A 144,179-nucleotide genomic window follows, 5' to 3' on the forward strand; every position below is an offset into this window, starting at 1 on the left:
GGCATAGCGCCTATTGAAATCCATCGTGATCTGTATCATTGCAAAAATATCAATGCTGACTGAATGTACCTTTCTTTGTGTTCTGGAGTCAATTGCTTGGACACCCACCAGGCACACAACTTCTTGCACAATAGGCGCTCCATGACAATTGTGTGCAATATAGAGTGGGAAACCTGTGGGAGCTGACCGCTCAGTTCCGTTATGGTGAAGCGACGATTCTGCATGATGCGTTCCCGTACAAGGGGCAGAAAGGTAATCTGTGATGTCGGTTGGCCTCCCTTGCGCTCCTCATCTTGCACATTTTGGCGTCTGCTTCTAATTGTCTATAACAGCAACGTACCATCTCCTTGCTCATCACGTTAGGACCATAGACCTAGCACAGCTGACGATGGATTTCAATTTGCGCTGTGCAATGTACATTCAAAATCTTTTTCACTGCTCGCACTTCACATGCGGTGGGAGGTGGAACAGGAACATCCATCTTCAACCACTGCCGCGACGGTACTGAAAGCACTAGAGAAGTCCCACTAGTGCATGCGCCATGCTAATACCTTACTCTCTAACGTACATTCGATCGCTTCTCGAAACATACGGTTTGCTAGCTATGGGACGCGTGGGAAAGTTACTTTCTGAATGCCCCTCCTATACCCGAGAAGCGGACATTAAAATTATGACTCATCTGGAAAACTGGACAAGAATAGAAGTGACGTCAGTGGTGCGGTTCCTGTGGTCAAAATCACTACATTTGGCGACATTCATAGGCAGATTGTAGAAATATATGGGAAGAGCTAAATTTCAAAGCAACGTGTAGGGAAGTAATATCGTGCCTTCAAATAATGACAGATCAATGTTTTTAATGGTAACCCTGGACATAGCGGTAGACCAAACCACTGGCGTTACGCTTGAAACGACTGTAGCACTTCTTCTACAGCCCTGACCTGGCTCCAGTGACTTTCACCTTTTTCCTGTTCTAAAGCAAAAAATGGTTGGCCACCATTATCTGGGAAGTGATTATGTCAAAACCGCTCCCTCACGCTGGCTACGAGAATTTAATGCAGATTTCTATGCAAGTAGTATGGAAAACTTTATCTGCCATTGTGGTAAGCGGTTGAACAAAAGCTGTGATTACATGAAGAAGTGGTGTTGCGCGCCCTTCCTTATTGGCTTCTGAAAATTGGCACTTTTCCTTATTGGTTTCAACGTAGTTGAAAGCATAAGCCATGGCATCTGAAACAACATTATCTTTCGGGCGACCACCACCACGTTTCATTCCAGAAGAAATCTTGTAGAACTTTTTCATGCATGAGGAATGGTATCTGGCTTCAACAACAACTAAATCATAAACATTGCCAATCCTAATAATAACTTCTTTGCCCCAGTCGTCATTTCTTCTGTCGGCTGCTTCCATAATAGATTGTTTAACTTGAATGATTTCGACACGCTGTACACTCTCACGCTCACTCACTAAAATATTTTTCAGTTGACATCTTGAACATAGATGATCTAATAGAACTGATTACTTATCCTTAATCACACCTACAACGAAAGAAAAATATATTAATTAATATTTTATATAAGAAAAATCCCTAAAACAAAATAGTATCAGAAAATGTTCGTTATGGTTCTGCTTCAAAGCGATGCTGAAAGAAAAATGCGTAATTTGCCACGCCTATAATATCTAAATGGTGCATCTTGTAGATAATTTAATGTAGATTATTTTTTGTAATAACATGTTTTGCTCTTAATACTTTCCGGATCCGGGGTTTTTGGGCTATTTTTTAGACTTTCAGTCAAGCAGCTACTATATCATCACTATTTATTCTAGGATCATGGTTCATACCTCATTCTCTTCAGAATAGAGCTGGCTTTCAAATCTACCACTTGCATGCTCATACCATATACCAGGAGCGGGAAAAATGAAGTCGAAGGGAAAATTTCGGAGGGAATTTTTTTCCTTGCACTTTGGGCCCCTCTGGAGCAGCCCGGTGTGAACGTAGCCATCTAAAAAAATCTGATAAATAGTACCTGGTATGCTAAATGTGTGTGCCAAATTTCAAGTTTCTATCCTGAATACCAAGGGCGGGAGAAAGTTTATCAGGAATTCCCACCATGCCCCAAATTACCGTAAAACACCATGATCTCAGGTAAAAGATTTCCTGAGACATCCCTAATTACCCTAGGGTCACGTTTCGCCCATCATTCTCTTCAGAATAGAACTGCCTTTCAGGCGGTATGACTCGCGTGTCTCCATCATGTATCTAAAGCGGGAAAATGAGGAAAAACGGAATTTTTTTCGTCTAAATATCCTTTTTTCAACTTTTAGCCCCCCTGGACCCCTGTTTTAACGCAGAGATCTGAAAAAAATCTGGTAAATACTACTCGGTGGGCTGAATCTTTATTCACAATTCCAATTTTCCAGGTGCAAAAGTAAGCCCGCAAAAAAAAATATATACCGACAATGTCCCATATTCCCGTATACAGAGGGAGATTTTTAAACATTCTGTGAGACATACCTAATTATCCTAGGGTCATGTTTCGCCTATCATTCTCTTCAAAATAGAACTGTCTTTTAGACGATATGACTCACGTGTCTACATCATGTATCTAAGGCGGGAAAATGAGGAAAAACGGGATTTTTTGGGTTAAAATATCCCTTTTTTCAACTTTTAGCCCCTCTGGTCCCCCCTTGTTTTAACACAGAAATCTGAAAAAAATCTGGTAAATACTACTCGGTAGACTGAATGTATGTGCAAAATTTCAATCTTCTACGTGCAAAAATAAGCCCGCCAAAAATACTTTACATAACCCCCCCAAAAAAATATTACACGAAAATATATATTTTAGAATTATGACGTCATCACCTCCTATGTCTCGACGCAGGAAGGTGTGAAACCATACGTAATGTCTTCTACAATGCCTCTGGACTTGAAAAACAAGAAAACCTGGACGAAAAAGCTCAAATAGGAGAGTTATAACGCAATGTACCATGAAACACCCCGTATGGTACAGATTATACCATGGGATCCCCAATGCTTTCCATGCGAGATATTTACAAAAAGCTCATTTTTGGCGTCATTTTTCCAAGATGGCGGCCAAATCCGGGGTGATAGAGTGGTGCAAAATTAGTATGTTTTTACGAACACTTATATAAAAAAATTGTTCCAGCCTTCCTTATTCGACCCTTCATTGACTGGCCTAATAATGGTCTTTATAACCTTTTCCTTTTGACCGTTCCTCCTAAATCTCATTTTATAGTATGTTGATTTTTTTTTCTTTATTTGCCGTGAGTCACAGTGTGTATATCAAAACTAAATGTGTGTAAGTCAATTTCATATGTCAATTTGTAATAACAAGTAGAAGCACAAAACATAAATAATGTGTCAATGTTAGATAACCCTACCAGTGAAAATAATATTAAATGTCTTATGTTATTTCTATTTATTTATTTATTTATTTATTTATTCCTTTCAATAGCGTGAATACTCTTCAGTAACAGATAATGCTAAAGAGGGTTCATCATTTTAGCAGGAGAGTGTAGATCAGCTTTACCAGACAAACAGAACTCGAAAACCGTATGCAAGATAAGAATGATTCACTTTGTTTCCAAGACATCCATACAACAATATTTCTTATGAAACCACTTTGCTTTTCTAAACATACGAGGTGCTGCTGAAAAAATCTTAGGCCAACTCAGAAGGAGTGCAGGTAAAATAATGAAGTTACATAATTTATAGAACACATCTCTGTATATAAAATATAAATTTTCATATTAATAACACAATTGAAGGGGTGGCTTCGAAAAGAGCCTAAGACAATTTTTGTCAATTTTGAGATATTGGTTCTATTAAGTTCTATTTCAGCATCTTCGTATCTTGAGCAGGGTTTCATGCCAAAACTCCATAAGTCAAATTAATTGTATGTAAAAGAAAACAACGTTGTTTTCCAAAATGTCCTTAGTCAGCGGTATTCTCTAAAGTTATTTTCTGGCTCATGCCTAAAAACACTTATAAAACTCTTGCTATAGATGATTATTTCAGGGTTATTTTACGAAAAGTAGGCAATTACAAGTTTGCTTTATGTAGATTACTTTTCTTTCACAGAAATAGAATGATGGAAATACATAAAATATTCGTCTCCTGAAAAACTCACTTTTTGACTTAAGCTCTTTTGGAATTGAGCTCTTCAATTCTTATTGAGTTTTTCAGGCCCCTGGAATAATCATTTTTGCCCAAATGGTGAATTCCAATAATCAGATTCTTGTTCCACCGACGAAAGTCACCGAATGAAATTCATGAGGAAATCAGTGAAACACTTCTGGGCTCTCCTTCGTCATACTCAGTGGTGAAGAAGTGGGTGACAAAATTTAAACGTAGGAATTTCTCAACAGATGATGCTCTATGTGCAAGAAGGCAAAGACACTAATTGTCCCTGAAATTGTGGCTGAAATTCATGACGTGATCTATATTCTTGAAAATTACAGAACCTCAGTAAAACACGTGGCAGAGATTGTGGACATTTCTCGGGAACTCGTCGATAGCACAATTCATAACGACTTCTACATAAGCAAGCTCTGGGCAAAATCGGTTTCCAAAATATGTCAGTAGATTAAAAGCATGAAAAAAATGAGGGAAATCATCTTCCATTTTGGCCGCAATGCAGATCAATTTCTGTCACGAATAGTAACCATGGAGGAAACACGGTTGTGGCACTACGATTCTGAAACGAAACAATAGTCAATGGATTAGGGGCACTCAGGTTCCCCTCGTTCTAAGAAGTTCAAGAGACAGAAATCAGTTGAGAAAATATTTGCAATGTTCTTCTGGGAACTAGTACTCATAGAAGACTACCTGCTAAGGGTGAGACATTTAATCTATATTATAAAATTGAAAGTGACTATATTTGTGACACAATCTCTTGAATCGCCCGACCAATCTCGATCAAGTTTCTGATCTAGATGTGGTTTTTGGCCTGGGAGTGTTTTTAGCTATTCACATTGACGGTAAAACCTAGTCGAGGGGGAGGGGGAATTATAAAATATAAACAAAACTTAACAACTCTTGAACCAAACGACCGATCTCGATCAAACTTTCAACATAGATAAGGTTCCGGCTTGGGTATTTTTTATCATATCACTTTGATGGAGCAACGTAAGGGAGGGGAAGATATAACGTATGGCAAGATAGCCCCCCCCACTTTAGAAAATTGAAACAATGACTAGGTCATTCGTTTGTACTACGTTTGTACCGTTTGTACCGAAAATATTTTCGTTTGTACCATTTTCCTTATAGGGTTACTTGAGAGGTCGACTGGGGGGGCTATCTTGGGGCCAAGATAGCCCCCCCGTATCACAGCACAAAAAATTGGAATACACCATTCGAAAGCAAATCGTTTGTACCGTTTGTACCAAAAAAAGTTTTGTTTGTACCCTGATAGTTTTCGAGAAACAGGGAATGACATTTGGGGGGGCTATCTAGGCGCCAAGATAGCCCCCCGTATCACAGCACAAAAAATTGGAATACACCTTTCGAAAGCAAATCGTTTGTACCGTTTGTACCGAAAAAAGTTTTGTTTGTACCCTGATAGTTTTCGAGAAACAGGAAATGACATTTGGGGCGCTATCTAGGCGCCAAGATAGCCCCCCCGTATCACAGCACAAAAAATTGGAATACACCATTCGAAAGCAACTCGTTTGTACCGTTTGTACCGAAAAAAGTTTTGTTTGTACCTTGATAGTTTTCGAGAAACAGAGGATGAAATTTGGGGGCTATCTTGTACGCAAGATAGGCCCCCTAATGTGTACTTTTTCCATGTCCATTAATAAGTATCATATGTTTATCCATGTGAATTGATGTGTATTTAGAATTCTGGTTCTGCATATCAAAATAAAAAAATGAATTTTTCAGTAATAACTCAACGTTAGAATTGAATCGGCGAGTGAGAAAACAGTGTGAGTCCAAAATAAACCAGTTTGAAGTAAAGGCAAAAATAACACCAAAGATGTAGTACTACAAGTTGTAATGAATAGCAGTGCAATTTGCAAGACCTTGCACGTTATAACAGAATGCTATAATGTCGACTGTACATTTGTGGCATTAACTAACGAAAGTTATTTTTTGAAATATCTCAAAATGCGTTCTGTGGACTATAGTAGTTTTCCACTCACCGATTCAATTAAATTTTCTCTATTTCTGCCCTTTTCCTTAAGCAAATATGTATTATTCAGCAATGGCCTATTTGCTTTCGTCTATTGTCTATGAAAGTGGCAAACTTCTCGAGCCGTTAATGTGACAGATATAAACAGCTAATTTTTTCAGTTGGTGTAAAGCTGAAACGTGGAAGGACGCAGTTTAGGTGAGCAAAAATTTCATCTTTTAGTTTTCTTTGTTTAAGATTATTTCTGTAAATCCAGTTTCTTTCTGAATTTGTACACACTTCGTTACGCTTTTTACGGTATTTATTTACGGAAAAGGGCACAAATAGATTAAATTTAATTGAATCGTTGAGCGGAAAAACCTACTAGTGCACAAAACGCATTTTGAGATGTTTGAAGAAAGAACTTTCGTTTGTTAATGCCACAAATGTACAGTCGACATTATAGCATTCTGTTATAACGTGCGAGGTCTTCCAAATTGTACTGCTCTTCATTACAACTTGTAGTTCTACATCTTTAGTGTTATTTTCGCCTTTAACTGAAAATGGCTTATTTTGAACTCACACTGTTTTCCCACTCGCCGATTCAGTTTTAACGTTGCGTTATTCCCAACAAGTCCTTCTTTTCATTTGGATATGTACATCAAAAGATCTAAATTCACATAAATTCACATGAATAGACACATAATACTTATTAATGGGCATGGAAAAAGTACATATTAAGGGGCCAATCTTGCGTACAAGATAGCCACCCAAACGCCATCCACTCTTTCTTGAAAATTATCAGGGTACAAACAAAACTTTTTTCGGTACAAACGATATGCTTTCGAATGGTGTATTCCAATTTTTTGTGCTGTGATACGGGGGGGGGCTATCTTGGCGCCAAGATAGCCCCCCCAAATGTCATCTCCTGTTTTTCGAAAACTATCAGGGTACAAACAAAACTTTTTCGGTACAAACGGTACAAACGATTTGCTTTCGAATGGTGTATTCCAATTTTTTTGTGCTGTGATACGGGGGGCTATCTTGGCGCCAAGATAGCCCCCCCAAATGTCATCCCCTGTTTCTCGAAAACTATCAGGGTACAAACAAAACTCTTTTCGGTACAAACAGTACAAACGATTTGCTTTCGAATGGTGTATTCCAATTTTTTGTGCTGTGATACCGGGGGGCTATCTTGGCGCCAAGATAGCCCCCCAGTTGACCTCTCAGGTACCCCTATAAGGAAAATGGTACAAACGAAAATATTTTCGGTACAAACGGTACAAACGTAGTACAAACGAATGACCTAGTCATTGTTTCAATTTTCTAAAGTGGGGGGCTATCTTGCCATACGTGAAGATATACTAAAATTAATATATATAAAAATAAAAGTGACTATGTTCGTGAGTTAATAACTCTTGAACCACAAATCGATCTCAATCAAATTTTCAACATAGGTCAGGTTCAAACCTGGGAAGTATTTTATCATTTCACTTTGACGGTAGATCTTAAGAGAGGGGTGTGGAGGAGGGGAAATATATTAAAATGAATAAAACTTAATAACTCTTGAAATACCCGACCGATCTCGAACAAATTTTCATCATAGATGAGGTTCGGGCCTGTAAAGTTTTTTTATATACATATTTTCACTTTGACCATAGAACCTAGGGGAGGGAGAGATTCATATATAAAAATAAATAGAACTTAACTCTTGAACCACCCAGCCATCTTGATCAAATTTTCAACATAGATGACGTTTGCGCCTGAGATAATTTTTGTCATTTAACTTTGACGGTGCAACGTACGGGAGGGGAGGAGGAGATATATATGTAAAAAGATAAAAATGAAAGTGACTATGTTTGTGACTTAATAACTCTTGTACCACCCCAATGATCACAATCAATTTTTTAACATAGATGAGGTTTGGAAAGATTTTTTATAATTTGAATTTGACTGTAGAACTTAGGGTGAGGGAGGGGAGAGGGAAGACATACGTACAAAAATAAATAAAACGTAGTAACTCTTGAACCACCCAATCATCCCCAATCAAATTTTCAACATACATGAGATTCAAGCCTGAGATGATGTTTGTCATATTACTTTGACGGTGCAATATATGGGAGGGGGAAGGAGATACATATATAGAAAAATGAAAATAAAAGTGACTGTCTTTGTGGCTTCATCAATATTGAACCATCCGACCGATCTTGATCAAATTTTAACATAGATGAGATTCAAGCCAGTGAAGGTTTGTATTATATCACTTTGATAGTGATAGTGAGGTAGGAGGGGGAGAGACATTTAGAAATGATAGAAAATGCCCGATGTTATTGTCGAATCTATAGCTTTTGGGGTCGCTAAGATGAATAGTACACCCAAATTCCCAAATTCAGCCCCGCAACTTAGAGGAGGGAGAAGGGGAGGTACGTAAAAATGATTAAAAATGACCGATATTAGTGTCGAATCCATAGTTTTCGGGGTCATTGAGATCAACGGTGACACTTCCGATGTCGTGACTCGCAACATGGAGGAGGAGGGGACATATAAAATAATAAAAAAATACCGATATTAGTGCGGAATCCAAAGTTGTTGTTGTAGCTGATATGAACAGTGACACTTCTGATACGGTTTAAATCAAAATTCAGCACGCAACTTGAAGGAAGGGGAGGAGGATATATATATATATATATATATATATATATATATATATATATATATATATATATATATATATATATATATATATATGTGTGTGTGTGTGTGTGTGTGTGTGTGTGTGTGTGTAAATGATAAAAATAGTAAATAGTAGTGCCTAATCCATAGTTTTCAGGGTCGCTGAGATGAACAGTAATACCTCTGATTACGTTTAAGTCGATCACTAAAAACGAAAACAGCATATTTCACAGGTACCAAACAGATGAGATAAGGAGTTGTGCATTTAAAATTTTAATTTTAACCCAGCAAAGCGGGTAATCGATGCTAGTACAGAATATTACTCTGCATTTCTCACAAAACTGAAAGAAAAATCGAAATTACCTTGCCGCGGAAAATTAAACTAAAAAAAAGGCAAATCCGTTCCTTGAGGACAATGCATCGAACACTGCAAGCAAGATTGATCCAAGGTTTTGATATCTAGATCATTCTCTTTATTCCCCAGATCTAGTTCCGATGGAATGTTATTTACTCCTCACAAATTCAAACAAAACTTGCAAGGACGCCGTTTTAGATCTGATAGGGAGGTGATTAGTGCTGCGGAACAATGATGCCAGAAGCAGTCTGTAGATTTTTTAAACTTTCTGCCAAAATTGGAACATCATGTAAGGAAGTATATTGAACTTGGGTGAAGAATGTAGAATAACTAAAATTTCATCATTCCCCCTGCGCTACTTCTAGGTTAAGCTAGGAACTTTTCCGCATCTCCTTGTACATATTTTTTATTGCGTCCATTTTAATTTTTGTTCTGGAATTATACACTATAAACTTAGAGCATTATGACAGCTACCTTAAGCCTTGTGTATTACCGTAAAAAATATCGCACACAAAATACCATGGGGTCCCTCAGAGACTCAAATTAAAACTAAGTAATTATTGTTGTTTCGTATAGAAATTTTATACATACACATTTTAAAACAATACTTTATTTCACTGCTCTCTAACTGAGACTATCATATTCGACATCACTGAAATTATCGTCATCCACAATAGAAAAGAAATATTTGATGACCTCGTCAACAGGTAACAGGCGCAACTACAATTCCGAATAGTTAATTCATGTCATCTTCTTGGGATTGTTGCCTGAAGTAACCTGTTTTAACCCTTTGATACTAATTTTCTGAAGTGCAATTCCATTTCCATCCGAAGACGGGCGGGCAGCAGAAGGTGATGCAATCTCTGGGGCCATGAGCATTCAGTTATTGGTAGTTTCATTGAGACATGAGTATCAGGATTTATTTATCCATTTAAAGGGTTGTGCCTTTTCTTCGAGTAAGTGCTTTCATTTGATTTATTGAGTTGAAGGAAATTAGGTGGTCTAAGAGGTTTCATATTTATTTATTTATTTATTATATTATATTAATATTAATCATTCATTAAGTGTAATGATTCCAGAAAAAAATACACACACACGTGAACAGTAATATTTTAGGTGTTACAAGTGAACATGTTAACATTCACAGGTATTACAGGGACACAAAAGCATGGAATAAAAGGTAAATTTGTGGACTCAAAAACTAAAGGTGCAAATGTAGTTAATGGAATAGATGAAACGAAGTTCTCTGGACGTCATATCACAAGGTTATGTTAGTAAAGACGAATGAAGTTATCTTCTCTTCCTGGGGCGATTCAGGAGATAATGAGGACAGAGGAGGCCCTTGTTTATAGGTACTTACATTAACAAGAGCGTATGATGAATAGATATGAGATTAAAGTTCATGCGGGCCATAGACTGCAAAGATTACGGGATCCAACATATCGTTATCTAACTTTAAATGATATAGGGTCATGAAGTGCTGAAGAGGAGTATCAACGCAATTGGGCGGTGCATCGTTATCACGGTCGTAGCGGAAGATTTCAAGCGTCAGGGGATGGCGCTGAGCAAATCGTTTGAAGATATAACGTTTACGAAGTTGTTCAAGACAATTTAGTAATAGCGGATCGTTGGATGCGGCTGGCTTATACGATATGCTAGGCGCATAGCATGGCGCTCGAGGATAGCAAGTTTTTGGTAGAATTTTAAGGGTTCAGATATTCAAGCTGTATGTCCATATATTAAGGTACTACACATGAATGTTTTATATGTATTGATTACAGTACGAGCTCTTAGAGCCCAGGTTGTGCCAACTAACCGTTTCAGAAGATTAAGTCGGTTTTGTGCTTGGCCTATGAGTTTGGTAAGATGTGGAGTCCAGGTAAGGTGAGTGTCAAAAATGACACCCAGATACGTAATAGTAGTTGATACGGGAACAGGTGTAAGATCAACCTGAAACCGAAGTAGATTCGGATTTTGATTTACTCGAGAGCGGCATCTGTGTGGCAAGAAAATTATGGCTTGCGTTTTTGAAAAGTTAATGTTCAACCTCCATATATGACACCAACGCACGAATACGTCAATAGCTGCTTGCATGGCTTTATTAAGTGATCGTACAGTGCAGGCAGTTGTGAAAAAAAGAGTGTCGTACGCAAACTGGAATATTGTGGTTGTATTAGGAATGACTAGGTTGGCGGCTACAATAAGTATAATAAAGCAGACAAAGATGAGCCTTGCAGTACCCCAGATTGTGAGAAGATTGGATGAGATAGCGTTCCATTGATCGAGATATAAGCTAGTCGCCCTATTAAGAAGGAGTGTATGAATCGGAAGAAGGCGGTAGAAGGTCGTTACGAAGTTTGTATACTAAGCTGGGGCACCAAATCCTGTGAAAACCTTTTTCTAGATCCAACGTTAAAAGGCAAGAAGGAAAGCCTTTATTAAACTGGTTATAAATGGCTGTGGTGAGACGGAATAATTGATCTAGAGTGCTAAAATGTGGTCTAAGTCCAGCTTGGTGAATTGGAAGAAGGTTATGTTAGTTAAGATGATCGTGCGTGCGACGGACAAGGATTCGTTGCAAGATTTTGGATAGACAACTTGTGAGGTGGATAAGACGGTAAGATGTGACTTCTGATGCAGGTTTCTTTGGTTTAGGAAAGAGAAGAACTTTAGAGTCTTTCCAGTAGAGTGAAAAATATCCTGTTCGCAGAGGAAAGGTATAGATGGTACTAAGAAAGAGTAGAAATAAGTGAGGCGCTTGTCTGATGAGTTCATATATAACGGAGTCAAATTTTGATGCAGTATTGTGTTTACCTCTAAGTGTATTACTAATAGTTTCGGGATGAATCAGCATGGTTAGAGGATTATTTGATTCTAAATTATGATCGGCAGACAGACAAAAGCAAGTAGAAGCTGCATCGGTATGTCGGTTGATAGTTGCTTGTAAGCGATCTGGAGTATGCCAACAGGGTAGAGGTGTGAATATATCTTGAAAATAGGAAGAAAAAAGTATTAGCCTTTTCTGCATCCGTAAGGACTGATTGATGGTTATGAACAATAGAGTATGGCGTATACGAAAAACTCTACCAGTTAATTGATGGAACGTACGCCAATATTTTGTAAGATGTGCTTCAATAGCTAGTGTGTTGCAAGTTGGAATTCAGTGGGTCTCTCAAACACAACGATATAATTATGAGTGATTCTTAGGTATTGGCGATGAATCCGAAGCGCTTCAAGGTTACCCGTATCGAGATATTCACGGAAAGTTCTCCGTGAGGCTGAAATAAATGATAAGTATTGCTGAGGTAATTTAGGTTTTTGTAACTGAACTTCGATTATTGGAATGGAACGTTGCACTGCGTCTTGAAGGACTGTAGTAAGTACAGTCATTATTTGATCTAGTTCGTGTTGTGTACTAGGCATGGTGAGCGTAGTTACCGCAGTATCTAAATTGGTGCGATATTGTTCCCAATTTGCCCTTTGGTAGCAGTAGACCTTCTGAGGAGGAGGCCTCGGCTGGGTTTTAGGGGAACAATGAGGTTCGAGTTTGATTTTGACATGATGGCTACGTATGGAGTCTAGGACAGATATATGGATGGACTGAGAGAACGGAGATGAGGTTATGACTACGTCTGGAGTAGTGCTACTGATAGGATGTGTAGGATTCGGTAAAGTATGGAATTCAGTTCCTATTTCATTACGAACAAAATCTAGAAAGTTGTCTTTATCACTTTGGGAGCGGGTATGAAAATTGAGATTGGCCATGATAATGTAATGCCAGAAATTGGTATCAATATAGCGGAAGAAATCACTGCCAGTAAGCGCTGCCGGGACGATAGTAAATAGTGACAAAGGTAACTGTTCTGATTCTAAAATTGATAGTCGTGATGTTATGTTCGGGAAGGAGAAGTGAAAGTAGGACAGAAACTGTACCATAAGGTAGACTGCCAAATACCAATAGCTGTGCCTCCGTAGAGACGCATACCAGTAGGAGCGTCATGTCAAAGTAAGTGATACTTCGGTATATAGCATATTAAATATAGCGTAAGGTAAGTTTCATTAAGAGCAAATACGGCAATTTGTTCTTCCTGGAGGAGTTGTGTGAAGAGCACTCGGTGCATCAGCAGTGATCGTATGTTAAGAAAAAAATAAATTGTAACTCATAATGTAACTAAACATAAGTAGAAATATTCATATTGATCATAAACTTCAAATGGTTGAATTTGAAAATGCACTGTCGGTCCGGAATATGTTGTATGAAGTTGTAAATTAAACAACAGTTTAGCTGCGTACATGATTTGAGTTGGAATACAGTTGCGAAGAAATGAATGGATGCTCTGTGGAGATATAGTGAGAAGTAGATCTTCGACAGTAATTGGGTGACGTAACGAATTTGCTGGTGGAGTCGGTGCTCCGACCGAAAGTATGGACACAACGAGTTCAGGCTTAGCTGGGTCAGGTTGGGGCTTAGCTTTACATTTATAGGTGTATGTTTGGGGACGTTCGGAACAGCGATCACAAAGTGGTGTTTCTTGAAGGTCTGGACAGTTTTTAATAGGATGTTCGCTAGAACAATAACCACATTTGATGTTGTTTGTGTATTTAGCCGTTGGGTGTGAATTGTACTGTTGGCATTTCTCGCATCGAACATTCAGAGGTGCCTACGAGAGAGATGGCTCAACTTTATATCGGCGTCGATAGATGTATGCGCCCTTGGATAAAATTTGGTCTATCAGCTGTTGTTGATCAGTTAGGTTGGCCCATGGTTGCTCTTGATCCTAATGCAACGCTTTATAGGTAGCACTTGCTGATGAAGTTCAGGAAGAATTTCGTAATCTAGGTCCTCGTCGTTAGGTTCTACACCACGAATAACTAATGACATCAGAGGAAGTTGCTGTGGTGGAGGAGAAGTTTTGCTTGTACCCGGTTGTAAAGTAGAAATCTTTGCTTTCGTCCCAAAAAATTCGTGGGTAACCTTGTTACGAACATGCATGGCGAAATTCGGGTTACTGGATTTCAAAATGATGCCAAGGTGTGTCTTAACAATTTCGCGGATCTCAGGACGTGGGACATACTTGACTAATTGCTGAAACAGAACGAACAGTGTCATACTTCTGATCATACTCGGTTAACAAGAAGTTGTAAACAGGATCTGATTGGTATTGCTGCTGTTGATTATCAGCAGAAGTGGACGCCCAATTCATAGCATGGTTGGCAGCTGCAGCTGTACTCTGATCAGCGTTGGGAGTAATTCGTTGCTTCATTGGATCCAGGGTTTGTTCGCCATCAGAGAGAGATCAAGAACGAATCCGTTGTCATTTAGTGATGCAGTCAGCATATGTAGACGAAGGGATAGTATCAAGTTCTGAACGAGATGTTCCCGTCACAATGCGTGGCTGCGCTTTCTGGCGACCATTAGGCCCGATGTTGAGAGGTGGTAATCTTAAATCCTGACCGAGACTCGAAGATCCGCCAACTTTGCCAAAGTTTGTCACCGTGTTGGAGGAGCCGTGGGCCGAAACCCAAATGACGAAAAAGATGTTTGATGAAGTTCAAAAAACAAGACACCCTCCGAAAGTGAAAACTTTCGTCAATCTTTAAGTGCTGTAAGTGTGCTATGCTCTCTAGTACGTATTGCTATACTTGGTCGGCGCTGGCACAAGAAAGGTTAGGTGTCTTAGTGAAGCATGTTTATTCATAGTTCTTTTTAGAATCTAGCCAAAGGCTAGCACCTTGTCCACCCTCTTTTAGTTAAGGGAAAGCGGAACAATTATTGAATCAAGAATAATGGTTGTTTTAAGGGATGGTATAAAGTAGAAAATCTATATTTAAACATATCAACAAAAAACAGAAGACTTAAGACCATTTGCAGCCTTAACGTGTTGGATAGGCCAGGAAAAAGAAAACAAAGAAACAAACAAACAAAATAAGTACAATAAATGCTGTAATAGATACACATAATCAGAAAATCACAAAGTATTATTCATATTATCAAGCAAGGGTGTTCAATGAAAGGAAAGTAATAAAGATGTGAAAATAATGCTAGCGGCATATGTTTATATACCAGATAAAGACTTGGATATAGGAATAAGTCTTGTGACTATGGAGAGGAGGAATGAGAGGAGGTTCAAATCACGCCACAACACGCAGGTTATGTAAGAACACAAATGAAACCATCTTCTTGCCTAGGGGCTACTCTAGGCTATAATGGAGACAGAGGGAAGCCCATGGTAGTTAAAAGGGAGTGTCACTGAGCAATATAAGATGGGAAGATTAGAGGGTGATGAAGGTGAGTATGAAAATCGTCAAGTAGATGAATATAAGGATAATTTGGTGGAAGTGTGTAGCAGTACAGTGTGAATAATAGTGACAGGGGTGTGTGCATAAAACGAGAAGGTGCGGGGTGAACTGCTAAATAATCCATCGTATCCAACAAAAGAGGATGTTGATCTTGGTAACTTCGAGTGATATAATTTACCCTGAGTTTCTCGATGTGGTACTGTAAGGTAGGAAATGTAATGAGACTGTAAAGGTGTTGTGTAGGACTGGATAATATAATCCTGTAAGCACTTCGGAAGGCATGTCTTTCAACTAGGATAAAGTAGTTTCTGATAAAAACTGTCTGGATCAGATACCCAAGTTGTATGACCAGGTGTAAGGGTCGGACACAAGAAGGCTTTGTAAGTATTGAATACAGTGGCAGGTTTAAGCCCCGGGTTGTGCCAGTTAAACGTTTCAAGTGATATAGGCGATTGTAGCCTTTATTAGTAGTCGCAGTAAGGTGTTTCTTTCACGTAAGATGCCGACCGAATGTTAGACCTAGGTATGCTGCTCACTTACTCTCTTGTATTGGAACATCGTCAAACTGAAGCGTTAAGCGGTTGGGATTAACGCGTACTTTGGTTAACGTTTTCGGTGTTAGGAAGACGATGGCCTGAGTTTTAGAAGCGTTAATTAATAAATGCCGTTTTTTGCACCACTGACAGAAATTATCTATGGCTGTTTGCAAAAGTGTACTGATTTTCTTGACTGTATTGCAAAGGGCAAGGAAGGCAGCGCCATCAGCGTACTGAAACATGTGCAGTTTGTCTGGAAGTTGAGGCATATCCGTAACAAAGAGGAAATATAAAAGAGGCAATAATGAAGAACCTTAAGGGACACCAGAAAGTATAAAAATTGGATGTGATAGGTGATCGTTTAGAGAAACGTATATAAGACGGCCAGTCAGAAATTTGAAAATAAATCTGATTAAGGCATTGGAATATGAAGGCGAATAAGTTTGTGAATGAGAGCTAGTTGAGACCTTGTCAAATGTTTTTTTTTTTAATCGAATAGCACCAGACTAGAGGGTGTGACGCTATTATAATTTGTGGTGATTAGATTCATAAGTCGAAGAAGTTGGTCGTTGATAGAGAAAGCAGGTCTGAATCGGGCTTCATATATAGGAAGAATGTAATGTTGAGCAAGGTATGTATGGAGTTGTTTGACCAGTATCCGTTCGAGGATTTTGTTAAATGTGGAGGTAAGCTGAATTGGACGATATGGTGAAACATCATCTAACAGTTTGTTCGGTTTAGGAAACATAAGCGTTTTCCTAGTGACTAACCCGGGACGCGACGCACCAGAGGTAAGTGCTCAAACACTGAGCCATTTTTTAACGTCAACCGATCATTCCTCAGTTTCCTGACCATCCGAGCTTTCCTGCTACATATTTATTTTTTAACCCTTATCAAAGTGGGCAGGGACAGAAACACAAACATATCCAGGACAGTTAAAATTCCAAAGGTGATCCACCGGGATTTGAAACCGGAACCATACAGACCTGAGACTCGCATGTGTAACATTGCAGTCATGTGCAATGACTCCATCGCACGCACAATGCAACAAACAAATGAAAGGGGATAGCAAAGAACGAAACAAATATCAAGTTACCGAAGTTCTATTGTTTCTTGCAAAATACTGGAGAATTGAGTTGATTTTGAGTTTAACATAACTTTGAGCAACAAGGTTATATGGGACGGAACCCACTGATTAACGTGGAATCCGAACCACATGAACTCCAGTCGGGAATAGAACCTGGGTCTCCCACGCTAAAGGCACATCCGCTAATCGCTTAGCCACCAAGGAGCTCGGAAAGATACTGGAGAGAATAACAGACAAGTATGAATACAGACAAATAAACTAACAGTAGCAGTCGTAACATATCATCATTAAAAGCAATGTGATGTCATAATATGAGCAGATCAGTAATCGGAATTTCTTTATTATCTGTTAACTATCGGCTTCTGTTGTACATAATTTTACATTGTATCGACGTGACGTTTCCAGTGAATTCTTGTACAACGTCTTTACTAGTACGTTTTGAGGAAGTATGCAACCACGCACAGTGATAATTACTTCATCCACCGTCTTTCAATCTGCGTGTATAAGTACTGACCTGCCATGTAGTATTATTCCCAGGCAGGAAGACGTCCTTTACATGCTCTTGTCCACTCAATTTACGTCATAAAATATCCAGGAATTCCTAACGTCATTCGAGGAATCCCTTGCGCCGCCATTGCAGAAATCTGAAAACTGCAAATTTGGGTAGAGCAGGCTAGGATTCTTTGAAGATATCATGCCGCATCACGTCTACGCTGAATAGTTTGTACAATATTTAACTGTAAAGTTTATTTTCGTACGCTTTCGGCAGCCTATAACACGTAAACGACGCGATATTCCCACTATGTTATTTTGAACTTTTTTGTTTGTTTTAATCTCACGAATCACTCCTCTGCTTTTTGTACAACGACTTTAGTGCCATACTGTATATATATATATATATATATCAAATAGAAAGGTTACCAAGAAATTTCTGTCGCTTTTTTCACCACCACATTCGAACATCAATATGTCACCTAAGATGTACCTGGAAGATCAAAAATAGTCCCCATCAGCTTTGACAACCTTCTGCCAACGTTCTGAAAGGCCATAGATTTCATCGCGGTAGGACTTAGTGGGCTACGTAGAAGGAAACAAATGCATTTTGTATCATTATCTTCTTAAGAGATGGAAAAAATAAATGATATCTTTAAGTTTAACGTTGCATGATTATTCCCTCTAGGTTAAAGGAGACGGACAATTAAGGCAAATGAACAATGATGGGAAAAGTGGTGGAATACGAATGTGGGAGGAAATGGGAGTAGCTGCAGAAAACACACAGACACGATGTTGTCCACCATAAACTTATTTGGTCGGGAATAGAACCAAGGACCATACACACCAAAGGGAAACGCTGTACCGCTGATTATATATATTCACAAAAACGGACATGAAAGAGTCATCCGGACTTCCGAATCAAATCTAGTCCATTCGATAAACATAACAAAGATATGTTCATACACAAAAAATTAGGTCCAGTGGAAACTGAGTAACCCCCATGGGGTCCATTAACCCCGATAGTATAAACTAATCGTAGGCTGGCAGTGAAATAGCTATTGCGTCAACACTGTTCATTGGAAAGTCATGGTTTATAGTCCATTATATTCAGCAAGAAACGAGCATTCCAGGACTGCTATGTATTGGTGCCCATAATATAACTGGCCAGAGAAAATTGGGATAATATTGGGAAAATTCCCTCTAAAAATCCCTCCCATCAACTTTGGCAACCTTTGGAGTGGCACCGGGTAAAAACACACAATCCAAAGTATCTCAAAAATACTATAAGGGATGGGAAATTGGTGCACCAAGTTTCGTTTTGATAGACGGCATAGGAATGAGGGGAAATGTTATATACCAAAGTCTCTCTCTGAAGAATTGGGTGTCTCCCACAAATTTTGAACTTCCCATGTTAAATTTCTCGGATGTGCACTTTACCTTCCCTGTAAATTATCCTTGAACAAACATTTAAGGCGTTAGCTTATTAATATTCACTAATGGACATGTTTTTATATTCTACTTACTTCTGCATTCAGGATATGTCACTTCAATGCAATGAACAAAAGTTGTGGAACTTGAAATATGACAAATGTTTACTTACTAACAATTGCTAGCATTTTCCTTCCCACGTTCTGGAAACAAATCACTAGCGCCAATATTCATGTGTTCACAATGTTGCAATACTTTGGTCCACAACTTTTCTTACTGATAGAAACCATAATGACCATGTAGAAACAAATCAAATCTTTCTCTTCCTTTGGGCCAAAATTGCTCTTAAGGGGCCAAAGTATACCGAGTTTACGGTACGTTAAGACGAAGAGGTTAAGGGAAGACCGTTTAAGCATCAAAGATTCTCCGTTGCAGCAAGTGACCTGCCAACAATGCCAGAAGACCTATGATTATGATGATGAATAAAATTATATGGAAAACTTTAAAACCTCATCGTAGTTTTCGAAAACTAGAGAAAACCTAATAAAGAGTACCAACCAACGCACTAAATTGCTTTGCCTTCAACTGTGCCATATAATATTGTATGTAGTTTGTAACGGAAACATTTATTTTCAAAATATGAATAGAATTGTAGTAGTTTTTTTTAGAAGACTTTGTATAGGAGAAATGTCGGCTCATAAAGGACTACACCTTATTACTTTTTAAAATTGAAAAAAAAAATCATTTATACCATATTGTAGGTTTGCTAATGAAATATTCATTTATGAAATACGAACACAATTATTTGTCACTTTTGAGAAAATTGTTCGAGGAAAACTCCGTCCCAAGAGTAAACCAGCCATTGTGAATAGTTCAGTAAAACGTTATTTATAATACATTGTAGCCATTAGAGAAACATTTATTTAAGAAATATGAATAAACGTTCCTGAGATATTTTTGAGAAAATCGGTTAAGAAATACTCATCATCACCAAAAGTTAACTATCTGTTGTGTTTTATTTTTAATTAAAAATAATATATTCTATAATGTAGTATTTTCATTGAACATTTATTATCAAAAATGAAAAAAAAAAAAAAGATCTGAGTTTTTCGAGAAATTGTTCGAGAAATCTCACTTCAAGAGTTGATTTCATTTGATTTTAGCATCCCTTTCAGCATATACAGATAGAACGTAAAGGACATTAATTTTTCATTATAAGTTCAGAAGTTAAATTTCGATAATAATAATAATAATAATAATAATAATAATAATAATAATAATAATAATAATAATAATAATAATAATAATAATGCGGTAGCATAATAAATATATTAAACTTAAAATAATCGATCCTTACTCCATGGAAGTTCGCCGGGACCGCAATAGTGTAAATTATGGACGCGTTAAAATATCAAATAATACTTTCAACAAAGTGAACACTTTCAAATATCTAGCATCAATATTAACAGACCAAAACTATATTCACGAAGAAATTAAATGTCGACTAAGAGGAGGGAATGCGTGTTATTATTCACTTCAAAATCTTTTGTTGTCGCAAATTCTGTCGAGGAATTTGAAGCTTAAAATACAGCATATAAAACGATAATCATTCATGTTGTACTGTATGGTTGCCAAACATGTTCGTTTACTTTGAAGGAAGAACGTAGACTGAAAGTATCTGAGAAAAAGATGCTAAGACGAATATTTGGACGCAAGAGGGACGAGAATGGGGAATGGCGGAAACTTCATAACGAGGAACTACATAATTTATACTGTTTACCTAACATTATTAGGGTCAACAAGTCTAGGAGGCTTAAGTGGGCTGGTGATTTAGCCAAAATGGAAGAAAGTAGGAACACTTTCAAAGTTTTAACTGGAAATCCAATGGGAAAGCGACCATTAGGAAGACTTAGACGAAGGTGAAACGACAATATTAAGATACATCCCGCAGAATTTGGAATACAAAGTCGTGTAGAAACTGGATTCATTTGGTTGACAGAAGTCAATGGAGAGTTTCTGTGAACGCGACAATGAACTTCCGTTTTTCAAAGGCCATAGAATTATTTAATTAGTTAGTTTTATTTTTGACTATTCAAAGTTAATTATTGCAGTTTATGCTCAAGGTTTGGCTTTGTCTTAGGTATTATAAAGTACCATAAACAAATTAATATTATACTGTAGTCCGTTTTTCCTAGTTGTGCATTTATATATTTGAATATGAAACCTTCTTAAATATGTATTTTTACACAATAATTTGCTTCCAGGAAACGTAACAGACTACGTAATGCCTTTCGTTAAGGAATCAGGCAAGACAATAGAGAATGATCGCCATTCTATATCTTCTTCCTGTTGTGTAACGTCCTTTCCAGAAACTATTGCAATCACCTGATGGCCAAGGTGAGTATTTATGTAAAATGAAGGTATGGATATCCTGTTATAATTCTAAGAAATATAACAATTGAAAAAAAGAATTTTGTCTCATATTGCGTCCTGTTTTTACAGTAAGTAACATGTGACAATGGGACAAGTGTAAGAGAAATGATGTATATTTCCGGTAAAGAATGTTCTAGAAAGATCTAGAGAGTTCTACACCGATGGAAGTGACATCATGTCACGTGGACTCTTTGTCCTGATTGGTTTGCGATTGTAATGCTCCTCTTTGTGATTGGCCGAAGATCCAGTTGATTAACTTCACTATCTCCAAGCTGTACACACATGTTAGTCTTGAAGACGTGATTCTGTGCTGTGCTGATCAAGAGTCTGTGTCAGAAGGTGAAATATTGGTAAGTCTAATATTTCCTTGTCTCATATAACGCATCTAGTTTCTACAAAAGCCATTTTTATATTTTAGATATTATTTAAAATAATTGCATATTTAACTATTAAGGACAATTCGAATAAAATTACGCTACGTCATTTCCAAGGTTTAATCAAAGTCGGCGACACATTAGAGGGTTTCAAATCTACATGTAGTGAACCCTAGCTGTTGTAAATTTAGAAGAAATTATATGTAAAGGATAATTGCAATAATATGACAACCTACTAATTTGTCAAAATAAGAAGAGGGGGAAAGAATTGTGTGTATTTAGAGTGACAGTTCCGTTTTCTTTTTAAATTTACTTCCATCCTTATTTTTCACTAGACAGATCAGACAAGAGTAATACCCAGAGATAGTTCTTGAGTAAATTCACATCGATAAAAGCTTAAATTTTATGTCTGGAAGCTAAGAAAAGAAAGTTAAATACATGTGTTAAAGTATACGAAAAAGAACATAAAAATTAGAAAAAAACTTTTTTGTTCGTGTAGAGCGCTCACCTCCGGTGCCATGAAACTGGTTCAATCCCAGGCCAAGTGAGTTTGTGATGGACAACATTGTTTATCACATTTTCAACAAATATCTGATAATCATTCATCCATCTCATGTAGCTTCAAGTAAACGTTAACTTGTTCTATTTCATATCATTCTTTTAGTCTCGATCGAGGATAGGGATAATGAATATCTTCTGATGTGAGAAAAAAATATTTCAACTAATGATAGGCAGAAAAAACTATTTCTTCGGTTTTTTCTAAGAAGCAAAAAGCGGTTTTAAAAATACTTTAAAAATGATTTCTGAAAACCTTTTCGATATTCTATCAAAACTGGTTTCATTTTGACCGTGGCAGAAACTTTGTTAATTAAGCTTTTTCGTCCTACCTCGTAACGATTATTATTATTATTATTATTATTATTATTATTATTATTATTATTATTATTATTATTATTTATGCAGATGTGGATTCGCTCGAGAGCGCCACTGGTATTATCACAGTGTTTAAATTCACATATAATGCGTATATTGTTTCCTTATAGTATATAGACCGATTGGTTTACTTCAAATTCCGAAATCATTAGCTACTAGGGATATAGTGTTATTGTTGATAACAACTTTCAAAGTTTCATGAAACAGGCGTGGAAGTTAATTCTCACTATATGAATTTTGAACATATTAATAGGTTTAGCAGTTCCGGTCTATTTCTTAAAATTTTTGAATTTTTAGTTTAACGTCTCCCGTACTTGCTAAGAGAGACAATGGTTAAGGAAGCAAATAATGATGGAATCTTATACCATTGCTACAGCATATCAGAGGTAAACGCTCTAAAATTGAGCCACCGTGTCCCCTTACAGTTTTGAAAATATTATGGTAACTAAACAGTAATAGAAAAATTTGTCTGCGTAATTACTTAGCACTTAGTGAAATAGTCTGTAATCTAAATCCCTTCTATTTTGACAAAGAACTATCATCTAAATAAGTTATGACGTAATAGATTTCGCTGGTGCACTGAACAAGAATGAGGACCATTCCAAAAATAAATAAATAAACTAGAAAATGCTTCTACTGATTACTGCGTCCCAGGCACGCACCTAGAATTTATTGCGAGGGGCCCAACGTTTTAGGGGCTCAAATACTTCAAGACATGAAATACATGTAGTATCGAACCGGTGTTACTCTGCGTCCAAAAGGATGGTAAGTAAATGTTAATACTACCACCCATACACTCTTAAAAATTTCCTTACTCAGAAATGAGAAAAATGCATGTTCAAAACAAAATAAGTAATATTTGCTCATATTTGACACAAAATGTCTCATTATTTTCAAATGTGTTTTCATTTGTGAGCTCAAGGCAAATTTATGAGATTTTCTCATTTCTTAAAAATGAGAATGAAATAGTGCGTGATTTGTAATATAATAGATGACTGAAAAATAACGGTAACAATCTTACCGAAATAATATTACCGTTTTACTAGGGTGTAACATTGCTAGGGCATAATTAGTATACAGGAAACGAGATAAAAGATTTCAGTTGTACTAGAGTGCGAATGGACATGAGTACCCAGTACGGTGATGCGGCTGAGATGCGTATGAATACAGAGTCGAGAAAGTAAACAACATGTGAAAATAAACATAGATTTGATTAGACAAGATTCATGGAAGTTATTACCTGTGTTGTACAAGTATTAAAATTACTATTTTAATGTAAGTTCATGTAGTTAATTGGTGGAGCACTATTGTAGTAATTGAACCTTACAGTAAGAGTACAGGTAAAGAATAAATGGATTGATTACTGTAAATATTCTTTCTCTTATGTAGTAATAAATAGAATGGGGAGGCATGCCAATGTTTTACACCCTTTCTCATTCGTTATAAGGGCAAAATAGCTTATGTATGGAAACAAAGAACACATATGTCATCTGTGTAGTTAGAAACAGCGTTGAAAAAAGGGTGATTTATTATTATGGAATTGTAATGCAAAGGTAATTTGTACCGATAACCTAGCATAGATTCGCACCTCCCTCTTTCCTCATCAGTAATCTTTCTAATGACATACGTTTGCTGGTTATTTGTGGCATATAGTCACTGTGCGAATTGAATATTCCGTTCAGATTTATTATACGAATCCATACGGCAATTCATGAAATATATACTTCTTTTAAATTCACCTTCTGTACCTTCAGCAATCATTTACCAGGTGTGCGCTTGCATTCCCAGGTGCAGATACACTTTAAGAGGTCTTGTTTAGAAACACCAACCAACCTCTGCTAGATGGCCACTAAAAAGTATGAATGCTATCTAACCGAGTCAGGGAATGTGCGCAGCATGGTGCCGCGTGTGGGTGCATCTGTAGTTGTAGGCTCGTCAGCAATGATGGGTATACTTGTACACAAGGATTATGGAAAACCATTGCTTTTACGGTACAAAGATATCTTTTTGTTCAAGTCATTTGCTCGTTACATTCGTCGCACGTCATATTGTCCTTTATTAATCTACCACTACTTATCTTATGGGCAAATACGTGCATACCAGGTTCAACCTTCATTATTATATTTTGAAGGTAAGAGCACACCATATTTTGATTGCTTACATACTAGTTCATTAAAATATTATTACAAATTTCTAGTGTAAATTTTACAAATATTTAGATCCGTATAATCAATCTGCACCGAACATTTTTCCCAGGGGCGGGATGAATTTCACCCATATACACAGCCAGTCGTCACACACGTACACTATATATAGAGAGTGAATTTGAAAAGTTATCCCTACCAGGGATGAAAATTTTCTTCTCCAAGGGCATTAAATTTTTTTCAGAGAGGAAATCTCTGGTATCCCCCGTCAATTCGCACACTGCATATAGCAATGTACCCATTTGTTCTTAATTTAACGTAGGGGCCACGAAAGCTAAGTGGTAGAGCGTTCACTTCTGGTGCATGTGGTTCTTGGTTCGATCCCAGCTCGAGTCAAGTGGGCTTTCTGGTGTATAAACACAGTGTGTATGGGTTTTCTTGGAGTTCTCCCGTTTCTTCCCATTTTCTTCATTCCACTATCTCATTTATTCTCATCATCGTCACCTTTAGCCTACCCGACACAACTGTGGGATGTAAAACTCAAAGATTTCATTTTTTTAACGTCCCAAGATTGTGCCCCAAGACTAAGGGAGACAGTGATAGAGATGGATAATAGTGGTGTGTGAAAATGTGGACGTTCATTGTTTGGCAGTTTTTAGAGAATTTATCTGCTTAATTTTTGGGTTTGTTGTAAAACAAATATTTCGTTATTAAGGAATGTATTTTCTTGAAATGAAGGTTAAAATTTGTTATATTTTAAATAATATAACTGCATATGTTTATTTAATATAAATTCTATATGTACTAATTCTTTGATTTTTTTGCATGTTTATATTTTGTTTATACCCGTTCCCCTTCTCTTTATCGTGTTTGAGAATCCTGTTTGTGTGCACCATTTCTCGCTTTTGAGAAAGGCATTTCTCAAATTTATTTGAGAAATGTGTTTCTCAAACTGGGGTTTAAATGCCTCATTTGCTCAGATGTTCCTATCTCGATTTTAAGAAAGAATATTTTTTTTCTCAAATTTGGGAAAACATTTGCACCCTCAGAAATGAGACATAATTCCTCGCGTTTGAGTCATTATTTCTCAAAATGATTTAAGAAAATCGAAATCTCACTTTTAAGAATGTATTACTCGGTTCACAGGTAAGAAACGGATGTTCTCAAATACGAGGATTTTTTTCTCGAATTTAAGAAACCATTTTTAACAGTGTATTCTTAGAAAAAAATATAGAATTAAATAGTTAGTATAGGAAAAGAAAGAGTACACATGGAGAAATTAGGATAACATTTTCGTGCTAAATCCATAATTTCTCTGCTGAACAAGTATAGTTTTCTTAAGAAAATGTGTGTCCACTTACGAAGTTCTGCGGGGTGATCCCGGTGAACTCCTACGTGGGAGCGCCCCTGGATACACCTTTTATATAGAATTCATCTAAAACTCGAAGTCTCGCACATAATTCAAACGTCTCGTAGGGGTACTCAAGGTCACCGAACCTTGGGGTCATCGAGAAGGGGCGTGTCCTTCAAAATTTCCTTATGCATTCCAGAATCAGAATATTGCTCACATATCTAACAACGAAATGCACATACCACAGAGCGGGTCGCAGTGGCTCAGTGTTACAGTGTTCACCTTTGGTGCCTGGGGTCCCTGGATCAATTACAGCTCGCGCCAAATGGACATTGTATGACAGCGGTGGCTCAGTGATAGAGCGCGCACCTCCGGTGCCTGGGAACGTTGGTTCAATTCCAGCTCGCGCAAAGCGGGTTTTGTGGTGGACAAACACCGTGTGCGTGGGTTTTCTTGTTTTCTCCCACTTTCTAAATTCCATCATTTTATTCATTTCTCATCATCGCCGTCTTATTTAGCCTAGCCGGCATAATCATGATACCTAAAACTTAAAGAAATATTTCATCTCAAGTGGACTTTGTGGTAAACAAACAACGTGTTAGTGGGTTTTCTCGGGGTTCTGCCGATTCCTCTCACTTCCTTCATTGCACCAATTCATTCACTTCTCATGATCACCTTCTCCTTTAGCATCGACCGCGCCGGCATACACGTTGGATTTAAAACTGAAAGATTTCATTTCATTTCTGAACGCCCCCTTCACAGGTTATAAGCCTACACAAATTGATACCGGTGCAAGTACTTTGAAACTTTTTAATCCATTCTTGTTAAAGAAAACCCCTGTAACACGTGTTTAATTATTAAACTTCCAAACTATGCCTTGCGTGCATGTCGAAAGCCTTATAGAACGGATTTGTTCGTCCTTCCGTCAGTCTGTGGACAGATATCATAACAAAAACGGTAAGTGATATCGATATATATATATATATATATATATATATATATATATATATATATATATATATATATAGGGTGTTTAATAAGTAATGGTCATAAATTAAACTGTAGATAGTACATGCGAAAACTAACAAAAAAGTCTTAGTAAACATGTGTCCGCAAACGCTTCGTAACGGAGATAGGGGCTGTCGAAAGTGTGGGAAAATGAAGTTTAGAGATGAATATTTGAAAAGTATGAATCGGACAGGGGGCGATCCAATGAATGACTATCGAAGTCAGACCTGTGCTATGCAGAAATGCATGGTTGATAACTCGTCTTAGGAATGTGCTCTGAAGTAGTTCACAACATGCACCACCACCTTTCTTCGATTGCCTCTCTCATTTCCTGCTGGTTATGCAACCACACACGGCGTCGATTGCCCGCCGTTTTGTATCTTTTCAAGCTTTCGACCTGGTACCACGACTTATGAATTACTGGTGGATAGACTCGCCCTCGATGTTCATCTCGAGCCCCCTATCCTTGGACAATTTTCCGGGAATCCCTTCGTTTCGTTGGTAAATCCCTTACGCGCGCATTGCAGAGTTATCAACCATGCATTTCTGCATAGCGCAGGTCTGACTTCGATAATCATTCATTGGACCGCCCTCTGTCCGATTCATACTTTTTGAGATATTCGCCTCTAAACTTCATTTTCCCACACTTTCGACAGCCCCTATCTCCGTTACGAAGCGTTTGCGGGCACATGTTTACTAAGACTTTTTTGTTAGTTTTGGCGTGTACTATCTACGGTTTAATTTATGACCATTACTTATTAAACACTCTATATATATATATATATATACAGGGTGGGCCATTTTAATTAATCCACGGAAATATCTGAAAAATGATAAAACATAGAAGAAATGTTTCAAGTACACGTTATATATTGCTAAGGGGGAAACCCAATTCCGCCAAAAGTACCCCTCCTCGCCCCCCCTAAATGGGGGTAACGGGGGGTAACTTTGAAATGTCAAATGGGAACATGGGTCGAGTAATACCTCGTTCGAAAGGTCTTGGAAAACTAAGTGACGCTGTACCAAAAGATGTTTCATATTGTGCACCAGTTTCAAAATGGCCGCCATGATATGGTTCGGAAACTCCAGTACCCGTAGTATGAAAACCATGGAAGGTCAATGAATGGAACAAAATTGAAATACGTAAATATCATAGGACATATCAAATGATGTAATCCCTGTGATCCTAGTGGCCTCCCTGAAGGGGTCTTGTGGGCTAACTTCAAAATTTCAATGTCCGACCGGACAACGGTTCGGGCGTACGCTTGACCTACCCAATGCTGTTTGGAAGGCAGACTTCATGCATAGAGATTGGTGCACTAAGTTAACGCGGATGGCCACAGTTACATTTTGATTAACTATTAGCATTCATGTCATATTGTGAGCTTGAGGGACGAAACGGTGTGTACGTATATCCCCGAAATGCTTTCTGAATAACCAGCACGCATTGCATAAAAGTTTCTCTTTTTTAGTCACTACAGCGTCATCCTTACAAACAAATGTTTGAACCACACCATACCTATTTGTAAGGTTAGCCTTAATTTACGAATTAAAGTAGAGTTCTCGTTTGAACTTTCACTTTACTTTCCACCCCACTCACATACAGAGCGCAGGGAGAGATTATTTTGCAAGACTTGGATTTCTCTTTATACATTATGGCAATTTTACTCTAATATTTTTATCTCTGTTGTATTATTCTCGAGCCTTGGAACGCCTCCGTGGTTTTCCTATTTAATTTTCGATATTTTCATTTATGTCTAACCGTATTCATACTATGGATACTAGACGTTTTCTTAGACCCAGTCACCATGTCCTTGCGATCATTTTGAAAACGGTGTCTCATGTCGAAAATTTTCTTACAGAAGCTGTTTGATATTAATTTGTCTATGTAACGTGATGTTACTCGCTTCAAGCTGCTATTTGAAATTTTCAAGTTGGCCCCGGATACCTTTCAGTTGGCCCTTGGAGTCACCCCGACAACACCTCTCGATGTGCCTTACGTCAGTTAGCTACTCCAGTTTTTCTTTTGTTGATTTATCTCCAATCGCTTTCATACTACGGGTACTAAACCTTTTCTCTGATATGGATACTATGTTTCGGCGGCCTTTTGAGAACACTGCCATTTCACATCAATCGTTTTCTCCTGCAATATGTTAGATTTTGCAAGATTTATCGAACGACGTACCACTCGACTCATGTTACTATTTGAAATTTTGAAGTTAGCCCCCAAGACCCCTTTAGGGAGGCCACTAGGATCACAGGGACCACACCGTTCGATATGCCCTCACGTATTAAAATTTACGTATTTCAATTTTGTTCCATTCATTTACCTTCCATGGTTTTCACACTACGGGTACTGGAGTTTCCGAACCATATTATGGCGGCCATTTTGAAACCGGTGCACAATATGAAACATCTTTTGGTACAGCGTTATTTAGTTTTCCAAGACCTTTCGAACGAGGTATTACTCGACCCATGTTCCCATTTGACATTTCAAAGTTACCCCCCGTTACCCCCATTTAGGGGGGGCGAGGAGGGGTACTTTTGGCGGAATTGGGTTTCCCCCTTAGCAATATATAACGTGTACTTGAAACATTTCTTCTATGTTTTATCATTTTTCAGATATTTCCGTGGATTAATTAAAATGGCCCACCCTGTATATATATATATATATATATATATATATATATATATATATATATATATATATATATATATATATATATATATATATATATATATATATATTTTGGAATCGATTCAATATTCTAAGGATAGGTGTTATCTCCTCCGTTAAGTCCCTATTGAATCCGAAAGTGGTTCAAATTAGCCATTTCCGGTTTTATGTTTTTTCGCCATAAAACAAAAAGCGGTAACAGTTAACGGGAAGTGGTTTTCTGTAAACGATTTAGCGTCTCAAGGCAACGTACCAGCACTATTCGCAACACTACACTCAGACGAGATGTCTGCAATTGAGTCACTCTCTCAAGAGTAGTTCCCATCATTTCCGTTTACTCAAGCCGGAAGTGCTTCAAATTAACAGTTTCCGGCTTCAACACACGATCATAGAACGAAAAGGAGGGCTATATATTGGCAGAGGCGATTTTCTCCAATCGATTCAGGATCTCGATAAGACATATAATCACAACCAGTAACATTCTACCAAAATTTGTACCCGAATTTAACACTGCTTTCTAAAGAGCAAAGACGGTAATAGATATTGAAATGTGATTGTTTTACAATCGATTCTCTGTCTCAAAATAGGTTCCATCTACTACTATCTACTCTACTTAAATAAGAATTTGTTTGAATAAACCATTTTTGGTGTCAATACTTATCGCCATAGACCAAAAATGGCAATAGCTGTTTTCTGCAATTGATTCAGAGTCTCAAGACAAGTATATAATTACGACACACAACACTCCACTCAAATCGAAAATGGTTCAAATTTACTACTACTTCCAGCTTCAATACTGATTTTCATATAAACAAACGTAAGAGATTTGAAGATGCCCATTTTTGCAATCGATCCTACGTCTCAGCAATACGTTCTATTTCCTCCATTAGACCATATTCAAACCAGAAGTGGTGTAAATTAACTACTTTCTGTTTCAAAGTTTATCGCCGCGTAACGAATACAGTAGGAAATGTCGAGAATCGGTTTCTTGCAAAGGATTCAACGTCTTAAGACAAGATGCTATAAGTATTCGCATCACTATCCTGAAAACAAAAGCGGTTTAACTTTACTAATACTTCCGGTTTTAATATTAATTTCCGCAGAGTAAATTTGGTGAGAGATATTGAGATGTAATTGTTTTCAATCGATTCAGCTTTCCAAATAGTTTTTTCTTAGCCGTTAACCATCTTTTCAAGCCAAATTAGCCGTTTCCAGTTTCATCACTTATCAAAATTGAACAAAAATTGTAGGCCTATTAGATAGCGACAAGCAATTTTCTTCAATCGGTTCAGGCTTTCAACAGAAGTTATAACAATAAGTCGCAAAATTACAAGAAAACCGGAAGTGATTGAAATTTACTACTACTTCTGGTTTTAATACTGCTTTCCATAGAGCAAAAATGATGAGATATCGAGATGAACTTTTTTTTCTTGCAATTGATTCAGCGTACCGAGAATAGGTTCAATCTCCACGGTTTATTCTCTATTCAAACCGGAAGCGGTTCAAATTAATCATTCCTAATTTCAACATTTATCACCATAGAACAACTATGGCATTAGATAGCGATAAGTGGTTTTCTGCAATTGGTTCAGGGTGTCAGGAAAACATACCACAATCCACTACACTACCGAAACCGGAAATGAAATGAAATGAAATGAAATCTTTAAGTTTTACGTCCCACGGTTATGCCGGTTAGGCTAAAGGAGACGGTGATGATGATTAATGAATGAAATGGTGGAATGAAGAAAGTGGGAGGAAACGGGAGAACCCCGAGAAAACCCACGCACACGGTGTTTGTCCACCACAAAGTTCACTTGGCGGGGGCTGGGATCGAACCCGGGACCCCAAGCACCAGAGGTGAACGCTCTACCACTACCGAAACCGGAAGTGGTTGAAATTTAGTACACTGAGAAAAAAAAGGACTAGGATTTCCGTGTGGATACATCGTATTTACGCGGGTTCACTCCTTAAGTAATGTAATTTCATGTATAAAAGTACAGCAGGTGGGAACACCATGCCAAGTCTGGAGTTCGGCGTCGAACTAGACTCGCTGTGATTGGATAATTTTACTCACATGATTGATTTCGTGTTAAAAAGTATTACTCTCGTAAGGTAGGGAATCAAAGATTTAGAAAGAACTAAGAGGGGACACTCGTAGGAAGGTAGTAACAACATTATATACCTAAGTTACCACCGTCGGAATGGGTATGGCGTTAATTCTAGATTTGAAATGGTGGTCCCACAATACAAAATTTTCGCTGGACTGTGGTGTAGATCGTACTACTGATGAAACAACATTACCTAATGTGGTGACGCGCGTAACCTGGTAAAAACAGTATTTACATGCTGACTGGATTATGCATTTTTCTCCGTGTACTACTTACAGTAGCTTCAATACTGATTTCATTAGAGCAGAAGCCGTAAGAAATATCAAGGTGAGTTTTTTTTAATAGACTTTATTTCCCAAAAATAGTTCTTTCTTCCGTGATAATTCTCTATATAAATCGAAAGTGGCTCAAAGTAACTACATTCAGTTTAATTATTTATTGGCATAGAAGAATAATGGTAGAGAAAAGCGACAAGCGATTTTCTGTAATCGATTCAAGGTATCAACAGAACCAACCAGAACCAACTACTACATCCGATTTCAATACTCATTTCCGTAGAAGAAAAAATGTAACAGATGTCGAGGAGTGATGTTTTGCAATCGTTTCAGCATAACAGGAGTAGGTTCTATCTCCTTTATTCACTCTCTATTCAAGCTGGAAGTGGTTCAAATTAACGATTTCCGATTTCGATTGTTATCGCTATAGAACAAGATGAGCAAGTGAGAGCGAGTAATTGATATTTCGTATAGATTGAGCGTTCAAGGAACAGGTTCTATTTTTGATAGTATTTCTGTATTGGAACCAGTACTTATACATGTACTACTTCAAGTCTGAGTAATGAATTCATACTTTGCAAGTCTACCGTAGTTTTGCACTACGATAGACTCGCAAACTATCCGAATTCAATTCTGAAACTTGAAGTAGTACATCTATAACTACTGGTTCCAATACAGAAATAAGATCAAGAAATAACTGTTTCTTCAAACAAAAAATCCATATTAAAAAGACATTAGACCTACTCGCTATCCCAAATTATTCTTGTTTTATTGAAATAAGTGTTGAAACCGGAAATGATTAATTGCAACCAATTCCGGTTTGCATATAAGGTTAACGGAGGGAATGAAACCTATTTTTGAGAAGCTGAATCGATTACTAAAATCTGTATCTATATATCTCTTGCCACTTGTCCTCTAAGGAAATCAGCATTGAAACCAGAAAAAATAATAAATTTTAACCATTTCCGGTTTTGGTAGTGTTGCAGATTGTATGTTGCCTCGGGGCACTGATCCTTTCTAAACGAAAGTTTTTCGCTATCTCTACCCATTGCGTTTCATGGCAATAAACTTTGGAACCGAAAGTGGCTAATTTGAACCACTTCCGGTTTCATTAGAGAGTTAATGGAGATGGAACTATTCTGGAATATTGAATCGTTTGCGGAAAACATCTTCTCTCAATGATTTGTTTTATTGGTATCAGTTTTGCAACCGGAAATATTAATAACTTTTAATCCTTCCGGTTTTGGTAGAGTGATGCGGGTTGCGATTGTATATACTTTAAAGACAGTATCGGTTGCAGAGAACCGTTTGTCTTTATCTATTACAATTTATATTCTATAGCGACATGTGCAGTAGTCAACAATGATTGATTTGAACTACTTTTGGTTCGAAATGAAATTCAATCTTAGAGCTTAATGTCCCACAATTATGCCGCTTAAGCTAAGAGAGACGATGATTTAAAAAAAAATGAATGATAATGGTAGAATTTGTGAAATGCGAAAGTGGTAGGAAACGGGAGTACCCCGAGAAAAAAAAAAGAGCACGATATTGTCCACCACAAACTTGGCCCAGGATGGAACCAGGCTCCAGCTATCAGATGTAAGCGCTCTGCCACTGAGCCACCGTGCCCCAACATTTTCTTTTCGAATAGAGGGTTAGCAGAAAAGACGGAATATGCTCTTGAAATGCTGAATCGACTGAAAAAAAAACAGCTTCTAAATCGTATGGAAGAGACAATTTCTCGCTATCCGTTACCGTTTTTTGTTCAATACTGGTAATTGTTGAAACTAGAAATGGTTAATTTCAACCAATGCCAGTTTGACAGACTGTTAACAGAGGAAATCAAATATATCCTTAGAACGCTGGATCTGTTGCAAATAAACGCTTCTCGACATCACTTACCATTTCTGTCCTGACATCTCAGGATGGACAAAGCCTTTCTAAAAGACTTTCCACACTTATGCATAGCATAGTTTGGATGTCTAATAATTTCAAGATTTGTTTAACCTTTTCCACGTCGAATTTCCAAAATATCCTTCTTTAGTGGTACTTTACCTCAGAAACTCTATGCAGAGTTCAAATTTCAAGTATCTAATTTAAGCAGTTTCGCGTGGGTGTTGTTCAGTCAATCAGTCAAGAACTCACTATCTCACTAAGGATTTCTTCCTCCACATACAACAATTACGCAAATACATTTTAATATATTTCTTTTTTGAATTCTCCATTATTATGTAAAAAAAAGTGAAGAAGAAAATTGTGAAAAGTGGGAAGAGACTAACAAACATCTTTAAATACGAAAATACGAGGAGTGTTCAAAATTAAATCACACTTTTGAAATACCGCCAAGCGGCAGAGGGAGTCCACTGCGGCTACTGATCGCACCTGGCGGCAGGTTAAGACAACAAGCTGCCATTTACTCTGTTTTGCTACGACCGTTAGTCACTGATCTATAGCCGCTGAAGTGAGTACGTGCGGCAACCTGTTCATCGGTTTAATGACACAGTGACAATGAAAGAACTTGAAGAACAACATGCGTCTGTGAAATTTTGATAAAAACTTGGTAAACATTTACAAAGACATTTCAATTGCTTTTCAACTCATTCATGGTCTCCTCGTCCAAATAAAGCACACATGAGTCGCTCAAAAATGAACAAGATATTGATTTTGTTTTTTGATTGGAAAGGCATTGTCCATCATGAATTTGGCACATGGTCAGATGATAAACAATCAGTTTTACCATAATGTTTTAGCACGGTCGAGGGATGTTCTGCGTAGGAAGAGGCCTGAATTGTGGTAAAACCAGAGTTGGATGGTACGCCGTGACAATATGTCTATTCACGCTTCACTCCTCATCCGCAGTTATCTGGCAAAACATCAGACTCCCGTTGTTTACCATGCATCCCATTCTTCAGACCTAGCCCCAGCAGACTTTTCCTGTTTCCCAAATTTGAAATAACTTTGAAAGGACGTAGTTTTCAAACTGTAGAGGAGATTCAGGTCAATATACAAAAATAAATAAATAAATAAAATAAAATAAAACTGCGCACCATTCCAGGAAGTGCGTTCCAGGAAGCTTTCCTAAAATTGAAGAAATGTTGGTAGTAGTGTATTGCCAGTATAAGGGACTACTTTGAGAGACGCAGTGCTTAAAATGTTGTACAATGAGCAATAAAGATGTTAATGCAAAAATTCGCTTTCTCTTTGAACACACCTCGTATAGTCAAGAATGAAACGTAATAAAAATGTAATTGAGATAGTAGTTTGATATTTAAGAATATATATAGGGTTACTGTTGAGGTACTATCTATGTTCAATTAATCCTTCTTTAGCATTATAGTCCCTCATAAAAAAAAAAGCACAACAGTGTAACTTGTACACCACTTAAAGGATTTTGGTTTGTGTAGCGTGATATTTCTTAAATAATATTGAAAATGAAAATTAAGTTATATTTCTGCCAGATTATTTTAGTACAGAGAATAGATTGGAGATGGGGTATATTTTGAGACGCTTCACTTGTTATAGAAAACCGCTTCTCACTATCTGTTACAATTTTTACTCTGCAGCGATCAACGTTACAACCAGAAGTGGTTGAATTTGGCCACTTTCGGTTTCAATAGAGGATTAAAAGAAAAGATTATACCTATTCTTGGAACGATAACTGAATTAAAAAAAAAAACTCCTTGCTGTGTCTTTCCCGTTTTGCTCCTTGTAGGTCAATATTGAAACCGGAAGTTGTAGTGGATTTCTATCACTTCCGGTTTTTTAGTAGAGAGTTGAGTTGATATTGAGTTTAACATCCCTTTCAGCAGCGATGCTATATGAGACGGGATCTACTGGAATCCGAAATACATGAGTGCCTGCCGGGAATTGAACCCGGGTCTCCCACGCCAAAGGTAGGTACACTAACCGCTTAGCCATGAATGAGCTCTTTAGTAGAGAGTTAAGGATGGAAATAAAATGTATTCTTGAGACTTTTAATCGATTACAGAAATCCGCTTCTCGCTTTCTACAACATGGCGCGCAGTCGATTGACATGTTTGAAACTTGAATATTGCGCAGGATGTAATAACTTATAAGTTACTGGTTGGCGGGATGGGAACCAAAAGAAGAAAGAGCTCCAATAACTTCCAATGGAGCATTGGAGCACAGAACATCGTGTTACCTCAGATCGTAGTTTCTACGGAACTAAATCTGTGCCAGAGGTGCAACGTTCTTTTATATGAAACTTTAATGTTTGTCCCTACACGTTCTTAGGAATTCGCACTGTCCTTTGAGATCCACGTTTCCCATCTAACACAGTACCAGTCTCTTGAAATTTCTTCACCCAAGTCAATATGGTACGAGAAGAAACGTTACCACGTCAACCAACATTAAAATTTCGTCTAAAAAACAGTTGCACTTCTGGTACAGACTTAGTTTCCTAATAACTACGAACTGGGGTAACATGATGTTCTGTGGTCCAATATTCCATTGCGGCTAAACATATAATGTGGTGTTCTGTCATCGTTTGATTTCCATCCCGCCAACCAATATAAGTTATTGCGCCTCCAAAATATTCAAGTTTGAAATTTGTTAGCTTCTCGGCGCCATCCAGAATTATCATTTTGCTCTACAATGATCAACGTTAAAACCAAAAGTGATTAATTTCTATCAATTCGGTTTTGAATATCACCTTAGTCTACGAACTCGATTCCTAATTTTTGACCATTTAGATCCTGGACAACATTAATGATAAACCATCAAGTTCTTGAGATATTTTATCTCCCAGACGGGCGGATGGATATATCATTATCATAATCATCATAGACATTCTGCCATTATTGGCAGGTCACTTGCCGCAACTGAGAGAATTCCATGCTCCACGCAACCTCTTCGTCTTCACGTACAATTTTTCTCTTTTGATACCGTCCATCAGTTGTAGTTTCCCTCGCCCTCTCCCTCTCTTTCCTGCCACCATACCCCGTGTCACATCATGATATACAGTTCCTTCTTAGCCGATGTCCCAACCAGTATATCTTCCTCTTCTTAATAATATTTAAAATTGTTTCCTCCCTCACCGTTTCCAAGTCCCTCGAACGAGCTAATTCTCTCCATTCTTCTCCACATCCACATTTTGAAATCTTCCAGTTGTTGTTCATCATTTTTTCATGTTTCTGGCTCATACAGTACAATACTCCACAGGAAACATTTTATGAGCCTTTTTCTCAACTCTTTATTCAAGCTCCCACAAAATAGTATTTTCTTCCTCCTAAAGGTTGTTTTCGCCATAGGACAGTGTAAATATAAAATTAAGTTTTGGTAAGCCAAGCTCCTTCGTAACTGATATAATAATATTTTGTGTTTGACTTTCAGGTGTTTCAAAATGAAGCTGTTATGGGGAGGTCTTCTCCTCATGGCATCGTACTTAAGGTAAGAAATATTTACTTTCTTTTTATACCTAAAACATGAAAATATGTTCTTGCAGTCCAAAAAAAAAACTGTTCTTACTTGCTATGAAATCATTTTAAAAAAAATAAAACTTTTCTTCAAATAAATATTCTCTATTACGAAGAGAATGCAATTCAGTAATAAATTTGCAAATAAATCTTTCACCCATACAGTTTCTTACAAAATAACGTGAAGGTGATGCTATACCAATGTAAAAGTACAAGGAAAAGTTGTTTATACAATCGCTTTGTTGTATGTTAAATATGACCCATAAGCCACTCTTGATGGTATTAGTTTAATACTTTAAGTACACTTAGTCAAAAAAATCTTTCATAATACAAAGAAGAAAAAGAAAAGTAAAATGTATACATCGTTATATTTCCCAATTGTGTCACCAGATTTTAAGACATGTACTGAATTTTGTGAGATTTTTTGTTAAAATGTGTTTATATTTTATGCATTATTTCAAAGAAGGTGTATAAATTGTACTTCAAGTGACTAATTGTCTGTCAATGTGATTGAAAACTGTTTCTTTCTAGCTAGTAAGTATACTTTCCCTAGTTTGTATAAGAAACAAATGTACTTCCTAGGATTTAGTATCCCTCCCGACCATTTGCGCACGTATAAAATTTTATTGGGAGAGGTCCAAACGTTGGAGGGAAGAGTCCAATACTGAATGCCGCTACGTCTATATAATATTGAACAGGTAGTATTGCGCATTCAAAAATACGATAAGTAATTGTAAAGTACTTCAATCTATATCTTCAGAAGAAAAGATAATAAGACTAGATTGTTTTTATAAGAAAAAGAGTACAGATAAATTATAAGATTAAATTTTCAGGCTACATCGATCATTTTCCTGTTACACCAGTATATTTTTATTGAGAAAGTGTACAAATGTACGTTTAGTTAGGAGCTTTTTGGGGAGGTTCGGAGCCAGTGAGATCCCTTTGGTTGCACCTCTGCTGACGACAATTTACTTTTCTATCAAGGTATAGTTAGGGATCAGGATGGTAAAATTGGAGACAAAATGACAAATTCAAGGATACAAAGAAATATTTGGTAGGAAATAATTCGGTAATTTCAAAGCAAACGACAAATATAAGTTATGCTGATTAATTATTTTCCGGACAAAATTACAAACACACTGGAGTGTCACGAGTGTATCTTTGAATACAAAAAGTTCTTTCTATATTTTATTCATAATATCACGAAGACATAACTTTTTTTTAAAAAAAGAATGGACGAATTGGTGTGCTTTCTTTAAGCATCTTTCTTTCCGCCAAAAGTACGCGGTTGATACTAGACAGTGCCACTAAGGTTAAAACTAGAAACACTAGCACAAAGCTTTCTTTGAACAAAATTTAGGGGAAAATATTAATAATTAAATGTGTAGCAAGATATAATTTTAAACGAGAAATTTGGAATTGCTCACCTGTAAAATTACAAAAATTAAGATACCCCACTTCGTCCCTTCATCAATGATATAGGATAACATCAACGTGGACATGTTTGTTACTGCAACATTAGTACATTTTAGCTTTTATGTTGCAAAACATGGAAACTAAAATGTACTAATGTTTCACTAACTTGGGTGTATCAAAACAACACCGACAACGTTCGGCAGGTGATTCCTGACACCAAGATATGACAAACGTATAGACCAACCTGGAAGAAAAATCCTTCATTTCGGAGTTATAGGCTGCCAATAACATGAAAATATGGACTTCAAACATAGCTCCAATACTATAGAACCTACCGTAGTCGGGTCAAAACTTTACTTACGAACTAGTATGTGCCTTATTCAGATACCCATGTTTCAGAATCCTGCGGTACTCCCGCAACAATCTTTTATAGAGATAGTTGATAAGTACTTAAAATTATATTCACGTCGCCAAACTCAGTCTTTAAAAACTGTTTCGTGAGTACCACATGATTCTGAAACTTTGTTTTTGATAGCGCGCATATTAGTTCCTAAGTGAAGTCTTGGCCCGACTATGGTAGGTCCCGTAGTGTTGGAGCCATGGACCTTTAAAGTACTTTCTTTCATGTTTTTGGCTGCCTATAACTCTGAAATGAGGGATTTCTGCATCCAAGTTGGTCTATACGTGGCCTTATGTTTGTGTGAGGAAACACAGCACAAACGTTGTCGGTGTTGTTTTTAAACATCCAATATATATATATATATATATATATATATATATATATATATATATATATATATATATAATTGTGTACATTTTGGGTCTTCGTCTAGAGACGCAGGATTGCACTGTGGCAATGTTGCAGATAAAGAACCATAGGGTACAACTACCAATCCATCAATCGATTGTTTCTAGAAGATAGTTAAAGTCGACAGACGTTAAAACCAGGACCGCGTATTAGCGTAACAATCGATGTAACTGCTTGATGGATTCCTAAACAATGCTAATGGTTACAAGTTAATCTCTGACGTTGCCACATAGTAAAACCTTTCACTCCTCATGGCGGCTGAAGGAGGCTCCGGAGAGTATACCGTTATATAGAATTTTCGCTTTACATTGACTTGCAAAATACTTAATGTAACAAATGCATTATGGCTTAATGTGTGCACCTGCGATCATCCTGGATACACCCAACGAAGGTCGATTTCCTGCCAGACAGTAGCCAGCATTTCGGGTGTAACGTCCACTGTTGTGATACGATGTTTCAGTTCACTAACATTATCAGGTAGGGGATGGCTATACATCTCATCTTTCACAAACCCCCAAAGAAAGAACTCAAGTGGCTTGTAATGTGAGGACCGTGGCGACGAGTCATTTGGTTCACCACGACCTATCAACTTATCTTGGAAACGCTAATTAAGAAATTCCTTTACTTTTATCAGGCGCTGCGCCATCTTGTTGTCACATAAGCGGCCATCGTGGGCATCTTTATCTAATTGTGGAACAAGGAAGTTCTGGAGCATATCAAGGTAGGCGATACCGATGACGGTGCTCTCAGAAAAGAAAAGTGACCCATACACCTTTGCTCTGGAAACAGCGCAAAACACATTCACTTTGGGCTTGTCACGAATCAGCTACACGTGCGCATGTAGATTTTCTGTGCCCCAAATACGACAATTGTGTGTGTTGACTCGGCAGGAAAGGTGAAAAGTTGATTCGTTACTGAATACTACATTGTTAAGAATGACTCATCACCACTAATGCGATCCAACATTGTAACACAGAATTCATGTCGGGCATATGCAACCATTTCACTCAGTGCTTGAACGAAGGACAGTCTGTGTAACTTCATGGACAAACGTCTACGCATTCCGCCAAACAATGGTTTTGAAGATATCTGTTTCTTATGATGCACATCTTTTAGATTTTTTAGGACTGCGAACAACTGCTTCCACCACATCGTCAGTCACGGGTGAGTGCCCTGGAGCCTTTATGTGTCGCACAGAACAACCTGTTTCAACAAATGTCTGGTGCCATTTGTACACTGTTGGTCTGCTGGGTGGTTACGGGTTAGAGGGAACAAAGAGTACTTGAAGAAGTCGTTCATTTCAATGGGAAGTATATTTTGACGAAAGACGCGTACTTCACCAAAGGATCAATTCGAGATCCTTTCGTTTGATATACACTTCGCAGTCAGTGGACACTTAATCTCTGTAAACACTGACTGCGGAATGTAGGTCAAACGAGAGGACAACAGTCTCCCGCATGAGTTGATAGTTAAAACAAGAATAAACATGATTGAAAGTCATTGATATAGAAAGAACAATGAGTACTTACGGACTTTTTGTCAAGTGTGCATTTTGACTTTCCTCGCCTTCTGATGATAGCGGCATTCTTCACCAGTACTGTTGTGGGTGTGATAAGACAGTGTTACAACTAGAGGAAAGAAACGAGCTTGAGAGCCTTGACTGGACTAACCATTCATACCTAATTTAGGCCTATTTTACTTCACAGCAACAAATTACCAGTTGAATTTGTGAACAAAACACTTCTTAGAGTATGACGTCATTCCTTAATACTTTGGACCCCTTCTGCTCAAAAACACAAAACGCGCCTTGTTGTGTGTTATGGTATACTAAAGGACTAACTATTTCCAAAATTTCAGAGTTTTTAATCCAGGCCCATTGGAGATATTTGGCAGTGAAACATGCCAAATTGGCATAATTCCCCAACTTTACTATTTTTTCAGGCATTTGCCGCTGGCGCAAAATAGCGCCAGCCGTTGCGTTGCCATGGAATGTTGTAAGAAATAATTAATTGTGGTTTTTCAAGTACCATGATATAGGTTAAACATTCATGAAAAAATAGACACTTTAAAAAAAAAAGGTCGAGCGGCAATTTTTTTTCTCGATCACTTTGAATGGATTGATCCTATATGGAGTATTGGACTTTATGATTCAGAGGCTTGGACATTACGGAAGTTAAGAAAAATATTTAGACAGCTTCATAAAATTGGAGGAAGATGAAGAAGATAAAATGTTCATAAAGAGTAACAAACGAAGGTGTTTTAATACGGATAGGGGAGAAGAGGACACTTCTAGCCACCATACTCCGTAGAAAGGTCAATTGGATTGGACACATCTTGCGAAGAAATCGTCTTCTTCATACCGTCATAGAAGGAAATATGGAAGGAAAGTGATGAATAGGAAGAACAAAAACACAAGTGATCGATGATTTGAAAAATAGAAAAAAAAATGTTGCGAGAAGCATGGAAGGAACATTTCCAAACCCAAATTGAAACTTAAGAGGAAAAGAAGAAAAACATCCTCATTAGTCCCCGGACCTGCCCAAAGGCAGAATACTTAATAATAATAATAATAATAATAATAATAATAATAATAATAATAATAATAATAATAATAATAATAAGTACGAATGCAAAGTAGACATGAAAGTATTTAATTATTTGTGAGTTTAAGTCACCAAAGAGGAAATAATGTGGCACAAATCAAAGAAGAAAATGTCCCGCCGAAAATGCAATTCCCCCAAAATGACATTTTGCAGATGACCGCTATTCCGCCGTACACATCCTCTTGCTAAGGTCACGCATTACTCTTTGTAACATAACTAAGGAAATTCTCGGAATTTCTTCGTGTATTCGACGTTTCAGTGCTGGAATTGGCATACAGACACTAGAAAACTCTATCTTAAAAAAAATCACTGTGATATTTTCTTTTGTAGTGCAATCTGTTCTTTTTTTGTTTCCTTTTATTTTGCTTAACATTGCTTTCTATTCGGTGGTTTAAATTCACAAACAAATACATCCTTTCATATCTAGTTTGTATTTCAACTTGTTACATCCAATTAAATTTAATAATTTTCTCGTAATAAAGTTTTTGGAATCGCCCGATCCACTGTCGCATTTTCTATTAATTAATAATAAACTTGGGATAGCTTACATGGATATCCTCTTTTTTATATACATTTTCCGTGAGGGTTTTGTAATTTCTTTCTTTTCCGTAATCAGATGTATCAGAATGGTGACTTCAAAATATTGACTTTCCTACTTTCAGCGTTAGTTACACCTCAAGTGCAAAACCAAAATGCTCGTGTGGGATCTACGACCTTGAAGGTAACAGTGATAAGCCATATGGGTTGGTATACGTTGATATGGATGTCAACTGCTACATTACATGCAACCAAGTCTGTTTGAATATTGTAAGTACAACAATTATATACTACATCTCCATTTCCATTATTCTTTTGTAATAGATTACAAAGTTTGTGTGGCTATCCTAGCATACGTTGAAATCCGATATATTTCTGTTATGTATATTATCGATATCCTGTTATGTAAGAGTGGTAATATGACGTGTAAGTAACCAATAATATACCATGTTACTCCCTCTTACTATACAAAAAGCAACCGAGAATAAAAGTACCACAAGAATATGGAATCTCCACGTATGAAGAAATTATGACAATAACATTAATAATACAGTAATCTTCGTTAACGGTAATGCTTCTACTCCTTAGAAACGTGTCCTAACGCTGGTGCGCGGGCCCCACCTTCGCTCTGTCTTGAATCAAATTGTAAGCAGAAACTACAGAGATATCCAGAAGTGTGCAAACATTTAAATAAAAGGCAGGATTTTAAAAGAATTGCAAAAATAATTGTAGGACAGTAGCACAGGTGGAGGAAGCAACTTTTAGCACATGTGGTGCTTATGGACGCCATCTTAAGATCCGCCATTTTGAATCTATCTATTAAAATGCTACAACACCAATTTAAACGCTTTTTTATTTTTTTACCAGCTAGGCTGCGCTAGCTACTACCCGAAGAGGGTTACGCCCTCTGTAGGAGAAGAGATGTTTAGTATATTATGCTGTTCAAGAAGCAGTGGTTGGGATATGGGTAGGTGCAGAAAACTTTTATAATTCAAGCTTTAACAGTCATTATGGCCTTTAACCATAATCATGAGGAAAAGTAAATACATAAACTTCAGTGAGGCAAAAGCATAACTCTAAGTGACATGATGCGAAATGATGAAATGAAGTGCGAAACTCACTACAAGAAATAGATTCTGTTAGTTGAACAAATGCAGGTTATCTTTTCGCCTAGGCATCAATGAAGACATAGGAGACCTTTTAGGCTATATGTGAGATAGATAGACGGTGAAAAACCTTGTATGTGTTGAGAATTGCATGAGCATTGAGTCGTCAGGTAGTTCAGTCAGACTTTCCAGAAGATTGATTTAAACGCTTTTTTTTTTAAGGTGAGGGAGTAAAGGTATAAAATAAATCTTTATTCGTCATTTTTTAGCATAAATCTTTATGGAAGAGACTTGCACCCCCAGTAATTATAGGGTTACACCCTCTCTTTGGCATAGATGTTAAGACAAATTACTTGAATTTGAAAGGATTATAGTTGGTCTAAGTGCAGTTAGACCTAGACTAATATCGAATAGAAAATACAAAATATATATTAATTCTGATGAGAAATATAATCAGGAAACAAATTAGTGCTTTAATTACATTCAAGGTGGTGAGATGCTACACGTGTAAAACATACGTAATTAACAATAATATAAATATATTCTGAAATGGTATATAAATATAATATATTATGGATAAATCAAATGAAGTGCGTTGAAACCACACTCACAATGGGTAAGTTAGTTTAAACACATGAGGGTTATATCTTCTGTCTCGGGGCGACTCGAGACTGATGTAGACAGGATGGAAGCCCAATGTTAATGAGGAATGAAAAACAAGTGCTAAAATGGTACAATATGAGGTAAATGTTCGTGAATCTTCTAAATGGCAAAGATGTCTCTTTCTGCTGCATCCAGATTTGATGTGTGGATATATATCGTTGTCAGGATGTTGAGTGGTGAGTGTAGAAATCTATATGGTGCATTGGTAAGGACATCAACTCTCAAAGTAACCAGATATAATGCGAGAGTGTATATATCGTGCCCTAAAAGTAGAGAGATGGTCAATCATATTGGGAAAATCAATGTACTCATACGTGAGGTAATTTGGATATGGTAATTTAATGCGATTTGCAAGGCCAATAACATGCCGTTCCAGAAATGCAAGCTTTTCGTATAGTGTGGGTGAGGCACGGCTCCAGGCAATGGACCAAAAGTTAATATAGGTCGTAAAAATGCTTTATAGGTGTTGAGTACTAATTCTGCATTTAGAACCAAGGTTGTGCCAGTGAGACGGCGTAAGAGATTTGGTCTACGCTTTGCTTGTAACGCCAGTTTTTGGAAATGAGATTTCCATGAGAGTTTTGAATCAAATACCACTCCTAGGTATGTAGCAGAAACCGCTGGTCTGAGGAAATGACCATCTACTGACACACGAAGATTTGCAGGATTTATGTGTAATTTACTGCGTCGCTTTGAAGGGAGGGAAACAAGGGCTTGTGTTTCCGCAGTGTTAACACTTAATTTCGATTTACTGCACCAATTCAGAAACTTATTTAGGGTTATTTGTAGGTTTCTGCTGACCTGTAGGAGTGTTGCCCCAAGCGATAAAAAGGCAGTGTCGTCTGCGTATTAAAAAATGTACACATTGGACGGTGGGCTCTGAATGTCGGAAGCGTATAATATATATACACTAATGGGTTAAGAGCGGAACCCTGTGGTAAGCCCGTATGTGGTAAAACGGGCCTTGATAGAGTACATCTCCTATTGAAACATATGAAATATGGTTACTTATAAATGAGTATATGAGTCGAAGGTAGCAAGTGGGCAGACGGAGTAACTAGTTTACGTAGTAAACCATAATGCCACACTTTATCGAATGCTTTTTCTAAGTCTATGAGGACTAGACAGGATGGAAGACCCATATTGTATTGATTTGTAATGACGGTCGTTAAACAGAGCAGTTGGTAACTGATAGAGAATTTGGGCCGAAAACCTGTTTGATTTATAAGCAATAAATCATATGCCTTACGATATGCATGAAGTCGATTTACTAGGATCTTTTCGAATAGTTTACTAAACACAGAGGTTAACTGAATCGGCCGATATTAACTGACATCATGAATGTACTTATTTGTTGTATGGAACATACATACTTTGGAAACTTTCCACTGTAACGGGTTATAACCAGTTGTGAGGATGAAATTATAAACGGAAATTAAAAAAGTGATAAAAGAAGCCGGTGATTCTTTTATCATCCTATAAGAAATACCATCCAGACCTGGTGCTGTGTTTCGTTTTCTTCTGAGAACTGAATGAAATTCTGTCAGTGTAATAGGCATTGTAAGAGGATGATTATGATCAATGTAATGTGATACAGGAAGTTGTAGGGAATAGATGGTGGAGAGATCTATCCGCTCATCACGACAGGGTGATTCTGATGGAGTCTGTAATTGGTCAGCGAAAGCCTTAGCCTTATCGGTATCAGAGTGAAGTGACACACCATTAAGTTGAAGCGGGTATGTATTTATTGTACTTTTACCCGTTAGTTGATGAAATTTCTTCCAATATCGGGTTGGATGTACTTCGTCTCTCAACTTGTTACAAGTACTACTCCAGTGCTTCAGTTTGTATGCAATAAGGTAGTTCCTAACTGGTCTTTGCCATTGCCTGTGGTAAAGGAGCTCTTCCTCATTACCGGTTCATTGATATTCTCTAATGTGCTAATGTGAGAGCTTTACAAGCCCAAGATATTGAGGTAGCAATTTTGGTTTGTACGGACATATTTTATCTTCAGGAATGCTTGTACGTGCATTTGTTGTTAAGGTGCCACTAAGATGAGTGAGAGTATCGTATAATTCATGTTCGGTACTCGGTGCAGCAATATCAGTAATATTTCTGTCAATATTCTGCTTATATGTGTTCCGGTTTGCTCTATCATATCGCTTGACAGTACGGAATTCGGTTTTAGATTGTGGACAACGGCCTCTAGTCAACGATAGTTTAATTGGTGCATGATCGATGCCTACAGTGTCAAGAATTTGTATAGTGCAGCCACTGACTAGATTAAGGGATGTTATCACTACATCGGGTGTTGTTTGACTAATTGGTCAAGAATGACTAGGTAAACCATATACATGTGAATTGAGATTTCAGTTATATAATCAGAGAAGTGTTGTGTCTCTCGGTCGCTGCGACTATGAATGTTCATATCGGCCAAGATTATGACATTTCGGAAGTTATGTGCTATGCAATGGAGAAAATCAAATGGGATCGGGTGTCGCGGTCGTATATAGATTATAGCGATATTTATAACAAGTGGTGGATAATATATTGACAAAATATGTTCCGGATGGTTGATGAATATCTGTGGATCATATTGACGAAACGATACTTTAGGTGAAAACCCAACTGCGACTCCACCCTGTGCCCTTGCGCTAGGACCTGAATAGTCTTGGCGATATATTTGATAACAAGGTAGACGTATGGTGGTTTGAGTGCAGTTTCATTTAATGCAAATAGATCAATCTTTTCCTCTAGCAGCAGCTGTTCCAGTAGAAGTTTATGTTGTACAGAGGATCGAATATTAAGAAATAGTATATTCATAATTGTCATAATAAGAAATATGAATGCCATGGTTTTATACGGTTGTTTCAAGTGGTTCGAATTGAAAATGAGCATATTGTCTGGAGTAAGTAGCGTGGAGATTGATATTAAAGAGTGATTTGGCGTTGTCACTAATAGTGCGAAGGATATGTTCACGTTGAAAAGGCAGTATGTTTTGAAGCACTATAGTCAAACAGCGGAGATGATCCTAAACACTGACAGGATGTAAAATTGATTGTGCTGGGGTGTTGGTTTGTCAGAACTTCAGAGAGGTGCTGTAAATTCTGGACGAGTAGGTTCTGCCTGAGGTTTTGCCTTGCAGCGGTAGCTGTAAGTGGGGTGTGCGTCTCCTCACGTTGCACATTTCAGAGGTTGCTGTTGATTTTTACACAACCTAGTGATATGTTGTTCACCGCTATAGCCATACTTAGGTTGATTAGGGCAGGAGTTTGTAAAATGAGAATTATAAACTTGACATTTCTCACATCTGATGGGCACTGGCCCAGGACTTTTCGGTGGTTCTAACTTATGTATGTTTTTGTAAATGGGTGCACCGTAGGCTAATAAGTGATCAATAGCTTGTCTTGTTTTGGGATGATACCCGAACCATATAAGTAGGGCCTGAACTATTCTTGATACGAATGCATTTGTCAACATTGATGCCCTCTTGAATAAGTTCTTCACGAACTTCTTCATCTGTAAATTCAGGTAGGACGCCACGAACGACCACAGACAGCATCGGTATCTTCTTTCGGAGGTGGAGGTTGTTTGATCCTAGAATCCCTTTTGTTGGTAAGTTTGGCATTTTTTCCAAAGATCTCGCATGATGCTTTGTTTCTCAAGTAGGTGCTAAAATTCGAATCTTTTAACTTGATGATATACCCATTTCTAGTGTGAACTACTTGCTCAAAATTAGCACGTGGAAGGTATTTAATGGTCTGCAGAAAGATCATTTTCGGATGTGTGTATTTTGAGTCAAAATCAGTAAGGAGAAAGTTGTAAACCTGGTCTGGAGTTCTACCGAGAAAAACTGCTGCTGATTCTGGACATGGTGGTCCCGTGTCCATGGCGTTGTCGACATCAATTGGATGAATGCTAGTACAGTGGGATTCACCGCGGAATCTCTTTGCACACTGGGTAGAATCCGTGGGTGGGTGTCTATCCCTAGATGTACTCGCTACCGGTTGACTTCCCCATGACAAGTGTATAGTGCGACTGGAAGCTGGGTGTCCCCAACGGGTGCCGCTTATGCAAGTGAGTTTCTTGTGTTTTTAGGAACCGAGGCTGGTAATCCTATATGTCTACCAAGAATCGATTGCCGTAAGTGTTGCCAAAGTCCGCCATCATAAGAAAGGAACCTAGGGCCGAACCCAAATGAAGATGAATGTGATAGAAGAGATGATGAAATGAAGTCCAAAAGGAGAGTTTGCCTTCCGAAAGTAAAAACTTCCGTTAAACCTCTAAGTGCTGTATGTGTGCTTTGGCTCACAAATGCGTATTACAACACTTAGTCTTAGCTAGCACACTGACTGACACAAGAGAGGTTAGGCACCTTGATTCAGTATGGATTTAAACTCTTCTTACTTTTTTACTTTTTACAATGCTAGGCATGCTAGCCCGTTACAAAGGTTATGCCCTTATCTCGGGAAGAGAAGAAATATTAATATGGAAAGGGGTCAGCAGGGATGGTCTAAGTAATTTAATAATTTATATAAACTTTATTGATCATAAATTATATAGTATTGAAGTACCATAGCAGACATTATGGCCTTTAGACATAATCATTAGGATGGGTGATGTGATGGAGATGAGGGTGAGGTGCACTAAACGCCACAATACAGTAAAGCGAAGGATTAGTTAGACGAGTGCATGTTATCTTCCGATCCTGGGGCTGCTCAGGATCATGATGAGAAACACAATGATCCCTGTTAGAAGATATAGATTACTGTGCATATGATGGGAAGATGTAGTGCGAATCTGAATGAATGGTAAAGGCTGATGCGATGTGTTCATCAGGATGATTTGGTGGGAGTGAATAACGATATGAAGTAAAGAGAAGGGAGAGTGGCGGGTGGTGGACAGGATGTTGTGGAGCATAGTCGATATCACTGTGTAGAATATCGAGGAAAAGGGGATGCTTCTGAGCCAGTCTATTGGTGATGTAGGAAAGTAGTAGTTTTTCGATATGGTAAAGAATGTGGAGAAAGGAGATGCGATCATAAAGATCTTGTGTAGGGCTGGGTAGCTAGATACGATATGTAATACGCAGGGCGTGTCGTTGTAGGACCTTGAGCTTGTTGTAAAAGGTTGAAGTGCTGCGACCGAGTCTGTAAACCCATAGGTAAGGACCGGTCGTAGGAACACCTTATATGTTGTGAGGATGGTATCTGCTTGTAGGCCCTAGGGTGTGCCTGTGACTCGGCGAAGAAGATTCAGTCTATTGTAGGCTTTAGTGATAATCTGAGATAAGTGAGGTAGCCATGTGAGGTGAGTATCAAATGTAACACCTAGGTATTTAACGTGTTTGGTAGGTTTGATGAGAGTATCAAGAACAGAAAGGTGAAGGCGTGTTGGGTTTCTATGGACGCGGGACCGTCTCTTAGGGTCAAGAAAAACTATTGCTTGAATCTTCTCAGAATTAGCGTAATCGCCATTTCGAGCACCAACTAACAAAGATATAGCTGGCAGATTGGAGTGCTGTGTTTAATTGATGGATCGTTTTGCCGAGAGCAAGAAACGCTGTGTCATCTGCAAACTGGAACAGATGTACATTTGGAGGAAGTGGAGGAAGATCGCCAGCGAAGTGCAGATACAGAAGTGGAGATAATAATGAGCAATGTGGAATGCCGGAATGAATAAAGACAGGATGTGATAAGGAGTTGTTTATATATATATATATATATATATATATATATATATATATATATATATATATATATATATATAATGAGAAATGATAGAAAGTTGAAAATGAATCGGACGTAGCACATTGATAGTTTACAGGACAGAAGCCTAAAGAAGAGCGCAAGGTGCCATACCTTATCGAAACCTTTCTCAAGGTCGAATAAAAGTAAGCATGAAGGTTGTGAGCGGTTGAAGTGATTCGTAATGAGATTGATGAGGTGTAAGAGCTGGTCGTGAACACCAATGCGAGGACGAAAACCTGCTTGATGGAGTGGAATGATGCGATGATGAGAGAAATGTGGATGAAGTCTGTTTATAAGAATGCGTTCGAGAATTTTGCAGAAAACAGTGGTTAATTGGATTGGAGGGTAAGATGATGCGGAGGTAGCTGGCTTGTTAGGTTTTAGAAACATTAAAGTCTTGGAGGTTTTCCAATCGGCGGGAATGATACAGGTATGTAAAATAAAAATTGAAAATATGGGCTAACAGGAGCAGTAAACAGAAAGGACTCTCTCTGATGTGACGGTGAGTGATAAGGTCCATGCCTGGAGCAGTGTTACGTTTGCGAGCTGTGACTTCACGAATTTTTCGAACTGTGATAGGTGTGGTAAGTTCGTGATGAGCTGGAAAGGCATGTTCTGTACTGGGTTGAAGATGAGGAGAATCAACGTTAAACGTATATGCAGGATGGCGTCGTTCGGATCTTTCAGGAGGAAATGGCGTGAAGATGGTTTGGAGACGATTCGCAAAGGTATCAGCTTTGATACTATCTGAGATGAGTGGATGATCCACGTTAATGAGAGGATAAGGTGTTCGAGTGAGTTTGCCAGTCAATGCATTAAATATCTTCCAGTATTTGGTAGGATGTGAAGTTGCGTCCAGTGTATTGCATGTTTTGACGCAGTTTCTAAGTTTATAGGCTACAACGTAGTTACTAACCGTACGTTGGAGTTGTCGGTGATGGCGTAGAATCTCTTTGTTCTTTGTACGTACGTAATCTCGGTATAATTGTCGAGAATGTCTGAACATGTGAAGGTACTGAGGTGGTAAACGAGGACGCCACGGATGTACTTGCGAGGTAGGTATATTCTGGACAGATACTGTATGGATAGAAGAGGTGATAACATCCAGCGACGAGTATAGTTCATCCTCAGTATTTGGTTTCTCGAGATGTTCAAGCTTGTAAGTGAGATGAAGTCTGTAGTTATCCCAATTAGCTTTGTCAAATCTAGGGTCTCCTAGGTGGAATATTTATGAAACAGTGGTGGCAAAAAGAACGTTTGATAGTCAATTTGACTCGAAGGTGGTCACTGCCAAGGGGGTCTAAGACTTCGATATGGCATTTGCCGGCAAGGGTAGTTGAGGTGATTACAACATCCGGTGTGGTATCTGAGAGAGGACGTGTCGATTTTGGAAGTTTATGCAGAATGCAAGGTATGCGTATTGTAACGAAGTCCTGGAATTAAGCTTTCTGGCAAGCGGGTCTACTATGAATCTTGATATCGGCCATGATAATGAAGTGGCGAAAACTGTTTGCGATATACTGAAGAAAGGAGTATGGTATTGCATGATCGGGGCGAACGTAAATGGTCGCCAAGGTGATGCATAAAGCCTTGAAATAGACGGTTGTGATAAGATATTCTGGAAGGTTGCAAATAGGAGCTTGAAAAGAACGATAAGATAACTGAGAAGCAAATCCAATAAGTACGCAGCCATTGGCGCGGAGGCTCGGTTTTTGATAGTGGGCTCGAAAGATCTGGTATACGGAGGACTTACAAGACATGCGAGGTGTGAGATGCGTTTCGTTTAGTAGAAACGCTGATGTATGTTCTTCCAGAAAAGAAGTTGTTCGAAGAAATATTTATGTTGATTGAGGGACTTGTTGTTCAGAAAGATAATAACGATATCCATAAAGAAATTCATAATCTCAAACAGATGTTTCCAAACGGGTGGTGTGAAAGTAAACTCGTTGGCCTGTGTAGGTGGCATTGAAGGTGACGTGGAATATGCAGCGGGCAGCATACTGTACTTGTTGTAGTACATGCGGCCGTAGAAAAGGATGCACGTTTTGCAACGTTAATGTGATGAACTGAAGAAGTTGAAATACTGTAACAGGCTGAGAATCAGGAGGTACATTGGAGGAAGGAGTGAAGTCGGTAGTTGATTCAATTTGAGTGCGAAGTGGTGCCACTAAGTGAGGTTTATCCGGCGAAGGTGCGGGCCGATCTTGACACTTAAAGCTATAAGTCGGGTGCTGTTCAGGACAAGCGGAGCACTGCGGTTGACGCTGCAGGTTCGGATAAGAGCGTGTGGAATGGAGTGAAGCACAGTATTCACATCTCAAGTTATTCCCGCAGTTGGCGGTGGTGTGCGTGTTATATACTTGACAACGCTCGTAACGGATTGGTATTTGTCGTGCAGTGCGTGACGGCTCGACTCGATACAGTTTGCGATATATATAAGCTCCGTTATGAAGTAGCTGATTTTTGGTGTCCTGCGTTTGAGATGACATTCGGATCATGTAAGTGGGACCGCGGTCGTTTCGAATGCGGATGCACTTTGAAACTTTATGACCTTCTTCTGTGAGTTCTTGTAAGTAGTAAGGAGGTGACCCTATCTAAATCTTGATTATCCAATTTGGGGCCACCATGGACCATAGTGAATGAATCAGGGATGCTTTGGCCCGGGATTGCGTCATCTATTGAAATTTTGCTTATGCTTATTCAGGGGCCACACACGCTGGTGCGAATGAGTCAGAGGTACCTTGGCCCTGCTATGACGTCATTGAATTGGGAGTTTTGGATCAGATGTTATGATGATTCTTTAAAATTACTAAAAATATGGTCTTGATGATTCATTACGTTATGAAATAGTACAGGTTTATGAATGATTTCTATTTTTCGTTCCGTTTTATGGCATAAAATTTGGAGATTATTATATATTTGATGAGATGGAATAACACTGGTGCAAATGAAATCTTTAGTTTTACGTCCCACGGTTATGCAGTTTAGGCTAAAGAAGCTGGTGACGATGAGAAATGAATGAAAGTGTGGGAGAAAATTGGAGTATCCTGAGCATAATGTTGCCCACCACAAAACTATTTTCGCGGGGTTTGAACCAGGGACCACATACAGCAGAGGTGAACGCTCTAACACTGAGCCACCGCACCTCTACTGGTATGAATGAATTAGAGGTATTTGGTTCGAGCTAATATGTTCGTTTGACGTCACTGAACTGGGATTTTTAGCTTGGAGCTTATGATGGCTTTTCCGTTCCCTTTTATGGGTATAAAATTACCAAAACAAGGTTTGATCTCTTTCTTGATGACCTATTACATTATGAATTAGTAGACCCAGTAATAGTATAAATTAGTATTAGTATTAATATGAAACTCGAAAACTTTGGAGTTCCTTCGTGACTAACCGGTTAGCGTATGCGCCTTTAACGTGGGAGACCAGGGTTCGTTTCCCGGAAGAAGCTCATGTGGTTCGGATTTCACATTATTTAGTAGGACCTATTTTTGCTGCTGAACCGGACGTTAAACTCAAAATCAACTTAACTCGAAAACTTTGGGAGGAATACTTGACTTTTGGTTGTTATCACTTTGATGAGATGGACTATCACTGGTGCAAATCAAATCTTTAGTTTTACGTCCCACGGTTATGCAGTTTAGGCTAAAGAAGCTGGTGACGATGAGAAATGAATGAAAGTATTGGAGAAATTGGAGTATCCCGATCATAATGATTCCCACCACAAAACTACTTTTGCGGAGTTTGAACCAGGGACCACATACAGCAGAGGTGAACGCTCTAACACTGAGCCACAGCGTTCTCTACTGGTGCGAATGAATTAGAGGTATTTGGTTCCGGCTAATGTGTTTGTATGACGTCACTGAACTGGGATTTTTAGCTTGGAGGTTATGATGGCTTGTTTCGTTCCCTTTTATGGGTATAAAATTACCAAAACAAGGTTTGATCTCTTTCTTGATGACCTATTACATTGTGAATTAGTAGACCCAGTAATAGTACAAATTAGTATTAGTATTAATATGAAACTCGAAAACTTTGGAGTTCCTCCGTGGCTAACCGGTTAGAGTATGCGCCTTTAACGTGGGAGACCAGGGTTCGATTCCCGGTAGGAACACATGCGGTTCGGATTTCACGTTAATTAGTAGGTTCTATTCTCGCTGCTGAACGGGACGTTAAACTTAAAATCAACTTAACTGGAAAAATTTGGGAGGAATAGTTGATTATTGGTTAAGGAATGGTTTTCATTCACGGAACTTATGGGATTCGAACCACGATATTCAATTGTCAAAAAGTGTGTCCAGGAAAGTATACATTTATTTGAGACGCATAAAAGAGGGGAAGGGGCGATCCCGGACTTGGTTAACAATAATAATTTATATTGTATTCGTTTGTGGATTAAATAAAACTGTTGGAAAGATTTAAAAAGCTTCTTTCTGCATTGACTTATAATCATATGTTGAAAAAGAATCGTCAACTATATCGTGTTACATATGCTTACGTATTCGTTGTCACAGTATCGTTGGCATTGTTTGTTCGATGAAGTACGGTGTTTAATTGTCAAATAGTGTGTAATGGTTTACTTTGAATAAAATATATTCATTCTTTGAAAAGGAGGAAAGGGATGAGATGATGTTATTTTGGACCTAGTTAGTACCTTTCGTTTTTGTCTGTGACCTCACATTTACGTTTTGCTTAAAACTGATTGGTTCATTGTAATAACGATTAATCATACTTATGTAACGAGATAACATTGAGGAGTCATTTCTTATGACAAAACAAGAACATATATGTAAAGGTTTACTTTGAAAGAATACATTCATTCCTAGAGAAGGTAAAAGAGGGAAGTGATGAGCTGAACCTAGTTACTACCTTTCGTTTCCGTTCGTGAATAAATAATAATGACGTCATGAGTATAGGCTTTTATAGGGCATGGGTACATGAACGAATACTAAAATTTCATGATTGGTGGGGTTAATTTGACAGAACCAAAGTCATGGTCTCCAGAACTAATTTTAGTATTTGAGCACCTAAAATTGCTAGAGATATAATCCGGGAAGGTTTCTAACCTCATGTATTCTCTTTATTACGTTATAGGCATGCACAGGCTAGATTTAGTTTCCGAAGGTCATGAGTTTGATTCTCGATGATGGCTTATATGACAGATATTAACAAATTTTTGTGCTGTTTTGGATTTATGCTCTACATAGACGTTGTGTGAGCTCTTCAAAGTAGAGTTTACTGTCCATTTATTTACGTATAACGATAATATGCGTACCTTAATGCACTCCTCTTAATCTTTTTGATAAGAGAGAATCACGATACTTTAAGGTTACCTTCTTGGTCTTGGTGTTAGTTCGTGTAATTTATATCTTAAATAACATTGACGGTTTATTTAAAATCATCATCTCAAAATATTTTAGCGAAAATTTTTCAGTGAGTGCAAAGAGGGAATGGTTTCACGGTTAACCGTCAAACCTTATCCGGTTTTAACTATTCGATTAACACATAAACGGTTTTAACTATTCGATTAACAAATAAACGGTTTTTAACTATTCGATTAACAAATAAACGGTTTTTAACTATTCGATTAAATTTTGAGTCTTCACTATTTACCAGTTATTACAAAAGTTCGTGAAAATTTGAAACTAAAATTTCTAGAACTCAAAAGTTTAAAATAAAAAAATTGAACTAAAATTTTCGAATTAAAAGTTTCAACCTGTGTCAAACTAAGATTTTTATAACTTGAAATTTTCAAATCACAATTTTCGAATTAAAAAAATTTGAAACCAAATTTTAGAACTAGAAAAGTTGAATCTAAAATTTTCGAACAAAGAAAAAACGAAATAAATTTTTTTCGAATTGGAAATTTCAAAACAAGAAAAAATTCAAACTGAAATTTTAGAATTAAAAGTTTTCGAAACAAATTTTGGAAAACTACAAATTTTCGAACAAAAAAGATGAAATAAAAAATTTCGATTTCAATTTTTTTCAAATCAAACAATTTCACACTGAAATTTTCGAACTAAAAATTTAAACTAAAAATTTTCGAAACAAGAAATCAAAATTTTCGAACCAAAAGAAGTTGAAACTAATTATTTAGAACTAGAAATTTGAAACTAAAATTTCAAACAAAAATGAAATGAAGATTTTCCAAACGAAAAATTCGAACTGAAATTTTCGAATTAAAAGTTTCAACCTGTGTCAAACCAAAAAATTATAACGAAATTTACAAATCAAATTTTTGAACCTAAAATTTCAAACCAAAATTTTTGAATCTAAAATTTCAAACCAAAATTTTCGAACTGAAAATTTAAACTTTCGAACAAAAAATAATTCGAAATTTTCATACAAACTTTTTGAAAAGAAATAAGCAGAGGTTTGAAAGTGATCACTTAATTAGATTACACCTTAGAAATAAACGGTTTACAACAAATGAACGTTTTCGACTAATCAAAGTGTAAAATTAATGAATGGATTTCAAGGTCGAACTAGAAGTTAGAGGTAGGGATTAACCAATTTTGGGCAAAGGTAACTTTTCATCAATAATTGTCCTCTATTCAAGTTTTATAGTCATAAAAGCTTATCATTTCAGATGACGAGAAAACTCCATAACTTTTTTTTTAAAAAAATAACAATGATCTGTTTGGTCATAACTCATTTTGTAGGCGTTTACTGATTTTAAAATTTTAATTGTCTTGAAGAAATATTTGATACTAAGTTTTGAGAGATGGACTGTTTGGTAAGCCATAGCCGAATCGAGACATTGATATTGCTTGAAATGAAGTTTAATGAAGCTTCATCTCATCAGACAGCCCTAACTTATGAACCGTTTTAGTGCATTTTTGTTTCAGATCAACGGCCAACCATAATCGGACTTTTTTTTCGTATCATCTTGAAACCACGCAAAGCTTCTTAGAACGGTTACAGGCGTTATGCTACGTAAAAACCCGAATCCCTACCACAGAACAAACATAAACGCATATTTCAAGACGAATCGAACCTGGGACCATTTTAAGAAAAGGTTACTTACCACAGCGCTTCTCAACCCGACCCAGCCAAGCTTTTGAAACGGCATTATACTGTAAACCGATTGATTCTCTTTCTTTCTTTCTTTCTCTCTCTCTCTCTCTCCTGTGATAAGGACAAAGTACAACTCAAGATAGGTTGAATTCTTGGATTTCGTAATAAAAACAAATGCGATTTCCTGTGGCAAGGTCGGTTAAAATGATTTCTGCAAGTGTCAGCATCAGCTGTACTTCCTTGAGAACGACAACGTTTCGTGGAAAGACTGACTAATGAAGTTTACGCACTGTTGTGAAACAGCGATCCTTAATAGTAGACACTTATCGCGAACCATAATTCAGAACTCTGGTGAAGGAAGAAATCAAACTAACATCACAAACACGATTTCAAGAAATCCTATTTCAGAGCACGAAGCATGCTACCAAGATGACTGAGCTACCAAAAATGCAAATGCTATATTCTTTATCTATGACGAAACTAAGTGATTTCAAGTGCAGAATCAAGATATCTTTGAATGGAAAATCAATCGGGGCCACAGAGGACTATTTCGTTGTCCATGGTTTGACTAGCATGGTAGCTACTTGACTAGAGGAGTAGGCCCCATAATTTAAATGGCACTATTAGTGGTGAGTCTCGTGTGAAGTTCTTGTTTATATGAGCTCTGGTATTAAGATTCGTTAGCTGATGTTCATAAACAATGAGTACAAAAGTGTTAACACCACAACGAGTTTTTGCATCGCAAATGTTAAGGAAATATGACAATAATTACACTAGTGTCGTTGAATTGTTCGCGGATCATTTTCTAAATATCACACACCTGCATAGCAAAAATATTCGGATACTGAATAATATAAAGGGTTTGCTGTAAAATAATCAGACTGGCGGCCAAGCGTCACTCCAGTCGCCAGCAGCGCGCATTTCGGAAGATTTGTGGTGGGGGATTTAAGCTAAACAATGCACCGGGCGAGAGTCACGTCCAAGCACTGACGGAGTGAGGATCGCGCGTGGCACAAAAGCTGTTTTCGAGATTTTGTCATGTCAGGAAACGTGAAAAGTGGAACGTTCGATAAAGCAGTGCTATGCGATTAGAGTTTGATTTCACCTGAGTAAACCCGCTTCCGAGACGCTTGCCTTGGTCAAGGAGGCTTACCAAGACGACGCCCTGTTAAAGCCCCAAATTTTCCGATAGATCAGTGAATTCAAGAAAGGATGGGAGACCATTAAAGACATGAAGCGATCTGGACGCCCTTCAACGAATGGTTTGAAAGAAAAATATGGCCGAAGTGAAAAATCTCCAGGACTCCGACCATTCTTTGGGAGTAAGATTAATCGTCAAAGATCTCAACATGTGCAAAACAACGGTGCAAACAACAGCTCACACCGCCTTCGTTTTGACCGATTACCTGACCTGGATTGGGGTTTTATCCTTGCCGCAGCTAGCGTACAGCCCCGATGTGAGCCCATTAGACTTGTTTTTGTCTCAAAGCTCAAGATAAGCCTAAAAGGTAACCATTTCGATGGGTTTCCTCGCTATCCAACTGGCTCTCACAGAGTCTCTGAAAGAGGTTATAGCAGCTGACTTCCAGGGAGCCTTTGCAGCGTGGGGATCGCTTTGGCAGCGGTATATCGACGTCTAAAGAGATTATTATTGGAAGAATTTTAACAATATATACCAATCAGATAAATAAATTCTTTTCACAGACACAAGCTCATTACGTTAAGGACAAATCCTGTATTTAAACAGACAGGGTCAGTATTGGATGTTCTTCGTGCAGGCAGACATAAATCAGTTAATACAGAAGAAAATCTTAATGATGATATGCAACGTTTTGTAAATCGCCAACAAGACCAACAGGATAAAAACCACTTTGGGCGTATTTTATAGTCATATCTTGTATTTTTCAATTCAAACCTATTTGTAACACTTTTGATTTATATCTCACCTCTACACTAAAAGTGTAATTTTGTCAAGTGAGTAATAAGCGACTCTGTACAAATATGTACTGTAAGAATTAACATACTTGATCGTACATTACATAGTGGTGCATTATTTTAATGAGTGAATTTGAGTTTACTAAATATCGTTTATTTTCAATTTTTTCCTTTCTTATAGTTTGAAGGCAATAAGCTGAACGATTCCGTCAGTAACCAGCTCTCGTATATATGTGCCGAGATGAGAAACAACGAGTACGACCAGGTAAGAATTTTCTCAGGTATGACGCTCCTGTTGGACACATGAGGGCTGTCATACAAGCACAACATTCTCTAGATTTCAAGAGTGAGTCCACGGAAAACACATACGACCTTATGCAGAGTCGTTTTTACGTGTAATTAGCGCCATACTAAGTGTTGGACTAATGCATAGTTATCACAAGTATTTTCAGAACCTCTGATTAGCACGTAGTAGTTGATTAAGTTAATTGCATATGACCAATTAATTTAGAACAGAGTTTATCCTGGTTTTGCCAACTTTTAGCCACAGTAAAGTTACGTTATGAGAATACAAAGGCAATTAATTATATGTCTTCATTTCTTTCTTTCCCTTCATCTCATCGGGTGAATTAACTCTGAAACAGCTATTAAATATTTATCACATTTAACGTGCAATTATAAATAATAAATCAAATGAAAGAGCAACTCAAACAGTTTTTTGCTGCAGGTGTTTAATGTAAGTACCATTCATCACTCGTCACACGTCGAGTCGATAGGCAAGTTCTTCCCAAACTTTAATCAGTGAATTTAGAGTAATTGTTGCAACAACTGTTTCAATTATCTTTCTTAAATTCATCAACCTCCTTAAAATTCTCCATACAGACGTCCCTGGAATTGCTAATTCATGACGAGCAGTTCAAATTGATCTTTTGGGGATACGCGTAAAAGACTCTCACTCGTTTAACACGTTCTTCAGTCATTCTTTTTCGTCCCGTACTCTTCCCTTTGCACAGGAAGATGGTATTTTGAAGCTGATGATATTATATACGGACGTTATTATCCCTTGGTGGATTGCAATTGAACGTAATACGGATAGCACGTTACACTGTAACTACAGATTCAGTCTTTGCAAAATGTCAAACTCAGAAAAGCTCTCCCGTTCCTCCGAGTTTCTCAACCCACCAGTTCTTCCATAATCATTCACTTACACTAAAAATATGTCTTATTTAGTCTAATTTGCAAAATTGAAATTTGAAATTGAAAGTTTCATTTCCAATTACATAGCACAGGGATTCATTATTTTCATTCTAACTCAAAACTGGCCTTTTAAAAGTTGGTTTTCTGCGAATTATTTACGATCGTAAATTATATTTTTAGTAAATGTCAGAAACAGGGCTGTGCCGTGGAAAATCAGCGCCCGGGGCGAGAATATACGACGTTGCCCCATGCATATATTCCAAGTATTTTTTCTTTTCTTTTGCCTCTTTTTCTCCCGATTTTTTCGCCTCTCTTACTTCGGCGCCCGTAGCCGTCACCCCGCTCGTTCCCCGACGGCTCGGCCCTGGTCAGAAATATTCTTGTCTGTAAGATTGAATTTTGGCGTTGTTTTCCAAACGCCGTTAGTTTCATGAATATATTATAAATAATTTATCCTTCTCGTAATAGTGTTTGGAAATATTTTGTTCATGATTTAAGAAAACATAAATTATTCATAGCCTATAACTCGCTCAAATAAAAAAGTATTATCCTGACATAAGTAAATAGACATCCAGAAAATGAGCCGAGGCTTTCAGGTCGATAGTAATATCGATAACATCAGCTGTGACGCACCAAACGTCAGAACGGCTGTTTTTTGTATTCCTGTCCTCGATCCTGGGACTTGCTCGACAGATATTCGCTGAGCAAAAGCTATCAGACTTATCTCAGCCAAGGGTAGCTCGTTGCGACACGTTTAGACTGGCACATTTCCTCACCTAGACCACTATCCGAATGGGTGGCCTTCAACCCACTACCTGATACCTGTATTTGTATTTGTAGTATCATATTTGTGTTCACTAGCTATGTCTTCTCGAGGACACTCTCACATCGATTCCGGCTCTTCCGTTAGACGGAAGGAACGCCGTGGTTAACATCAACCTAGTCCTGAACGCTCACGATCGCCTCTTCTAAAGAGGATCCTCAGTCAAAATCACCACGAGCTAAACGTCCTCATACTCTTAGTGAATCATCATCATCTACTACTACTTCAGGTCATTTCGACATGGACAAAGACTTTCCATCTTTACCTCGTTCACAGGATCAGCCTATCGTCAGCAATCATCAGTCTCCAGTAATATCTTCGTTTCTACTCACCAATTACGACCCAAAATATCAGGATCTAAAGCAACTCTACTTTCGACTCACCAAATACGTTCCACGTGCAAACATCAGTCAAATAGTCTCAACCCGTAAAGGAATCATCATCAAAAGTCCCGACTCCAACCTGGCTGCTACACTGCTAAATACATATTCCTATGAAATCTTTGGCAAAAACGCCCATCTTTATAAAGTACCTGCTTCTAATACGAAACAACCTCCCCCACCTCGTCGATCACCAGCACTCTCAGTTGTTATTCGAGGAGTACCACCTGACTATACCGACGAAGAGATTGCCGAGGAACTCAAACTTGACGGCCACAGTATTCTTTAGTGTATCCGCATCAGAAACGCCTCTGGAAACACATACATGGTCCGTGTGCTTACCAATTCCTCATCAACAATCGACAATCTTCTTTCGCATGGTGCTTACATCTATCGTAAAAAGCATAGAGTAGAACCCTCTAAATCACCGGCACCCCTTTCCGTCCGATGTGAGATCTGCCAAGTCTATAACTCACATCACACTTCTCAATGCCCGAATACACCCAAATGTGGTTTCTGCTCCGGACCACAAGCTACCAAAACCTGCACAAATCTTATGCAACCTCCACTCTGCAGTACCTGTGATTCTAATCACCCCACCTATAGCTGCAAATGCAAAGCCCGACCAACCGCCGAACCTTTCAAGCCGGAACTTGTTGTTCCTCTCCGTCCTCACAGGACTCAAGATACCACTGTTCCTCCGCCATCATCCGTATATCAACCAATCACCATCAATCAATTCTTGTCTTTCATCACTGTTACTCTTCAGAATATCCATCCTTTCGTTCGTCATCACATCTTACAACAGGTTCAACAGACAGCAAAAGCCATCCTTCACGTCGACTTTCAAGCCACATATTCTGGTCCTACTGTTTAGTTTCACTCCGATGTGCTCCAAACAGCAGTGTGACTCTCTTCAATATCTCTCACATAAACTAACTTTCGGTGTAGCTTTCATCATGGAACTGAACTTTCTGTTTTTGAACATTCGTTCAATATCACAACATCAACCTCTTTTTGAGCAACTACTCCGGGAAGAACATGTTACTACGTTTATTTTAAACGAAACGTATCTGACCCCGCGCCTCCATCCACGTATCTCTGGTTATCAGTTAGTTCGACATGATAATGCTCTTCCAGCACGCAGAGCTAATGGTGGAGTCGCCATCGGATTTCCACCCAGTGTTCCTTCTCGCCAGCATCTCTCTACTGTTCCTAATCTTCCTGAACATCTCATTCTTACGCTTTATTTTAAACATCTATCTGTCACTGTTGCTACTCTTTATGTTCGTCCCGGTCATCCCATTTCGCACGACTTCTTTCACTACATATCTTCTCATTTCCGCTCTTTCATTATTATGGCCGATATGAACTTCCATAGCCACTCAGCCCACCAGAGACTAGACTTTCAAACATATATCACTACCCACACTACTGGGTTCATTCATACTCTTCCCAAACCAACTCATCCCGAAAGTAACTCCACCCCGGACGTGGTAATAGCATAAGCCAATCTCTCCCCACGCTGTGCGATCACGGTCTTGGACCCCCTTGGGAGCGACCATGTCCCGGTAAAACTTACCATCCCTCTTCGGCAATCCCGTTCTAATACCCAGTCTTTTCCAGTTTGTACCACTCCTCGTTTCGATAAAGCTGACTAGGTTGGTTACCGCTCATACATCTCTGAAAACCTCTCTGATGTTTCGCCTCCAACTACAGAATTAGAACTTTATACGACTCTTGACACTGTCACCAACACCATTCACTCAGTGTCGCAGAAATACATCCCACAATCTGTAATCAGACCACACCAACCGCCACTCCCACCCCACTATCTCTCGCTCATCACACGCTCCCGCCAACTATATCTAGATTTTACCCGTACAGGAAATCCTGAATCCCTTCGCCTCCACCGCCAGTACCAATGTACAGTCCATAATTATCTCGTGGCTTACAAGCGCCGCAGCTGGATTAAAACGTGCAACACTCTTGCTGACACCTCTCATCCCACCAAGTTAAGGAAGCGTTTCCATCAACTCACTGGCAAAAGTACCCGTACCCCCTACCCACTTCTCGATGGCGATCATCCTCTTTCAGACGATGCTACCAAAGCTAACGCCTTTGCAACACATCTTCAAGGTATTTTCACCCCAACTGCGCCTGATCAACCTATTCGGCACCATCCTACTGATCATCTAAACCTTTCCTCACCGAACTTACAACCTCACCCCGATCATGAGCTTCCTCTAAACACTCCTCTCACTGTCCCCATCACTGTCCCGGAAATCTGTCAAACAATCTCTCGAAAAAAGAATACTGCCCCCGACATAGATAAAATCACATATCGTCATATCAAGGAAGGTCCTTATATCTTACATTACCTCCTTTCCGTTATTTTTACCTTCATCCTTCGCACTGGCTTTTATCCCATACCCTGGAAAACCACTACCACATTAATGTTTCTTAAACCCAACAAACCAGCAAACTCAATTTCTTCTTATCGCCCCATCCAACTCACAATAGTATTTAGCCAAATTCTCGAACGTATCCTTGTCACCCGTCTCCATACCCATTTCACTGCTTATAATTTACTCCCGCTTCATCAATCTGGTTTCCGCCCTTCCTTTAGCATCTCAGACCAACTTCTCAGCCTCACTACTTTCATCACCAACCAGTTCAACACTTCCAAACCATCCTGTCTTCTGTTATTTGATCTCGAAAAAGCTTTGGACAAGGTATGGCATCTGGGCCTTCTCTATAAACTCTTTCACTTCAATCTACCCTATTGTTACATTCGCCTTATCTATCACTTTCTAACCTCTCGCCTTAGCTACGTATCCAGTAACAATCATCTATCTCATCCCATATTCCTTCACTCAGGTGTTCCACAATGTTCGTCTCTCTCACCCCTTCTCTATCTTCTTTATGTCGCAGATTTTCCTACTCTACCCGCCAATGTCACCCTTTTTCAAATGCCGATGACACTGCTTTCCTTGCTACAGGAAATACGATCTCTCGCCTTAATCTCTTACTCCAACCCGCCATCGATTCCTTTCTTTCTTGGTGCCACACGTGGCGACTTACCATCAATGCCACAAAAACTCAGGCGATCATCTTCTTACCACCTGGCCAACGGTCCCGTGTCTATCGTAACCCCGCCAACCTCCATTTTCACATTTCGCACACTCCTATTACCATCAGTAAAACAGTCACCTACTTAGGCGTTACTTTCGATGAACACCTCAAATTGACTCCCTACCTCAAGTATATCTGTCAGAAGGCCTATTCTAGCCTAAATCTTCTTCGTCGCCTGACCGGTTCCACGTGAGGTCTTTCTGCTAACACACTTCTGAATACCTATAAAGCTTCCCTCCGACCAGTCCTCACTTATGGCTTTACAGCTTGGGTCGATGCTCCTCCCTCCTTCTATAAACGCCTTCAAATTCTGGAACGCCATGCACTCCGGCTTGCTTTCCGAATACGTCTTCCTAGCCCCACTCGTGATTTATACGCCCGTACATCATTTCCCCATATTCTCTATCATCTTGAAACTCTCCGCTTACGATACATCTCTCAACGCTTCCAGAACCGCCATCCGCTTCTCTTAGACACTATACACTTCGACGCCACCTTCCGTAAAAAGACATTACTTCGCCATACTCCCTTATCTTTACTCTTCACTCTCTACTACTACTCCCTACCGCCAGATAGTTTTCACCTTCCTCTCGTAGCCGATTTCATCATGCATCTTGATTCATCTTTCATTTTTCCATCTACTGCACCGTAGCCCTACTGTTTCACTAGGCCTCCCAATGTCTACATCACGATCCAGAGTAGCCCTGGATCAGAAGATAACATGCATGTTTCTACTCTAACCATCTCTTTGTTGTTGTGATGTCTACTGCACCTCATTCTCATCTCATCCTATCCTAATTGAATGATTATGGTCAAAGGCCATAATGTCCTTGCAGCTCAAAGACAGTCCCGCTGCTGCAAATTGATGCTTCCCTCCACATTGTTTTCTGATTTTTTTTATATATATGGAAATAAAGAAATAAATAAAAACTGGGTTCTAACCATCCACCTTTTACCTATCTCTGTTCAGTTTTCCTTTCCTCCCTCATCCCTCAATAAAAGGTGTGACCCTTTGGGTGGGTGCTAGTCGTACGCGGCTAGCAAAAAAAAATAAATAAATAAAAAAGAAAGAAAAAGAAAATGAGACACATGCGTAGCATACTTACATTCGGACATATTGCTTGGTCCCCAGCACAGTCTAGATTCTACAATAGGCTCGAAATTGTGGAGAGACATGCAGTGCGCTTAGCATACCGCATCAAATTACCATATCCTAACCGAGAACTATACAATCGAATAGACTTTCCACCACTTGTAGAACATATCTCACTCTTACGTAAACGATACATAGCCAAATGCTTAGAATCTCATAAAGATATTTTTCTGGACACAATATTCATAGACTCTGATCAGGATTCCACTTTCAAATATTGTCATACACCGTTAAGTATCTTGATCACACTTCACGTAAACAACCTTCCTATGGATCACTTTCATCGCAGATTATTTCAACGTCAAATCATTCATCAAGTCATCTCTCATCTTTTTCCATAGCTGCACGGTTCTTCCTCAACAATAATCTGGGCTCCCCATGTCTACATCAGTCTTGAGCCGCCCCAAGAGAGAAGCCTAACATGCATTCGTTAATATTAACCATTTCTTTGTGTTGTGGCGTATAATGCACTTTCATCTCATCAATCATGCTAATATATTTATAAAAATTCTAATTATATTCAACATATTATATATCCTTTCAGTTTATCTTTTCATTATTTTTCTCGCTTATTCCTTGTTTATAGATTCCTCATGTTATATCTTTCGCACTGCTGAGTATCTTAGTGTTTATTATATGTGTTCATGCATATTGCTCTATTAAGCACTTTTGGTAATACTTGTTTCATTTCGCACGTATAGTTTTCTTTATATCACATTGTACAAGTAATATTATTTATGTTTGCACTTGTTTACAGCACATCACATGCCGAGAGAGAGGGCGTAACCCTCTAGTGGCAGTTCCATATGCAAATAATTGATGATTAATACCAATGGAATGGATTATGCCCTACAAATAAATAAATACTACACCAAAAATAAAATCCTATAAGAAAACCCATTCCTGGTTCAACCTAAAATCTTCCTCTCAAAAATAAAAAAAGAGCCATGTTTTCCATCACCTTAATACCTTAGCACCTCGTATACATATATATTTTTGCACATATTTATTCTACTTTTGATTTATTATTGTTGTTGTTATTATTATTATTATTTATCAGTATACCTAGTTTTATATGCTCACTTTTCCTCATGTTTATATAATTGCACTTTGACCATCTCACAATGTTTAACAATCAATGTATATCTACTGACACTTATGCCAAAGAGAGCGCGTAACCCTCTAATGGTTGGGAGTAAGAGTACCATCTTTACCAAAGCAGTACATAATTGATGAATAAAGATTTATCCAGTTCACTTATTACCTTGTTCCCATACCCCTAAAAAAAAGTCTGTAACCATTGCTAGGTAACAGTGCATAGAAGCATCCATTCTCGATGCTGGAATTAGTACTTATAAGGGACCTTTCAACGTAAAGCTTCAATTCTAGGTGCTTTAGTATCCAGTAAGTTATCGATGCCATCCTGTGACATTTTTAGTACCACTCGTTAGAGAGTATCTCAAATCACTGTAAGTTAGTTTTTGAATATCTATGTTTGTTTCTTCAACTTTACTTGTAGTAGATTCCAAAAACTATAAGCTGTTTTCTATTTCATATGATTTGAGTTTAACGTACCTTTCAGCAGCGAGGCTATATGAGACGGGACCTATTGATTAGCATGGAATCCAAACCACATGAGCTCCCGCCGGGAATTGAATCCGGATCTCCCACTTTTTACAGCGACCACTTTTTTTAAAAATTTGTATCCCATATTATGACACCTATGACACTGCGTTTCAACGTAGAATGACGGAATGTGGTTAATCGCGTTTTGTCGATCGTTTCCACATTCACAATACATCTCCGTGCACCACGGTGCCATTTGTACTATATACTTACTCCGCCATTTTCTTCGTGTTCATTAGCAGTTTGCATTCGTTTGATGTTTCCACTAAATCGTGTTTTGCCCTGCGTGCATGTATTTAGTTATGTCAGGATAGTATTCAACCCCACGCAGCGTCAGTTTGAGTGAATGAATCGTAACCGTGTTCTCTCGTGTTTCGCTCCTTTTCTTAACATTATAATAATTTTATCAATTCTTTTATCATTCACTTGCATTTTCGCATGAATTTCTTGCTTACCAATGACGATTCTTGAAGAAATGACGTCGATAAAATTTAAACTTCTCTAGTTTCAAACTGAGAGAAGAAAGCTTATACAATGACCTAATTATTACATACAGCTTTTTGAAGCTGAAGAAGATCTTTCCTTAGTTTTGGCGATAAAATTTAAAATTGTATCAACGTGATTTCCCAAAAGAGCTATCACTGTAGTTTATGGGAAAAAGAAATGGCAATTTAAACTAAATATCAGTCTACTTAACTCTATTTAAATTAGTTACTAAAGCGTATATTGACGTAGAATAGTGTTTGCTGTGTCAATTTTATTGTGATAATAATTATAATTGTAATTTTTCTTTCAGATGCATGTAGCGCACCACATTTATCCTAGGGATGGGTATATGTGGCCCTTTTTGTGTGGCTTACTGAATGAAGGGGAATATTTTTTCTGTACTTGTACCATTATTAGTCCCAATTGGATACTCACAGCTGGTCACTGCCCAATATTGCCTCACCACACTAAAGTAGGAATTGGGGGATATGGCGAAGTCACCAAAGATTTATCTCTACTATATAATATTACTGCGTTCATTCGCCACCCAAGGAATATACTGACTCTGCACGATATTGGACTGATTCGAGTTGAACGAAGCATTCGTTTCAACAAGACTATTAGACCTGTTTGCCTACCATTTCCTTTCAGGGAAGCTGATTTCATTCATGCCGATGTTCGTGTGATAGGTAAGCTGAAAATGATTTTACACTAACATTTCTTTTATTTAAAGTAACTTCCATTTAAACCAGAAGAACAAAAATAATGTTTGTGTTATTTTTTTTGCTTTAATTGGTTACTATTCCTTATAATTTGCATTATTGTAAGTATATTATAACTAATTCTATTTTATTGTAAAGCCATAATAGTAGTCCTTAGGTTTCTGTTCTTCTTAACGAAGTTTTTTTAAAGAAATTAATTCTAAAATTTTCATTTAAAGAAAAACAGAACAAGCTTTTAAGAAAGTCATAAAAATGTAAGCTTTCGAAAACAAACAATTGTATTTAGAAAATGTATTTTTGAACTATTAAAAGTTTTCAAAAATTTATTCTTGCACAATTGTAGAATTCTGGTTAAACTGAATCAGGAATTTCTTTTCCACAACGAATAATGAAGTTTGGCATTTTCTGAAGATCACTTTCGTATGAAAACTAACACCTTGTGAAGTGGATATATGTTATATATTGTTGAATACCCAACTCATTTCCTAAATAATAGCTGGTTGTACTGTACATATATTTTACAAGATGGGGAATAGGAATCCGGGAAAATGTGAGGACACAATGTCATCCACTATCTTAAATTTTGCACAATTCCCTTAAATGGAATCCATAGCATGTGATATATCATTTTAAGAGCAAATGTTCGTAGATATTGAATAGCGCTACTATTTTTGTTCTAAGGGGCTGCGATGGTTCAGTGTAGACAAACCGGTGGAGTGGTGGTGGAGTGCGTTCACCTCTGGTGCATGGGGTCCTTGGTTAGATCCCAGCACGTGCCGAGTGAGCTTTGTGGTAGACAAGCACCGTGTGCGTGGGTTTTCTCACGGTTCTTCCGTTGCCTCCTACTTTCTTCATTCAACCATTTCATTCATTTCTCATCATCAACGTTTCCTTTAGCCTAGCTGACATAAACGTGGGAAATAAAACTTAGAGATTTTATTTTTTTCATTTGTGCTCTAATGCTAACCATTAACGAAGTCATGACTGTTACCATATTTCTGCCATTGAAGATGACTTACTAGCAGAAGACGACATTGAGATGGTGTTGATCTCTGGATAAAAATAAGCAACAGAGTGATTGTATATTATTGTAACCGCCGAAACACGGAATGGACTCTAATCAACAATGATATTGTGTTCAAAGTGTAGGAGGGATTCCAGCAAAACGGACCTGTGACATAACGACCCAAGATTATTACACCACGCACGATGGTAGACAAGGCAACAACCTTGGTAGTATTTTCTTCATTGAGTAAGAAATACACTTGCGTAGTGCTTTGCATGACTGGGAACTCAGAATACACCTGACAACCAACCAGAATGTGAAATATATATTAAACACATCCTGTAACATTGAGTGATCGTTGACGCATGACTATCGTCTCTTATTTCGGATTCAACAAGGAAACATTCGAACTTCGTATTGGTTAACACTAAACCAAACATGAAAACAAAGAGAAATGGCGGAAGTGAGAAGGTGTGTATGAAGTTAGTGTCTGTGCTTCATTCAAATATCCAGCTTCATAGCCTGTGCAATATCTTCTATGTTATATTAAATGGTAGCTAAATACTAGCTCACGATTCAAGAAAACCTCTTCCAACAATCACTAAACTTTGGGCTTCGTAAATAAGTTGACATTTTTCTGCACTCTTCTTCCCGCCAGAACATAGTGTATGACTTCCAGTGTAGTATTGCAACCCTCTGCAGGAAAATGGCCTCCATCACAAATAAGTCACTAAATGCAAGGTGTAGTCAGATCGAGGACACAGTTAACAAACTTGAAGATAAAATGACTACTGCACTAAAACAACTAACAGGAGATAGTTCGGGACAGAATCCTGAGCCGAGTATCTGTACGCAAGTTCAAAAAGAGTTACTACAGCACTTTGAGGACTTAAAATTACTCAAGAAAAAAGTATCCGATTTGAAAGTGGAAATAAAGGACCAAGGCGAGTGCATCGATCAACTGGAGCAATATACCAGGAGATCGTGTCTGGTCGTCCACGGAGCAGCTGAAACACCAAATGAATTTCCCACGGCACTTGCTCTTGAGACTTTCAGCAAAAGCTTGGTGTAAATCTCACCGTAGACCAAATCGATCGTTGCCACAGGCTGGGTTCCTTTGCTCGTAGTCGAACTGCAGCAGAAGTTGTGCGTAAAGGATCCCGTCCCATCATTGTAAAATTTGTGTCTTTTCGATCTCGGGACCAAGTTTGGAAGGTAAAAAAACTATTGAAAGGCAGTGGACTCCTCCTTATCGAATCCCTTACTTCCAAACGCTTGGACCTTCTACGACGTGCCAAGGATTTATTTGGAGTACGAAATGTGTGGACAAACGACGGAAAAATTGTGATCCTCATCGATCGTGAAAAAAATCTGTGACAAACGAGCCTGAGTTTCTTTCTCTACTTCCAAAATGAAGCACATTTTATCACATGGTGTATGTGTGTGTGTGTGTGTGTGTGTGTATGTGTCAATATGAAGGATATGCTCCGAAAATACTGCCAAGTTCCATTAATAATTATTCATCTGTCTAGTGTCAATCTTTATTACTTCTTCCCTACATATTATAATGTGGTTAGTGTTCTCCCAGTGTATGTTTGTGTCTGTAACAATGCAATGGTCCTCAGCGTCTCCTAGCAGTCACAAAGCAAAGGAAGGGTTAACACATTAATTTTCTTTCCCATTATTTTTTCTGCTATTTTCCAGTTAAGTTATGTGAAACACAATGTATTCAATGTTATTAATTTTCATCATATAAGTTCAGGTTCAAGTCTAATATGTGGTAGAAAATGTCCTGCTTATTCAAAGATCTCATTAGAAAACAGAAAAACTCATAAACAGTGCCATTACTGTCGTCGCAAATTACAGAAAGCAGAGTAACAAAGTAGATAGATTTGAAACACCGAGCCAGGGGTCTTCATTCTTTGGGGAGTTGTGCGGCATCGGCCTTGGTGTCAATGACCGCACTCTTCCTTGCCTCTCTTGCCTTCTTTTCTCACCACCGGTCTCTAGTCAACCAGCGAAATCCTCAAAGGCGAGATGGCAAAGCAACGATATGATCTTCAACTTCTGCATTTAAATGCACAAAGTGCAATAAAGCACCACGATGAAATTACGGCCATTCTTAGCTCTCTCACTCTGCATGCTTTGCTGGTTTCTGAATCTTGGCTGAAACCTATCTTACCCGGCTCATTAATAAACATACCCAACTACAGGGCTTAAGATGCGACAGAACAGGGAAGGGTTCCGGGGGCATCTTGGTATATGTTAGAGAAGACGTTAAAGTGAAAATACTAGATTAATACCCCAGTTTATATTCCGCTTATGCAGAATACCTCATGCTTGATCTGAATATACAAAATAAACATATTCTATTGATCTCTGTTTATCGTCCGCCTAATACAAATTTTGAAAATTTTGAAGAAGCGATCTCCCAAGTTATCCCCCAGTACAGTAATATCATAATTATAAGGGACATGAACTATGATCTTTTGACGTCTAAATCCGAGGTTCTGCGTTGTACAAGCTATATTAATTCTCTAAATCTTTCGTTTTGTACGTTACAACCTACTCACAGAACTGAGATGAACGAATCTTTAATTGACGACATAGTAGTCTCTGATACTTCTAAGGTAACAAATGTAGGTCAAGTATCCGTGCCAGGTATAAGCCGACATGACCTTCTTTATCTAACTTATTATATAAAATGCCCAAAATACGTTCCACGAGTAATATATAAAAGGAATCTAAAACAAATAAATGACAACGCGTTGTACGAAGACACAAATCTCGTGCCGTAGTACTTAGTTTACTGTGCTCCTACTCTGGATCAAAAGGTAGCACTTTTTAATAATTTTGTTCAGTAACTGTATAATAAGCATGCCCCTTTGAGAGGGAAAATAGTGCGTAGACCCCTAGTCCTTGGATTAACGATGATATACTTGCGCTCATGGCTCTTCGAGACTCTGTCCACAAACGTTACAGAGCGGCATTAAAACAAAAATAAAACATCCCATTAATGCAGGAGAAATATAGAAAATTACGAAACCGTTGTAATCAAGAAGTTCGTAAGGCGAAAATTGAATTTGATAGAAGTCTCCTGAGCCATACGACTCAACCACGAGAGCTATGGCAAAAACTGAAGTTCCTTAGTATTGGTATCAAAGCCAAAATCGATAAACTTCCAGAACTCCATGTAGACACCATAAATAAACAGCTATGCTATACACCAAATATCACACCAGATAAAGTAAATACTTTCAAGAATATTAAAAAAACTAGCCCTGTAAAAATATATATTTAACCTTCACCTCATCACTGCTCCGGAAGTCATGAAGGCAATAAACAAAATCAAATCATCTGCTTCAGGAGCTGACAACTTGCTAATCATTCTTATTTTAAAAAAAGTATTACCGTTCATTGTAGATGTCATTGTGCATACTTTTAATAATTACATCACAACCGGAGAATTTCCATCAATTTGGAAACTCACTCACGTTTGGCCATTGCCTAAAACCACAAATCCAACAAAAACAGAAGATCTCCGCCCTATTAGTATACCCCCTACACTCTCCAAAGCGTTAGAGCATGTAATACATGACCAATTAACTAAATTTCTCAAAAAAGAATAACATTTTAAATCCCTTTCAGTCAGGTTTTAGATCTCAGCACAGCACTTGCACTGCTCTAGTAAATATCACTGATTATATTCGTGCCGCTATGGATGAACGCCAAATTACGCTGTTTTCCATACTAGATTTTTCTAAAGCTTTCCAAACTATAGACCATGGCATACTGATTGACAAACTGTCTTTCTTCTACAACTTCTCCCAGTCAACTTTATCTTGGTTTAGCACTTACTTATCAAATAGAAAACAAAAAGTTGTCACTAATAACATATGTTCCAATACGAAACTTTTCCCGTGTGCAGTCCCGAAGGGTAACGTCTAGTACCTCTTCTGTTTTCCTCATACGTCAACTATTTACCTGAACACATCACCCACTGTAAATATCACTTGTATGCAGATGATATACAATGCTATTTAACGACTAATCCACTAAATTTAACCACCGCGATTGATCACTTAAACAGTGACATTGAAAGTATCTGCACATGGGCACGTAACAATGGATTGCAAGTAAATCCAACCAAATCAAAATTGATCATGCTTGGTTCTCGTAAACTACTCTCCATAATCAATATTACAAGCCTACCGATGGTTCTCGTAAACAACGTATCAATTCCTGTAAGCGATAGCGTCAATAGCCTGGACTCCAGGTCGATAAATTCTTAAATTGGACAGACCGTATTAATAGAGTATGCATGAAAGCTTACGGCTCCCTTCATTCTCTTCAGCGTTTAAAAAACCTTCTTCCGGAATCCATTAAAGCGTCCCTGGTTCAATCATTGGTAATCTCTCATTTAGATTATTGTGATGCAGCATATGTTGGCTTAACCGAAGATCTGGCAAAACGTTTACAGCGCATTCAGAATGCCTGCATTCGCTTCATATTTAATAAAAAGCGCTTCGACCATGTCTCCCATTGTTATCAGCATCTAGGATGGTGCAATCTAAGCACCCGCCGCCGTTCATTCTCTAACACTTTTATATAAAATACTTAATTGTAAGGAAAAACTTATCTATCCTCTAAATTTAAATTTCTCGGCGATATTCACCCACTAAATACCCATTCTAAAGGAAATACAACACACGCCGTTCAAACGCACAAATTAATTTATTTTCCAAATCTTTCACACTATTTGCCACCAAAGCTTGGAACGACACCCTGAAAGCATGAGAAACTCTGGTTCAGTGTTGACTTTTAAACGTCATCTTAAAGAATATATCTCTAATGAAGGTCTGCAATAAATAAAAAAGAAAGTTATTACACACGGAACTATTCCTTCCGTTACCATGCAGTCGTTTGTTTTTCTTTTTTTTCTCTTTCTATTTCTTATTTACTTTTCCATTCCCTTCTGACACATGTGTATGTACGTATATATTATACACAATCACTTAAGTATGTGCATCAGTTTATCTATATATAGTCAATCAAAGGAATGTATTTTATATGTTATATATAATCAAGATTCATTTCTTTGTTTCTCTCTCCTTGTATAGTTTAACATGTCTTCAGCATTGTCGCTTGGTTATTTTACTGTTTATTTTATATGTAATAAGTTTCATTTTCACTTTTCATGTTTTATTTTCTTTGCATTGTTCTGTATGTGTGTAACTCTTTAACGTTGCCTAAGTGTGTATATCCTTTTTATTCTCGTCGTAAAAAAAAACTCTATTATGAGATCCGATTGTAAAAGAAAAAAATGTAAGTGGTTGAGAGGAAGCAAAAGTTATGCCTTATATCTGCCTTTTAAATAATAAATAAATAAATAAATAAATAAATAAATAACAGTGCCATTCTATTTCTGTAAAGATTTCCTATTAAAATGAGATATCGCATCCTATGATCTCGATTTAAGACAATCATGTAGAACTCAAGATGGCAGATACCGTTGTGATGTATCCTCAAACACTTTTCCCATCCCTGTTACCCACTTATTTTGTTACTTTGGTTATATTTTGCAATGTTAACACTTATTAGGGTATATCCACACATTTGTGTTGCCCTGTACAATACGGCACTTATAGTGTGACTATAATAAGTATACTATGTAAGATATCTATTTTCGGGGGAACAGGTTGCTTACTTCAGATTAAAACTGGATTACTGTCTCAGATTGAAATTTATGGTAAGTCCCATTTTATGTAAACTTGATGCTGGGAAGATACGTTACACTTCAATTAATTAGTCGATCTATGAACCTCACACAAATGTGACACAGTACGACGTAATATGAAAGAAAGAAAAATTTTTTTTAAAAAAAACTAAAATTCTGTTCTGTTTGATGGCTTGGACCTCTTCGAAATGGAACAAAACAAATTTAAATGATTTACCTATATCATTTTTGAAATGCTAATGGAACAAAAATTTAGAGCGTTGTTTATAGAATGCGTTAAATAAAGTAAATACTACTTTAGCTTTTTTCTTTTAATTTCAAAAGTTCCAACTAAACGGGACTCTGTTATCACATCTTAATTCATCTCCATTCAATTAATATTTAATCGAATCCGACACTGACACGAACAAAGAAACTTCGATGTTTAAAAAAAAAAAAGTGCACTTAACCCGAGAACTACCAAGCGGGTCCATTGGACGCGTGATTATACTTTTCAATATTTTTATTCTCTTCCTGTTTAAGCAATGACTGTCTCATTTTGTGACTTTTACTGTTTAATCAGTGTGAATAAAAAAAAACAAAAGAAAGACTTCACTCGTGTTCATGGGTTGCCAAATTTCCTCAACTGTCCCATTGTCTACCATTCGGGTCCAATGGGCCCATTGCCAAATAGCATTATGTATGTGCTGTATATACTTGCTTATTTTGTGTTTCTACCATAAAATATAGATGGCATGCGCTGTCACTTTACGGACCTGAATTTAGTTAGTGTGATTGCCACTAGATGTACACTGAAAAGTATTTTTCTTAAATGCTAGAGCTCATTTTAGTTGTAATTTCTCTTCAGTAGTTTTAGTTAATGCTGCTGAAGCTACACATTTTTTGAAACGATGTAACTTCTCTCAGCAATTCTTGTATTAGAATTCATACTAGTACCATCCACTCACACATTTTTGAAACGGTATAACTTCTCTCAGCAGTTCGTGTATTAGAATTCATACTAGTACCATCCATTCACACAAAAGTGTTCTATGTGAAAATGGCAACATCAAAACAGAACCTACGCAATGAAGACATTGAAAAATATTTACATGAGTTGCATATATATAAATAAGTCAAGTACGTAAACAAAACTAAACACAATAGCCTACCCATCAGGTATAGAAAAAAAAAATTCTGGAAAAAGTAAAATGTATTAACTTCAACAAGTTAACATGATAATAAGTATATGACTTACCGAGGTACACAACTTCAGTCAATGTGGTGGTTGGTGTTGTCTTTCAGCCACTAACTTAGAAATGTCAGGATAAAAAAAAAAAAAAAAAAAAACTTTTAAGCAAAGATCCGCCTCAGCATCAAGTCTATTCCTGTGCTTATTCTTCAGAAAAGAAAAAACAGAAAACGTTGATTCACAAAAGTTTGTCGTGGCAAACGTCATTAGAAACTGTAGCGCTCTTTTCGAGATTTCGGGATACACTGATCATGCATGGAAAAAGAAATCAGTCAGTATGGAGGATGAATACTTGATTTTCATAACGGAGTCACACGAAAGTTCCAACAACTGATTTTCTTTGTTTTGCAACTCATTTTCCGTCTCCAGGAAAGGACTTTTTACCCACTCCAGTTTTTCTTTGTTTAACGAAAACTATTCCCTGAATTTTAAGGCCATGGTTTCTAAATGTTTTTTCATGTTCATAACAATATCAGAAGGAGATTTGTCCAGAGACAATGTTCTTATGTATGTTTTTTCGAAACAGTAAGTTTTGTTAGCTTGTTTCTAAAATATTCAACCGTTTTTTTAACCACTCAGAATGTTTACTTTTGACATGTCTTTGCGGTTTCGATGGCTTCATACAGTAATTCGATAACACTCCAACGCAAACAACACACTGCGGCTTTTGAACACCGTTTGGAAAATGAAATGAAACCTTTAAGTTTTACGTCCCACGGTTAGGCCATTTGGGCTAAAGGAGACGGTGATGATGAAAGATGAGTGAAATTGTAGAATGAAGAAAGTGGGCGGAAACGGGAGAACCCCGGGGAAACCCACGAGCACGGTGTTTGTCCACCACCAAGTCCAAAAGGCGCGAGCTGGGATCGAACCAGGAACCCCAAGCACCGGAGGTGAACGCTCTACCACTGAGCCACCGCGCCCCCTGAACACGTTTGGCTCAATTACAATAAATCCTATCTTTAAATATTTAGCACAATATTTGCGTAATTTCTTTTGAGCTTTCACAGTTTCCTTGTTTTATCTTGCATAGTGTCACTAGTTTCGCTTCTTCCGCGTTTTAGCGAACGTGATTTTAGCCACCGATCAAATATGTGGAATTCACACACACACACAAATATACATAAACTCACGATAAACACGATGCTCTAGCTTTAAAAGTACACTACTGTCCACTAACACTAGCTATCAACTGTAGCTGTGTTCTGGAATATGATTCGGAGTATTTCTTTCCAACCCCTTCAAGACTTGCGTTCGTAACTAGATAAAGAAATAGTCAGGCGCAAGCTACTCCGCCCCGATGCTCAAGTACCACAACATAAATTCAATGCACCCAATTTGTTAAAAAAAAATATGGGTGGGGTTGTTCCAGCCGCATCACACTCGCAAGATTTTAACTTACCACCTACCTCATGCGGCAATTCAGTAAAATCATTTGTAAATAAATAATCTGGATGAAACAGCACTTTTCGCACTTGTAACAACAAAAGCTGTGTGAAGTGTGCGGAGAGAAGTAGGAAGAATGTATGTATCACAGAAAATAGCTTGGGTCAAAGGTTTTTGACAAATGAAAAAATGCCGAGGAAGAATTTCTCATTCCCTCTTTCCTTTTTCAGTCACCTATTGTCTCAAAGAAAATTTTCATTTGAAGATATTTTAGAAACACGTACATCAGTCTCTACACACTTTTTGGCTCTGTCAGAAAAAAAAAACGTTGGAATATATAGGCAACTTATTGTAGGTCGAATATTATTTCTCACGCAAATTGACTTATTAGACCCTCTGATATAGTCTTGCGGACCCCAGGTTGGAAAATGCTGCACTAGACCATCAGTTTGCTGCGGGCACCGCCGGATGCGCCAAATGAATGCGAATTATTATCCGAATTAATATAATTTGCTATTAAAATGATATATAACATAGTGTGGTTTCCACTTAAGACAATTGCGTAGAATTGCAAATAATGGATGATATTGTGATGTGTCCTAAAAATTTCTCCCAATCCCTATTTCCAAACTATATTGCTATTTTGGTTATTTTTGCAGTGTTTGTTAGTTATTTGAGTGTTTCCGCACTTTTCAAAACTGTTTATTTCATTCGCTTACACGTAAATTATGATTTTGGTATTTGAAAATATATAGCAAGAAAGAAATGAAATGTTCTATTCCTTAAGAAAAACATACTCCATGATTTTGTGTTACGAGTATGAGGATAGTAAATTGAACATACTTAATATTTTATTTTCAATTATCGCAATTTGCCTTCATAATTTCTATAACCTTCTCTCTAATAAATCTTAAAGGAAAGAAGTCACAAAAATAATTTAAGAGAGTGATATTATCAGTCTTCTGATTAAGCTAGAAGCAGGTAAGGAAAAATACTTGACTTCGTACAAGATTTTTTAACTCATAAATATCGTATGGCGAACTACTTACTCTCAACTTGCATGACTATTTACTACGCTGTCTGAAACTTATTTTAAACTTTCCTATAAAACTGTTTTCTTCTTCAAACTAGCTCTTCTTTACGGGAAGGTACGATTGCGTTTGGGGGAATAATATGAATCTACAACTCGTACAATGTATGAACATATTTTTCATAAAAGTTACACTTGATTTTACGTAATAATAACATTTGTAGAACATGTTAAATCCGTGGAGCGATAGGGGTTGGTATGATCGTAAATGTTTTCATAGTTAGGATACTAAATATGTAAGCTTGCTTAACGTGGAGGTTTTCTTGATTGAAACACAGTACGTAGGGTTGGTCGAAAGTCACATTTTCAAACTTTATTTTTCGAAATTGAAAACAGCTTGGTGCGATATAGTTGTGTACAGATGTATGTAGTAAACGTCAAATTTTGAATCAAATCGGGCAACATTTTGAAGCAGTACTGGATCCATTTCTTGACCCCCACGCGAAACAAGCCATTTTTACGCTTTTCAAAGACATTACCTCTATGGTTTTGTTAAATGAATACTTATAACAATAAGCACATATGAACGTTTCATTTTTCTGATTCTCAATATTTGATTAAATAACATTACTTCAACCTTGTCATTTTTAACTCTTGATTTTAGTCAAAACTCTGTAAAGCGAAAATATTAAGTTTTGGAAGTTGACTTTTTATTTACGAATAATAAAAATCTGTATGATACTTCGATTACATAGCTCTTTGTTTGTCTCTAGATACAATCCGGATCTCACTAGTAGAAAGTGGTTGTATGTTGAGTTCCAATCATGCCCAGTGAATCTACCCTGGGCACATCTTTGATTATTGATTTCCAATATCAGAATAAATCATTCTCTGTTACTAACTTCCTAAATTTCTTGTTTCCAACAATTCTGTCTAGACTACAGTTTAACTTGAATTTACACTGAACAGTCAGAAAACACTTAACATTTGTTTTCGATCCGTGCTGAGGTGTATATTGTCATTATTGTCAGCTACCATCACGTAAGAGGCTCGAGTTGGTAAACAACTCAGAACTAACATCAGCCAAATTGCTAAGGTAGATTGAGATCGGAATGGGACTGGACTCTTTCAAAGTTTACTTCCTTCAACTTCTCTCATGATGCAAGCAAAATTTTTACTATTAAAGCCTGAAAATGAATAATGTGTTGTTATACTATGTGTATTTAAATAATGCAGGAAGTGTCCGAGAGGAAAACTCGTTGCTATGCAGCTTGCAAATGTAGTGTTGTATTGTTTTTTTTTTTTTTTTTTAAACTCTTCATGTATCAACTGAATAATATCTCCTTTTGATCTTATGTTCACCATAGACAGACAACCAACCCATCACAGACAACAACCATTAAACTTACAATTTGCACATTAATCTATTCTGGATAGTCCATAGTCAAGAGATGTACCAGAAAATGATGTAAATTATTAAATATGTTTTGACTGCGGCCCTGCAAGTAAATAATGTTTCAAAATTTACAATATACATGTGAAATATTGGTCTAGTATTTACTTGTTTAATAGTTCTGTTCATAGTTCACCACCGCCTACTAGGAAGAGGGTTTCCTTTCACAAATGAATAACATTAGCAATTAAACCTGTTGAAATTGTTAATAATGCATTTTCCTTCGTACTCTTCACCGTCGGTGGTACGATATTCTTGTTCTAAATTTATCGACAATAGCTCCTCTTCTATCTATCCACCACCTGTGAAGTGACCCTGTGACGTCATTTGAAGGCATCGATTTATACTGTGAAAATCTGGATTCATCACCTAATGCAGAGCATTCATGAAACATGTACCAACATTTAACTTGGCTGTGTCCCTCAGATACATAGAGACTAATGAAAGTGGATAGTACTCACATTGACTCACGGCGAAAATTATTTTGACAATGCCATATGGGAGGTAGCAAACACATGTATCTCCGCGCGAAATCAATAATCAACCACAACGTTGCGTTTAAGTAATATATGATCCTAGTCTATTTTCTCTTTTTTTGAGCTTTTGGTAGTATTAATCGATATACGTGCGTTTGACACCGTCCCATTTAGAAAATAGCCTTGGACTCAACATAGCCAATTTGATTATATGAAAGAGAATTTTATTTCTAGTCGCAATGACCTTTTCGGTATTTGTCGATATATGCGCACGCCATCCACATACATCATCTGTATCAGACTTTTGGACCGCACTGTATAACTAAGCAATGTATAATATGTACTAGAGACAATATGCAATACACCTTTGTAGAGAGTGTATTTCTACATGTTTCAGGCATCATTCATTTAATAAATAAAAAGAAGGATTGTATAAACACTACGGATGTGTGTATATGCGTGTGTGTATACTTAGAACTCCTCTTCTTATATCTACATATGTATAGCTCGATTTTTGAAGCTATGCTCTTCTTGCTGGTGTAGTTCGATAATACGTATATTAATGTTGTACATTTGCAGGTTGGGGAAAGGCAACACACAATCCCGTTAATGAAAGCCAAATGGTATTTGAGCTCCAGATTTATGCAACTAGTCATGCAAAGTGTAGTAGGGAATGGTGGACAGATCGTACCATAATTATACCCGAACATCTGTGTGTCTACGAGCGCAAGAAAATTTACTTCAATGTAAGTAATATTACATTTAATTGAGACATGTCTATCTTTCTAGATTATTTAACTTTCTAGTTATTTTTTAAACTAAATTTGTAAGACACACATGCACATGGTACACATTGAGTAGAAGTAAAGTAGAATTGTTTCAGTGCTACATATAATTATGGAAGACTTTTTATAATTGTATACAGCCAAATTATCGATAATAATTAAAAACATATTTGAGAATAACATGCTTAAAATTACGTATTTTTTGTAATTTATGAAATGATTGTTGCTTTCCTTTGGCTCTATAAAAAAAGATAAAATATTTTACGGTTAGTGGTAGTGAGAGCAGCTATCACAACTTTTATATTTTTCAGCGGTGGTGTCAACTTTACCAATCTTTATCGATCTCCGAGACGGATTCAAATATCGAATTTCTATAAATTGCATTATGGTCTGCATGTCTGTGATTAAAAAAATGAAACCTTTGAGTTTTACGTCCCACGATTATGCCGGTTAGGCTAAAGAAGACGGTGAGTAATGAATGAAATGGTGGAATGAAGAAAGTGGGAGGAAACGGGAGAACCCCGAGAAAACCCACGCACGCAGTGTTTGTCCACCACAAAGTTCACTTGGCGGGGGCTGGGATCGAACCCGGGACCCCAAGCACAAGAGGTGAACGCTCTACCACTGAGCCACCGCGGCCCTGTCTGTGATTGAATGTGATACAAAGGGATGACCAGAAAGTAAGGTTACAAAGACTGTAGTGAAGCGTGTATATATTATTTCATACAACCAATACAGCCAAAAAATAGTACATACATTAGTTTTTTTTTTTTTTGTCATATTCTTCATATCGGTTGAGGCACTTATCGCATCGTGGGATGGGATTGAATATTCCCTTCTGGTAAAAATCCTATCGTTGTGTGTTCAGCCACATTGTCACGAAGTGTTTCACCTCCTCTTCTGAAGCAAAGCGATGGCCTCCGAGATACTCCTTCAGGTGCGGGAACAGGTGAAAGTCGCTGTTGTCCATAATCAGCTCCTCCACGCAAGCTGTGTTCAAATATGTTGGTGTCGTGCTGGATCCGTCACTGCCCTCCTCATCGGTGACGTTTTCTCTACCAGCCGCAAACTTTGGACAAAATTCTGCAACATGTTGAGAAGACATTACAGTCCCTCCGTAATTCTCTATCAGCTGCTGGTGAATTTCGCCCACAGAAATCGAATAAGTGAGCGAACTACTTCGCGAGATCAGTTTTTCAAACGAATCGCCATGTTTTCTTACCTACAACTAGCGCCGTATGTGGTTAAAACTCTGCACAGTTGCCAACTCCATGTATTAAAATCACTACACACTGCTCATTCCTGTATAACAGACGAAACTCCAGAAATGTCGGCCTTGTAACCTTAGCTCTTGATTCTTCCTCGTATTTATTAAAATTGTTTCTCGAAGAAACTCTGTGTAACTATTTAATTGGAATACATCATATCGTGATAGTAGATTTCCATACTGAAATGCCGTCGATATGTATTGCCCAGTTCGTCGCAATTGTACTATTATCGTTGGAGAGACCTCTAAAATTCGAATATTTGTGAGATTGCAGCATACTTAGTTTGTAACGCTGAACAATAAATGTGATAATAGAAGTTGTTTTTTTTTAACATGCATATTGATAAAAAAAGGCGATAATCTGAAGTAATATCATTTGGAAAAATATGATTTTATGTCTGTTTGGCAATAGTCTTACTAGATGGTAGTGGTATTGACAGGCGTATGGTTTTGTTGACCTTGAGTGAGGGATCCTGGGTCTTAAGCCAGGGACCATGAAGCCATACGTTTGTCAAAATTACTATGGTATTGCTGAATATGAAAACAATCTCCGTGTGTTGATATTTCCATCGTGCAAAATTTCTGCATTTTTTTCATTTCATTTTTATTTTATTATTTATTTATTTATTTAATAATTACCATATAGCTCAGAGGCCATTTTATAATGGATATCTAACAACAACAATAACAATGAAAAGGATTTGGGAATATATAAGCCAGGGCCTGCTTAGTTGGTACCAACCCGGCATTTGCCTGGTAGAACTGAGAAAACCCTGGAAAACCCAGTCAGTATTATCGGGAGCCCACAAACTCCCGAATGCGAATTCAACGTTCTAGCACTTGAGCTACTTTGCTCGGTATCCACTTAATAGTTAAAATAACGTTTCGTGATAAAGGTGTACCTGTGAATACAGGGTAGGCCATTTACCGACAAATGCTTTTCTAACGTTTAAACTAATGACTTTATAGCTATTCTGATATTATTCTATTCTCCAGAAACAGAAACAAATCAGGCGGAAACAGGATATTATAAATTATGGGTTAAGTCCAATATAATAGTTACAGAGTACGGTAGTGGTTTTCGTATTTTCGAAACTAAATGACATATAAAATTCGTGAACGTACCGGTATGGTTCTTATCTTTACACCAAATATCACCCCCATAAAGCAGAAAAGTGCTAAGCGCCACTTTGCTTGATTTCCAAGTAAGTGCATACCCTGATCACACATTTCATGTTTAATGTTGTACAGAAAGGAAACAAGTGACAGAAGACAATATGAAAGGTCTGCAATGTAAACTAAATTCTAGAAAAAAGAACCGGAATTTATTATTGTTTCATTCGTTTTTATGCTCTCTTGAGAAATTTCTGTTTTGGCGCTTGGTACCTTTTGGCTTTCTGGGGACGATATGTTATATTTATTTAAGTAATTGTACGAAGGTTCAGGTAGCTCTTTAATGATATAAAAACTCTTCTCCCCTAATTTTAATATACACCTATTTTAGCTAAACCTCAACATTCGTATATCTTATCATGACATATATATTTCTCGGTTTGGGTACAAAACCTCGCGGCCAGAACCTCGCGGCGACAACCTCGCGGACCAAAACCTCGCGGCGACAACCTCGCGGACCAAAACCTCGCCTGGCCAAAACCTCGCCTCCCAAAACCTCGCGGCCCAAAATCTCGCCGGGCCAAAACCCCGCCTGGCCAAAACCTCGCGCCCCAAAATATCGCCATACCCAAAATCTCGCCTGACCAAAATGTAAATGTTCCAACATGTTAAGGATTATGGTATAAAAGATGCTGTTTCAGAAGAAGTATCACGGATATTTGACCAAGTCCCGCGATACCATATGAAAATTCTATTTCTGTATTGGAGGATTTCAATGTGAAGGTAGGGCGACAGGTTGTTTTTAAACTGGTTATAGGGAAAGAAAGTCTGCATAAGGAAAGTAATGACAACTAACGGGGTTAGTTTCGTGAACTTTGGAACATCCAAAAACTTAAAATTTTAACAAAAATCTAATAATATTTATGAAAGTATGAAATAATATATGAGTTTTTACGACGTCCCTTGATTATGTCCTGTAGGTTAAAGGAAATGATCGAATAAAGAAAGTGGGAGGAAACGAGAATAATTCGAGAAAGCCCACGCACACGATGTTTTGTATCTTCTTCTTCTTCTTCTTCTTCTTCTTTTTCTTCTTCTTCTTCTTCTTCTTCTTATTATTATTATTATTATTATTATTATTATTATTATTATTATTATTATTATTATTATTATTATTATTTGTAATGTGGAATTGGATATTAAGAAACTCATTGGGTAAATTTTAAAGAAAAGTTTCATTCGCGGCGAGGTTTTGGCCACGCGATGTTTTGGGTGGCGAGGTTTTGGCCCGGCGAGATTTTGGGCGGCGAGGTTTCGGCCAGGCGAAATTTTGTCCCGCGAGGTTTTGGCCCGAAGAGATTTTGTCCCGCGAGGTTTTGGGCGGCGAGGTTTTGGCCACGCGAGGTTTCGGCCCTGCGAGATTTTGTCCCGCGAGGTTTTGGCCGGCGAGATTTTGGGCGGCGATGTTTCGGCCGCGAGATTTTGTCCGTATCCCATATTTCTCATCACTACCGTACTTAATCCATTCGCACACGAATTATGAAAACAGTTATTTAAAACATTATTTGGTGTCTAGGTATATAAAATAGTGCAAAGGAAGTACCTGTTTTGAATTTAACATTTTCGCTGATCACTGGTGCGAAAACTGGAGGAATCTCTTATGAGAATTAATGCTAAGAGTGGAGATAATTTTTACAAAACACTTTCGTTACATGGATTCACCTCAGCTCAATTTATTTATTTCGGAATTATCATTTAAATAACAATCTATAGCTGTATACTTAATACTTTATAAACGAAGACGTACTAGATACCTGGCGTCATAATAATGACATTGTGCTTATTGTACACTTCTCTGACATAAGTAGTCAAAAGTGAGTCTGCGATTATTACTATGTGCCAGAACACAGAAAGAACCATTATTGATGTTGGTGTTATTTTTCGGTAGAGGGTCGCTGTAGCTCAGTGGTAGAGCGTTCACCTCTGGTGCGTGGGGTACTTGGATCCATCGGAGCTCTCCCGTTTCCTCCCACTTTATTCATTCCACCATTTTTATTGATTTCTCATCACCGTTTTCTTTAGCCTAGCCGGCATAATCATGGGACGCGAAAATCAAAGTTTTTTTTTTTTTTTTTTTTTAGCACTTTTTGGCAGCACGTAAATCTTCAACAGCACATCGTATAGTATTCGGAAAGTTATCGATGGCATCCTGTAATAGACCTAGATGGTACCATTTGTCACATAATGCCTGAACTAATTATTGCTTGTTTGTATGCCTTTATGGTTGTTTATGCGGAGTTGTAAGAGATGCCAGATATTTTCTATAGAATACATGTCCGGGGATTGTCCTTATCACGGTAGAGTTGAATTCCAGTTATTTTCTCCTGGCGTTTGTCAGCTTTACCCTATAACATAATGACCCACCACCCACGAACTGGGCACCATCCCGCGACATTTCACCTGTTTCAAAGAGGATAGCAGTATATTTTCGAATACGTTGATGTATTTTCCAGCCCGGATGAGCCCATCGCAAACATTCAGGATAGAACGAGCATGTTTTGAAATTTCATCCCATACTGTGATACACCACCATGTTTTACCACAGAATCGTGGACTGTTGATCTCTTTCCAAGAAATATCAAAATTGGCTCTTATTGGAAAATGCGTGGTTTCGAAAGTGTTGTGATTTGAGGTATGATAAATAAAATAATTCGTAAAATGATGCCAAACATCATTACTTTATAACGGAATCGAACCTCTGATTCTGAAACCGGTGATCACCTGCCCTGCATATTTTCCATTCTACTTTATCAGTCGGCAAACGTGTACAGGGAGACAAAATAAGTAGGAAATCACAGAAGAAACGATAATCATGATCTTAGCATTATTTCGTTTTATAAGCAGCTTATTCAATATTCTGATATGTCAAGAGTTGTTGAAATGGTATTAACTACATTGTTAAAATTCATTGAAACAACTTCTGAATTATGAGAGATATTTTTCTAATATTGTGACAATATAATGCATTTTTACAGTAACGAGCAATGGATCTGTTAGGTTAACAAAAATATCACTTAGAGAAACGATCTCCTTTACATCCTTGGTAGCCTCATGCTAAGCCATTATTCAGATTCTTAAGGTCAAACCACTGTAATAAATTTGTCTATTCTAAATAATGGAGACCCAGCCTTCCAGAGCTGTCTTTCTGCATAGTTTTGTCAGCGTTCATGAAAATCCAGGAATGAGAATAACCCATTAAGAGACCTCGATTTACACTTTCGATAACTATGTATCTGTGCTTGATGCACATAGGTAATGACAATTCTGGTTATTTTTAACTTTCTAAAGGAGATCCGTTTAAAAATATGATTTTCTTATCCTCAAACGACTTCTCTTTACAATTTTCTGAAGAGCACTTTCTTCAATGTACAATATTGAATGTAATTATCATTAATTTTTAAGAAGATAAACTTTTTACATATTTTTTACAATAAAAATAATTTGCACAACACCAAAAACATGCAAATCATAGTGTTTCACGTATTTACTAAACTTGTAGAGCTCTATCAATATAGTTATCTTTGGTCAAGATCCGATGAGTTCCATCAATCGCGTTTTAATGATTTCTTTTTATTTCACTGCGTTGAAACTCAAATTCGATGACTAATTACTCGGAAACTCATGATCTGTACACCATGATATTTCATAGTATGCTTGAATGTGTACAAAGCTTGTCAAAGTTTACTATCATTCGAAGCTTGATCAACATCGTATAATCTTTATCAATTGCGATTTACAAGAAATATTTATTTTGCTAACTTCAATACCCAAATCTGATTATCAAAAATATTAGAACCGATGTTTTGCATACTATAATATTTAAGTACTGAGCTTGTCAAGATCTATAGACATGCCAAATTTATCAAAAAGGGTTACTATCGTTGATAGCATCGCGCATAAAATATCACACTGAGAAAAAGAAAACCGTATGTGGCGTACGTAAAAACATAGGTTACATGAGTAAATCTTGTAGTTTTTTTTTTTAATTTAACGTAAAACCGTATGTAACATCCTGCATCAAACGTATAACCCAAGAAAAAAATATGTTTATGTTTTATAAATACTTTTATTTTGTAAGTGTTCCATATACACGTATTTTCCTTACAAAAGAAAAATGTATAGGCGGTCAGGGTCGCACATACAGAAGGACGTATATAAGAGATAGCTGAAGTATGTAACATACGTATAGGTATGTAACATACAGAAGACTCGTTTAATGTAAAACATCCTGCAACGACATGATCCTTTCTCCCCTAAGGGGAAAAAGGGCAGTACGCATGTAACATATAGAATAAGTATGCTCCGTACAGATTTTCGTAGTAAACATACGGATTCTGTATACTTATTCAATGTAAAGCCGTTCGCATAATGGATTTCTCTCAGTGCATTTTGCGAAATCCAATCCCGAATTTGACTACTAATAACTTAGAAACCAAAGATATTAACACCACAATATTTCACATGTATATTAAATTGACACGGTTATATCACCCTGCTAATTTTGTTCAAGTTTGAATTAGTTTCTTTGATTACTTACGATACATATAATCCTTGTTATTTTTTATTTTATTTTATTTATTTGTCATCAACACAACAAGCATAAGCCCAGTTACAGTGTTGGTGTATGACATAATACATTTACAATAGTTGTCTTAAACATAGAGTTCATATTACATATGTCAATTTCTTTGTGTTCGATAATATTTTGTTATAAGAAGAGCATATTCTCCAGATTGGTGAATTCAATAATACGTTTGTCCTTGCGTTTTTGCAATAGAACAGACCAGAGTTATAAACACGAGTTGTAAGTGTCGGGAAATGAAAATTTAGTGTTGATTTGAGATCCGTACAATTAAAATCATTTTGTACTATTTTATGGAGAAAAATCATATCTGTCACATTTCGCCTTTGTTCAAGTGTAGGGATACAGAAGTTGTCTATTAATGTTAGATAATTTTCATAATATGGATAGATTACAGTTCTCTTGTACGTCAAGTATTTGGTAAATTTAGATTGGGCATTTTGCAGTTTTGTGTCGGTATTGCTGTTGTGATGGGTCCCAGATTACACCAGCATATTCCAGTTTTGATCGGATATAGGAATTATACATATTTGTTAGTGTGGTGGTATGGTTAAATTCCTTTCCAGTTTTAATTATGAACCCTAACTATGTTCTCTATATGATATGTCAGTTTCGTATCAAGTGTAACTCCAATATATTTGATTGAATTTAATCTATTTAATGAGATCTGATTCATTAAGTAATTAAACTTTATTTATTTATTTATTTTTGTTTCTGGTAAACGATAAAATGTTATACTTGTTTATGTTTACATTAAGTTCGTTAAGAGAACACCAGTTAGCAATATTTTCCATGTCACGTTGTAAATTGAGACAGTCATGGATAGTCTTTATCCTACAGTATAGTTTAAGGTCATCAGCAGAATGCAATTTGTTACCTAATAATATATGATCAGGGAGATCGTTAGTAAATTAAAGGAACAATAACGGACCTAGGTTAGAGCCCTAGGGAATTCCAGAATATGCAATATAAAATCAGTTGATTTATGTTCTTTGTAAATAACAGTTCGTTTACGATTATTTAAATTTGATGAAAAGAACTTCACCAAGGGAGAAGAGAAATTATATTCACCTAGCTTATGTAATAGTATTTTGTGATTGACTCTGTCAAACGCCTTTTCAAAACCTATATATATTACATCAACCTGACATCCTACATCTAACGAATTTGCTATAAAGTCTGTGGTGAGTGCAAGAATTGCTGCTGTTGATTTGTGTGGTATAAAGCCATGTTGATACGGTGAGAGTATGGGTTGGATGTGGTAAATTATCCGTCGGTATAGGATTTCTTCAAATACTATCTTTGCAAAAGTAGGTAAAATTGTTATAGGCCGGTAGTTATTTATTTCATGTTTATTACTTGTTTTTGGTATTGGGCAACTATGGATGATTTCCATTTATCCGGAAAAACGCATGTTTTAAAGCGCGGTTGAATGCAATCCATAGCGGATATGTAAATGCATCTAAACATCCTTCTCCAAAGTTTTCTAAACTTAAGTGAATGACAAGAAATAATGTACTAGAAGAATTAAAGACCTTAGCTGTATGCAAAAGAAAGGACCATTTACTGTCTATAGTTGAATAGTATTTAACTGACTAAAGTTAAAACTATCTTCAAAAGAGTAGCACATTCCACCGGACAAATAAATAAATAAACACTGTTTCGTACCGAGTAGAGTCTGCTTACAGCTTCAAAGATTTTTGAAATAAATTTAAAGGATTTTGGTATTATAACATACAATGAATAAACATACACTTTCTTACATTTTTACCAAATCATCAATTCACAAATTATTTACTTGCATAATCTTATCCTTTCCAAAGTTAAGATCTTATGTGAAGTAAAATACAAATTAAATGTTTAACTTTTAATATCTAATTGATTTTTAATGTATAATTTGATGTGTAGACTACCAAGAAGTAACCAATTTCAACTAGATTTTTTAATAATATGAAATCAATATTAAAGATAATTACTATTCATGTACTACTACATTATTTCATTAAGTACATTATTTCCGTAGTGATTGGTAAGGTTCTATACAACCTCTACAGTCAGAGAAGTGTCAGAACAGATTTCTATTATGTATTTCGAGCGAAATCAGCACATGGGTGTAGCTACACCGTCTTCGATTTTGTTCGTGTTTTGGCATGTTATGAGGTATCGAGAGAGGTATTGACATGCAAAGTGACAGATGCTGATGGTTCACCGTTTCCAAGATAGAGAGAACTGACCACGTGAAAAGTGATCCAAACATGCATATATTAAAGTATTTGTAGTTGCGGTTTGGTGAATCTGAGGAACATGAAACTTTGTCACAGTACACAGAGTAATACAGGGGAACATACGAAAATATAAGAAACCAATATCACCAATTCTGCCATCAAAATGGTGGGTCAAAAGTAAAGGTTATTAACGCAAAAGCGACTCAAGTTTGTTTGAAGTAGAAGGGGAAAGAACCAGTAACCTTTATTTTGTGATTGATTACCTTGGACCTTCCTCAGAACATCGGTGTATATTTCAGCTGGTGTATGTTGTTCCTTCCGGTGTATGGATGTTATTGTAACTTGCTGCTGTCAATATCGGCCATACTTGGGTGGCCATATTGCAAAAGAGCATCCAGAAAAATTGTTCAGCATGTGGAAAATAACATCCCGTTGTATGTCTCTTTGCACAACAAACATGATTTAGTGGTTCACAGTATTGTTCGAGTTATCAAAGGTGCAGTGTGGTTATGTTCTGATGATGAATAACATAGTCGAATAGTGTATGTAATATAGATGTCTATGATTACAACCCATGTGTTCATCATAAGAGACATTATCATACCAACAGGTGGTTGACATGCAAAATTAATGTTTACAATCTCATAGGAAAGGACAGCATGTTAGTGATCCCTATGCAGTAGTGGCCAAAATCAATGTCAGTCTGACAGCCCTATTTGGTGGCAGAATTCATTCCAGAACAGTTGTGACAACAAGTCATACGGTTTGTCTGCATATACACACGCGATTGGAGACCTACAGCAGCTGCTAAAGACGAAAGTGTCTGCAGACATTACAACTGTGTGTCAACACCACAAGATATGCGTATCTTGCAAAATACCACTGTTTGTATGAGCAGACTTGCTGTGATCCCACAAATGTTTGTAAGAAAGTATTAAGAAAGAATCTGAAGAAAATCAGAGTTGAGTTTGCAAAGAAACACTTTACCCGAGAAATAAAACTAATTCCTGGTAAAATGGAGAAATAAAACCAATGGCACTACATTTCATAAAAGTTATACATATTGTCCGTTTACTGTAGCTTGGCGTTGTGTTTGACACAAAATCTGGCTAGCGAATCTTAGCAGTCCTTCCCCTTCTTTCCCCTTATCGCAGTGGTAACAGTTTCACTAACTCATCAACTTTAGCACTAGTAGGGTTTGGTATTTGCAAGTTGCGTAAATTTCTAAACAGTTTACTTCTTCTCTAATCAGGGCCGTAACTTGTGTGGGGCAGGGGAGGGGCAACTACCCCCAGGGAAGTTCCCCGCCGTTCGAAGGGGCCCATTTTGAGACAAAATTTTCTTAATCCATATACGATACGAACATGAAATTATAAATGAAGCATCAAACAGTTTCACTACATTACATAAAGCAGCGCACAAAAGGTAAATAAAACAAAAGTGAGTCGTGGGCCCACTTCAGTAAAAAACGTCTACTATTAGGGGCCCTAGAAATAACATTTATTCGTATGGTTTTGAGATTTGTCAATATTGTCTCCTGAATTAATTTGTCATGTATGGAAGGGGCCCAGGGGCGTAAGTAACGGCCCCGCAACTCTTGCCGTTAGGGAGGTTCCGGGGGGACATAAATACTAAGAGAAAAATAGAAAGAGGAGGGCCCAAGAATGAGAAAAAACTTTTTCTAGGAGGCCCCTTAGACGTATTAATGCTTGCTCCCCAGGAAAAAATCTAAGTTACGGCGCTGTCTCTAATGTGAATTTATTGGTACAGTTCTGCTAATAGTTAACTATATCAGGTTTGTCTCTTTAAACCATGGGCCGTGTTGGCAACATAATATTCTGGCGGAATATATTTCCCTCCAATTCTGGGGCCTCAGTGTTTGGCCCAATTCTGGCCTTACAGCAGTGGCGGATCCAGGGGGCGATCGGGACGATTGCTCTCCCCGGAGAGGAAACTTTCTTATTTTATATATTTAAATAAAACCCATCCCAGAGTTCAGATCTCTTAAAAGTAGCTCTAAGTAGCAGTATTAAAACCCACCGGCCCCCAGAAGTCCGTCCTGGATCCGCCCCTGCCTTACAGAAGCTATCGTCTAGGCATTCACCTCGTGGGACTGAGGAAAACCTTAATAAGGAATACCAGCCAGAGCTGGGTTCATGCCCACTCTCGATCTACCTATATATATATATATATATATATATATATATATATATATATATATATATATATATATATATATATATATATATATATATTAGACAGTGTCTGGTAAGGGCACCCAAAAAGGGTAAATGCGTACTCCTTTAAAATGTTTACATGTTAAAATTCGCTTTATACTGTACTTTGAACACGCAATTCAATGTGTATTATATTGTTTTTATAGCAGCATGCTTTATTTCCTAATACTTTAAGTCTATGGTTGTTATAGTAATTATAATTATTGCATCATGCTAATCCTTCTCAAAGCTTGTTCAATTAGTATGAAATTCTAGACTCAGCAGTTTGTAACACTGCAAGCCTTAACCAACAGGCAATATGTGGCGAGAATATTTCCACCTATACTCGCATCGAAATTCCCAGCCCCTGTTTACAATCAGTACAATACGTTTCTGTCGCCTTATGATAAAAACAATGCTGTCCAGCGAACCTAACGGTCTTTGGTGTCTCTGTTTATTGTTTACAACACAAATTGTATTCTCTCAATATTGCCAGGCGTACAAGGTTTTCGCACACTTTCGAACAAGAACACTTGGACAAAATTGAGTGTGCATTATATGTAAGATTGTATTACATAATAACTAACTCGATTTGTCATAACATTAATATCTCAGTCCTCACAAAAGCAGCAATTTACGCAGTAATAATAATTGTTCTATGAGTGTGCAGAAGTAGGTACATTCGGTTCGGCGATTCATGTGCCTGGCAACCATTAATTAACCATGCAGGGGTGAGAAGCAAGGTGTTGACGCTCGCTCTACAATTGTTGTTTGTAAACAATTTTCCATCCTAGAGTGAACGGACAATACATGGCATGTCAAGGAACATGGTAACAAAAACATCAAACATCTCACATTTATCGGACGACCCCGATGTAGCAATGATAGCGTGTGCGTGTGTGTGTGTAGACGAGCTGTATGATTTGTTGCCACAACTGTCTTCAGTTACAAGTCTAACAGAGTACTGCATGATGCTGGTAGGACTTCCACATTCCTGCAACAGAGCACAAAATAACAGTTACAATGAGGTTTGACTTACACACCACTCAACACATTCAAATTAGCACATTCACCACCCATCATGTTCCTCACCTTAACCAAACGGTAAATAAAAATAATTTAATATATGTATCTTTGGAGCATTTTTCACGTGTTCAGTGCCCCCTATCTTGAAAATTGTAAACCATCAACATCTGCTACTTTGCACTTCAACACCTCTCTTGATACCTCATAACATAACGTACCAAAACATGAGCAGACTCGAAGACGGTATAAGTACAACAGTTTTCAAAATTGACTGATTTCGCTTGGAATGTATCGTATATGTATTTTCATGTGTAAAGCTATTATTTTATGAACTTTGTGTTCTTTTATCTCCATGTACCATACAGTATTGAACTTTAAAAAAAAATAAATCTATATGTAAGAAGAGATGATTAATATATTTCTTATTATACTTTGTAGGGAGTTGCAGGTGGCCCAATGTTATGGTGGGACGAAGGATCTCGAAGATTTTTCCAAATTGGCATTTTTAGCTTTGGATTTACTGGATGCAACAGAGATGATTATGTTGGAATTGGCACCCGAATTACGCGGTATTTAGATTGGATTTCTGGAGTAACAGGTGAATATAGATTGTAATATATTTCAGAAGCGTTCAACAAAAAGGAGAAAAGTGTTGAATGTGTAACAAATGTGTGTATGAGCAATGTAACATGGTCTATCATCTGATGTGGTCTAGCGGACTGGCATTTTCATTAGTTTCGGAAGTGCAAGATCTGTCCAAAAGCGTGTTCAAATTTTACTCAGGGTATAAATGTTTGTTATGTTTTCATTGTTTGTTATCAGCAACCATTCTTTTCGTCTCCTTTAGCTTTGACGTGTATGTCAAAATTAAATGTGTGAAGTCTTCTAAGTATGAGCGATTTAAGGTTCGTCTAAACACAAAAGCACTTCAAGAGTTTAGCTAAGTTATTTTGTAAATACCTGAATGTGGAGAGTATAGACGCAGGGGCGTACCCACGGGATACCCACAAGGTCCGGACTATCCAAACTTTCCTAACTCAACATATATTTGAACACTTTCTCAATAAAACTATACATGTTTAACAGGGGTATAGTTGATGTGGCAAGAAATTTTGATCTTACACTTCAGCTGTACCCTTTGTCTTCTAAACACAATGTATTTTTATGATCTTTTTTCTGAAAATACAGGTGAAAGTGTTTTACAATTTCTTATCTTTTCGGGTGTACAATAGTATCCGTTCAGTACTACATAAAGGTAGTGGCTTGAAGTATTGGACTCCCTGAAGCTTGGACACCTCTCAACACGAAATGGGGTCCTTGGTTCGATCTCAGCTCGCGTCAAGTGATCTTTTTGGTGGACAAGCACCACGTGTGTGCTTTTTCTCTGGGTTCTACTGTCTCCTTCCACTTTCTTCATTCCACCATTTCATTCATTTCTCATCATCACTGTTTCCTTTAGCCTACCCGTTATACCGTGGGACGATAACTTAAAGATTTCATTTTTTCCCCTTCCAACACAAAATTCTGGGTTTGCGCCTGGTAGTGTGTGCTGAAGTTCCCTGTCGCTCTTCCCAGGAACGAAAACATTTTAGTTGCTTTTACGCATTACAGAACTTGCTCACACATCGAGTGAATACACATCGTATGTCTGTCGCGCATCTCAATAGTCAAAATATTTGCTTTTAAAGCTTGATTTTTATTTTTTTTCCTCGGGTCAGTAAGTCACTCTTTAACCTCTTCATGCACATCAAGAACTAGGGATTGCACATAATATGCTGGAAGGTTCACTGTCCTCTGATAGAGAAAGGTTCCGTTTTTCCGTAGGACAGCATTAAACTCATAAAAGTTATCGTACTAGTTCCCAAAGGTCATGGTAATTTTATTTCATTTCTGAGCTCTAGTGACTATGTACAGTGACTCAAAAAAGTATTCATACACCCAAAAATTTCGTCGTGGGTGAGTTATATGAGAGAACAGAAAATTAAAAGTTATATTGAAACAAAGAGACGGAAGAGCACTAACAGTTGCATGAGTTGAAAATCTGCCAAGACTATAAGGAGACGAACACAATGTGAATCACTTAATTATGATACTCAAAAAAGTATTCATACAGAGGGACTGTAATCCTGTTCTGTGCCTTGAACACTTGTACTGTTCAACTCGAGCAATCGTACTGTACCTGCATTGTCTGTTACCTGCAGCTCATTGCCTGTCTGTTAGTCTGCTCTTGTTGTGAGTGCTAGTAGTCAAAATGGGGAGCAAGAAAAATGAACTTTCCTTGACGCAACATGATGGGGTTTTTTCTCTTTATAAAGAAGGCAGGAGTTATCGTGAAATTGCAAAAATTCTCTCAATTAGTTTTGGTGCTGTAGTTCCGTCATAAAGAAGTATAAATAAACTGGAACAACAGAAAATAGACAAAGATCAGTACGCCCGAAAGTGCTTAAACCTCGCGACCAAGGGAAAGTAGTCAATTTAACACGAAAATACCCTTCAGAAGTGCTGTGTCTTTGGCTGAAGAAATTGCGTCAACATCTACTTGCACTGTTAATCCTCAAACTATACGAAATGTACTATATAGTGCCAATTTTCATGCTAGGACAGCCAAAATAAAAAAAACATACATCTGAGAAGTAAACCGACAAAATCGCCTAAAATTTGCCAACGAATACCATACTAAACCTAACGAATTTTGGGATACTGCTGTATTTTCCGATGAATCGATTTTAATATATTCGGATCAGATGGCAAAAGATTGGAATTGCGAAAGGCAAACAGTGAATTGCAATCACAACATATTATCCCTACACTAAAATACGGAGGAGGAAGTGTGATGGTTTGGGAATGCATGGCGTCTTCTGGAGTGGGAAACTTACTTTTTATTGAAGGGGTTATGGATACCAATAAGTATATTAGTATGTTGCGCCTTAACTTATCAAACAGTGTGCAGAAGTTGGGTCTTGACAGAGTCTTTGTTTTCTAACAAGACAATGACCCTAAGCTCACCGCTTTGAAAATTAGGGTATTGTACTGTACAACGCTCCACACTGGCTTCTGACTTCTGCACAAAGCCCAGATGTCAATTCTATCGAACGCCTGTGGGATTATCTCGACAACACCACCCGTACAGTACAGAAACGCCGTCATTCGAGCAAGGAAGAACTACAAAATATATTTTTGTCGACTGGTCTAAGATTTCCTCAGAAATGAACAAGATGCTTGTTCGGTCCATGCCAAGGCGTCTCAAGGCAATGATTTGTTTTAAAGGTATGCATACAGAATATTACAAACTTGATTTTCTAGTACAGATTGTTAGAACTCGTCGAGATTTGTAGTTCGTGTTGCTGTATGAATACTTTTTTGAGTTGACAAAATATATTTATTTATTTTTGTCGTCTAAATATTTCTTCTTTTGATATTTTTTGTACAAACAAACATAATAAATTATATACATTTTCAGATGATTGTAACATTGTTTTTATTTAACCTTTATATATAATCCTACGTCAAAAACTTTGTGTGTATGAATACTTTTTTGAGTCACTGTATATATTTTATGTTGCGTAATGCAGGATTCATGAAAAAGGTTAAAAATCTAAATTTTTCATTGTAAGGTGAAAACTATGAGACGATATATGACAGACAAATGGTGATTAAAATGAAATAGTCTTCACCAACTATTAAAATAGATGACAGTAAGGTCTCTCTTTAGAACAAATGATGAGGTCTCTGTAAATAGATCGTATTATTACTGAATATACCAAATCCAAATATAAAACCAGTTGAGAATGTTCCAAGAGCATTACCAGAACGACCTTTTTTTTTAAAAAAAAAAGAATGGAGAAATGGAGTGCGAAGGATAACTGTGGTTGTTCTTACATGTAAAAATAAATCCTTTTATCCGCATCTTCTTCTGTTTCTCGCAAAAATTCGTAAAATATAATCTCTCTATGGCTTACGGTTCCTGAGATATGGCTCCTTAAATCTGCCGAAGTTCGAACATTTTTTTTACCAATATCTGGGGAACGATAAACCTGAGAGAGGAAAAGACAATAAATAGAGACGAATTCATGCATAAGTATTATTGCAATATCCCATTTCATGAACCACTGCTTAGGAAATTCGGTGTTTCGTCACCTCACAAGCAAAATCAGTCCGTCATATCCCATTTTGCACCAAGTCAATCAGTCCTTATTTTCCGGAAGTTAGTGTTATATTCTTTGTGCCCTTCCTACTAATCTCCGATTCCTTAGATTTTCCGTCCAGAACTTCATAAGATTCGAATGAGTTTCCAAATGAGTGACATGTTCCGCTTATCTTTTGAGTTTTCATCTATTTTTCCGTCTTATGCCACTTGGGGTTTTTAGCTATGTAGCTCGTCTCAAATAACAGCAAATGGGATGTTTGGGGACTTGTAAAACTTACACTAAGACTTGGATAAATTGCTTACAATGTTAGATTGCGAAACGAAACAGCGATCCACACACTAAAAGTTAGAAAATAGTCATGAAAGGTAGAAGTTAAAAGAGGGAGAGGTAGAGAGTATCAGCTTTTGGGATAGGAGCTTAAGCAGAGTACATTGTTATAGAGAGTATCAGCTTTTGAGATAGGAGCTTAAGCAGAGTACATTGTTATGAGCGATGTCCTTAGCGTTACTCTCTGCATCTTATTTACGGGCTTGTGTTGATTGGATTTCAGGGGCGCAGGCCGGACAGATAGATTTGGTGTTTCTCTTAAACAACACTTCATGGAATTCCTTGATAATCGCTATACGTGGGTTTGTTACTGGCCGGGCTGGTGAAACTAGCCTACGGTTGGCCAGGCAGATGAAGTTAGGCTGCGGATGGCTGGGCGGCTTTTGGCAACTCGATTCTTCTCCACACCTGCATCATAATCTCTCTTTCGCTGCGATGAACTTTGCAGTCTCTCAACCTGGTTTTAGACCTCTCGCCTTCCCAGTGGACACTAGAGCTTCAAACGTACTTCCTTCTCACCAGTCTCAATCCTTTAGAATTATTGTCGCGTCTTGTAGTTTTCATTTTCCTCGGATTTCGATATAACGCGGATCATAAATAAGCTAACTACTATTCTCTGAGATGGGGACAACACTCCCGCTTATGCCAAGAATGCTGTAAAAAAATAACTTGTCTGTTTATTTGAACTTGGTGCAAACTTTATTGCGAAATGATTTTACGAAGCTCAATGAATTTTCGTGTCTAGAGGGTTAAGATGACGTATAGTGGTCACCTTTCGATATCTGACGAAGCAAATTATTTTGTTTTGAAAGTCTTAATATCAACTTTCAGGAAGGCACAGTGACTCAGTAGTAGAACGGTTACCTCTGGTGAGTGGTTACCCTTGTTCGATCCTCGGCCTAGTAAGTTTGTGTTGGACAGCATTGTGTTCGTGGGTTTTCTCAGGAAAACTAAGTTTCTTTTCACTTTCTAACTCCACCAATGCCTTCATCATCATCCTCTTGCTTTAATAATCGTCTCCCTTAAATGGTATAATCGTGTGACTTTAAACTGAAAGACCATTTCATTTCGTTTTGATATCAACTTTGTAGACAAAGAAGAATATCCTAGACAATAATATTTTTTTTCGTACTAGCGCGGCTTTTGTTTCCCGCCTTATTTAGTTTAATCTTACATCCAAAGAAATAAACTATTCGCCAGAATTCCTATTTATAAGAAACTTTTAATTTATGAAACAAGAAAAATATAACAACCTATTAATCACCACTGTATAATGAAACCAAACTTGTTTTGAAACTATCGAAAGTTTTATGTAAATAAATGTACTTTACTGTGTCAGAATAATTCTCTCAAAACTATAACTGTGTTTAAGAGATATAAGTAAATGACTTTTAAAGATATTTTTATCATAATGTGAAAACAAATGTGCAGGAAACAAAATTTTCTGAATTTCACATTTCTTTATTACAAAATTTTAGTTCACATATAGAGGAGTATTATAAAAATAACATTTATGTTTATATCTATTTAGCCTCAGGTTAGAAATTTTGCATAAATTAAATGATTTTCACTAATAAACATAAAAATAGAATAAATTCCTCGGAGAATTTGGTTTTCACCAGTTGTGTTATATACAGATATGTTCCTGTCACTACAAATATGAAACAAATATACATTCTCTCTATTTTAAGTGGACACTTTCATCAATGTCGCTAATACTATCATTGCTTAACTCGCGCTGATTTTTTTGACTGGTTTTAGGATTAGGTTATCTTATTTAGTCAAATTTTCCGTTTTGTGGTGTGTGTTTTTAGATCTAGGTGTCTGAGAAGATGAGAAATATTTGCATCAATTCTTACATAGTTTATTGCCGGCTGAAAGTACGAATAATTCTCTCGGAAGTGTTTAAAGTGCTTGATCGTGCTTCTTGGTCCTCTTCAGACATTGGTAACACAGCACTGTTTACCAATATTTTTTTTTCCGCAAATAAGGATTTTATGTAAGCTATGATGCACATAATGCCAGGCATATAGAGACACACACAATTGAACAATGTTCAAGCAGAACGTTTGGAAGTTCTCGATATTAATCTCAAGACCACATGTCATGGTAGTGAGTTCTAGATGTAACCGTTTTACATTAGTGCCTCGTCGATACCGGTTGATACCATAATTGTAAATGTTAGAAGTTCTTGAAGGGTAGTTGTTGTAAGGCGTAGCTGGTTTAAATAAAACACGTGATTTATTTATTTTGTCCGTACAGGGAGCAAAAACGTGTGTTGTGAATCATGTCTGTACTCTACCCAAACCTGTTCTACTATAACTTAATTAAACAAAACCTAAAATGTATGAATTAATGCAACTTTGTATCCGTTTAACACTTCAGTAGGTACAAAATAACACACAAATGAAAGTTTTGGTGTCAGTCTTTCTGAACCTGTACTGTGGAATAAAAACCCATATATTTATTAATTGCAGATTATTGTAGAATAAATTCATCACTACTTAAACATTGATATATACTTGGATTAATGCAATTATGATCACCAATATGCAACAATATCAATACTTCTTGTCTATCAAACACAACGAACACTATTATATTCTCATGGTTATTTGAATGTATTCGAGAAGTGTGGTTTGTAATTACGAAATTAATAGTTGTATCAAATTTTTAAACGATATATTATTTCCGTACCCTATGATTTGTGAAAGAAATCCACAACACATTCTAGAAGTATGCGCTCAGAATGCCTCATATTTTATTCCAACATAAATTTTGAAATAATTTCATGTAAATGTATTTCCCATGTCACTTATAAGGAAATGTTTTTGCACGTAGTTGGTCTGTATACTACGTATAATACATATAAACTGTATTATACTACTGCTGTTTTTCTTCCATTGCTCTAAAGCCAGAGCTAATATCGGAAAATAACTGGATTTAACGAAATCAAATTGATAAAGAACAGCTATTTTATCACAGAAGCATGATCAAACTATGAAAATGGACGCTAAGTTATATTGATATTATTAATATTAATAAATAATTATTTTACAATTATTATTCTTGAATTAAACTTTCTATATGTTGTTCTTTCAGGTCTGACCGGCTGTCTGTAGTAATGGTAGACGTCTTTGTCCACGTGTATATCCAGAAAAATATTTTATTTTCCTGACTTCAGAGAGAAAGAGAGAGAGAGAGAGAGAAAGAAAGAGAGAAATCGGCCTGCACCAAGATGGAACTCTACTTGAATGTTCAATGTATTTTTCGTTAAAAATTTGTGTTGTCTAATATTACTAATTATCTTTAACTTTGTACGGATTTCTTAAATAAAGGAGACTATTGAAATACTTTGAAGAAATTTATTCAAGATCTGTGAAACTTCCTGTGACATTTACATATAACTCAAAAGCAACATAAAAACAATGCATTTGCTTTAATAACGTTTCTTTTTTCTGTTCCTTCCTTTTATTACTCTACGGAACATGAAACCTAATAAAATACAAAGTGTGATCAAAACGTAAGGTGAATGTAGTTGCATAATGCTATCTATCGATATTTTATCCATTTCAACTAGTAAGCGCAGCAGCCTAAACCTTTGATACAGCCAGGGCCGTGTCTGAACGAGTTGTCACATGCTAGTTGGCTTCCAGAGGCAGAAGAATGAGGACGTGTTAAGAGTGTCTGCAGCGCGAAAACATTAAGATTTGTTCTAAGCTGCAAGAGAATGCCAGAAAACCTCACAAAGTGTTAAAATCAGTGTATGGTGATGAGGCGGTGCTATTGAAGAATGTTTACAAGTGGTATGAGCAAGGAAACAAGCAACGATCGAGACGTCCTTCAACCCCAAAAACAAATGGAAACGTGCAAAAAGTGGCACAAAAGATCTCTTCAAACGGACGAATGACTATTCGAGAGCTTTCCGAAGAACTAAAAGTCTCGTATGGGTCCGTAAAAAGCATTTTAACCGCCGAATAAATACGCAAATGGTTTCCTTTTTCACCAAGAAAAAGCACCATACCACAACTTGCTTTTGATTTGCGAGTTTTTGTCCGAAAAAAATATTTACGTTGTTCAGATTCACTGTGCTCTCCAGATATAGCACCATGCCACTTCTGGCTCTTCCCAAAAATTAAAACCATGCTTACAGGAAAACGTTTTGACACTATTCCTGACATTGAGAGGACCACGACAGGGCAGGTAAACGTCTTCCAAAAAGGAGCCTTCCAGAAACACCTCCAGTCATGAATTCAACGTTGGGATAAGCGCATTGCTAATCAAGGACAGTACTCTCAACGAGATTAAACTGAACTCCATGTAAGCTTATTACTTTTTTCTAATAAAATCATTCACCATGTTTTTTGATCAAACTTAGTAGATTAGGTAATCCAGGGGTAAAAGTGAAGGGGAACGTGGGAGGACGTCCTTCCTCCACTTCGAAAAATATATATATGGTGTCCCTGCATTTCGTAAAAAAAAAGTGGAAAAGATAGGCACAGGGAACGGCGTGACGTTATACATTCTCCTATATTTTCAGATCTACTTTTACCCGTGAGGTAATCCGAACAGTAGGGATACGACCAATATATATATAGAAGCAATTGATGCAGACAATATTATTTTGTGTTGTTTTCAAGCACATTGTTTTATTTATGACTTTACTTTTAGAATCCTTAGGGTGAGGCAAATTATATCAGCAATGCCCGTTTGGTAGCTCAAGAACAAAGTTGGAAACTTTGGGATATCTCGTTGTAATTTATTATCATGCAAACAGTAGTATATTTGGGCTCAATTCCCGATTAAAGTCATATTGTTACAACTCATGCTTAATTTGTAGGTCTAGGTCTAACAGAGTCTCTGTGAAAAAAAAAACTCGTGGAACAACATCACGCGGCACTTTTTTACATTATGCATTCATGACAAATCTTTCAGTAATTTGAGCCACTGCAAAATTTCAACAAAATTTTAACAATCTTCTCAACATCAGTTCCGTGAAGTTTACGGAGACTATTTTCCTCTCTAATTAATCTAATGCCTAGCAGTACATCTACACATATGACAGATTTAAGAACATCGTCTATATATCGTATGAAAAACTAAATTTGTACAATAGAAAATATGAATAATGAAGGCATGTCTTCTCAGTTACCAAATCGCAGCACAGTGCCTACCGTGCAGAGACCAATCGTATTTTCTGTACAGACCATGCGGATAGTAATTTCAAATTAGTTTGTATATATTGTATGTGTGTGATTCTGTTTTGTATTAGTCACAATCGGTTACAAAATTCCTAAATAATATTAGCGAGTATCAATTGTGCAATTACGTGAATTCGTGCATATCCATATACGGACGTGTTAAAATTATTAGACTCACGCTCGAAAAATGCGAAGTTGATGTTGCAGTCCTAATTTCGGAGTTCTAGAACATGTAATCTAATGGACAAGCCACCAATATAGGATCCCTCATTTGTTTATTGTACAGTTGAAGTGGTGATATCACTGTTGAACAAGAGATGGCATTAGTGGAGGGGAGGGACTTCTGAAAGTGGTATTTCTGTTGTAGACATCTATTGTTTTTTTTTTTCTATCAACAAGTTACAATCTGAAGTATTGTGATTGCAGTCCAAAGCAGTTACGACATTGAAAGCGTTTAACAGTTCGAATGGGTGCGTTTAAAGTAATCTTGACGTGTTTTCTGTATTAATCTTTTAATCTGTGAAGTCGTGTAATCGCGGCACAATGGGGAAAAGCCAGAGACCTTTCTCAGCGTAAAGTGGAAGTTGTCAAAACACCTCTGGCGGAAGGAAGATATACACAATGACAAATGCTGGTAGAGTTGGGATAGGGCAAAAAAATTTTCAGTAAAATCTCCGTTGCAATGAGCTACAAGCAAATGAATAAGCAAAATAAGTTTGGGAAGTGTGGGCGAAAACCAAAGGTAATGATGCGAGGGATGAGAAAACTAAAAAGATTGGATCTGGGAAACAGAAACGCAACTTCTAGAGACTTAAGCATAAAAATGGCTGAGTATGGTGTAGATATTTCGCCTGAAAATGTTCGAAGGATGCTTTGTGCTGAGGGAATAAAAGCAGGCCCAGAAAGAAAGCCAAAATTACTCCAAGCATGGCAAAGAAGGGCCTCAAATGGGCACGAGGCCTAGAACATTGGACTGCTGATGATTGGGGAAGAGTGTGTTTCAGTGATGAATCATGTCTCGTGTCTGATGAATGTTCACAATATGTGCGACGTCGACCTGGGGAGGAATTCAAGTTGAAATGCCTCCAACAAACTGTGAAGCATCTTACTTCAGTCATGGTCTGGGGTGTGATGTCTGTCTTCGAGCCTGGGAAACTTTATATAGAAGAGGGAACAATAATGCCCGACCAATACCTACAAGTTCTTCAAGAAGAACTGCTTCCCCAGACTGCAGTCTGGTTTGATGACGCACACTTCATCTTTATGCATGATTGAGTCCCATGCCACCGGGGCAAAACTATGGCAAAATTCTTCGAGAACAACGAAACTAGTGTTCTTCCGTGGCCGAGCAATAGTCCTGATGTGAACCCCATTGAAAACCTTTAGAGCTTCATGAAGGAAAAGCTGAAAAAGAAGCATATTACCACCAAACATCAACTGATCGAGAGGATCAACAATTTGTGGTATCGTGATGCTGAATTGAAGTCAAAATGGGCTAAACGCTTACATAGCAGTCCACAAAGAATAGAAGACTTAATAAAGATTGAGGGATTTCATACGAAATATTAATCTTTCCGTGAGAAATTATTTTCTTGTAAGTTTTCCATTTCATTTTTTTTTTCAATTTGGGTACACTGTATAGTAATTACGTTTGAATGTCACGTACGTATTTGTTTTATTGACATTGGAAAGCATGAACCATGACCACAAGAAATTAGAACAGAGTTACAAAGCAGTCATTTGGACTAAGTTCAAACGCGTTTTCTGACGTAATATTGTAAGAACAGTAAAATATTCAGAAACTGAATGTTGAGTTTAATAGTTCGAATACGTCTGTACTAGCTCTGCCAGAAACCAGATGATCGTTCGCAGAATTGTTGTTTGGGAGAGTCGTGTCATGCCATGGTTTATCAGTGACTCAAATAATGAACGATGTAAAGTAGGGATTCAAATCAAGAAACATGTCACCCTGTACACCAGCCAAGCACCGAGGAGCACCTAAACTAAAGAGTCATTTAGGGTGGTGACTAGAAGTGCAATCATAGACAATGTGGCTACCCATTGAGTGCAACAACACTCAATAATCAATTATTGAAACGCAAGAATACGTTCCTGCGTTCTTTTTATACTCTAATAGCTGTCAACTTCTCATTGTCATGAATGCCTTTGACAGTGTCTGCAGACAGCAATGATGCTACGAGAGTGGCGGTATTCTGTGATGGAATTCATTCCAGTCCCGGACTCAGTGACGGGACCAGATTGGGTTCGATGATCAGAAGGGTTATCGTTTTTTTACTTGCACTCCTCATATAGAACACTCGTCTGGCATTCTGCTGTGCACACACACAATATTCTACACAAACTCGCCTGTTGTCTTCATTCAGAAAAACATAACTAAATTTAGAAACCCTTGCTAGCATATTTCAGATCCAACAAACTTTGAATGTGATAAGTAATAATATATATATATATATATATATATATATATATATATATATATATATATATATATATATATATATATATATATATATATATTAGCGTGGTCCTTAATTTTCGATTTCCGAATTTCTTTGCTCCCAACCCCTAAATTGGTTCCATGTCGGACCCAATTAATCCGTGAAGAAAATGGGCTCAATCAAAGAATATTTAACCGACCCCCAAGCGACCTAAACATCTGAATACATTTACAATGTATAGTATACGGCAAAACTTTGTAATAAACTCTTGTAACTTAAAAATGGCTGAGGGAAAGGAATCATGTCTTGGATAGAGGTTGTAGAAGTAGATCCATATCTGATACTGAGTAGTGAACGAGATGAGGCATATCTTTACGTCCACCATCTTAGATTCGGGCACAAAATTTTAAACCAGAAACTGCGGCATTTGCATTCTTTGATGATGAAGTGCCACAACATGTGAAAGAAAAAATGGTCCTTAATATAAAGGGGAGTACAGAAGAATGTGATGCACAAAACCAAATAAAGCGATACTCTATAAATAGTGCAGAAGTCAGCAGCTTCAGAGAAAAGTAATTCTCAGACTTCGTTTCAAACATGATTCGAAGACGTTTCTCAAGATTTTCGATAAATACACATTTTTTGCAAACATGCCCATCTACTTGGAAAGAAGATGTGAACTTTCAACGTGGGTTGAATATATTGAAAAACATTGTGGTGGTGAATGATGTTGCAGAGAGAGGTGTGAAACTGGTACAAGAATACGGGAACATTTTAACAAAGAACGAAAAAGAGAAACAATACATATTGCAGGTAGTCAGTGAACACAGAAAAAAGTATCCAGATGCTAAAAAATTGGCTTAATGATGCAGTGAAATTTGGCTAGTTATCCACAGCCTTCAGCTTTCTTTTATCATTTTAAACATTCATTATATTATTTATGTAATTTCGTTTCATATAAATAATTTCAATATAGGCTGGTGTGTATTTCAACGGGATGTAATTATATAACAACATATATAATTATTTCCTTGTTACATGTATGTAATAGTTTATTAATATTTCAGTAACCTATAAAGAAAAAAAAACAATATTGAATGATAATAAACTATTATTTGAAAGCTAAAAAGAATTAAATGACCAGAAATAAGTTGAAAATATAGGAAGATATTTTTTATAATGAAAGGTTACCCAAAAGGGATGTCTCAAAACATCATTTCCATTTAAAATTTGGGTCCGAATACAAAATTGCGGACTTCAAAATGGCCGCTATTATGCTATTTCTCAGGGTCAGATGTGGATTACTTCCAATCCCTGTATCAAAGATTTGGTCCCTTTCCCTTCAGCCGCTTTAAAGTAAGAAGGGTTTATTCCAGATTTTTCCTATATATTGACATATTGGATATGCATTCAAACTTTAGGTCGCTTGGGGGTCGGTTAAATATTCTTCGATTGAGCTCATTTTTTTTTTCATGAATAAATTGGGTCCGACATGGAACCAATTTAGGGGTTGGGAGCAAAGAAATTCGAAAACAAATTTTCGCCATGTAATTAAGGACCACCCTAATATATATATATATATATATATATATATATATATATATATATATATATATATATATATATATATATATATATATATATATATATAAATCAAAAAGATACTATAATTTAAACCATACAACATTCTTAAAATTTAGCTGTAGCGCACAATATCAAATTAGAGGAACCGTACGTAAAAAAAAAAATAAATGAAATAAACGCTGTGGCATCAGAGCATTTCCTGAGAGAATACAAGCTGCACTATATGAGAACGGTTTCGGATTCGTTTCCTGATATGAACACTCGATCGAAAAGGTGTAACAGCTTTTTCATGTCATCCTGAGTGAGGTTTCTACTGGCTTTCCTAATTCACACCAGGCAAATACCGAGATTCCATCCTTCCCCATTATTTTCTTCCTTTCCTCCTATCCCGGATAGTATGCTAATTTCTAATGCGAGATGTCTTTAATTAAATATGTTTGGGATCGGTATATGTGATACCTGCAGTGAAATTATGAATCTATCAAATATTAATCACTGCTACCACTAATATAAGAGTGATTACCTCTAGTGTACGATGTTCGTGTTATATATATCTTAGGCAAATATAATTTCGTATTATATCTAATACAATTGAATCGGAGAGTTCGAGAACCTGTCATCTCCGTCTAAGCTAATTTGAGAGGAGAGACAAACAAAACTAAATTAGTCAATATGCATCTGACATATGGGGTTATTTTGACTTTTGGAGAGTAGAAAAATATCAGTTCTACGGCAAGAAAATAAAAAAAAGCCCTATATCTCAGATGCATATTGACTAACTTAATTTTGTTTGTGACTTCTCTCAAATTAGCTTCGATGGCGATGATCTGTTTTCGATCTCAACGATTCAATTAATGTGTGCCAAAACACAAAACAGAACAGATGATAGAGTGCTCATCTTAATTGTGAGGGGCCACAGGTTGAATCCTAATTATAAGTTTTCTCTTGTGAATTATTATAATTTAGAAAAAAAGGCACATTTGCTTATTAAAAAGCAATGCAAAATGGCTTAGTATCTGACCTCTTAAAAGCGTGTGATCACTGTACTATGAGTATGTAAATATTTATGAAATAAATATATCATGTGTGAATGAGTAAGTGCTAGGACGCTCCGAGCTCAAAAGATGCACATGTTTCTGCAAACTATTTTATTTTAACATCACAGAGTTTACATCATGATCTAAGTAATAGGGTCAAATTTACTTTTAATCTATTCTTAAAATTGAATTAGTTTTGCCTAGCTATTATTACAGTGAGAGTCATAAGGTGGAAAGTTGGAAACTTGGAAACTCGATAATTGAGGCTAAGATTTTGTCGGAGATAGATGAAAGCAAAATTGAAGATGTGATTATTCGCTCTCCTGAAGTGCATTATTTAACCGCAGAAACATTGGCGCTGACTGCATGGAGGCAAAAGGACATGTGCCCCCATGAAGTTCGTCTCTAGGGGGAATTGGCCCGAAAAAACGCTGTCCATAGAGGCATTTCGGTCACTCGAGAAACTCATCGCTGAGGGAAGTACAATATAAATACTAAATATGCCATATTCACTTTATTAAAGTCGCTGTCAAATTTCAAATACCAGAAGAAATTGACAATTAGAATTATCCATAGGTACAATACTTATCAAGCGAATATATTCAGAGAAATGCCTCGCCAATTCAATTTGCATATTTTGTAGCATATTTTCCTTATTTTCTGTATACTGTGTTAACATTTCCATCTTACTGTCACGCCGATTCCTACACTGTTGTAGAAACTGCAAAATATTTAAGGGTTATGTTTTCATTTAGGAGAATATATATATATATATATATATATATATATATATATATATATATATATATATATATATATATATATATATATATATATATATAATAGTGCCAACTTTATCTTATAGACTAAGGTGGTAGCTGGTTTCGATTTCCTCCCTATCGAGTTGTGTGTTAAATGCTGCGTCCGACACTGAATTAATTAGAATTATGTAGTTTAAGAAGTGAACATTCATTTTCACAGTAAGGACATAAGTTAATTTATACAAATGCTAGTATCAATTACCCGCTTCGATGGGTTAAATTAATAAAAAATAGTAATATGTTCCGTTACTCAGTCACATTTTACTATTATTAAAGCTCTCTTTGATATCGGTCATTTTCGATTATTTTTATATACCACCTCCCTTCTTCTCCTCTCCCCTGCCCCTTCCCTAAGTTCTACAGCTAAAGTGATATAATAAAAACCACTCCAGGTCTGATCCTCAACTATGTTGAAAGTTTTGTTAAGATCAGTCGGGTGGTTTAAGCGTGATGAAGTCACAAACAGTCACTTTTTTACTTTTTCAAACATATATCCCTCCCCCCCCCTTCGTTGCACCGTAAAAGTGAAATGAAGAAAACATTCCAGGCCCGAACCTTATCTATGTTGAAAGTTTCATCGAGATCGGTTGGGTGGTTCAAGAGTTATTAAGTTTTATTCATTTTCATATATTTTCCCTCCTCTCGTTCCCCTCCCCTAAGATCTATCGTCAAATTAAAATGATGGAAAACTTCCCAGGTTTGAACCTCATCTGTGTGGAAAATTTGATTGAGTTCGATCGGGTGGTTCAAGAGCTATTAACTCACAAAATACAGTTACTTTTGTTTATACGTATATTAATTTTAGCATATCTCCCCCTCCTTCCCTTCCCCTACATTGTTCGGTCAAAATGAAATGATAAAAACACCGCAGGAAGAAACCTCATCTATGTTGAAAATTTGATCGAGATTGGTTGTTTGGTTCAAGACTTATTAAGTTTTATTTATTTTTATAATTATCCCTCTTCTAACCCCCCCTACGTTCTACCGTCAAAGTGAATGGCTAAAACACTCCCAGGCCAGAACCGCTTCTATATCATAAATTTGATCGAGATCGGTCATGTGGTTCAAGTGATTCAGAGTCACAAACATAGTCACTTTCAATTTTATAATACTGATTAATTTCCTAAATAATATTGCATTCAAATGCTACTCGGATTAAGTTCATTTTCTCACTTTTGTAAAAGTTGTAAACCGAACACTGCTCTTCTTTCTCTTTTTCTATTTTCAATCAGTTTAATAAAAAAAAATATTTCAGGACCAATACTACGTAAAAATAGATTCGTTGTTTGCGAAATTTTTACTACAGTTTGAAAAACAGGGCAGAAAAGAGGGTAGAACTACTACTAAAGTCCCGAGTTCCTGCAGGTAATTTTTTCTTTCTCCCAACCCGTAAGTTGAGCTCTTGCGTCTCAAAATCTCTACTTTATTTCCAGATGCAATATAATGCCAATGAACACAAGGTATCTTTGCGTCATTGCTATGACCAGTCTCCTGTAGAATGGTGTGTAGTTGATAGTAAAGTGGCTTGTATTATTGACAACCTAAAATACACACAAAGGAGAAAGATCGAGTTTTCGGAAAGTGTATATTTATCACTGAACGTTTACTGTTAGAATATAGATATGTAACATCTAAAGAAAATTATTCTGAATTGAAAGAAAGACAATAATATGTATTTTTTTTTAAATTCCGAAAGTATCTCACGTGTGTAATACTGCTCCTTTCTGTTCTGCCTAATTCCTGTTCTACCTAATGACCCTCTAGCACTTTGTAACACAATTTTTATCTAATCATATCTTTATTCAGAAGAGCAATTCCTGTTCTGCCTAATTTTCTCAAAAGGGATATTAAAATTTGAAGGAAATTTATTAGTACCTATTTTCACTCGATTTTCAAATACCATTCCCGAACCCTTTAACTGAAATTCTCTGAAATGGGAATATATATGGGCATGGCCTCATGCCATATATATATATATATATATATATATATATATATATATATATATATATATATATATATATATATATATATCGGATGTTGCAAAATAAGTGTTACAACTCTTGGGAGGTGACTCCTGTCACTGAGACAAGAAAAAAAGTTCTCTTCAATTTTCTGCTATCGGACATAGTTTCAGATCTACAAGGTGCCGAAAGCGTGGGAAAATGACTTTCGGACGTTAATAGTTCGGAAACTATCCAACATAAAGAGGGCGGGTAAAAAATTCATTGAAGAAGTCATACCTGCTCTATTAAATTTTGCATGTTTCTCAATCCTACCGTGCACGCGCAAGGGATTCCCCAAAGGAACGTAGGGAGTCCCGGATAATCTGCCAAATGAAACTTGGTTAAATGGATATGAATTGATAGGCTTTCTACCAGGTAACAATAATTCGTTTGTCTTAAGTCGTTATCTGGAACGAATACAAAATGGCGGATACCTTTATGCCCGTTGTGTGTGGTTGCATAATCGCCAGGAACGGATGCTGGCCAACAGTGACGTTCTGAGTATTAATTGTAGCGAATTTGTACTCAAATGCTTTAGAAAGACAACTGGAGTGTCGGTAGAGCATAAGAGATGAAGCAGGGTGATTCACATGTGTGGAAACACTTAACGAAAAATGCTCAGAAATGCACTCATACTCAATAAAGGTGAGTTCAAAGCGTCGGAAATGTAAGGATTAGCGTCAAGAACATGAAATCCATTGCCAATTCACCAATAATATTCCCTCAAACCGATGCAATATGATGTGCATGGTTGCATACCAATAAGGATGAGGCCAAGTTCAAATTGTGCAATGGACTCACAAAGAAACTGGGTAAACTAAAGGAATGTCACTAGTGGGATCGCATGATCGATATTGAAATGTGACCAATGTGTGTGTTGATATCAACATGTAGCTAATGGACAAATGCCAACATGTCGCACTACTGCCGGGACATCGTCCCACGTGCGAAAAATAGGAAAATAACTACTCGGGTCTTGAATCTGAGGCCGTGGGCTCCCAGTAGGATTGGAAACTACGACCACGCGAGCAAAAGCGAGCGCTCTAGCCCTGAGGTTCGAAGGAGCCTAACTTTCTCTGTATTCATTTCTTTGAAGAGTACCCACTTTGTTTGGCAAGCCCTCTTGTACAGCCTCCCGACATACTTGTGTGTTTCATTTTGTTACTTCTACTGCACAGTTGTAAACAATCAGAGCTTTAAGATGTGTCTTCCTATTTCTCATGTCGTTTTATTTTCCATATGTATGGTGTTCCAGCTGTAGTGTTAAATGTGCCAAATCGGTTCATTTTCGTCTTTGTCTTGGCATGTGCACTGTGTGTAAGATACGAATTTCTGGAGGTATTTTCCTATATTTCGAGTACGTCATATGTCTCAGAAGACGTGGGACATGATACAAGTTTGTTATTTTCACGCTCTATCAGAATTTGAACCATGCATTATGAGATTTCTTTCCATATGTGTCGACTGTGGGACAATGTCCCAAACAAAGAGGGACATTGATACAATCGTGTTCTAGTTACGTTCTACCAAAAGGTGCACCAGATGTAATAGCAGAATGTACAACGTTATTTTCCTAGTTTTCGCACGTGAGATGGTGTCCCAGCAGTAGTGCGACATGTTGACATTTGTCCATTAGCTACATGTTGATATCAATACACACAATGGTCACATTTCAATATCGATCATGCGATCCCACTAGTGACATTCCTTTAGTTTACCCAGTTTCTTTGTGAGTCCATTGCACAATTTGAACTTGGCCTCATCCTTATTGGTATGCAACCATGCACATCATATTGCATCGGTTTGAGGGAATATTATTGGTGAATTGGCAATGGATTTCGTGTTCTTGACGCTAATCCTTACATTTCCGACGCTTTGAACTCACCTTTATTGAGTATGAGTGCATTTCTGGGCATTTTTCGTTAAGTGTTTCCACACATGTGAATCACCCTGCTTCATCTCTTATGCTCTACCGACACTCCAGATGTCTTTCTAGAGCATTTGAGTACAAATTCGCTACAATTATTACTCAGAACGTCACTGTTGGCCAGCATCCGTTCCTGGCGATTATGCAACCACACACAACGGGCATAAAGGTATCCGCCATTTTGTATTCGTTCCAGATAACGACTTAAGACAAACGAATTATTGTTACCTGGTAGAAAGCCTATCAATTCATATCCATTTAACCAAGTTTCATTTGGCAGATTATCCGGGACTCCCTACGTTCCTTTGGGGAATCCCTTGCGCGTGCACGGTAGGATTGTGAAACATGCAAAATTTAATAGAGCAGGTATGACTTCTTCAATGAATTTTTTACCCGCCCTCTTTATGTTGGATAGTTTCCGAACTATTAACGTCCGAAAGTCATTTTCCCACGCTTTCGGCACCTTGTAGATCTGAAACTATGTCCGATAGCAGAAAATTGAAGAGAACTTTTTTTCTTGTCTCAGTGACAGGAGTCACCTCCCAAGAGTTGTAACACTTATTTTGCAACACCCGATATATATATATATATATGGTAATTCATTGCTAAATATCACCTCATACAGTCATATTTAATAACGAATACTTTCCATAAGCTCTATCTTCAGCAGAAACCTCTCGTGGAAGATCATCCTCAAAACTTGAGTGAAATGAAATATTTCAGTTTACGTCCCACGTTTATGCCAGTTAGGCTAAAGGAGACGGTGATGATGAGTAATGAATGAAATGGTGGAATGAAGAAAGTGGGAGGAAACGGGAAAACCCCTAGAAAACCCACGCACGCGGTGTTTGTCCACCACAAAGTTCACTTGGCGGGGGCTGGAATCGAACCCGGAACCCCAAGCACCAGAGGGGAACGCTCTACCACTGAGCCACTGCGGTCCTTCCTTTTGAAAGTGTTGCAAAACGTAACACTATAGGTTAGAAGCAGAGGTGGGGTAAAACTTTCAAGAACATGTAAAAACTTTGTCCGCCATCTTAAAATCCGCTATTTTCAATTTAATTTCATTTTCTTAAATGCAAACCATACGTCGTGATATCTTATTCATATCGGAAATTTTCTCAGAAATTCGATGTTGTGTTTGGTTTTAACACTTATCATGACTGAGTTGTGAATGTTTTTTGTTCTTGATATCGTTTCAGGTTACGAAGAAAACATGATTGTGGCCCAGGTGTTTCATTTTGATGTCAGGAGAGTGAAGCACAAGAGTAGTTGTTGGTGATTTTAATAACCGTCACCCAAATAGGCCGCCTGTTAGTCACATAATAGTAACAAAAGTTGTTAGATTGATCAAGAAGTTCAGGAAAACAGAATCCATGGCCAACAAACCAATGTCCGGCAGGCTATGTATAGCAACTGACGAAATAACGTCAAGAGCAGTGTTGGCAGCATTTAGCAAGAGTTCCAATCCAAGTACTCGTCGTTCGTCCCAGGAAAGTGGTGTTAGTCGTGCATGAAGTACTCGTCCCTGTATACGTGACACCCCTGCAAGATACAAGTACTGTACTTCACCACCTATTAGAAGATGACACCGATTGGCGTTTGGAGTTCGAGAAATGGGCAACAGAACAAATACACAGAAATATCCGTTTCGTCAACGACGTCTTGCATACAAATGAGACCAACTTTTACGCTTCTGGTGAGTTGAAGAAACAGAACGTTTGCTAATGGTCGTACACTAATCCCCATTGGTGAGAAGCATCTGCTGACATTCCTCAAAAAGTGATATTGTGGTGTGTTGTGTAGAGGATCCGTGTTGAAGGTCTTTTGTCTATAAATGTTAACTTAACAGCAATCGAGTATTGTCGAATGTTGGAAGGAAATATCTTACCATTTCTAGTATCTGAAGATGAGACATTCCTTGTCTTCTACCAAAATGATGCCCATCGGCATTTTGGAAATTGCGTTCGTGAATATTTGTTGTGTAGTTTCCCAACATGTGGATCAGTTGACGTGGTGCTGTGGAGTGCCCACCAATTTCCCCTGACCTACTCCCTAGATTTTTATCTTTGGATACATCTCAAGTCCATTATGTGTTCAGTAAAAATTGTGAATATCGAACACCTAAAGAAAGGCATATTAAACGCGTGTGCAATAATATATGAAACACTTTGAGCAAGATTTTGGGTGAATAAGAAAAAGGAACGACTCTGCAAAATTCACGGAATGGACAACACATCGGACATATTCTTTAATCGGGAAAAATATGTGGTATGTGACTGACGTTGAGAAAACCAAAATACAGTCATAACGTCGTTATAGTAAGTGATAAAGCGAAACCGAACCCAGTATAGAATTCCTGAAAAAGATTCAAATGAGAACAAGGTATCACAACATATGATTTCCGTTTAAAAAAATGAAAGTTAATTCAAAATGGCCGTCAACGACATCACATGCCGTTAGGAAATCCTCCTATCTGTACTGCTAACCAACAGTGTTACTTCTGAAATTCTTTTAGACTTCCGCTTTTTATCTTGGTGTTCTCGCATTTTTGGACTACTATATATATATATATATATATATATATATATATATATATATATATATATATATATTAGGGCGGAGCGAAAAATCACTTTTTATATATCGAAAACGCAATAGTGCGGAAAAGTTGTCAATTGATGTTGATAAAATAATGTAAAAATTTCGTCGCTGAAATCGAATATCTTCGCCAAAAAAGATTTTGTGTCTTTATAGGGTATGCAAACCCGCCGTACACAGCACTCTTGCGTTTCTACGGTAAATGAACAAAAGTATAACCTACATTTCTTAAGTTAAGTAATATATAAAATTTAAGAAATGTTTTCTGAATGATTTAGGCGCATTTTGGATCACACACTAGTCAATTTGATCAAAATAACAATCTACTTAATACAAAATACATATTTTTTCTGCAGCTCTTTGCTTGTTTCAGCGAAATGACCCAGGACCCACGACGAGGAAGTGGGTGCCGGTCAGGTCCCTCCCATGCCCACCCTATCATTCATACACATATGTTCAAATTTAGATCTTTAGTTATTTGCAGAACATAGTTTGCCTTTGTTTCTACTTTTGTGTTTCCAAATCGTTATTTTTAGTTTGTCTGCTAAAACCATCTCTGCAACAAACTGCTGCAGATGCTTCTGTTACAAGTTTCACGCAGCGTTCTGTACTCGCAATGTGACAGGAATATTTTAAAGCTCTTTTTATGACTAGATGTTCACGGTTATTATTGTAGATTTCAAGTTCTTTGTTGGAAAACAAGACAACGCTTGAGGATGCCTCACTTCAACTGATTCCCAATTAATAAGGTATGTGTAATCCCTTGCATTCAAATTGAGCTTTGGTAGCATACATTTTGTACATTTGACTCATTGTCTTCTTTAGCTGGTCTTCTTCGTTACGTCTTCCTACTGATACTACTGTCATAATATCTACTCTTCTCATTGATAGCTTTTCCCATTACGTTGACTATCTTCCTCTGTGCCTTTTTTCTGAAGTGAAGTCTTTCATCGTCAACCGTAGAAGGCAATATATTCTACGGGTGTGCGAAATAGCAGTTATTTTGGATTACGCACTTCTTGAACCAATTGAAGCACATTTTGTGGTAAGTACTTTGAAGAAGTTCTCATTAACCACACGTGTTTAGCTCCACCTTTACAAGTAGCGTATCTCTTTACTGAAAATCAGCGACCTCCAGTCTCTTTCCTGTATAGAGTTTGACCTTTAAGACCGTCATAGTACAAGCCTCTAAGATCCTTTCCTTTGGCCATTAGCACTTCCTTTTGTCCTATATTTTCCCTTTCTCGCCGGACTTTTGGGCAGTCTGTCATCTAGCCAGCATTTTGTGGATCAGTTATTCCAAAAGATTACAATGTAGCTGTTGCTATCAAAGCAGTTGCACGATTAGATGTTCGAAATCGGTCTGCCAGCATACCGAGAATTCTAAGGACATGTCGTTGCTGCATGCTTCTTTTCTCTCTAATATTCTGTTGTTTTGCAAAGTAATCATCCATATATGACTCATCGCCATCAGAAGATGATGTCTGGAGTTCATTAGAAGTACTCGTTTGTAATGTGTAAGAAGACTGTTGGCAGGTAGTCTTTCGTGATTTACTTTTAGTGAGTATGATTAGTTTTAAAGTCTCTTCGTAGTCAACTTTCTTTATTCTGGCTACTCGTGTTGTTCTCTGATCTTGCAGAAATGTCCACTCCTTCTTAGGTATTTCCTTTCTTAATTCACATGAGCACATGAAAAGTCCAGGAGCATATATGAAAAGACTTCATGTAATCTTGTTTAAATATATCCAGTTTTCCTGGAAGCTAGCAGAAGCTTTCGTTTTCTTTTCAGATTTAACAAACTTCTTATATACTTTCCGTGCAAAGCAAGTAGAAACTGAACTACACGTTCTAACGACAAAGTAGGGATGGAAGCTTTGCCCTAAACAGATTTCACACATTGAGCAACGTCTCTCGCCAACTTCTTTACAGATCGATCATACCCTTTCTCACACTTTTCCAGCTCTACCAATTGAAAATGATGCTTCATTACATCTAATTTTGTGGGTAACTACACACCTGAAAGTTCAGCTGAATGTCCAAGCACGGAGTGAGTCGTTGTTGACCTTGTTCTTATCTTCGGCATGGTTAGAGTTTCTATATTGATATAAAATACTGATCTCACACACATTACGTAAAATTTAATCCACATTACAAAAACAGACTGTTTATACACGTACCAACTACGCACAACGAAGTAAACACTGAAACGCAATGTTAAAACCGTAAAATTACCTTGAAAAGATCGTCTTCCACTCTCGAACAAAGTTATCGAATACTAACGGTTTCTTTTTAATACTGCTACTATCAATTGGACTAGTCCAAATTGAATTCATATTCAGGGGAAGAAGTTAAATTCTATAAACCAGTACGAAAATTTTTAAAAGGAAAAAGAGTGTTGAAGGAAAAATTATAATGAACAATGAACACATTTATCGGCCTATTAATTTAATGCTAGAACCTTATAAGAAACCACAAGTACAATATATGATATGCAATACTTTCTTTTGCTAAAATGGGCTATTTTATGGTTCTAAATCTGCCTAATTCATCTAGAAATTATATCTTCAATTTTAAAGACTGCTTACGTTAAGAAATATAAGTAATAATTTGTTCATTTGTTGTAGAAACACAAAAAGTGCTGTGTACGGCGGGTTTGCGTACGCTATAAAGACACAGAATCTTTTTTTGGCGATTCGCCACCGGAAGATATTTGATTTCAAAAATGAAATTTTTACATTATTTTATCAACATCAATTGACAACTTTTCCGCACTATTGCGTCTTCGATATATAAAAAACTGATTTTTCGCTCCGCCCTATATATATATATATATAATTTTCGTTGAACATACTTATTTTTTCACTGAGGACTCACATTTGAATTTCTGACGGGCTTTAACGCCATGCAATGGAGTAATTCGGAATGGAGTAAAAGTAAACATATGCGGTATTCCATCAAAATCGATTTTTTGTGGAAGTTATCAAGGAACATTATTTTCTTAATATCACATTATTACAATAACGCAACTTCGATGTTTGGGGAACTTAGCACCTTTTACCAACTTATCCATTATTCGAGATGATTGGCATATTCTAAAGAAAATATTACTACGGTTCATTGACTTCCTGCAGTGGGACGATAGCTATCCGGATACCTCTGACATAATATACTAAGACATGCCCTTGGGTAATGGAGGTGGTTGGTTGGGCCCCTGCGCAGTATATCTTGGTGCTAGTTGAACAAGCAGGTAGGCAGATTGACAATTCGAGTCGCCAGGATTATTATGGGGTTTCTGGTTCAGGATGAAATCTGCAAGCTGTGGCCATGCTATGGGTTTCAGTAATTTGGTGCTAAGTTTTCAACTGCGGAGGTGAACTTACCTTATAATGTTCGGGCGGTAGGCCGTAGACAGTAGGCCTTCTTTTGCTAGGAGGTCCGCTTGACCATAAGAGCTGTATTTTGAAAAAGAATATCGGGGAACAAAACGATGGCTCAAAAGACATTTTTCGAAGTTCCTTCTAAACACTCCAAAGTGACCATACTCATAAGGCCAGTCTAATAAATAGCTAATCTCTGAAAGTGGAAAGATGAGTGCAGATAGACACTCTCTTAAATCTTTTTGTCTGAAGATGAACAGGTATCAAAGTAAAAACAGTAAGAGATCAAAAATGAGATGAAATGAAATCTTTCCGTTTAACGTCCAACGATTATGCTTCTTAGGCTAACGGAAACGATATTTAAATCAAGTTAATCATGCTGAAATAATTTATGAAATGAGAATGTTGGAGGGAACGGGAGTACCCCGAGAAAATCCACGAACACGATGTTGTCCACCACAAACATACTTTGCCGAGGATCGGACCACGGACTTCACGCACTAAAGGTAAGCACTTTACCATTGAGCCATCATACTCCCCTAATGATGATACTACAGAAACAACCAGACATGATTTTGAAAATATCAAATATGTTTTAGAAACATGGTAAAACGGACAGCAAACATTTATGTGCTACAAGTTACATTACTTAAAATTGGTACTATTAAAACACATTGTAAATCGTGCTACCAAAATAACAAACTACTTTGAATTAGACATTTACGCAGCTTATAAAATCAGATAGAAACAGACATTTACTTTAGGACTGTAGTCAGAGCACTGAGACAGAGGGAGATAAGATCATTGTTGGGGAGGACTGAGTTCACCCCTAATTAATACCGGTACATTCTAAGAAACAGCTCAAAATTTCAAAGGTCCCTTGGCACCTCCTAGCAGGGAACATGATATACCTACAATAACAACTGTAGTTATTGCATATTTTCTCTCTGATTATTCTCTCTAGAATGATATTCACGAATAATATCTTAGTTATTGTGCATGAGCGATCTCTCTTACTATTGCGCTCAATGAATATCTGCGTGATGTTTTCTACTTCATGATTGCACGAAATATCCTATTTGGTAGGATATAATGAAACCTAATAGCTTGGGTGGAAGTTTACAATCCACCAGCAAACTAGTACAGCGATAGTTTGAACGATGAACAAACTCAAATGCGTATCACTTTTAACGTCCTACGAATATGTATAGTAGGGTGGGCCGAAAACGGCCGATTTTTTTTTTTTTTTTTTTTTTTTTTTTAGAAAATTAAGATTGAGTACCGTGCAAAAGTTGTATAATGTTATATTATGTTTCCTCACCAAAACAGAGCCAGATTAAAAAAATATTTAACCGGGCCCCGGGGGCTCCAAAGAACGTTAATTTTGAGAAAAAAGTAGCCAGCAATAAAAACATTATTAAAATATATTTTTTAGAAAGTTAAGTTTGAGTACCATGCAAAAGTTGTATAATATTAAGTTATGTTTCTTCACCAAAATAGAGCCGGATAAAAAGATATTTAACCGGGCCCCGGGGACCCGAAAGAACGCTAATTTTGAAAAAAAAAAAGGTAGCCAGCAATGAAAATATTATTAAAATATATTTTTAGAAAGTTAAGTTTAAGTACCGTGAAAAAGTTGTATAATGTTATATTATGTTTCCTCACCAAAACAGAGCCGGATTAAAAGATATTTAACCGGGCCCCGGGGGCCCCAAAGAACGTTAATTTAAAAAAAAAAATAATAGTTGCGAGTAGTGAAAATATTGAAATATTTTTTTAGAAAGTTAAGTTTGGGTACCATGCAAAAGTTGTATAGTATTATGTTTCTTCACTAAAATAGAGCCGAATAAAAAGATATTTAACCGGGCCCAGGGAGCCCAAAAGAACGTCAATGCTGAAAAAATATGGTTGTGAGTAGTGAAAATATTATTAAAATATTTGTTTTCAGAAAATTAAGTTTAAGTACCGTGCAAAAGTTGTATAATGCTATGTTTCTTTCCCAAAACAGAGGCAGATAAAACTATTTCACCAGGCCCTGCGGGTCCGAAAAGTGTTATTATTGTTTTTTATGATATGTATACCATTATTTTAAGTATGTATAGAAAATTGGTTAAGATTCCTCATACTTTAACTTGACCCGAGGATTTTGAATGTTCTGATCTGATGTGCAGCTCTTCGCCTGATTAGTGTTTAAGTAGATATAATAGTACGGACACAAATACATAAGGTAAGGTTGAAAAATTGACCAACAAACACCAAACCAGCGCAGAACTCACCACGTGGAGATGACTATACAGCGAGTTCCTCCCACCCACCCTCCTGTTACTTAAAGCTCCTTAGCGGAATCTTGGAATAAAATATTGAGATTTATGTCCGAAGTTTGGTAGATACTTTAATGCTTCCAGTTTTGCGCGAATATAACCGAATCGTGCAACACTACCGCATACTTCTGAAGAAGATTCTGTTACTACCTTTACACACCTTTCCAAAGCCTGTGTGTAGAAGGGAAACGTGACAAACTGAAACCTCCTCTTTTCCACAATTATTTCGGTTAGTTCTTCTGTTGATACGTTAGCCAAAATTGGAGGTTTCGTTACTATTACTTCTGACTAATCGGTCAAATCGATATAATCCGCATATTCTTCAGTGCTTTGCCTATTGCAATTGTCAATTAGAACTATAGTTTGGTATTTTCGGCCATCAAAATAGAGACCCTTAAAATTAGTAGCTTTACACTGTAGACGGTTTCTTTTTTTCTTTTTCTTTTTGCTAGTTTCGTACGGATTTTGTTTTTATCTACTACCTTGTCTTAGTTAGTTTTGTTCAGTAAATTCATATCTTCTAAAACTGCGGATATAATTTTAGCAGCCGACCTATTCGATATACCTGTTAAATCTTTTGCGATACTCATTTGTTTAGGGCTCACTATTGTTTATTTAGGTTTATTTTAGATTTTATTCTCTAAACGATAGCTCCATGCGAACTCTTCATAGTCTGAATTCGGGGTGGAAGCGCTTAATGTATGTTCCAAGTAGGGGATTGAGGCTAACGATTGTAACCCTCTTGTAATTGGTACCGTAGCATCATAATCGATCTGTGTGTCATGCTTTCTTTTGAGCCTATAGGTTTCTGCTTCATCTACATTACAACTCGTCATTTGTCTCTGATTTCTCTGATCTAATATGAGCTCCCACTCCAAAAGCAGTATATAATTTAATTTACCACACTTACAGGTTAATCTATCGCAGCATTTGCAAGAGAAAATATCACATAACTTCTGAGCACCGTTCTTAAATTTCTTTAATTTGGCTCTTAATGGGGTTAATGATCATTTTGCATTTTGAGTTGTAATTCAAAATCATATGCTTAATTCGAAGTCAAGACAATACAGGAAGAGAGGCTCGCAGCCATATTGTTTCTAGTTTATTTGAACTCAGCAATGTAAGAGCCGCCTTCGGAAAGCCAGTGTTGTGCATTTTGCATCCAGATGCGAAAAAGTTATATTCTCTCAAAGTTTGAGAGTTCTGAGGTGGGCTCAACACAAAGGTTTCTCGTGTGTTAATATCGTAGTTATTAAAGTTAGTTAAGCTCTTAATAGTTATTTGCGTATATTGAAACCATGTATTTCATGTTTTATGTATTAATAGTATTGTCTGGTAAAATGTTATTATTACCTAAAACCATTTTATTTGAACAAAAAATTGGGAACTTTAGGGCCACGGGGGCCCTGTTAAATATTGTTTTAAAATCAACATATTTGGCATGGCTTCATTTCGTACCAATGCACAACTTTTGATAACTACTCAATCCTGAATATCTGAAAAAAAATTTTCGGCCCACCCTAATGTATAGGCCTATATATATATATATATATATATATATTGAACGTTTGGGAAAATGTACGCACTTACTTCTCACCATTCATGCAAAACGTATACAGCGCGATATCTCCTGACTTTACATTATAACTCATTATTGGACAATATTTTAGTACACTACAAATTATAATACAGCAGAAGAATTTTCTCTTAAATTAATACCTATCAGCTCTCAAATATGAAACTATTCCATTCTCTACAACTGTCAAAAATTTGGGAGTCATACTAAATCAAAATCTCTCTTGGTCAGATCAAATAAATGGAGTTTGTAAGAGAGAATTTGGTGCCTTGCATACATTAAACCGACAAAGAAATTTCTTACCAATATCTCTGAAGCTTAAACTTGTCAAAGTACTGTACTTGTGTTTCTACATCTTGACTATTACGACTCAGTCTATTCTGACATTCCCGAAAATCAATCAAAGCGCTTGCAAAGAGGCAAAATGCTTGCATTAGATGTATTTATAACTTAACTTACAGTGAACATCTCACACCATTTTATATAAAAAAAAACTGTCATGGTTGATGTTAGTAGAAGGAATAAATTTACATAATCTTACACTATTGTACAAAATACTTACTACGTCAGAGCGAGCGTACCTAGCACGTATATTTTTATATTTATGGGACTTTCATAATAGAAGATAATTTCTTGCTCTCCATACCCAGTCACAATTCTGACTCATACTCCAAAACCTTCAAAGTAAAGAGTACACGCCTCTGAAATGTTTTACTTCAATTAATGCAGAATGTTTCAACAGTTGCCAAATTAGAAAAAAAATCTGTAAATTTCCTTTTCTTAAGCAAAGATTAGGACACGAGTAGCACGTGAGGCATCTCCAGCTTACTAGATTATTAATTATTCATGTATGAGCACATACCTAATTGGTAACCCATGTTAATTTGTACATTATGTATATATATAACGTTATATACAATATTTTATTTATGTTTCTCCATGTTACTTTTATTTCAGATTGTATTCCTACATAGACGTCTCTTTCGTTTCCTCTCTTATATATTATTTTCATTTTTTTTGTAGTTTGAAGTATTTAACTATTTTTTTTACTTCAGTAACATATTCTTTTTTATATGGTTGATATACTTTTCTTTTGTAATTGTTAACATTTTCTATGCATTGATGTTTTTAATCAATTTATGCACGCGGTTAAGTGTTCGGAGAAGGCTACAGATCCGTAACTTCGCCACTTAAAGAAGTCATAAATAAATTATTTATTAAAATTTAAGAGTTAAATATAATTTTTATTATTATCTCATTAACTATGCTATGTATTGTCACCTTACTAGCGTTATAATGAAGAGATTGATTAGGGCATACTTTACTATCAATTTCATTTAATAGGAGCTTCTGTGCTGCATCGAATTTGAGGTTTACAAATAAATTTTTTTTTTTTTTTTAATTTTCTCAGAAACTAAGTATGAAACCCGACGTGTGCGCGTTAACTCTATGCAGAAGGCGGTAACGAGTGAACGTATAGAAGTAGACTGGGCTAAGTTCGAACTAGCCCCCTCGGACATGCTTGAGATTCCCGGATCGGTTTGGACGTTGCCGGGCTGTAATCATACCGTGGGGTTCGGTAACTTACGTGAGTTCATCCCAGGTATCTGGGTAACGGCGTTCATGAGCGGGAGGTGAGTTTGTCTTATAAGGCTCCAGCACCATGCCTGTAGAGCATGGGAGGGCCTGACTCGCTATCACCTCGAAAAATGTGTTAACTGGAAGGGTTTCTCCCAGGACTCTGGGTAACGGTGAGCATGGGAGAGAGGTGGGCTTCCATTATAACGCTCTATCATCATGCCTGCAGAGCATGAGAGGACCTGACTTGCTAGCACTCAACCAGCAGATTAACTGCTAGGCGCTCAAGACTTCGGTCTGACCGCGCAGTGGGCATATCCAACTCCCTTAGAGAATAGGGGTTACATAGCAATTTGCGAATCAAGGTAAAGGGACAAACCTTGATGCTGACGTTTGGGAAACTACAGGTCCGATGCACCTAGCAGAGCCGACCCAAAACTTAGGCTAAACGGAAGCTGCTCGTCTAGCCAGCGTTCGCAGTGTGAAAATAGACCGCTATCATCTACCACAGGGTGAGTCAAAATGGTTTTCCCGTTTTCGTTAATTTATTATTCGTACAGTAATGAGCTTTTCTTACCAATATTATATATATATATATATATATATATTTCTGAAATATAATACAAAATTTTTCTATTTTCCCTTGCGGAGGCGTAGTTACGTAGACGTCCACCAGGAGATAGTTTACTCGAAGTGAGCAATATGGGTTCTACAGGCCAGCAAAAAGCGTTGTGTTTACTTGAAATGACCATCAAGATCCCTTATGATTTTTTCTTCTTCGATTTCATCAAAGATCCCTTAATTGTGCCGCCATTTTCTAAAACTGTTGCTGAATTGCGTGAGCGAATCATTACAGCTGTGGCCGACATCGACAATAACATGCTAAGAAGAGTTTGGCAGGAACTTGATTATAGACTAGATGTGAGTTGTGTAACTCATGAATGGCTTATTGAACATTCATAATATACTAGAAAAGAAGATTTTGAGTTTATCAATAAGTGTGTGTAATCTCTGTTTACATATTGTTATTAAAGGCAAAAAATGATTGAAATCGGGAACATCATTTTGACTCATGATGTATATTACGCTGACATACACCATTTTTTCAGATCAATGAGATTTACCCTTTGGAATATATATCTCGTCTTTGGACATTGCCTTTCGTTAAATGCTAATAATATTGTAGGGTTTATCACCTGCTTAACTATGCAATTATTAAAAGTACATCATCAGGTCAATTTAGTCACCTGAATCAAATACTCTATAACGTTTATTACACAAAACATTCCCGCTACATCATAAGATTGTCTTCAGTAGCCATATGTGTAGGCCTACCCAGTATGAAGATCAGATGATCAGATACAGACCCTGTTTGTTCAAACAATTTATGAAGTTATGGATTACATCTCGGATTTGAGTTACAGTGTTCGGGAAAAGTAATTCAAGTCATGCAAATATCACAATTTAAGTTCGATCAAACGTTCATCCTTTGATAACTTTCTATTCACTATAAACTTATTTAATTACGAATGTAAAGCGTTTAAATACTCTATAAAATAACTCCCTACAACGTATTATTCACAGTGTTGAATTCAGACATTTTCACCCACGGGGGAATGTGAACTCCTCGGGGGAAGAGTTGTTTTTCTGTATTTTTGCAAGAAAGCAGCATATTTAACAATTCCATTCACATGCACATTTTACCTAATATTGAGACTAATTGATGATAAATATTCAACGTGAGATTATAATTTAAAAACAACAACAACAATAAAAAAACAATCGTTTAATTTTATCTCAAACATTAAATAAAGACTGGCAAAAATATTTTAGACTAAACTTTAACTGCTATTTACAGTAGCTATTTTTGTTATTATTTCCTATGTTCAGTAGTTACTGTTTGTTACTAATGTAGAAGTTTTCAAAAAGATTTAAATTAACGCAAATATTTTTTTTTGTCCTAAAACAACATACATAGGAATATCTTTAAAAAAGTTATCATTCTTTCTCACACTTCTGATTCTAAATCAAGCATATTAGCCTTGGTTTCTTCATTGCATACACATTAATAGTTTAGTTTACGAAATCTTCAGTAGGACTGTCTTCAGTAGGATTTTCCACGACTTTGTGCCGTGTCGTGGAAAATCAGCGCTTGGGGCGAGAGTATACGACGGTGTGAGTGAGCTCGACAGACCAGCCGCGAAAGGTGAGAAAATTTTAAAAAGTAAACCCTGCTTTTCCTTGATTTTGAGCACTTTTTATTACGTTTTTTCCTTTCATTTTATATATGTGCACATGCCCACATGTGCATATGTGTTTCATTCCTCTTATTTCTTTCCTTCTTTTCTTTTCTTTTCCTTCCCGAATTTTGCGCCCTTACTTCGGCGCCAGGGGCCATTGCCCCACCTCCATTGCACGGCACTGAGCAGGATCTTCGTCACCTTTAATAGCAATCTTTCACTTATATACTACTATTATATTGATTAATTCTATATAAATCTCTAACCCAGGAGGGATAACTGTTCCTCCGTGATCCCTCTGAATCTCACTCTTTAACTCACTTATTTTTAGTTAAAGAAAGGTGTGTTTACTTTAACAATCGTAAAACACATTTACGTCTGTTAATTCCGATGCGAAAAATGGAATTTAGGCGCTCTATTTCAAATAATGCAAGAACTGTATATTTTCAAGAACTGAATGAAGTCTGCTGACATCAGAGATCATGAGGAATGATCAAAGCCCTATCTTTCCTTTCTTATCTCAATCTGTGCTAGTGCTACCTACAGTACCAATATATAATATAGGGCGAGAGTTGACAATTTCATGTTCTACCAAACTCGGTCATAGCGTTAAGAAATACAGGTTTTATTGACTATTTTGGTATTCTGTCTTAGATGTTAATTGTTTAATATTTATATAGAATGGGTCTGCGTCATTTATATATATATTGAGAGATCGGATTTCGTCTGCACGTGCACGGAAAGAAAAGCAAATAATTGGGTGAAGTAATTTGTACATTTTGTGACTGAAATTTGGAAGTTTCTCCGGGGGGGGGGAAGGAATTTTCTTCGGGGAGGGAGATTCCTCACCGGGCTACCCCCTGAATTCATCCCTGTTCCCAAACCACGTACTGTCACAAGCCACACCATTATATGTGGTTTTACATTAATTAACTACTGGTACATTGAGAAACATCCATTATCCGGCTAGCGATATATTGTAGTAAGAAACAATATTAATTATAGATTAGACGTATAAAAAATGACAGCTCAAACCTATACTTAATATTGTTTCTGACTGTACAAATATACATAATCCTTTCACTAGGAGATCTCTACGGAGCCTATCGTTATCCATATGCTACATACGTGCTGCCTTCTTTCCCGCTTAGGTATTACATTATGCCGTTGCAGCATGTCTGACATCTAACAGTCTTCCGTGTATTACATATGTATACGTGTGTTACATACGTCAGCTATACGTTATATACGTCCATCTCTGTGTGAGATCATTACGCCTGTATAAAGTTCTTTCATACGGAAGAACTTATAGATAGTATAAGTATAGGTATAAGTATAGATATAAGTATAGATGGATCACTTATACGGAAAGTATTACAAATCATACGTTTTCAGTTATACGTTTGCTGCATTATGTTACATATATTTGTACGTTGTCCAAAAACTACAGAATTTACGCACGAAATCTATGTTTTTATTTACTCCAAATATGTTTTCTTTCTCTGTGTACTCTAACCAATTAAGAACTAAATAATTGCTAGTGTCAAGTGAGTGACGACCCACCCCTTAGTTCCAGGTTCACACAACATCAACGCTGATTTCTACTCAAAACGACTCAATTGAATGTATAAAGCTCTGTCCGAAGTTACTGTCCAAACACTGGTACTCCTACAACAGTTTAACACAAAGACTCATATAAAAATTGTGACCAACCAGAAATCTAATAACTCGAATGAATCGAATTTCTCTTCCATCTGGGATAATCACTTCTCCTCGAAACCAACAACTAACCGTTATTCCGGTCGATGGTTAGGCTTAAATCGGAAAATGTTATTCCTTTTCCTCTAAGCTCCTAAATGCTGCCAAATCAAAACAAAAACTTTGATTGAAATACGGGTAAATGTTGTAGAAAACAATGAATTATATTTTGTGAATAATAAATCCTTTAAAAAATTTTCAATATTAGAATTTATTAAATACGTACAAAAACAAGCTGGAGAATAACAGTTCTCACTATCATGAAACGTAGATAGATTTATCCACAAAATAGAAAAATAATTATTTTCATTATCTGTAATAGCTGCGTTATATACATAGATACATGACATATTATATACAACAGTTTTGAAAATTTACACATGAAAACTAAATAACAATTGTAAAACCTATGTAATATCTAAAATACAAAGGAAATCCCACAATGTGGTTATACCTTTCACACTCCAAAAAATACAACAATCTCCACATCAAGCATGAAGACTTATTATAATATTTGGACGGAACTTACCAATTTGGTGTGTTCAAACTTCCTACAATATTTATTATTGTCTAACATTCCCTTAAAGAGGTGCAAATATAGCAATTGCTTTAAGGGAAAAACGAAGAGAGCGATGAACTAATTCTACTACAAACACTAACCAAGGACAAGCAATTCGAATTTTCATTACACAAGTTTGTCCTTCTGTACATTAAACACAATGGATCATAAAGCAAAGCACTCGGTAATATCTTCTATAAATACAAATGATTATTTTTTTAACGACACATGTCAAGTTTTGTCAGACAAGAAGTTAACGAAAATATTGTGTTTGCTACGCGTAGATATACATTCTCTGAGATATCAACACCTGTCAAACCTTGGTATATTATAAATAAATAGAAGTAAATAAAAATTTTTGGAGAAATTATACTTGTAGTATAGTTTTCCTCATGTTTCTCAAGACTTGGGTTACTCAGGCATGTATCGTTTCACAAAAGGACAATTCAATTATAGACCTACGTACTTACAAAATAAGTACAGCACTTCCACTAGGAAGGTGAAAATATTCATGTATATATATCGTACATTTGTAGTTCATAGGCAACATATCTTAAAGGTGTATTAAAATTTTAGTTTTAGAATTCAAGAAGTGAGTTCGTTTCACAGTGTGAAATAACGCAGACTTCCAAACTACGCGAATTCAATACCCAAACTTGAAATAACACATCTATAATTACTGATCGAATACAGAAAACCATTTTTCACTAAGATCAAAGATAAACTATTCCTCAGCGTTGGTTATTCTTTTGAGATCCTGAACCGATTGTGGCTATCTTTTACCATTTTGATTTATCACGGGATAAATTCTGAAATCCTAAATGGCTAATTTGAAATGCCTTTGATTTGAATAGAGGGTTAATGGAAAGGATAGAGCATATTCTTGGTAAACTGAATCAATTGCAGAAACTTGCATGTCGATATATCTTGACCATTCTTAGTCTATGAAAATCAGTATTGTAAGCGAATGTAGTGATAAATTTCAACAGTTTCGATAGAGTGTTGCTGCTTATAATTATATGTTCTCTTGGGACCCTGAATCGAACACAGAAAACCATTTTTTACTATTTAGTAAAATTTTTGTTCCATGGCGATAAAGGTTAACAGGTTAATTGCCGCTAACACCACGTTGGTCTCACAAAATATTTCCTTCCGGCCACATGGTGCCAGGTTATTCTCATACAACCTCTCTTCTTAGCTTATGTCCGGTGATGACTTATTGATCTCGCTTATTACATTAAAGTCTACTGTAGTGTATAGTCGCCGGTCTGATAGGACGGAAAATAGCCTTAGTCTTTGGAATTGTTAGTCCAACGTGGTCTCATGTTGCTGTAGCCAAAGTGGCAAAAATAGATCGTGCAAAAATAGATTACTTAAAGGTCTAATGTCTTATTCAAGTTACTCAAAGCTAAGGCAACATAACAATCGCGTGGAGCAAAAGTACAACAAAGCGTGCAGAAGTTGCCATTATACTAAACTTGTTACTGCCTTATGCGTTTGCTTTCTCCGGACACAATCGGCTGAAATTTGGATGGTGACATATTGGTCTCACCCGGCAACTAAGCCTAGTCCGGGCGTCAGTCTATCTGGGGCCGCGTGACACTAACGTATCAATACTAAAGTATCAATATTACATAGTAACGATACTACAGAATTACCTAAAATGATTATATTACTACTTAGAAAGACACACAAAAAGCAAAAATGAAGAAAATAATTTTGTCAATAGAGGATGCTTTGGTTGCGATATAGGTGCCACTTAACCTGTTACATTGAAATAGCAAATTTGATTTAAACTAGTCGTTGAGCAAAACAATACGGTTATTGTAAAAAAAAATAACATATAATAGTTCCACAAACTATCCACTTGGCTTTATTTGACACTATTAACATCAAGTGGCTACACTTAATTCATAGTATTTGATGAAGCCAACTGGATAGTTGGCGAAACTGTTACATACTAATATTTCTTATTACAATAAACCTACTGGTTTGTTCAGCGAGTAGTTTAAATCAAATTTAAGTCTATAGAATTCAGAGCGTGTACAATGGGAAACATTCCAGTTGGTAAATTTGAATCACTTCAGGTTTGAATAGAGAGTTAATGAGGAAGACGGAACGTGTCCCTGAGAAGTTGAATTTATTGCAAAAAAAAATCGCATATCGATATTTCTTGCCGTTATCGCTCAACAGAAATCGGTATTGAAAAAGAAAGTAATAGTAAATTTTAACCACTTATGGTTTCAGTAGAGAGTGTATAGTGTGCATGATGGACATGTTATGTTGCCTTGAGACGTTGAATCGTTTTCAAATGATCGCTTCCTGATATCTCTCAACGTTTTTGCTCTGATACCTGCCGACAGACGGACGAATGAACGGCCAAAGCCATTCTGTAAGACTTCCAAACTGTAGTATGCATGTGTCAAAACTCTTATACTACATTAATGTCCGTCTTCCTGCCTCTCCATCTATCAACAAGTAGAACCTTTCTATTTTAAGTGTGCCCTGCTGGTGCTGCTGTCGATGGTGATTTTCCCGTACCTCCCTCAAAAGAGAAGGGACATGTTCCTGTGGCCGATATCCTTCAATGATTGGATGAGAACAAGGTTGCCACATTGAATTACTTCAAGGGCTTCGCAATGTACCGTCTTGTTAGCCGTTCTAATATCCTACGATCTTTACTCGCCAAGACCAAACTACTGAATAACAAATTGGAAACACAATTGAGGTCATTCACTTCTTTCCCCAAACCAAGGGGAAGGTTTCCTCCGAAAGAGGGGGCGAGGGTGGAGCCGAAGTATGTTTCATATATTTTCTGAGAGCACACTTGAAATAGAAAGGTTCTATCAAAGCAAATGGAGTAAAGGCTGATTCCCACATAACAGGCCATGCCATGCCGCCCTGCTACTGGTTTCTACCTGTTTCCCAGGACGGATTGTAAGGAGGGTCAACTTTGTACCTCTTCGAGTATTCCGAAGAAAGCCGAAGCATCGCGGCCGTCGAGTCGTAACAAGGTTAGTATCTCTTCAAAGCGTCCTGTAGGGCACAGACACGGCACGTGATATGTGAATTCAAAAGACAACACTATGACTTTTCAATGTCAAAGTCTGAAAATAAACTTTGTGGACCAAGGCACGGAAGAGGCACTGCATGAGAACAGCACACTATGTGTGAATCAACCTTAAGATATACTGAAGTGTTTCTCTTAGTCGATTGACTGACACAAAATAAGTTTAATTTAATATGTTAACCTGCTATTCAAACCAAAAGTGGTTAAAATTAACTATTTCTGGATTCAACTGTTGATCGTCGCTCAACGAATATGGTTAGAAATTTACTACTACTTCCGGTTTCAACATTAATTTTCATAGAGCAAAACGATAACAGATACCAAGAAGCTGTTTTCTGGAATCTATTCATTGTCCCAAGAAAATATATTATAACGTTCTTTAATCCTTAATTCAATTTTAATTTTGATCACCATCGTACAAAGACAGTAATATGTATCGAGAAGTACTTTTCTGCAACCGATCAAGTATCTAAGGAATACATTACGTCTTCAAGCTAATCTTTCTGCTTAAACCAGCAGTATTGGAAATATACTACCATTTTCGGCTTCAATTCTAATTTTGATAGTACAGAAAAGATAACAGATTCCTAGAAGCAGCTTTCTGTCACAGATTCGTCTTACCAAGTAAGGGCCCTGTCACCTTCCTTAACGCTTAATTCAAACTGAAAATAATAGAAAATAACTACTTGCCGCTTTAACTTGATCACTCTATAGCAACGGTAATTTTTAGCGCGAAGTAGTTCTTTTTATTATATAGAAATTCAATACTGTAAAAACATGTTCCATCTTTGTCTTTCTTCCTTTAGTGTAACCGGAAGCTGTAAAAATTTAGTACCACTTCTGGTTTGAATATTAGTCTTATTTTAGTAACAATGGTAGGAAATAGAAAACAAATGGCTTCAGCGTCCGAGAAAAAGAAGTTGTATCTCTGACCTTATGCGTGTACTACAATTGAAACAAAAGGAAGCTTTTCAACTACAATAAAAATTTTGCTTTCTATAAAATGTTTGGTAAATACATATCAGACGATTTGCTAACACAGTCAAATGAATATTAATTATACCACGGAATCCTTACAGATACGTTAGTTGAAAATGTGATTTCTTTGTAATTGTGTGGAGTTTTTACTAAACAGTTTTATTTTAGTTAACTCTTTAAGCCAGTTCAACGCCCACAATTACTTCCTCTATAGTACTAACAAAAGTATGCATATTCTGTCACCTGTTGTTTTGCCACACGAACTAAAGTGCATGACACTCAAGAGTAAACTGCAATGTGCTTCCATTTGTTGATCTTCCAAATTGTACCACAGAAAGTTGGACTTTTAAACCAACAAGAACAACACAGAAGGAGTACTTTGAAGCACAACATGTAAGTTTATTAATTTTTGTTATTATTTCTGTTATTATAGTGTAAATGTCATCATTTATACACTTTTTGTAATATAAAGGTTAGTTTAGAAGTCCCGAACGTTGTAACTGAGAAAGCTGTTTTTAAGATATGTTCAATTTTCTGACATTATGTAAAGATTGCTGTTTTGTGATTTAAAAATAACCGCCTCTCGCAACGACTGATGGGTATTTAACTCGCGGCTCGAAGGGTTAAAAATCTTAATTATACATAAGTCGCTTAGTACACACTGAGAATGTATTCATCAAGATTTACATCCACCTCTTAACCTCTACTTTATCTTTGCGAAGAAGAGTGGCATCTGCTGCCGAAATATAGAATTTAATATTTAATAACAGAGAATTTTAAAAAGTGAGTTAATGTTTATTTATTGTTTCCATTAATTATCTCTTTGTGCATGTTGCATTATATAAATATAAAATACAAACAAAGATACATATAGTTAACTTTTCTTGAAATTGAACTTTTTCAATGCAAGTTTCTAAGAACAGTATTTCCTCATCTGCTGAAATTCAACAAATATTTATTGCAAGTGTTCGTTCAGAATTTACAATACTACTATCTGAAAATAGGAAGTCTCTCTGAAGGATGTTATATAGGGTATCCCAAAAGTAATGGTGAAAAATAAAACCACAGACTCCTGGCACAAAACAAGAAAAAAGTTTATTTGACATGTAGTCCGGAATTGGACAGGAGCGGATCTAGACAGCTGCGAATGAGGGGGGAGGAGAACTTTACACTTAGGGAATGAAACTTGCCAATTAACAAAACCGTATTGAAGATGCGTGCGAACAGTTACGCAACATATCGGAAGTGATTAAATGCATTCGAAACTCACGAATAGCATAGATGTTGGAGGACCGCATTTTGAACATCTTCTGTAGGTATGTTTATTGTTAGCACGTATGACTTAATAGTAGTAGATACTACGTTATAAATACAGTACATCATTGTGGATTCTGAGTATTATTTCATTATATGGCACAACTAGTTACATTTGTTCCTACTTATACCCTCTCTCTGCAAGTTTCTATCTGGTATACCACATTCCATTACTCCCTGAGATTATGCAACCATGCTAATTGAACTTTGCTTTGACTCCCATTGTAGATGTGTATGCAATCGTGCCATGGATAACAACTTTTTTCTGTATGATTTCCATCTTTACTGCACCGTTTCATTAACCCTGCCGTACAGACATTTGGTCAGTCCCTAAATGACGTATGAAGAATCTCTGAAGCATTTATGTAGCATGCATTTAATATGTCAAGACAATATGATTTTTATGTCCTTCTGTACCCGATTCCTAGCTGCTATCATTATTCAGCTGGCAGGTGTGAAGTTCCTCCTCTCCTATCCCTTTCCGAACTGTATGTAATATAAACATTTTTCTTGTTTTGGTGCCAGGAATGTCTGGTTTCATTTTTCGTCTTTTCTTTTGAGACACCCTGTATGAATAAATTATTTATAATTTCACAAATTAAGATTCTTGCCTTTAAATAATTATATCAAAATGTCAAATACCTAAGAACATGTTCCAAACAAAATATGGACAGAAACTCTAGTATCCAGAAAATTTACATAAATTACGTTAAAAAAGGTATTTAATTTTCTATACTAAAATAGCTTGACTAATAATCTCAGTGCAAAATATTTTAACAGTATATTAAAATTTACTTTATATGTAAGAATACGCATTTGCGTTGCACTATTACAAAATACTTGTTTAAAACAATATTTTAAGGCAAATTTAACAAATAATAAGAATTGTAATAGGTTTCACGAAACTTTACAAAATCTCTAACCACTCTAATGAAGTATTATTCTAAATTACACAATAATTATTTAAATAAAATATAAATTTTTCTATCATCTTTTTGTAGAACTTTATAACAAAATAATTTCTTAATAAATTAATTAAAATAAACTATTATTTGCTAAAAGTAAAGCTTAACAGAGCCGAATATATATACGAGGGTAAGTCCAAAATCATCCGCAATGCAGCTATAATTTTTCTCACATTGTTCATACTGACTCCTGTTCTCGTTCATTTTATTGGTATTGGTGTTGTTGTCATGCTATGAAAGTTTGGTCCGAATTCCTTTATTTGTCTTCCTTTTCTTGCAGATAGATCATGGTCGCTCCATTAAAAATTTGCACCGAAGAGATACAACGAGCAGTGATCTGGGTTTTGTGATTGGAAGGCGAAACAGCAGCCGTAATCCATCAAAGACTCTCGACACAATACAGGCATAGTGTCTAAGAATGGATTGAAAAATTCAAAAATGGTCGCACAATTGGTAAAGCACGAGGGAAGAGCCGGACGACTATCTACGCCACATATGATGAAAACATTGAGCGTGCACATGATATGATTCTGTTAGACAGACGAGCAACTATTGGTGAAGTGGCACATCATCTGGAAATTAGTCATGGTTCTGCGTACGGAATCATCTACAACAGACATGGATTTCGTAAAGTGGCATTCCTCTTTGGTGCAAACTTCTAATGAAGTGACCGTGATCTATCTGCAATAAAAGGAAAACAAATGGATGAATTAGGATCAAACTTTCATAACATGACCACAACAGCACAATAATATGATAAACGAAGACATAGATCAGTACGAACAATATAAGAAAAGTAGCTTCATTCAAGATAATTTTTGACTTACCATTCTATATTACATGCATACATTATATATATATATATATATATATATATATATATATATATATATATATATATATATATATATATATATATATATATAATGAATTTTTAATTGGACTGTAAATGTACTTGTAATTGGCCAGGGCCATAAAATCAAATTCTTCTCTAAGTACAAAATTATCTTTTATTTTAACGGTACTGTAACTTATACGTAGAGCTAAACAGTATTCAAATTATATTTCGAAATAATTGAAAATTATATTTCTCATACTAAATGTAGCATAAAAATCACAATACTTCCTTAGTGGCTAAGCAATTAGCGTAAACGCCTTTGACGTTGGAGATCCCGATTCCATTCCCGGCGGGAGCTCATATGGTTCGGATCCCACGATAAACTGTAAGTTCACGTCTCATATAGCGTTGTTGCTGAACGGGACACTAAACTCAAAATAAAACAAAATAAAAATAAAAATTACAAAAAAAGAAAACTCGTGTAAAATATGTGAGTACTTATAAAAACATATTTGCAGGTTTTCTATTTACATTAGTAAAAGAATTTTAATATATTACTTTCGTAGTACGATTAAATGTATTTTAGGATTGACACCCATCATGTTGTGTGATCTATACAATAGGTAACTGAAATGTAACTATATATACAGGTATTTTTTTAAAATAAATAACTAAGTAATAAGAGTATCAAGGATGCTCACATGCTACTTTAAAAAATAATAATTTTCAACACAGATTATTTGTACATCACACTAATTCCAAATTTGAAACAGCTGTACAAACTTATAGTTTAGTTTAATACTGGTAATAACTTTAAAAAAATAACCATTACTTTATAATATCATAAGAAAATAATGATTCTTATATTTTGAATCTACTTACACATAATAGTTTCACTGAACAGCACCAAAGACTAGCATTTTCAATTATTAAATCCTTCTATTCTTCACTGATCATGAAGAACAATTCTCATACACTTTCTGTCGAATTGTTGCAAATTAATTTTTGTCTACGTTTATTTTTCCTCACAAACTTGTTTATTTGCTACCGTAAAAGCCGTAAGCTGATTTAATAATTTGGGTGAAACAGGGTAAGTTGGTTTCCAATTCTTGAGTAATTGAGCAACTTTGCGGGTTTTGTACTTACTCAAACCCATTAAACATTCTGCAATAGATTCTTCGACTGAAAAATAAAAGTAAAATAATGTTTAACTTGGACAAAGCTTAAGTATAGGAAACAAATATACGTACATAGTATGTCGGAAAAGTAACGGAACAGATAACTACTAGCGACATCTATTGAAACAACATATCGTCGGGAAGCTGGACATCTGTTCAACAAAACGAGACTACAATCATGAGAAGCGATTAGCGGTGTGTCAAGTTATAGCAACAAACTTGAGTATATCTGGTGTCACCTCGTCACAAAAACTCGATGAAGCAAAGAGGGAACATAATATTTTGTTTCAATCTAGGTAAAACATTTACAAAATATTGTAAATGATGAAACAAGTGTATGGTGATGATTGCATATCTCGTACACGTGTGTTCGAGCGGTATACGCGATTACGGGATGGTCGTGAGTCCTTGGAAGACGACCCAAAGCCAGGCAGACCGAAAAACAAAAATCGCGATGAGTTTGTGGAACAAATGCTTGAAGTGATCGCCCACTATGCGAATTCGACTGTGAGATGGATGACGCAGGAATTAAATACGATGAAAGACATGATTCACGAAATTTTGACAAAGAATTTAAAGAAATGGAAAGCCTGTGTTCGATTTGTTCCGCACATCTTAACTAATTACCGAAAACTTACTCGCGTTAAACATTTTAAGGACCTAATTAAAACAGCCAGACGGAACAGAACATTCCTGGAATCGTAGCGATGAGACTTGATGCTTCGGAAACAAAGTGCTACGTGGAAGTCCCCAGGTTCTCCGAAAGCGCGTTTTCAAAAGTTACATGAGAAGAAATTGTTGATTTGTTTTTTTATGACTCCAAAGGTATTATACTTCGGAAACTCGTTCCACAGGGCCGAACTGTTAATGGTGAATATTATCTAGGTGTTATGGAGCGTTTGTGAAAACGAATCGTTCGCGTAAGGCCCGAGTATCGAGCGCCACACAGTTGGTCTTCGTTGTACTACAATGCATTATGTCAAACAAGCGTCGCAGTTTGTGACATTTTGGCTAAAAAACAAATTATCTGTGCTTCCATATTTTCCGTATTTTCCTAATTTACCACCATGTGACTATTTCCTATTGCCAAAATTAAAATTGGCCATGAAAGATTATTTTAAGACAATGTTGCACACGCTGAGTCTGCCGTGACGAGGGTCATTGAGGCGATTCCAAAAAAGGACATTAAAAACTGTATATTAGTATTGATTGAACGTGCCCAGCGATGTATCAATGCGGAAGGGATGTACTTTGAATAAAAATAACTACAGTTGGTATAATACATAATTCGTTTTGTTTAATTTAAAATGTTCCGTTGTTTCTCCGGCATACTGTGTATATAATAGGTTTTGAGCTACAGATGGTTCATAGTTAGGAGGAAGGAAACAACAAAAAAGATGAACAATTATAAAATTAAATCTTATGATGTGTATATGTAGTTATTTGCAGTATATATTTTCTAAACAATAATAAACACTATTATTTAGACAAACGAAGTTGTTTTTCTTAAATGATAGGAGAGAATAGGACACTTATATCTAGTATCCTTCATAGGAAGACCAATTAAATTGGACATATTTTATGAAGAAATTATCTTCTTCGCATTACCATAGAAGAAAATATGGAAGGGAAGCGTGAAATAGGAAGAAGGAGAACACAGCTGATCAATGATTTGAAAAATAGAAGAAAATATTTGGAGTTAAAAGAGGAAGCTGAAGATCGAGCAACGTGGAAGAAACATTTCCAATCTAAAACTGAAGAAAAAAATCCTCATTAGTCCCAGGACCTGACAAAGGGCAGAATATGTAAAAAAAAATATATATATATTATTATTTACACTGTAAAAATAAAACACCATTTAAACAATTTTAGTAGAGATGTCGAGGGGGAAATTGATGAAATGGTGTTTATAAAGTACGCTTTGCGTATCCCAAAGGCACTTCTTCTCGGCAAATAGTTCGAAAACAAAGTGAAAACATACATTGTGCACATTTTGTACATACATTTGGAAAAGGCAGTATCTAAAAGGAGTGAATATGTGTAATCTGGAGATGTTCAAAGAGTATCGGTATTGTGTAAAGTGCCCTACTGTGGCTAAAAGTAGTGTCTTTATTTTTTTATTTTTTTATTTTTTTATTTATTTATTTATTTATTTTTTGCTGTGTAGAATTGATCTCCACGCACTTCTGTAACATGTTCCAGACACTATTCGAATGTGGCCTTACATTGCTCATAACTAGACTTTTTTTCTCCGTCTAAACTGACAGTGACGCGACGGAATTGATACCTTATAGAATGTTCAATTACTTATTTAATTTTATTCATAACTATCAAGTAATCACTGATTATTTGTATTTTCTTATAGCTATGATGGAATGGAATTTCTTTCTTCAGAAGCACATCATATCCTGAATTTAGCGTCCTTTGCTTGCACTCTGAGGTTAAAGGTGACTGCGATGATAAGAATAAACGAAATAATGGAATAAAGAGAGAGAAACCGTAAGAATGTTGAGAAAATCTAGCCCACAGTGTTAGTCCACCAAATTATTATTATTATTATTATTATTATTATTATTATTATTATTATTATTATTATTATTATTATTATTATTATTATTATCATTTGTTGTTGTTGTTGTTGTTGTGGTGGTGGTTGGATTTGAGTCTACTGCCCCTTCTAGCAGCGAGGGTACATGAGACGTGGATCTAAAGCTTAACATGGAATCCGAATCACATAAGCTCCCATCGAGAGTCAAACCCGAGTCTCTCGAGTCAAAATCGCATATGATAACTATATAGCCAATATGTATACATATAATGTACAGTCATGTCCAAAATTATTGTCGCATATCTATAACTGTCTTCTTGTAAGAATATAATTTGATAATGTTTTTGCAGAGTACCTTTAATACTTATGCTGTGTGTATAATCAGGAAATGTATATTTGTGGTAAATTTCATAGGAAAAGAACTATAAATACGAAAATCATAATGAGTAGAATAAACTGTAACTAAATGGACAAGAAAATTTTATTTTTTTCCTTTTATTGTTCTTATTTACTGCTCTTTTGACATGAAATTTAGCGTCCTTTGCTTGCACTCTGAGGTTAAAGGTGACGGCGGAGTGGCGGCGGAAGGGTGATCTCCAAAGAAACTGGATAATTCCTGGAGTACTTTATCAAAAGTTAATTAGGAGATGAAATAGCAACCAAGTACAATACTTCAACAACATAATATAACGTTCAAGCTCTATGATAATTGTGTGAATTCTAAAGAAGAGATACATTATAATTAATCTACTTTATCTCAGTACAGGATAAACTCTCGAACGAAGAATTTAAATAAACCGGTTTCTTACGGTTATGCATTTAGACTAATGAAGATGAATGATAAATGAAACCTAATTATTGTGAATAAATTTGTGTAAAGAGAATGGAGTAAAAATAGCAAATAAAAGGAAACGGAAAACTCATGGACACGATATAGTTCACCACAAACTTTCGTGATCTGTGATCGAACGAGGGACCCCTTGCACCAGAAGTGATCTTTCTACCACTGAGTCACCATGTCTCCACTTTGGAGGTAAAATATTGATTCTGATACACATGTCATTCCTCCAGGGGTCGTGGACAAGGTATCAGGACACTTGCGGTACAATGAGAAAAAAAAACAGTTTCTTTTTTTCTTTTTGGGACATTTGCGGTACTCTTCAAAACTTTTCCTTAGAGAGTGGGTCATTTGCGGTACAGACTGTGGAACATGTGTACATTCTGAAAATAGATAGCAAGACAAACTTTCTGCTTATATATGATACAACAGAAGAAGGAAGAATGTTAATATTTTGCACTGCGAAGGGAAAACAGTATGCAACTGAGCACAGTACGTTTTTCATGGTCGGAACATGTAAGTGCTGTAGTTGGCAGTTTATCCAATTATATAGAATACACGCAGATATCGGAAGTAACTTGGAGGAAACAAACATTGTCCTTTTGATCTTGGGCCTCTTACCAGCAAGAAATAGTAAGACGTATCAGAGGTTTTTCAGTTTGATGAAGGCTAAATATTAATGATTGAAATCCGAAATTAATCAAATTGGGTTTCGAGTAAGCCACAATAGCATCTCTAAGGACACTGTTGCTGGGAACGCACATTAATGGCTGTAATTTCCATTTTAATCAGTGCTTATGGAGGAAAGTTTAAGAATTGGGGCTCACAAATGACTATAAATCGATTGCAGAGGTGAGGCTCTCCTCATAATGCTCTCTAGCATTTCTCCCTGCAGATGATGTCCATGGATGGCTTTCCATTATGGAAAATACACCACATCACGAAAGACTTCAGAGGTTTCTTTAGATTATTTTGTGGTACAGTAGTTGAACAATCCCGGTATTGACATCGCCTTTGTAACTTCTCGAATCAACAGTACAGAACGGATAGTACTATTGAAGGGTGGAATCATAGACTCAAATCATTAATAGGTAAGTCAACTCCTAATGTGTACTGTTTGGTGAAGTATCTAAAAAAAATGGGACCGTGTGCAACGACTGCCTATATGAAAGAAGAAATTTAAACATTGAAGGGAAGCGTAGACGAGTCACTACATAAGATTGGACGGAAGAATAAAAAACATATTCAATGAATATGTAGCCTCAAAAAATATCAAGAGATTCTTGAGGAAAATGGCACACTTTTTTTTTTGTAATTTTGGTTTGGAGTTATTTTGGTGTGCTTCAGAAGAGACGCTATTTAGTAATATACTAAATGAACTCTACTATAAATAATGAGAACAAATTACTAATTTATTCAACTTTAATTTTGACTTTGTTTCTTATACTTACTCCGAGCTAGATCTGACCAAAAATCCCTAAATATGTTCATAAGAGTGGACAACTGTCCCAAATGAGTGACTTGTGACAAATTACATCGCTAGGAAGTTGCTCTTTGGATAATCTCATAATGCTTACACCTAATTACAAATATTTCAATACAAATGAAGAAAGAATATTATAGTTCAAGTCCGAGTAATCACTGGCAATAGTTATTGGAAAACTGTTAAGAAAAACAATAAAAAAACAAAAAAAATATAATTATTACTACAAGTTCTCTTTAAATATCATGGTCAGGTGTTCGACCAATCGGAAATAAGGATTTGTTTACATTTTCCTGTTTTGGCCAATCATAAACAAGCATTTGTATACATCTTTCAGTTGTTACCATGTATCTTAGTAACTGTTCTTTCACTTTTCTGTATAATTGATCATTATATTTGCGTTTACATGTTCTTAGGTGCTATTAGAAAAGTTTGTGTGGTGAGTTAATAATGGTTTCATATTCTGAAATATTTTTAATACGCATTTGGTATGCAAAAAGGAACGGTTCCCTGAAAAAGTCATGTTATTCCTCATAGAACAACTTGCTGGCTACACCAATGTCATAAAATTTGTTCTTTGTGTAGTTGTTAATAATGTGTGTCTATCCTCTGAACATCCGAAATGTCTTCTCTCAGCTTGGCGAATAAGAAGTAATTTTGAATACAACCACAAATGTTCCAGTATCATAAATGTTGATACTGGAAGTACCGTAAATGTCGATACCGCAAGTGTTGCGCTTTCCG

General features: G+C 36.8%; 1 protein-coding gene across 2 annotated transcripts; it reads left to right on the plus strand.

Annotated features, from left to right (window-relative positions):
- Positions 1-21,706: 21,706 nt before the first annotated feature.
- Positions 21,707-102,523, plus strand: LOC145674601 (trypsin II-P29-like). 2 transcript variants are annotated; one of them, XM_081744818.1, is made up of 8 exons: positions 21,707-21,789; positions 37,662-37,718; positions 43,234-43,378; positions 59,770-59,853; positions 68,699-69,077; positions 82,009-82,175; positions 95,142-95,301; positions 102,281-102,523. In XM_081744818.1, exons 2-8 carry the CDS (start codon positions 37,672-37,674, stop codon positions 102,298-102,300), a joined length of 1,002 nt encoding a protein of 333 aa, XP_081600944.1. In that variant the 5' UTR covers positions 21,707-21,789; positions 37,662-37,671; the 3' UTR covers positions 102,301-102,523. The 2 variants fall into 2 exon arrangements, with proteins under 2 accessions (XP_081600944.1, XP_081600945.1); XM_081744819.1 differs by lacking the exon at positions 59,770-59,853.
- The last annotated feature ends 41,656 nt before the right edge of the window (positions 102,524-144,179 follow it).

Source organism: Thermobia domestica, chromosome 17 (genome assembly GCF_964235325.1).
Source record: "Thermobia domestica chromosome 17, izTheDome1.hap1.1, whole genome shotgun sequence".
NCBI classification, from domain to species: Eukaryota; Metazoa; Arthropoda; class Insecta; order Zygentoma; family Lepismatidae; genus Thermobia; species Thermobia domestica.

What these genes read in the sequence shown, in the direction of transcription:
- LOC145674601 (XM_081744818.1), top strand. Translation starts at nt 37,672, where the DNA reads ATGAAGCTGTTATGGGGAGGTCTTCTCCTCATGGCATCGTACTTAAG. An exon ending in CTCATGGCATCGTACTTAAG is followed by an intron (nt 37,719 to 43,233) that starts GTAAGAAATATT and finishes TCCTACTTTCAG; the next exon opens with CGTTAGTTACACCTCAAGTG. An exon ending in ACCAAGTCTGTTTGAATATT is followed by an intron (nt 43,379 to 59,769) that starts GTAAGTACAACA and finishes CCTTTCTTATAG; the next exon opens with TTTGAAGGCAATAAGCTGAA.